Genomic DNA, 144,179 nt, shown 5'->3' on the forward strand with positions numbered 1-144,179 from the left:
CCATGCATTAACTCAATTAGTTAATTTTGTGGTGGAATTCCTGAAAAATTGTCTTTGTAGAGTTTATGAATCAACTTTTTTTCAAATTTGTTTATGCATCTTACTTCTGTAAATCCAACAATAATTTTGTTATGCAGTGAAATTATTCTCCATACATTAGTTTCACCAATCATTTATATGAAATTACTTATAAATATTGTCTCATCCAGGTCAAAAAGATAATTTGTTTGCCAGAATATTTATGCATTTTTCTTTAGATTTAACAACATTTCTTTGATCTAGTTAACACTCCTTTCTATACACTTAACTTGATTAGATTACCATTTATTTGTTGTTGACATAGATTTATGCAACGTGTTAGTGCATAAATTCCTATTTTATAGAGCCACATGAAACCCCCATAATCAATCTTTCACTAAATAAACCAATTCCTTAGAAGCATAAGGAATTGGAAAAGACTTTTTGACCTTCCTTTAGCCATCCTCCGCCTGGTCCATTCCTAAAACCACGTTTAGAACACATTTTTCTACTTACTGGACTGTCTCCTATAACATCCTGCAATTTTCATAAAAAACTCTTGAATATTTGCATCCAAAGCATGGTTATCATTCCTTGACATGTTACAACATACACCAAACCCTAAGGATGGAATTTGGAAGCTCAAAGACCCCTTAGAATCTTTGACCTAGTTGTTGTAGTAAAATTGCTTTCTTTTCTACAAATTAGGGTTTACTATTTCAAAACTTTCTTTCAATTGCAAGTTTAATTCCAATGCATAATAGAGTAGATTTTATTTTGTTCTAGGTTGCTTGAATTCATTTGCCTTCTTTCTTGCAATAGAATATATTTACATGCTATTCTTTAATTTTTGAGTATTTCCTATAGAAGAGATAGTAAAACAACTGTGCAACCTTGTTTCTCTTTAGTTGCTTTCACCTACATCAAATAAACAAAAGAAGAACACATTGCATGCTGCAAACATAGTGCTACCCCCTCTTAAGTTTGTATGAACCCCAGGTTGACAATTAAAGTCGAGACCCCTTTGGAGTTGCAATAATCTTCTTGTAATACCGAGGGCCATCAAATCTCAGCATAGGAAATCATCTCTTTCATATTATGTGCCTTATTTAAAGTTCATACACTACCCTTAACCATGAATCCAATCATTGAATGCATTTGGTGGTTGGTGAGGAATGTTAACCTCCCATAGTTATGGAAACGTGGAGCTAAGTACAATCAACATGATATAACATGGAAGAAATGTTCCCTCATGCGATTTTGTTCCCTTCCTTTCTTAATGGATTTTCATTAGACCTTATGATGTAGGATCCATTACTACTCATTAACCAAATTTAGAAAATTAACGAATTTAGCATTGTGAAAGAGGAATTGAAAATCTTTGGGAAAAGATTAATATAATAATACATGATGATAGATGTTGAGAAGGTTAAGAAGCCTTTGCCCACTATGTATTTATTTTTCATTGGATACTTAGAAAGCCAACTATTATTATTCTAGGCTATTCTTAGAAAACATTAGATTAATTGAACTCTTTCTACCTACATAGAAGAGCACTAGAAGGAAATAATGTCCTTGAGGTTGAGTAGAGAAAGGGAATATCTTGTGTTGTGTAATGCATTGGAAGAAAGGGCCATATTTGGTTGATGTCTAAATTAGATGACTAGAGTGCTTTGCAGTGAGGAGATTGATTTAACATGAGAGAAAACATGTAGATTGAGTGAGCTAGTATCCTATAGCTTGGGTTCCTTCTCCTTGATGGCTTGATAGCTTCACCTAGAGGTAATATCTACACTATCTACATATGGCTAGGTGGAAAATTTTTTGTACATAACCATTTTCTTGGACCATATTTTATTAAAACATAAGTATTCTATCTACATTTATCACTATGCATTTGAATTCATTTTGTGAATGGAATGGAAATGTGTATGTTGTGCGTGAATGATTGTTTCTTGATTTTGTACATGAGTATTTAGTTACTATGAAATCTATTAACCCTTTCTTGTTTATTTCCATTTCATTTCATTTGTTACGCTTATAAATTCTCTTGAATTATGTTGGGTTGTTACTTGTGTAAATATGAAGTGTCCCCTTGTTTTATGATTGAAATCTATGGAAGGGGACTTGATAGGTATATATGGGTTTGAATGTATATGTAATAGGGTTAAATGTTCATCTATTGGGGTTTATCCTAGATCCACATGCACAATTGTGGAGAATGTTGGAAATAATACTGGGGGGGGGGGGGGTGAATCAGTATTATCAAGTCAAATATTCCTTTCAAAATCAAATGATATATGCTACTTCAGTTAATTAAACCCGCGTATATACGCAACTATGTAGAAGGAAACCCATGTATACAATGTACACTTTTAAATGACTTTATCTTCTTGATGTTGATTATTAATCTGTGTTTGAGAATCAAATAACCAGAAACCAGAAACAATAAAACAGAGCAGAAAGACAATCGCACACAAGAAAACAAGATATAAGGTGGAAACCCAATGTGGGTGAAAACCACCTGCTGCAATTCGTCTCTATCTTCTCTCTAATTAGAAACTTCTTTTTACAATTGTAATGGTGCAGTTCTTTACCAGTACGCAGGTTGCAACCTGTAGAGAGCTACAACTCTCTCTCGTTTTCCAGCTTCTCCTGGAAGGGAGCTACAACCCCCTTAGCTCTTGCACTAGCCAAGATACTAGTATGTAGGTGCTGGCCTACAGAAGGCTACAAGCTTCTCTTTCTTTCACGGCCCACGTTTCATGAATTTTCAGACTGGATCCACAAATAACATCAATCAAACATCAAGAATTTATGCATCAACCAATCACCTTTTCACCAATCAAAACTAAACACTTCTCTGACGACTGTACCCAAATCACAGTAACAGTAACCACACACCAAATCTGAACCCAGAACACTGCAGCAATAAACAGAAGCAGCAAGATCACAACTCAAAATATATACGCTACTTTAATAGCCTGAAACCTGCGTGCATACGCTTCTGCGTATGGAACAACCTGCGTATACGCTGTTTTTCTTCACTGAGACAGCGTGTATACGTGCCTTCGCTTCACTGAACCTGCGTACAGATCTATAAAGGATAATTCGCTCTTTCAGATATTCAAACACTAATTCACCCAGATTATCAGTTTTATAGATCAAGCAAGCGCCACATATAACAGATCAAAATCATACAAAAATACTATCATTCAAGCTTAAAGATTATGATCCATCAATAGAACTTATCCTTCTCTTTGCGCTAAGGTTCCTCCTTCATTCAGATCCAAATCTGCACCATAAGCCAATTACTAGTATTCCAGATCTAGCACTTTATCAGATATTCAACAATAATTTCGATAATCCTTTGCCAAATGATCTCCTTCCTCTTTTATAGTCTTAGGCCTTCCACAATACCACGGTCCAAAACCATAATAAACCAATACCACGGACCCAATACTTGGGATCAATACTTCTGACGAGGTACCATGGTCCAAAATCATAGGTTCAAATACCAAGGACTAACTACCATGGACCAAAGGTAAGTTCTCCAACATATACGTGCTTTTCCTTGCATGAAATTGCGTGTATACACATATGCGCCTTTGAAACATCTAACCCGCGTGTATACGCGTCTTAGTCTAGATGAACCTGCGTATATGTCTTTTCCTTCATTCTGAAAGCCTGAACTGAGATCTGTTACCAAAGAGAGTTGCCATCAAGGACAACACCTGTGCCATAATGCCAACAATCTCCCCCTTTGGACTTGATGGCAACCCAAAATCCTCAAAGTCATTCTCCCCCTTTGTCATCAAGGGCAAAGGGTTGTGCTCCCCCTGAGTACATGCTGAAATTCCTACCCTGCTATGCTGACCATGCTCCCCCTGACTGTAGGCAAGATCTGCAAAAGATGTTCTTCAAAAAGAACCATGACTTATACATCATAAAAGACCTTCCTATCACCAAAAGATGCAATACATACATCCATCACCCAACCAAGTGGGGATACATCAGAAATTTACATAAGACAACAAGTTCATTACATATTCATCCCAGGCATAGTGGGGAAACCAAAATAGGCCGTTACATGACCTTGACATCATAAAAGAGATATGACAAAAGAGATACATGACATAGAGACGAAATCACCATGAAAGCCACCAATAACTGATAGTAGCAACATCTGTCAATCACCATTCAGATCAGCAACCAAGATTTCCTTCTGTTCTTCCTCCGCCTTTGTTCCACCTAAAACCAACAACAATTGTGAACTAGAACTAAAAGCTTCTAAGATAATGCCAACAATGCATTATTAGAAGATTATCTGCTCCCCCTGAACCTGTGTCGGATGGTCTCTATCAGACCCATATCAGAATATCTTCAACCAGAGCTTGTCCCTACTGATATCCATCAAACCTCCATATACGCGACTGTCTCTGAACAAATCGGCGTATGTACACGGATCCTCCTTAGGAAACTCGCATACACCTATTTTTCTCTGAAGTAGACAAGATTTAACAGCAAGATGATGCATCAACTACTCCCAGCTTCTGTCTGAGGTATTGAAATGTCTCCCTGGGCAGTGGTTTGGTGAGAATATCAGCAACTTGTTCCTTAGAAGGAACATACTCCAATTTTACCTTTTGTTCCAACACTTGTTCCCAGAGAAAGTGATACTTGATCAGTATGTGCTTGGTCTTTGAATGCATGACTAGGTTCTTTGAAATGCTGATTTCACTTGTATTATCACATAAGATGGAGATAGGTGGTGTACAAGTGATCTGAAAATCCTGCAAGGTCTGCATCATCCAAAGGAGTTGAGTGCAACAAGATGCAGCAGCCACATATTCCGCTTCAGCTGTAGATAAAGCAATCGAACTCTGTTTCTTGCTGAACCAAGATACTAATCTAGAACCCATAAAGAATTCACCACCACTTGTGCTCTTCCTATCATCCACGCTTCCGGCCCAATCTGCATCTGTATAAGCATGACGAGTGAGATCTGTATCTCTAGGATACCATAAGCCATAATTTTGAGTTCCTTGAAGATACTTGAAAATTCTCTTCATTTCCTGAAGATGAGTTTCCTTTGGATTTGCCTAAAATCTTCCAACTATTCCCACTGCATGCATGATGTCTGGTCAGGTACCTGTCAAATAAAGTAGACTTCCAATCATAGATCTATAGGTTGGTTGATGTACTGCTGCTGATTCATCATTTGCACTGAGACTGCATCCTGTAACCATAGGGGTACATACTGGTTTCGAATCTTCCGTGCCATACTTCTTCAGAATCTGCTTGAGGTACTTGGTTTGAGACAAGAAGATACCGCCTTTATTTTGTTGGATTTGCAATCCAAGAAAGTATGTTAGTTCTCCAAGCAAAGACATTTCGAATTTTTTTTGCATCACCAAGGCAAAGCTTTGACTCATAGCTTCTTCAATGCTGCCAAAGATAATATCATCTACATACACAAAAAGTATTAGCAATTTGTCATTTTCAATTTTTATATAAAGATTGCTATCTGCTTATCCCTTTGAAAAACCTTGTTGATGAAGATATTTGTCCATACGGTAGTACCAAGCCCTTGGAGCCTGTTTAAGACCATAGAGAGCCTTTTTTAGTCTGCATACAAGATTTGGATCATTCCCAAGGATGAACCCATTTGGTTGCTCAATGTACACTTCTTCTTCTAAGTCTCCATTCAGAAAGGCTGATTTTACGTCCATTTGAAATACTTTGAACTTCTGAAAGCTTGAGAGAGCAAGGAACATTCGGATGGCCTCAAGTCTAGCAACAGGAGCAAAAGTTTCTTCAAAGTTTATTCCTTCTTGTTGAGCATAGCCTTTATAAACAAGTTTGGCCTTGTTTCTAATTACTTCCCCATTTTCATTCAACTTATTTTTGAAGATCCATTTTGTCCCTATGACATTCTTATCTTTTGGTCTAGGAACCAACTCCCAAGTGTTGTTATTTTCGATCTGCTCAAGTTCTTCATCCATCGCCTTGACCCAACATTCATCTTTGCATGCCTCTCTTACATTTTGTGCTTCAGTGGAGGAGAGTAATGCCAAATAACTTGAGGCTTCTGCAATTGTTCTTCTTGTTTGTACACCTGCCTCTTTCTGCCCCAAAATCTGAGATTCTGGATGATTCTTCTGAACGTACCTGGATGGAGTCTTCTCTTCTATCCTTATTTGTTCCTTTGGTGCCTCTTGAGGTTCTTCCTCATCATCAATCTGATTTGGAGATTAGTTTGTCAACAATTCTTCCAAGTCTTTTATTGTAACACTTATATGCTTTGTTGTGGGGAGAATAACCAAGGATAATGCCTTCATCTGCTCTACGTTCAAGTTTGCCAAGTTGTTCATCATTATTCTTAATATAGCATTTGCTTCCAAAAATTTTGAAATGCTTTACCGAAGGAGTCTCACCATACCATAGCTCATGAGGAGTTTGAGTGATGTTCACTCGGACATTTGTTTTGTTGAGAATAACAACTGCAGCAAAAGCAGCTTCACCCCAGAAGGTTGCGGGAGTCCTAGATCAAGCATAGCACGAGCCATTTGTTGGACCGTTCTGTTCATCCTTTCCACCACTCCATTTTGCTAAGGAGTCCTAGCTATAGAGAATTCCCTTCTTATTCCATGTTCTTCACAGAAATCGAAAAATTCATTTGAGGTAAACTCCCCACCTCTGTTGGACCTGAGACACTTAATTTTGTGATCTGATTCGTTTTCATCCAAGGCTTTGAAAGATTTGAATTTTTCGTATGCTTCATCCTTGTGTTTCATAAGTCCCAGCCAAACCATCTTGGAGAAGTCGTCAATGAATAATATAAAGTATTCGTCTCCTCGAGGTGACCTTGTCCTAAATGGACCACATACATCTGTATGGACTAGTTGAAGAGGCCTGCTGGCTGATCCTTCCTTCTCAGTGAAGTTAGTTCTAGTTTGCTTTCCAAACTAACGTGATTTGCATATGGTGTTGTCTGGAATTTTGATATCTGGAAGACCACGAACTGCCTGGTATTTGCATGCTTTCCTTATTTGTGAAAAGCTTAGATGCCCCAACCTCCGGTGCCATAACCAATGTTCATCATCTTTGCTCAAATAGCATTGTTGTTGTCCTTCTTCAAATATGTATAGATTATTTGGAGTTTTTCTGCCTTTGATCACTGTTTTTCCTATATCAATATCACAGACACTACATCCATTTAATCGAAATATTACCTCTATTCCTTGATCGCACATCTGACTGACACTTAGTAGATTATGCTTCAAGCCATCAACATACAAAACATTTCCATCTTTGACCTTTTCTTTCAATTGAGCAGTGCCTTTTCCTTTTATGGCTGTAGGGGTGTCATTTCCAAAAGAAACTTTCTTTCCCTTTTCTAAAGCAGTATATGATTCAAGTTTTTCTTTATCACCTGTCATATGCTTCGAACATCCACTGTCGATGTACCATAGATTTTCTTGTCCTTCTGCATAAAATGCTATCCCACATCTTTCTGTTTGTGGTTCCTTTATTCTCCATGTTCTGGTGCTTGAGGCTTGTTCCTTTGTCTGCCGAAACCTGCTCCTACATTCAGAATCTTCATGACCGAAGTTATTACAAATAGAACATTCAATTTCATTTTCAAGGGTAGAAAAGTTGTTATAGGTCCTTTTCATAATCCCAGTCATACTTCTTTGTTTTTGAGCTTCTCTAGTCATGATTGTCTTATAAGCAACACATTGAGCCACTTTGTGACCAAAATTATGGCAAAAGAAACATTGGCCATTGAAGAAACTTCTGCGATTATCAAATCTACCAGCCAAATGATTGTAATTTCTATTGTCATCCATTCTTGAAGCAAATTGAGAAGATTTTACCTGTGGCTGGTTGTAGCTTTTGTTCACCCTTAAGATGGATTGCCCCTGGTTTACTTGGTAGTCTTTGTTTGTTCTTGATGTAATTCGTCCCTGCCTTACCTGGTGATCTCCATTGGGCTTTTGCTCATTCCTCCTTGCTGCATCAAGATAACTCTTTGAGGTGGATGCTTGAGATGTTTCTCCATTATAACCCAGACCTGTCTTGATTAGTGGAGAACGTTGTACATTGATAATCTCATCCAGAGTTTCAGATCCTTTAACAAATTTAAGATTAAGAGCCTTTGTTTTCTCAATTTATTTTCTAAGGCCAACAATTTCACATTCTAACTTCTCAAGAGATTTTTCTTTTTCATCAAGTTGGAATTGCAGAGTATCAATGATCATATCTTTTTCTTCTAAACATATTTTGAGTCGAGAAATCTCTTCATAAAAACCATCTACATCTATAGCGTCCATGTAATCATCATCTTCAAAGGCCATTAAAAGTTTATAATCATTACCTCGTTCATCTTCGTCACTATTTGATAGGCCATCACTGTCTTCATGAGTGTAGTAACTTTTCTTAGTTGCATTATATTTCTTGTTCCATCTAATAGGTTCCTTCCCTTTGTCATTCTTATCCTTGTGAGGACATTTGGCAGCATAGTGACCGACTCTTCCACAAGCAAAGCATTTGAAAGGTAACTTACCTCGGAAACGACCAGTACCTTGTTGAAGATTTCTGACAAAATTTGATTCTTCTTCTTCTTCTAACACGTGTCCTGACTCATCGTACTGTCCTTTGCCTGAAGCCTTGAAGGCAGCTTCTCTCCTGTCTGATGGACCTCCTTTCCTCATTTCATAAGCAGTTAGAATTCCGTGCAGCTGTGACATTTTAAGGCTTTGTTGATTCTATTTTTCTTCTATTGCAGAAACTTTAGATTCAAGCCTAGGGGACAAAGATCTTAGAACTTTTTCAACCACAATAGCCTCTTTTATTTCTTCACCCAAATTTTTCATACAATTAACAATCTCATCTACACGAAGAAAATAGTTAGCCACACTTTCATCATTATACATCCTGAGATTTTCATACTGAATCCTGAGGGTTTGAAGTTTTGCTCGTTTTACCTGATCATCTCCTTCATAGCTCAGAACAATCTTGTCCCATATCTCTTTTGCGGATTTAAACTGCATTACCTTGACAAATTCTGATTGAGATAGGCATCCTAATAGAGTATTGACCACCTTTGCATTTGTTTCATATTTCTTCTTCATAGCCGGATCTATAGGAGTTGCTGATGGAAAAGTATACCCTGTATCTATGATATCCCAGACTTCTGTACCAGGAGATTGAAGATAGGCAGTAACTCTTACCTTCCAATAAACGAAGTTTGTCCCATCAAAAATCGGTGGCCTGATTGATGCTTCCCTCTCGTAGTTGCTCATGATGAAAGATATTTCTTCAAGCGATCAAGCTTCTTCTGAAGAACCTGCTCTGATACCAATTGTTGGAAATAATATTGAGAGGGGGGGTGAATCATTATTATCAAGTCAAATATTCCTTTCAAAATCAAATGATATACGCTACTTCAATTAATTAAACCTGCGTATATACGCAACTATGCAGAAGGAAACCCGCGTATACAATGCACACTTTTAAATGACTTTATCTTCTTGATGTTGATTATTAATCTGTGTTTGAGAATCAAATAACCAGTAACCAGAAATAGTGAAACAGAGCAGAAAGACAATCGCACACAAGAACACAAGATATAAGGTGGAAACCCAATGTGGGTGAAAACCACCTGCTGCAATTCATCTCTATCTTCTCTCTAATTAGAAACTTCTTTTTACAATTGTACTAGTGCAGTCCTTTACCAGTACGCAGGCTGCAACCTGCAGAGAGCTACAACTCTCTCTCATTTTCCAGCTTCTCCTGGAAGGGAGCTACAACCCCCTTAGCTCTTGCACTAGCCAAGATACTAGTATGTAGGTGCTGGCCTACAGAAGGCTACAACCTTCTCTTTCTTTCAGGGACCACGTTTCATGAATTTTCAGACTGGATCCATAAATAGCATCAATCAAACATCAAGAATTTCTGCATCAACCAATCACCTTTTCACCAATCAAAACTAAACACTTCTCTGAAGACTGTACCCAGATCACAGTAACAGTAACCACACACCAAATCTGAACCCAGAACACTACAGAAATAAACAGAAGCAGCAAGATCACAACTCAAAATATATACGCTACTTTAATAGCCTGAAACCTGCGTGCATACGCTTATGCGTATGGAACAACCTACGTATACGCTGTTTTTCTTCACTGAGATAACGTGTATACGCGCCTTCGCTTCACTAAACCTGTGTACAGATCTATAAAGGATAATTCGCTCTTTCAGATATTCAAACACTAATTCACCCAGATTATCCGTTTTATAGATCAAGCAAGCGCCACATATAACAGATCAAAATCATATAAAAATACTATCATTCAAGCTTAAAGATTATGAACCATCAATAGAACTTATCCTTCTCTTTGCACTAAGGTTCCTCCTTCATTCAGATCCAAATCTGCACCATAAGCCAATTACCAGTATTCCAGATCTAGCACTTTATTAGATATTCAACAATAATTTCGATAATCCTTTGCCATATGATCTCCTTCCTCTTTTATAGTCTTAGGCCTTCCACAATACCACGGTCCAAAACCATAATAAACAAATACCACGGACCCAATTCTTGGGATCAATACTTCTGACGAGGTACCATGGTCCAAAACCATAGGTTCAAATACCAAGGACTAACTACCACGGACCAAAGGTAAATTCTCCAACATATACGCACTTTTCCTTGCATGAACTTGGGTGTATATGCATACGCGCCTTTGAAACGTCTAACCCGCATGTATACGCGTCTTAGTCTAGATGAACCTGTGTATATGTCTTTTCCTTCATTCTGAAAGCCTGAACTGAGATCTGTTACCAAAGAGAGTTGCCATCAAGGACAACACCTATTCCATAGCTACAAACCTGTGCCATAATGCCAACAGAGAATGTGCATATATAGATGTCAATAGAGTAATTATTGGAAAGATAGACTAATGATTTGGATGCATGAATGTACTTGCTTATTTTGAGGAAGTTCTCCTAACTTATAAGTAGTTCTTACGTAACTCACCTCTATTATCTATTTGGGAGTTGTGTCACGAGCTCATATTTTCTATACATTGTCTGCATTTTGGTTTATCAATATATTGTAAGTATTATATCCATAGAAATACCATTGCAAAGCCCATTGAATTTTCCTCGACACTTCAGCTATAGGTATTTTTATAAGAACACGATCATAAACACACCAAAATACCACAACACTAAGCACTTTGCACAATAGAACATGTACAACAATGAATCAACTTAGTGTAGAAGACAATTTTTATCCCAAAACTTGTTATATTACAAAATTTAATATAAAAAACATAAGTCTTCTTTATCTGGGATCATGACCCTTACAATTATCCTTGATACAAGAACAACTAGGGCTTGATGTCAACGAATTATTACACTCAATCTACCCTAAGAAATGTACACTTAACTTACTTGTTGAAGGAGTGCTTACTCAACCCTTTCAGTCCACAAACCTTGAACACTTTTGGAAGGTCCTTTGCCTCCTCTTCTACTACTCACAAGTACTTCTACAACCTCAAAATTCTTGCATCTTTAGCCACTTAAATTGCTGTTATCAATCTTCTCGATTCTTCTAGAATTACTAAACATAATCTCATATTTCTTCCCTCTAGCAACCGTCTTTCTCCTCCAAGATGATTTCTCTTAGGGAATTCAACATATACCCTCTTATCAGTGTTTTTTCACATGAAATCCCTAAAAAGGGGCTTCAAAAAAATCTACCCTCACTCCATCTCTTTGCTGCCCCAAAGATGACAGGTTTAGGGCTCAACAAAAAACCTTCTTATCATTGATTATCCATACATCAAATCTTTGAACTAGGGCTCAAATAACTAGCCCTCAAACAATGATAAGTCTTATTCTCTATCAATGTACTTAGGGCTTACTTGGACAACCCATAGATCTACACTTTACCTCCTTAAACTGCACAAAACTTAGGGATTTTAGAATTAGCCCACTCAACAATGAATGTCCACTTGCTTCACTGTCCTTAGGGCATACAAAAATAAACCTCCTAATAGTGATGTTGACCCTCAAACATCACTATACTTACACAAACAAACACTATCCTAAACCTCCAAGTAGGAAAAACCTCCTTTCTCATCCACTTCGACACTTCTCTCCACAAAATTGCCCTTGAATCTTCACGCCATACCAGTCGTTACTACTATTCTTCCATATTGCACTTATGTACACTAATATGTGCACATTTCGGTCCTCTTAGGGAACATACACATCACAAAACCATGCGTTAATCTCTAAGGATATGCGATCTCTTAACTCAGGTCTAAAACAATGTGTATTTCACCTCATTGGGTCTTGTCCCTCTCTTCTTTTGTACACAAAACTCCAACAAATATTTTAGATCTCTGAATATTCTTTTAGCGTGGTTGAGTATGCATAGAAACAACCCTAAATAAGGTAGAAACCATAGATTAATATCCTCCATAACCCTTGCTCAACATACCTACACAAGGAAGAAAATCACATGAGGAATTTTCCCTCTTACCTAAGCAGAACCTGGCCTTCCAAAAAACTAGAGAAAACCATGATTTCTCCAAAATTAATCCTTCATTAAGCACTATTACTTCTTGAGGTACTCACACTTACTTATAGGGCATATTAACATGAGATAATGCTTCTTAGGATGGTGCCAAAGGAGTTCTATTCCACTCCTAATAATGTTCATGGTGGGTTTACATATCACCAAGGGTCATGTCTTTTCACTCAAGCCAACCTAAGAAATTTTCTTAAACACCAATTTCATAAGGAGTAAAATTATTTTCATTTAACCTTTACCACATAATTGAAGCCATGGTTCCCCCTTGGCCCTTCAAAGGTTCCCCACATGCTCTCAATGATCAAACTATCAATTTCTCCACTTGGTCTTGTACCCATAACTTTGGGTACAAAACCCACTACTTGGGTACATTGCCCATGTTGTACCTATGAGATAGTAGTAGGCCAGCTACCAATGCCAGAGCATCTAAAATAATTGTTTTGGGGTTTTTGGTTTTAGTTTTGGAAGACCAATGAATGAAGACAGATGTAGAATTTAAATACTTAATCCTTTGGGTTATATTAATACTTCAACAAAGGGCTGCTATAAAGCTTTACACAGTGATAGAGATAAAAAATAGTGGTGAGAAGAAGACATCAAATAATATGATTATCACAGTTTCTAGACTGTAAAATAGAACAATCATAAGTAGGAAAACCTTCTAAACTACGTTTCAAAGGTTTAAGACAGTATACTTAAGCTTACACAAGATGCTGATGATTTATTGATTAGAGGGGATTAGCTAAAGAGACAATTCATTAATCCATTCTCTTAATAGATGATCACTTCAGAAGCTTATAGGAATAAATTGAGACACAATTCTTCCTACCTAGATATCTCTATAAGTCATAAGCATATGAAGAAAAACACAATGATTGATAACTGGAAAAGCTTACAGGATAACACAAACTGTGTAAAACCATATTCAGAATCCTCTGCTTTGTATTAAGGTTCTAGAAATACTGAGTACATCAAGTGTCTAGAAAAGCTTCCTTCAAAGGTGGCTTCCAGGTTCAAAGTATAATTAATAGTCAAGACTTAGCAAGCAATGAACAATGAATCTTGAACTCCGAACCATTAACATCTCAAGAAGAGAGTTATTTATACAATAATGAAACTAAGGAAATATCCTAAAACTAATTAAGATTTATTCTAGGAAAGGAAAGATCTTCATACAAGAAGATAGGGGCAGTTGTTGAACTGCTTCTTGTTGTTCCTTTTATTCAGGTTGTGTTGGCTTTGCTGTTTGATATTTTTCCCCTTTAAGTTGCTTGATTGTTTGTATCCTTTATGCTGGTTAACTTCTTCATTTGATCTTTCATCTGATACTCTTTAAACTCTGTAAATATCATTTCACCCTGCTGAGTAACCTTTATTGTGAATTTCAAGGTTTTTACTGTGTTTTTCAACAGTAAATCCTTCATACTTGTCTTCAAACTGTATAGTGGCTTTTTCCTTGTAAGCCCGAAATAGAAGCTTTACCTGCAAAGCACAAAAACTGTTAAGAAAAACAAGGGTGACAGAGAAGGTCTTCAATGGATTTACTAAGCTTGAAAGGACATTGGAAGGAGTCCAGAGCGTATCGGAAGGTAAAATGATGGTTTTATTGGTCACAGAGGCTTATGGAGTCTTCACTGTGTAAAATAGGCGAAATAGAGCAAAATGGCAATTTAGGCATTTAAACGGAGAAACGACTTTCTTTTTTAAATATGGGGCAAATGAACAGTGGCCATTTTGTCATTATGTGAGGCAGTTTTGGTTTTCATCGCATCGCTTATGAGGCGTGGGCGGTTTTGCGAGGGGGTCGCCCGAAATAATATGAGCTTGACACGTAGCAAGGGAGGACGGTGAAATACCACTTTTCGGGTGGATAATTCCTGTAGAGAGAGTCAACCCGAAATTGTCGAGGGTCGTTGGATTTCAATGGTCATGATTGCATGGTGGAGGAGTGAAAGAACAATGCAGAGGGTCCCAATGATTATTTATGGTGGAAAATGGCTTTATTATGGGTTAAATTGGGGTTAGTGGTTAAATGGAGGTTTTGGGCTATTTATTTGTTAAAACTGTAAAAACCTTTTAACAAAGAAATCCTTCGCAAAACACATATGGCAGAATTGAAATTTTATGAACTCAGGCGGATAAATGTTATCGGGTCTAGGTTCATCACATATCGCAATCGGGGCTAAGTGGAGGAAGGCCCATCGCAAAGGAATGCGATAAGGGCCAGACGCATATCGAAGATCACAATGGAAGAGGGTTATTTCTTTAGTGGGACTTGCGATGAGGGGTAGATGCGATATGGGTACGAATTATAATATATATTGTGTCGGGTCCATCACAATTGGAGATCGCAACGACGGAGTGTTATGAAACGAGCTCACAAAAAGATAGAAAAGATAGGTCAACGCCTTAGAATTTAGCCTCTTCGAGGGGAAACCTCCTTTACATTACACAAATTAACAATTCTTGGATGATACAAATGACAAGACCTCCTTTCTATATATAGGAGTCTAAGGGGTCATAATATAATTAGAGCCGACATAACAAAAATAATGTAAGGGCACAATAATAACAATAGTGGGATTTTATGGGGCACAATAATAACAATATGGGGACTACATGGGCACAATAATATAATAAGGGGGTTGTACTAATAAAAATAAGGGGTTACACTAGTAGTATAGGGACCTAACATGCCCCTCTCCTTCAAAAAGTGTCGTCCTCAACACTTGAGTAGTTCTTCATGTTTCTGTATAAAATTCTTGTCCTCCCATGTGGAATCTTCAGCAGGTAAGTTCTTCCACTTGATGAGATACTCTGAAATTGATCGATTTCATAGCTGTCGGGTTCTTGTTTCTGTGACTGCTTCAGGTTCCAATATGATTTTTCCTTCTTCTTCAAGTTCTGGCAATATTGTTTGAATTGGGATCTTCCACAACTTTTGAATGAGTGGCCACACTTCTTCATCCTTCTTCCATCCATCCCTTGCTTCGTTTATCCAATTTGGTTGGATAATAGAAATAGCACAAAACAATACTTCCACATCCTCATCCTTTCTTGAGAGTGCATTTGCAACAAAATTTTGCTTCCCTTTTCTATAGATGATGTCAAAGTCATAACCCAACATATTTGTGACCCATTTTTTCTATTCTTCTAAAGATAATATTGGTTCTAAAAAGTATTTAAGACTATCATGAACCATTTTTACCTTGAAGTGTCTTCCCATTGGGTAAGGTCACCATTTTTTAAGTGCATGTAGTATTTCCAACATTTCCTTCTCATAAATAGCTTGCTTGAGATGTAGTCGTAAAAATACCCAATCACCCACATCAAATAATTTTTCACTATGATGTTGATCTACCTGTTGTTTCATTCGATTCTGCACTAAAGTGGCGTTATCCTTTAAAAGTTGGAGAACTTGTTGTTGATGCTTGATGTGATATTTCACTGCTTGAACCTTTTTCTTCTTGATATGTCCTTCTATCTTTAGAGTTTGAGGAGTGGTAATTTCTTTGAATGCTTTACAAGATATGGTCAGATTCATTTCTCGATGCTCGATGTGATCTTTCACTTCTTGAACTTGTTTCTTCTTGATATGTCCTTCTATCTTGATAGTTTGAGGAGTGGTAATTTCGGCCAAAGAATTACAAGATATGGTTGGATACATTTATTCTTTCTCAATGTGATCTTTCACCTCTTGAACCTTTTTCTTCTTGATATGTCCTTCTATCTTGAGAGTTTGAGGAGTGGTAATTCTTGCCAATGATTTACAAGAAATGGTCGGATTCATTTCTTCTTTCTCTGGGGTTGGTTCCTGGTGTATATCCTCTTCTTTTGATGTTTCTTAATCCTTTTCTTCCTCCTCTTCATAATCTATGTAAAATAATTTCTTCCCAGCACACTTATGACCTTTAATGCATTTTCTATCACAATTGTAACAAAGCCCTTTTTCTCTTTTTTCTTCCAATTGTTGTGGTGTCACCCTTGTAGGTTGTGGAAGGCTAGGAGAAGAAACACTTCCATAATTATAGTCATGAGTGGTGGGATTCCTTATTTCCATAATTTTGCTTTAAATTTTTCTTGCCCACCTGAATGCCTTCTCCAATGAATCAGGTTCTCAAAGACGAACCTCATGTTGAATGTTATCCTTTAAAGTACCTATGAAGACATCAATCCTTTGCTTCTCTGGAATTTCATTTACCCTTATATTCCATTTTTGAAAGTCCTCAATGTGCTCTGCCATTGAACCCTTTTGTTTGAGATTTATTAATTGGCTAAAAGAGGTGTTTCTCTTTGTATGCTCATAATGTGCTATTATTTCCTCTGTGAAAATTGACCACGTGACAAGTGGTTTATGAGAAAAAAGCCCTTTATACCATAAAAATTGATTCAGTTCTAAATAATTAGATGCAATACATACCTTTTGTAACAATGGTACACCATGTAGATCAAATATTTATCCATCTGCATTATCCACTTTACCGGATCCTTGCCATCAAACTTCCTCATCTCACTTTTTCTTAATTTTAGGAGCTTGATCTTGAAATGTTCGTAACTTTGTAATTTCGAATCTTCTAGTTCTGAAATCATGTTTTGCAGTAGCCCTCTGTGTTGTCTTTCCAATGCTACCATTCTGATCAAAATTGGATTCTCCAAGGAAGAGTTATGCCAGATCTCCCATGGTAACCTGATTATAGACTAGTTCAGTAGAGTGAACTTGTACGACATGCCATGTGTCACTATTTCGTCCTTAGTACCTAAAACTGATACACAAAAGCCTAAAGCCCATCCTCTTTTTGTATCTTCTTATGAAATTTAAATCTGATGCCCAAAACAAAAGTTATGACTATTTTCCCCAGGTCACCTGTTTGGAATGTAATTCGGGAGTCTGCAAAAAGGCCAACTTCCTTAGACCATATCTCTGCACATATACCCCTAAAAGCTCTGAAATTCGAACCCAAGGTTCATAACAATTTCAACCCAAATGGGTTTTTTTTTAGCATCTGAAACGTTGCAGACAAAAAGGTTATAGCATAAATGCCACGATGACCTTTTTGGAGCAGCGAAACCCTAGAATCCAAAGCTCTGATACCAAATGTTATGAAACCAGCTCACAAAAAGATAGAAAAGATAGATCAACGCCTTATAATTTAGCCTCTTCAAGGGGGGAACCTCCTTTACATTACAAAAATGAACAATTCTTGGATGATACAAATGACAAGACCTCCTTTCTACATATAGGAGTCTAAGGGGTCATGATATAATCAGAGCCGACATAACAATAATAATGCAAGGGCACAATAATAACGATAACGGGATTTTATGGGGCATAATAATAACAATATGGGGACTACATGGGCACACCAATATAATAAGGGGGTTGTACTAATAACAATAAGGGTTTACACTAGTAGTATAGGGACCTAACACGGAGGGTAATGCTTGGACAAAGACTTGTGATGACGTGGATGCGATATGGAAATGAATTATAATATATGTTGCGTCGAGTCTGTTATCACAAAATCTAACCCTGATAGGCTACTGATCAAGTAGACTCTGAGTAACTCTTTCAAACCAATCTTTTGGTTGAGGCTTAGCCTCCTCAACCTGAGAGGGCTCTCTCAATAGGTTTAAGATTTTTGATTAATGATTAGATGGCTAACTCTAGGAATAAAAATGGAAAAAAATGTATAACTGGTTGAATCAAAGATTAGCAAACATCTATTGGGCTATGGAGTCAAGATAGTCTTCAACAAAACATCATAATCAGCTAAACATGGAAGTCAAGGCACTTGGAGTTTAGGTTTATAAGTGAAACAGTAACACAGTGAATAAACATAGTTTACAAGCATGTGAAGGAAGTTAGAGCATTTTCCAATGAATTCTAAGTAACACATGCTCATACCACTGCAAATAAGTAATTGAAAAAGGCCATAGAAATATCAAACACATAAACCCCTTGTGAATCTTGAGTAGTAAAATTGATCTTTGTATTAAGTTTGAAAAAACACACAGTCTCTACAATAACACAACTTCTTTTGCTAATAAAATTTCCAACCTTGAGGAATTCGACCTCATGCTTCATATAAAATTTTTACAACCTTGGATTCTATGATCCATTCTTAGGAGAATTCTAATTTCTAAAATTGACACGTATATACTCATAAAACAAACTTCTTAATTAAAAACTGACAGCTAACTATCTTTTAGGAGTCCTAATACAAATAGGAGTGAAACTCCTAAAACATGTTTCAACAACCCTTTATATGGCTTAAATACATTCTTTGACAGCTTCTAATCCATGTCTTCGACCTTTATGATGCCTCCAGCATTGTTACAAACCCTACTGATTCATGACCTAACTGTCCTAAAAACAAGGAGACAGAGTTCCTCCTTTTTAGCCCTTAATCCTTTATGCTTATCTTCGAGCAGTTTTGCTGGCATTGATGATTGTTTCATATATGTGACATGTGTTAGCAATCCATTAAAACTTTAGTTTTCCACCTGTGCAAAAAGAGAACCTCGAACAAATGGAGAAGAAGATGAAACATGATTGCGCTACGAAAATAGCCTATTTTCGTAGTGCAGCTTTTATATCACTGTAAAATACTTCTTTGAACCATTCTTTTTGCATCTCTGCAATCTGAAACTTCATCTATGATCTTCATATGTCTACCAGCAACATCAAAACTTGAAACTTATCAGACCTTACCTCCAAAATACATATATAAAGTGCTAAAAGTTCACCTTCAGCAGTTTCGTAGCACGCTACGAAACTGCTGTGTATGCTCTTTTTTCAACATAGTTTTCAAAAATCTGAAGTTTACCAGCCTTGCTTGCTTATGGTGGTTATCCTCGCTTGCTTATGATAATAAGCCTCGCTTGAATTATAGATGAGAGAAGCTTTGGTAAGAGATTACCATAAGCTTATCATTCAAGAACGGTCTGTTTGAGTGTTTGCATGCAAACTGCAATAAGAAATCAGACAACCCTTTCAAATTTGAAATTACCTATCATGATGACCCCTACATTTGAAATGATGGATTTGGATGGTTGCATGCTTAAGAACTGAATCCTAGCTGACACCTAATAATGAAAAATTAATGGAATTTGAACGAATTGATGTATTGACAAGACTTCCTATGAATTCTGCACTTTCGTAGTGTGCTTAGTGTATTTTTAGGGAAAGGTGCTACAAAAAGAGCAACATTTTCATAGCGCAAAATAAACCTTTTACACTGTCTGTGCTACGAAAATGTGGTTTGGAGGTTAATTCCAATTTTTTTTCAAAATGGTTTAACATATGAGTTCTAAACAGAATGTGAGACTTCTAAGACATGGAATAAGGTTGTCAAACTTTATTTGGATATGAAAATAAGACTTTTGAGACTCTTAACCTATCACCTATCCATTAAAACATAAAATGACTTAACACCTATCTAGGACCATGACTAGGAACAATGTAAACTATTCAGGTTTAGAAAAAAAAAACTTTTATGGTGATAACAGTGGCTCCACTTGGGATAGTGTACCCCTGTGGCACACTAAGAACCCGTAGCTCTAGTGCTGTCCAATTTTTGATAAAACACAAAAAACTTTTATTTGATTTGACAAGCATCTTCTTCAAACTATTTGGGCCTTCACCTTGGGCTTAAGCTCTCTGTTTCAGCTTGTCATTATTAGCAATAAAACTGACAAAGATGGAATATATACAATGTCATGAGTGATTGATAAAACTTCAGCAAGTATAATGCTTTAGGAACTTGCGATTAATAGGCCCTCCAGCATATGATCCTCCATCAATTTCCTACAATATGTAAGTGTTGTTCCCATGAAAACTAGCAATCTTAAAAGGACCCTTCCATAAATTCTCGAACTTACCATGCTTGCCCTTTTCCTCAATTTTCGCCTCCCATTTCAACACTTTGTCTTGTATTTGGAAACTGTCTTCTTTAATCTTCTTGTCAAATGTATTTTTAATTCTATTTTGAGCATGATGATGGCTGTCATAGACTTCATTTCTCTTTTCTTGCAAAGCTATTAGCTGGTTTATCCTCCTTTGAATGGAATTTGGTTCCTCTTCAAGTCCTTGAATTAGTTTCATGATCGGTACCCCAAGTGATGTCGGAAAAATAGCTTCAACACCATAAACTAATTCATATGGCAAAGTCCTAATTGATCTCTTTGTACATATCCTATCAGCCCATAAGGCGAACTTTAGCTTTAAGTGCCAATCTTTCTTGTTCTCCTGCAATACCTTTTTGATGATTCTTACAATGCTCTTACTTGATGATTTGGCAAGACCATTTCCTTGCGGATAGTATGTTGTAGAGTGTCCAAGAGTGATGTGGTATTGATGATAGAAATTGATCATTTTCTTAGACTTAAATTCTTGAGAATTATCTATTATAATCTTCATGGGGCAGCCAAATCGAGACAATATATTATTCTATAGAAAAGAAATAATTACAGAATCATTAGCTTGCCTTGTTGGGATCACCTCTATCCATTTGGTGAAGTAGTCTGTTGTTGTGAAAATCCAGCAATGTTGTCCTGATGATGATGGATGTATCTCTCCAATAAAGTATAACCTCCACTTCCTAAAAGGTGCTTCCACATAGATAAGAACCAAAGGTAGAGGTACAAGTTTTTTTCTTCCTTCAAAAATTTGGCATTCATGACATGCAACAATTCTTTTGTAAATGTCTTTAAACATTTTTGGCCAAAAATATCTCGCTCTTAGAATCTTATTTATTGTAGCCTTCCAATAATGGTGTACTCTGCAATCATCTTTTTGGAATTCTTCAATGAGTTTTTCAACCTCTTCTTCAAGTAAACAATTCAGCAAAATTCCTCCTGTATCTTTCCAAAACAGATTTCTATGAAATATAAAATATCTCAAAGATTTCAGCTTAACAAACCTTGCTTTGGAATTTGTTAGATCAGCGCGAGCTTTGTGATGTTGTAAAACAAATACCACATCCTTATACCAATCTGAGAAAAGATATTTCTCATCGATTGGGACCAATTCTTCCTCATCATCAGAAATTTCTAATATTTCTGCATTCAGATTTATGTCAAGACAATCCAAGTTTGACTGAGTCATTAACTTCGCCAATCCTTGTCCCTTCAGTAATTTGGTTGGTTTGATGTCTATATCATATTCCAACAATTTTGCGATCCATTTTCCCTTCTTACCATCAGGATTTGCCTGAGTTAGAATGTCTTTCACCACAGCACTTGGAACATATGCCACAATGTGAGAGTGCAGAATGTAAATTATGAAATCTTTAATAGCTTTCACCAAAGCATAGGCTTGTTTTTCTAGAATATTATACTTCAGCTCAACATTCACTAATTTTCTACTAAAGAAAGAAATAGGCTGTTCAGTACCTTGCTTTCCTTTTTGTAGCAAAACTCCAACAATTGTATTTTCGGAAGAAAATGTAAAAACCAGAAATTCTTTGGAAAAATCTAGACTGATGAGTACCGGTGCTTGTGTGAGTGCCTTCTTGATTTGCTCAAAAGAATTCTTTGCTTCAGCTATCCATTTAATATCAACTCCTTTCTTTAACATCCTTGTTATATATTTAACAATCTCAGAAAAGTTAGGAATGAAGCACCTAACAAAATTCACTTTCCCAAGAAATGATTGAATCTCTTTCCTACTTCTTGGCAAATCTACTTTTTGAATTGCATTAACTCTGTTAGGATCAATCCTAATTCCATCTTCAGAAATAATATGACCAAGTAATTTGCCTGTAGTTAAAGCAAAGATGCTTTTAGTAGGATTAAGAGAGATACCAAACCTTCTACATTTCAGCAGAATTTTTTCTAGGCGTTTCAAATGATCTTCTTCTTTCTTTGACAAGATTGTGTTGGAAATAATACTGAGAGGGGGGGGTGAATCAGTATTATCACATTAATAAAACTTTTTCATTTCCATAATCAGATTCATATATGCTACTTCCACAACTTCTTATGATTAAGTTAATTGATCTTCAATGAGTGCATTAGAACATTATCAACCATATTATCAGATAACAGATGCCGTAATAGAGAATAGATCATCACACATAAGGCACACACATGAACACCATGATATAAGGTGGAAACCCAATGCGGGAGAAAAACCACCTGCTGCAAGTCATCTCAATCTTCTTCTTAATAAGAAAATCCTTTTACAATATTTGTACTGGTGCAGTCTTATACCAGTACGAGAGCTACAACCCCCTTTGCTCTTGTACTAGCTGATCCATTTACTAGTACGCAGGCTGCTACCTGCTACAATGCTCCAAAGATCTCCCTTAGCTTTTGTACTAGCTTAGATACTAGTACATAGGCGCTGGCCTACAATCTTCTCTCCTCTAGGTACCACGTTTCATCAATTTTCAGACTGGATACACTGAAGCACAACACATAATCTGAAAGGCCACTTTTCATCCAAGGACCCAACAACAACAACCTTCTGAATCACCCAATCACCAGATCCATACATATACAATGATATTATGAGAGTTATCAACCAGATCTAGTACATAAAGATAAGTCATTAATCATGCTGTTATCTGAACTCAATACCAGTAACCAAACATCAGTTATGCACCCAAAACCCTGCAGAATAGTCAAAGGCAGTTAAAACAAATTTTAAGCAGGGATCGCAACTTCACTGGTATAGATCTGCGGATATCTGTACTACCTCCGCACCTGCGCCTTCTGTGGTGCCGCGACCACCGCACCTGCGCCTTCTATGGCGCCTCCGCACTACGCCTTCTGTGGCGTCTCCGCACTGCGCCTTCTGTGGCGCCTCCGCACTGCGCCTTCTGTGGCGCCTCCGCACTGCGCCTTCTGTGGCGCCTCTGTGGCGTCTCCACACTGCGCCTTCTGTGGCGCCTCTGTGGCGTCTCCGCACTGCGCCTTCTGTGGCGCCTCTGCACTGCGCCTTCTGTGGCGCCTCCGCACTGCGCCTTCTGTGGCGCCTCTGCACTGCGCCTTCTGTGGCGCCTCCGCACTGCGCCTTCTGTGGCGCCTCTGCATTGCACCTTCTATGGCGCCTCTGCACTGCGCCTTCTGTGGCGCCTCCGCACTGCGCCTTCTGTGGCGCCTCTGTGGCATCTCCGCACTGCGCCTTCTGTGGCACCTTTGCACTGCACCTTCTGTGGCACCTCTGCACTGCGCCTTCTGTGGCACCTCTGTGGCGTCTCCGCACTGCGCCTTCTGTGGTGCCTCTGTGGTGTCTCCGCACTGCGCCTTTTGCGGCACCTCCGCACTGCGCCTTCTGTGGCGCCTTCGCACTTCCGCAGCTGCAGCGCTCGAGAGATCACCCTTCACAGATTCACTTTCAACTTCACTTTCATAGATCAAACTTTCAAAACAATAACCCAATATTTCAGATCTTAAGATATTCAATTGCAAGGATGAATTAGCCAAGTGATCTCCTTTGCTTTATATAGGCTTAGGCCTTTCACTATACCACGGGCCAAAACCATAGGATCAAAAAACTATTGGACTAATACCATGAACCAACCATGAAAGTACGTGAGATCAACACTTTTGACGAAGTACCATGGTCCAAAACCATAGGTTCAAATACCAAGGACTAACTACCATGGACCAAAGGTAAGTTCTCCAACATATACGCGCTTTTCCTCATAGGTTCAAATACCAAGGGCTAACTACCATGGACCAAAGGTAAGTTCTCCAACATATACGCGCTTTTCCTCATAGGTTCAAATACCAAGGACTAACTACCATGGACCAAAGGTAAGTTCTCCAACATATACGCGCTTTTCCTCATAGGTTCAAATACCAAGGACTAACTACCATGGACCAAAGGTAAGTTCTCCAACATATACGCGCTTTTCCTTGCATGAAAGTGCGTGAACTTTTTCTCTACATGAAATAAACTTTTCTCTGCATAAAAGTGCGTGAACTTTTATCTACATGAAATAAACTTTTCTCTGCATAAAAGTGTGTGAACTTTTCTCTACACTATAATTTATTATCTGAGATGAGTGGGTTGCCATCAAGTACAACATATGTATCATAATTCCAACAATCTCCCCCTTTGGACTTGATGGCAACAACAACCAATCACTCTCCCCCTTTGACATCAAGGGCAAAGGGTTATGCTCCCCCTAAGAACATGCTCCCCCTGACTATAAACCAGATCTGTAAAGAAGAAACATAATCCACCAAACACCATAAATGACCATGAAAGAGATAGATTGCAGCAATAATCAGACCAGCATCCAAGATCTCCTTCTGTACGTCCTCCATAATGCCAACAATGCATTATAAGCTCCCCCTGAGTACCTGTTGAAATCTCTGAATGAGCTCCCCCTTTGTATATGTCATGGTGCACCAATCTGATCATGCTCTTTCTGAGAACAAGCTGAAATGTCTGCTCTGCTATATAGTGCTGTTCATGCTCAGGCTCCCCCTGACTGTAAGCAAGGTCTGCAAAAGGATGTTCTACATCACAAATGACCTTCCTAAAAGATTCAATACATACATCCATCACCCAACCAAGTGGGGATATATCAGAAAAATGAAAACCAAATACATTACATCTTCATCCCAGGCATAGTGGGGAAACCAACATAGGTCGTTACATGACCTGAAGAGATGACACTATTACATCATGAGTCTTGATATGACATCACCTAAATAAGATGAACATCAGCAACAACACTTTATGATCTGCTCCATAGTATCTGTCAACAGCAACTAGACCAGCAACTTGTATTAGTGCATGAATCATCAAGGTATGTCCGCATCAACAAAATTTCACATTCTATATGAGAAACATCATAACCATCCAGATCTACATGAATCAAGTATCATCAATTGGGAATATCTGCATTAATCAACATATGTATGAAACAATCCTATCATCATATAGATAAGAGCTCATTATCATCATGTCTCCAACAATGCAACTTTGAATAATCATCCCTGTATCCAGCCAACAATCCTCATCCATTTGTGCCAAGAATGAAAGGAATCATAACTGTAATATATGATCTTTATGCATATGACGACAGCAGCATATGAGTGACTCAACATCAAGAAGATGTGAATTCAAGCTAAGTGCTTCCCATGCAAGCATCATTAGAGAATCAACCATAAATCTGATCCAAGAACCATGTGAACAACTCATAACCATAGCAAGATGAATCATTTATCCATATAAGTATCATCACCAAGGACTATTAACCATAATGCCAATAATGCATTAAGTCCATATGCTCCCTCTAAACCTGTGCCATCTGTCTGATCATGCATATCAATAAGAAGTATCAAGACAACATCAATATCAAGTTAGAACCAAAACACTTCTAACCATCATATCCACACATCATTATTATTAACTAGAGCAAAACTGATCCTTCTCTTGAATCTGTCCCTACTGCCTTTCTTCAAACAATCATATACGCGACTGTGCAGTAACTAACTCGCGTATATATGCAACTTTCCTTTATGGAGTTTGCATATGAGATTCAGGACACTGAAGTTTTGTACTTTCAGCTCCCTCTGATTCTGGTATGTCTGTACGTTGTGCAGTGCCGCCTTTTTCTGACTGTACTTCCTTTTTCCTCCATATCTTCAAGCGTGATGATGACATTTTCTCCTTTTGATATGGTGCCCACACTTTGTTCTTGCATTCCTTAGCTATATGTCCAAGCTTGTTACATGCATAACATCTTACATGTTTCATATTCCTCCTGTAACAATCAGCAGCTTTGTGACCAAACATATTGCAAGCAAAGCAATATCCATAAAAGTACCTTGAATGTGATGATCTTTCTGCATAATGGTCTTGAACCCTTCTTCTTCTACATCTAGCTGCAACATGTCCAAGATTATGACACACATAACATTCAACATTATTCATAGGAGGAGTAAAGGATTTTCTTTGAGGAATCTCTTTTCTTGGTTGATGATGAGATTGATCTTTCATTTCTTCGTTGATCACTTTAGATTTCTCTTTAGAGTTCCTTGCCTCACCTTGTGAACTAGATTCACCTTCAACACATTCATGGAAACCAAGACTAGTCTTTATAGCAGGAGACCTTTGACTACTAAGAATATCATGCAAGACTTTAGAACTATCTTGAAATCGTAAAAGCTTATCCTTTTCTTCTAGTTTACCTTTCAAGATATTTACCTCAACCTGAAGCTGTTCTTCCTTTTCAAGAGATTGCTTTTTCAAATCTTCTTCAGCTTTCCTTCCTTCTTCCATTTGTTCCCTTAGTTTGAGAATCTCCTTTTCTTGTTCTTCATTCAGATCCTACTGCATTTGACGAACTCGGAAGGCACATTCTAGTTGAGATTTTAAGCTGGTGACTTCGTTTTCTTGTTTTGCAATAGCTTGGAGTAGATCTGTATTCTGCTTCTTTGATTCTTCAAGATCTCCTTTTAGTGAGAGGATTGTAGCTTCAAGATTTTCATAGTAGCTGGATCTATCTTTGAGTTTCTTGATGGTTGTGCTTCTTTCGTTGACTTCTTTTCTTAATGATGTCACTTCATGCTGCAATTTTTGACATTGGTCTTCCTTGTCCTTGAGTAGCTTTCTTACCTTGTTTCCTTCTTCTAGTTGGGCCTTTAGTTTGGTAGCTTCTTCTTTGAAATCACATTCCCTTTTGTTCAATAGATCTTGTTGATCTCTAACTTTGTCTGTCGGCCTTTTAAATTCTGCCTCTATTTGATATCTTTCTTGTTCACCCATAAGAGCAAATTCAGTGGTTTCGCTATCACTTTCATCTCTTCCAAAAGGAAAGATAGTTGGAACATCAAAGGATAATATATTCATACCTGATAATGATTCTGAATCTGAAGAGCTTCTTATACCTAATCCCCAATCGATTCTCCCACTGTCATAGCTCTTCTGAGATGACTTCTTTTTCTTAGGTGCTTTCTTCTTAAGCTTCTTTCCCATTGTTCCACGGATCTCCTTCAAGCGATCAAGCTTCTATCAAAGGACCTGCTCTGATACCAAATTTTGGAAATAATACTGAGAGGGGGGGGGGGGGTGAATCAGTATTATCACATTAATAAAACATTTTCATTTCCATAATCAGATTCATATATGCTACTTCCACAACTTCTTATGATTAAGTTAATTGATCTTCAATGAGTGCATTAGAACATTATCAACCATATTATCAGATAACAGATGCCGTAATAGAGAATAGATCATCACACATAAGGCACACACATGAACACCATGATATAAGGTGGAAACCCAATGCGGGAGAAAAACCACCTGCTGCAAGTCATCTCAATCTTCTTCTTAATAAGAAAATCCTTTTACAATATTTGTATTGGTGCAGTCTTATACCAGTACGGGAGCTACAACCCCCTTTGCTCTTGTACTAGCTGATCCATTTACTAGTACGCAGGCTGCTACCTGCTACAATGCTCCAAAGATCTCCCTTAGCTTTTGTACTAGCTTATATACTAGTACATAGGCGCTGGCCTACAATCTTCTCTCCTCCAGGTACCACGTTTCATCAATTTTCAGACTGGATACACTGAAGCACAACACATAATCTGAAAGGCCACTTTTCATCCAAGGACCCAACAACAACAACCTTCTGAATCACCCAATCACCAGATCCATACATATACAATGATATTATGAGAGTTATCAACCAGATCTAGTACATAAAGATAAGTCATTAATCATGCTGTTATCTGAACTCAATACCAGTAGCCAAACATCAGTTATGCACCCAAAACCCTGCAGAATAGTCAAAGGCAGTTAAAACAAATTTTAAGCAGGGATCGCAACTTCACTGGTATAGATCTGCGGATATCTGTACTACCTCCGCACCTGCGCCTTCTGTGGTGCCGCGACCACCGCACCTGCGCCTTCTATGGCGCCTCCGCACTACGCCTTCTGTGGCGCCTCTGTGGCGTCTCCGCACTGCGCCTTCTGTGGCGCCTCCGCACTGCGCCTTCTGTGGTGCCTCCGCACTGCACCTTCTGTGGCGCCTCTGTGGCGTCTCCGCACTGCGCCTTCTGTGGCGCCTCTACACTGCGTCTTCTGTGGCGCCTCCGCACTGCGCCTTCTGTGGCGCCTCTGCACTGCGCCTTTTGTGGCGCCTCCGCACTGCGCCTTCTGTGGCGCCTCTGCACTGCACCTTCTGTGGCGCCTCCGCACTGCACCTTCTGTGGCGCCTCCACACTGCGCCTTCTGTGGCGCCTCTGTGGCATCTCCGCACTGCGCCTTCTGTGGCGCCTCCTGTTGTGGGGAAAAGTATCCGACTCGGAATGACCCTATCCCTACTCTAAGGGTGATAGTTCCTTAGCAACAACTGAAAGTAAAGCTTTGATATTTTTCCTTTATGAAAGTACAGAGAAGGAAGAAAAGATTGACCAACCGATGTCTTTCGCTTTTGTCGATCCTGTCTTCTCTCTTTGCCTCTTGTTCCCAGCTCCTTGCTCCCTTTGCCGGCCCAGCTATACAAAGATCCTGCAAAAACAAGAGAGGGAAACTACAAGAAACATGTACTCATAACTGATGCATGGATTAGAATGAATCAAATATACAGATAAAAACAATACATCATTGCAATACAAGTATATAGGAGAACATCAAAAGCTTTATTGATAGAAGAAAAAGGTTCTGAGAAGGTTACAACCATAAATAGCTCCAATCCAGCAGCACCTCCCCAGCAGCAAGAAATCTCCTCTTCTCCTCTATAAAAGCAATCACCCAATAGCTCTAACTGTAAACCAACAACACTTCCTTGCTTTGCACAAAATTCCAGCCTCCCTAGACCTCATAGAAGAGCTCTATATATAGGAGATTTGGAGAAAGGATGAGTTAGCTTGAGACTGACCTAAAGCTGCCTTGTGTCCTCTCCCTCTTTAGTTAAACTTCAGTTCTTGAGTCCACTTGGAGATCCTTGCTTCCACATGGAGATCAAGTACCTCTTACTCATCATAGGGCGAATTCCTTGAACCAAGTGTCAGTTTGGAAGCTTCCTGGGCAGTTGACACCTTGTAGAATGACTGTGCCACTTGGCCAATCTCGCCCAGCGCAGGTAGCCTTCATTGGTTTTGACTTTCAGCGCAGGTACAAGGAGGAGCAGTTGACATTCAGCGCAGATGCTCAGTGGAGCAGCTGACATGATCCAAAAATAGCCTGTTTTTGAGTGTTTTCAGGTGGAGAACTGATAGGAAGTGCTGTGGTTTGCTGACCTTGTTCTTCTAGGGGTAAGAACAACATGTTTAGGGACTGAGGATCCCTGTAATTATTGACATTTCATGCTCCATGCTGCGAGGCACAAAAATGTCTATAACAGTTGCCCCCTAAAGTATGAGGCCGTTTATCAGGTGAAATGCTTTATCCAGAGGGTCCGAAGTTCATTCAAGTGCTGAGAGGTGCCCTGTAATACAATACAATACAATACATTATTTTTCATTCTGTTTTCATGATCTAGCTGAGGCGGGCATTCCCATGCTCAGCTTTATAAATACATTTTGGTACATAGAACAGACGATCGTCTGATGGTAGACTGATAATTCTCTGGTGAAATTATCATCCTTTGAGTAGGATGATCATCTGCTGCAATGATGTACATGACAAATGCTTTTATATTTCCTGAATATGTATCGCAGCCCGGATGGATGAAACTAGATTCGGGGTCTTCAAACTCATTCGATCTTCACTCTAAGTACAAGTCGATCCATGTGAGAATTTCGCTGAAGTCGAACATGGAAAGACATCGCTTGATTACCGGTCAATGATGAAAACCGTTAACAAGTGCGAGAGGAATCACCGATAATGATAATGACCCTCAAGGTACTGCAGTACAATTCACGTGGCGTGAATAAAGGACTTGGCGTCGAACGCCACGCAAAATCTTCTGGTCGAAGGTCATTGATGTATACCTGTCGCCGGAAGTGAGAAACTTGCCATTGAGGCATGCAAGCTTCAAAGTACTGATGGGGTTGTTCCTAGATCAACTTCTTGGATAATGAGCTGAAGTCGACAAGAAGCGATCTGTCAAAGGAGGGCCTTAATGAATCCCACATCAATGACACGGAACGGAGCTAATGATTTTAGTGGAGGTGAAAACAAACTGTGACATATGATTCAGGGTGGCGATCATGAATGGATGAAGGATAATGTATGGCAGTGGATGGGACACGGTTGACACTTTCAGAATGACCTCTCTTGAACATATAACGACACTGATGCGATGGATCGGTAGCATTACCCCAAAATGTGGATGGTTTGGCGAAGACCATGGTGATGAGACCGGTGAATGAAACAACCCAACCCGATGTGGTACGGAAGAAAAGTGTCATGTTCAAGAGCGACTTGCTACCGTTAAGCTTTGATGTTCTCCCAATTTTTCCCCAGTCATTTCTGACCAGTACCTCTTTATTTTTGTCAAGCTTGAGGAGGATAACATATGCTTGTTCTATAACCTGCCCTTCGGGCAAGCCCATCGCTATGATTTAACGAGCTTAGCGATAGGGAAACTCGTTCTCATCTAAAGACAAGTTTGTCGCTATTTAATCATTTTAACGAGTCTAACGACAAGGAAAACTCGGTCCTTTTCATTTTTAGAGAGTCTGAAAAGGTACAGAAAGTTAACTCCATAATTCCTTTTTCGTCATCTAATCCCTTAAGTCCGAAAAAGTATAAAACAATACAGAAGGGATGGGTGTTCGGTACTTTTAACTAGCCGAACAAGACAAGCGCTCGATCTTTTTGTGTAATAATCCCTCAGGTCCAAAAAGATTAAAGTCTAAAAGAGGGATAGCTCTTCCGGTCCCTTTAACGAGCTGGAAGGCCAGAACTCGGCAAACTTTTCATATTTTACGAGTCAGAAAAGAGCTCAAAGATGACTCGTCTTTTGAGGAACGAGTGATAAACAGGGATAGCAACTGATTCCAGGTACAAATTGGAATTTTCCAATCACGGCAGTGTCACAAGGATGGCTAGGTGAAATCACTCTTCGCAGATGTTCCTCAAAATGGGTAAACACACAAATGGAAGTGAATGATCGGCCAAATGACGGTGGAGGTGACGGTGCACAAACACGACCAAGGCTTTTATGGCTGATGAATTTACGATCTCAGAAGGTTATTTACCGGGATAGGTTCTTTTTTTAGATAAAAATGAGCTTAAACTCTGGAGGGAACATTGCTCACTGCTTTTATTTATTTTTTAACGAGCATGAAGACCGCGTTAAAACTGCTCGGATCTTGCGTTTATTTTTTAACGAGCATGAACCATGTGCTAAAACTGCTCGAAGATAAGTTTGCATGCCCCCAGCATAATAATGAAAATCGAGGTGCATGCCCCCCAAGCTTCATTGCATTCAACTCGGTGGTTGGAATGAAGGTTTACCTTTGAGATTTGGAAAGGGGATTTGTTTCATTTTTTAACGAGGTTGACATGAGATAGGAACTATCCTCGAAGCCCACTGTATTTACAGTATTTCTATTAGGGCGATGATCCATGCTGACAAAATGTTTAGGAATCTTCTGAATCCATTAGATATAGAAGATTTCATATTGTAGGTTTCCACTGTGGCCACCTCCGCCAGATTACTTGCAGGCGGTAGGGAAAAAGTACCCATTAAGGCAGGGTCTTTTAGGAGACCTACTCCAATATTTTGAAGCGAATGATCGCTTCCATGTGTCATTGGAATGCTTCCCGTAACTTGTGAACTGTCGGGGAGGAAAGTTTGTTGGTCGACGACTGTAATCCCTCCTTGAAAGGGAAATGCAATCTTCCTGAAGTAGGTCGACACGACTGCGGCCATGGCATATATCCAGGGCCTTCCTAGTAGGATGTTGTAATCGAGGTTTCCATCAATTACTTCAACATCGACTTCTACTGTTTTGCCCCCCAGTTCAACTTGCAAGTTACCTAAAATCCCGTAGGGAGTGTATGATCGTCCATCAAATGCTTTTAAGTTCGTTGACGATTTCGACAAGGGTGGTGAGCCTAAATTTTTCCAGCAACTCATCGACATAAGACATGTAGATGCCCCCTCATCAATAATTGTTCGATGAACAGTTTTGTTGAGGGCTTTCACTTGAATAAGGAAAGCTAGTTGAGCTGGTAACTTAGGGTCATATCCTTTATGATCAAAGGCCACAAGATTGGAATCCATTGGGCCAATCCCACCTATTGCTGATAATAAAGTTTGCTCTTGGGAGGGGCAATTTTGCGGTACCTCAAGTGTCGACATAGCGGACGGCGATTGGGCCAGGTCCTCTATTATATTATAATTCTGTGCTATTTTGGCACGAGGATTAAATGTCGATTTGTGTACTACTCCCTTTGGAAACTTTACCATTGGTTCAGGAATGATGGGTGGCACAACTTTGGTCAAAGCTGTCGTCGAACTACTAGGTTGTTCATTAGCCTTGTTATTTGACAGCCATGGATTCCCGTAATCTTTATTCCTTGTCAAAGCATTATTCTGCTGCTTTGAGGTAGACAACATAAGCACTTGGGATCGGGAAGCATTTTGATTAGCAACCAGATTTTGACCAGGATTAGGAAACGGATCAGTCAACACAGCTGAGGTTTTCAGACTCTTAAAGAATCTTTTAAGCTCAGCTTTGCATGGACAATCTGCTGTCCAATGATCCTCATCACATATATGACACCCCGAAGGGGGTTTCCCTTTTCTCCCTTTCTTTTTCTTCTTGTCTCCTGGTTGCTTCAGTTGTTTGCCCTTGTCGTCCGACACGGCACTTACTTCCGAGGCAAGAAGTTCTTCATTTGCATTTTGATTCGAAGTCTTACGGGTTTTCTTAGACGAATCCCGTGTTGACTTTGCATTTGCAGTGCCAATCACACCATCGCCGGCATGAGAGTCACTATTTGATCCAGCAGGGGGAGGAATTGAAAATTCCGGTCTAGGGGCGTCAGGTATCTTGTCATAGAGCGTGCCAGACTGAGTATATACTAAGTCTAAATACTGGGCACGAGCAATAACTTGCTCCTCTGTTACGACGCCTCCCTTGGCCACATCTTCTGTTATAGCAGGAAGAAGCGACTTTATAAACCACTCAGCTAAAAGCTGATCTGGAACATAAGTCTTTACCATTCTGTGACGACGACGCCACTCATGTATATGATCTGATATATGTGTGGCCGTTGTCTGCTTGAAATTGGTTAAGATCTCGGTTCCAGTTTCGTACCTTATAGGTAACTGAAAGTGTGTTAAGAAAGTCGTGGCTAGGGAACTAAAATTGTCGAAAGAGGCTCTAGGTAATTCAATATACCATTTAGCCGCTGGACCAGTCAATGTCCTCTGGAAAAGGCAAAGCCTTATCGAATCATCATTCAAGGTATTCGACGAACACCACAGATGGAAAGTCATCACATGATTCGACGGGTCTTCGCCAGGATTTCCATTGAATTTAGGAATGTCCGAAGGAAGTTTGTGAGGAATCGCTGGCCACCAATGGGCATAGGCGATTGGATCATTCGTCAATTGATGTAAATCTGGTAATTCTAGAGTCGCCACGAATGGCAACTGCTGATTTAGGTTTGGCGAGGCGTACCCAGGATACGATGGAATCACCTGAGCAGTAGGCCTTTGCATACCAGCATAATGCAACTGATGTTGATAGGACTGATATGGCTGGTGGGCTTGGCCACTGTAAAGTGGTTGATTTAACCCGTTCTGAATATAGGGTTGCCCACTATTTGCAAAGATCTGTCGCTCAGATCCCTGGTACACCTGTTGAAACTGAGGTTGTTGGTATTGCATCATCCATGGCTGCGAAGCCATGTTTTGCTGTGCGATACTAACCGACGGACCAAGATGCGGGGTTATGGTTCCCGTTTGTATCTGTGTCGTCCCGGCAGTTGGCGATTGTGGTTGTGTTGCAGGGTCAAGGGGCTGTTGCATTACAACTTGGGGTTGACATACAACAGGCATCGATTGAACTTGCGACACGGTTACAATTGCTGGTGTCGTCGGGATGCTAGACATAGGTACACATTGTTGCATGGAATATACAACTCTCGGTTGTTGGGGAAACATAGGCACCCAACCACTCGTCGTAACTTCAGTCAAACCTGAATGCGGTTGAAAACTGCCGTATGGGTATCCTCCCGGAGGGGGAAGTGAAAGGGCATATTGCCCCCCATACGGTAACAATCCGGAGCTCAAGGGTATAGATTGCCTTTGAGGACTGGATGGTCCAAACTGATTTCCAAAGGGATCAATTTGTCTAGTTTCAACATAAGAATTACCGGGTATTATACCGGAAGAACAAACTGGAACAGACCAAGTTGTCATAATAGTCCCTGGGTGGACTCCTAGCTGTTGAGAGCTAGTCGGGACAGCTGGTATGCCGGCAAACATCGTCGGAGTGACAGCAGGAGCTTCTACTGTCGCTGTGTCATTTGGCACAGTCCTAGATGTCGACGGTTGCTCAGACATTTTAAGTCTATCCAATAAACTGCCTAACGATTCTACAGGAACTTCCACTGGCGATGGACAAACTTCTGATGCAAAAGGAAAAAGAGTGATGCCTACTCCAAAATGAGTTGGAGTATTTGCTTGCTGGTCCTCTACGATTTCCTCTATTGCAATCAGACTAGGAGGAAGAGGAAGACCGTCAGGTCCGTAAAAGATTTCTGGTGCCAAAGAAGGGGTTGCTTCGACAGCGACAGTTGTTGAGCAACAAGACTCTGTGGACCGGTTTCAGATGGAACTGGTTCAGTTATGCAAGTACTTGTTCTCAGACTAGGATCAGTACAACTGTCCCTCTGTCGCTGTTGAACTTCTTCAATAGAGGCAGGGATTCCAGAAATATTAGGAGTGACCAGAATCTCAGATGTAGTTGGAACTGTTGTTCTAACTTTAATGGGAGATTTTGACCCGGTCAAGCGAGTTTGCTTCGTCCGTACTACTCTCGATTCCGGAGACAAAGATGGTTGACTCGCGAGTCTCCTCGAACGACGGAGTTCTAATTGACTTTCCTCCACGGTTGCAGATTACTCGATCAACTAAAATACAAAAAGGGGAATTATGTTTCCGTATTGAATGAATTTTATTAGACGCTTTTAGACACAACTTTGCTTTTTCATGTTTTAAGAGTCTAGAAAAAGCTAAAGATGACTCTAGTCGCCTTCGATGTATTAACGAGCCCGAAGTGACAAATGCTTGGTTGGACTTTTTCAGTTATAGAGTTTGAAAAAGGCCAAAAGAAACTGCTCTGGAGATCTAGGCAGAGGGTGTGCCAAACCTTTCGCGAAACCACAGAATACGTTTTACGGTACGGGTGGTCGATCTTCGTGAATGCTGTGTTCACTGCATCGCGATCAGTAGGGCGGCCGACATGGCTTCCTAAGGATAAAGGATAAATGCCTATAGGGGTCTCCCAATATACGCGACGGTACGCGGGAGCACAAGTCCGTATTAGTGTTATCGTCCCTCAGGAGGAATCACCCACCTTCGTAGAGATCGACAGTCACTACGTTTAACGACGCCGGAACACGTCTCTACCTAGACCTCTATTGTGAGCGTTATGTTACAAAGCGTTTTTAGATTCATTCAATATATTTTAAGTTGATCTTGTTTAGCAGTTTGTCTTTCAGGATCACCACGAGATGTATTGGTACAAATTCCTAAATGCAGCTAAAATGATAAGCAAGCTTTACAATCTTTTTAGCTTTGAAAATCCTAACTACTGAGGGGAGAGAAAAACATTATCTTTCCACACAGAGCACAAAGCACAAACTAATGCACTTTCTCCTAGATCAATCACGCAAACTTATCAAAAATGCAAATGCAAGATGCATGTATTTCTTTTCTTTTCCCTTAATGTTGATGTAAGACAAAAAAGGAAACTGTCGTATAATTTTCGAATTCAATTTGAAGCGTAAACAAACAAGTTTTGTCTAAATTCAAAAGATGCCTTACAGGTACTTGTTTCGACACTAAAAATGTATGAATTCAAACCATAAGATGAAAAACAAACAAACTCAAATAGCCATGAACAGCAATAAAACTAGCTCTTAAGATCACAAAGACACTTTTACAGTTCAGGATCTAAGAGGCCACAGCTATACTGGTTTGCTTTTCACAATGGGAAACTGTAACTGAAACAAGAAATACTGAAAGAACAATCACAGTTTCATCACACAACTGAGGCGGAATAATGTCAAGGAAAGTTGGTTTACAGCAAGTACAAATGACAAGCAATCAGCAGCAAAACAACAGTGAAAACAGGGCCAAGACTCAGTAGGAAACCTCAGCAAGACACTGGCTAACTGGTCCAGCGCAGGCTCTGGTCTGTCAAACTGACTTTCAGCGCAGTTCCCGAAGGGAGTACCTGCGCTGAAATGCAGACTGCCTTTGGGCAGCCTGCACTGAGACACGAGAGTTGCGTTTACAAGGGTTTCCGGGTCATAAAAAGCTCAAAATTCACTGTTTTTGCTGAAATAAAAAGCTATAGGTCAAGTACAAGCTAAGGGATGATCAAGAGGATGAAAATCTATCACAAAGAGCACAAGAGTCCTTGTGGATCAGCTCTTCAAATCATAAACTTGCTCAGAAACTGAGCCAGAGCAGCTGCCCTCTACTTTGCAATTGAAGGACTCAATTGCAGTTCGATTTGGTGCTCTCCTTGTTTATGAGATGAATAGCAAGAAACACAATAAACCAACAAGATACTGGGTTCCCCAGTGGAGTCGCCAGTTTGTTGTGGGGAAAAGTATCCGACTCGGAATGACCCTATCCCTACTCTAAGGGTGATAGTTCCTTAGCAACAACTGAAAGTAAAGCTTTGATATTTTTCCTTTATGAAAGTACAGAGAAGGAAGAAAAGATTGACCAACCGATGTCTTTCGCTTTTGTCGATCCTGTCTTCTCTCTTTGCCTCCTGTTCCCAGCTCCTTGCTCCCTTTGCCGGCCCAGCTATACAAAGATCCTGCAAAAACAAGAGAGGGAAACTACAAGAAACATGTACTCATAACTGATGCATGGATTAGAATGAATCAAATATACAGATAAAAACAATACATCATTGCAATACAAGTATATAGGAGAACATCAAAAGCTTTATTGATAGAAGAAAAAGGTTATGAGAAGGTTACAACCATAAATGGCTCCAATCCAGCAGCACCTCCCCAGCAGCAAGAAATCTCCTCTTCTCCTCTATAAAAGCAATCACCCAATAGCTCTAACTGTAAACCAACAACACTTCCTTGCTTTGCACAAAATTCCAGCCTCCCTAGACCTCATAGAAGAGCTCTATATATAGGAGATTTGGAGAAAGGATGAGTCAGCTTGAGACTGACCTAAAGCTGCCTTGTGTCCTCTCCCTCTTCAGTTAAACTTCAGTTCTTGAGTCCACTTGGAGATCCTTGCTTCCACATGGAGATCAAGTACCTCTTACTCATCATAGGGCGAATTCCTTGAACCAAGTGTCAGTTTGGAAGCTTCCTGGGCAGTTGACACCTTGCAGAATGACTGTGCCACTTGGCCAATCTCGCCCAGTGCAGGTAGCCTTCATTGGTTTTGACTTTCAGCGCAGGTACAAGGAGGAGCAGTTGACATTCAGCGCAGATGCTCAGTGGAGCAGCTGACATGATCCAAAAATAGCCTGTTTTTGAGTGTTTTCAGGTGGAGAACTGATAGGAAGTGCTATGGTTTGCTGACCTTGTTCTTCTAGGGGTAAGAACAACATGTTTAGGGACTGAGGATCCCTGTAATTATTGACATTTCATGCTCCATGCTGCGAGGCATAAAAATGTCTATAACACCTCCGCACTGCGCCTTCTGTGGCGCCTCCGCACTACGCCTTCTGTGGCGCCTCTGTGGCGTCTCCGCACTGCGCCTTCTGTGGCGCCTCTGTGGCGTCTCCGCACTGCGCCTTCTGTGGCGCCTCCGCACTACGCCTTCTGTGGCGCCTCCGCACTTCCGCAGCTGCAGCGCTCGAGAGATCACCCTTCACAGATTCACTTTCAACTTCACTTTCATAGATCAAACTTTCAAAACAATAACCCAATATTTCAGATCTTAAGATATTCAATTGCAAGGATGAATTAGCCAAGTGATCTCCTTTGCTTTATATAGGCTTAGGCCTTTCACAATACCATGGGCCAAAACCATAGGATCAAAAAACTGTTGGACTAATACCATGAACCAACCATGAAAGTACGTGAGATCAACACTTTTGACGAAGTACCATGGTCCAAAACCATAGGTTCAAATACCAAGGACTAACTACCATGGACCAAAGGTAAGTTCTCCAACATATACGCGCTTTTCCTCATAGGTTCAAATACCAAGGGCTAACTACCATGGACCAAAGGTAAGTTCTCCAACATATACGCGCTTTTCCTCATAGGTTCAAATACCAAGGACTGACTACCATGGACTAAAGGTAAGTTCTCCAACATATACGCGCTTTTCCTCATAGGTTCAAATACCAAGGACTAACTACCATGGACCAAAGGTAAGTTCTCCAACATATACGCGCTTTTCCTTGCATGAAAGTGCGTGAACTTTTTCTCTACATGAAATAAACTTTTCTCTGCATAAAAGTGCGTGAACTTTTCTCTACATGAAATAAACTTTTCTCTGCATAAAAGTGCGTGAACTTTTCTCTACACTATAATTTATTATCTGAGATGAGTGGGTTGCCATCAAGTACAACATATGTATCATAATGCCAACAGATTGTTATATCATCAAGATAAACAACCACCATCTTGTCCTTTTCTTCATAAAAACCAATGTCCATTGCTCTTTGAAAAGTAGCTCCCGCATTCATGAAACCAAAATACATATTGGTTTACATGAATGTGCCCCATGGTGTTGTGAAGGCTATTTTCTCTTGATCATCCAGATGCACAAGAATTTGATTGTAACCTAAAAAACCATCAAGCATAGACATTCTTTGTGAACCAACAATATTTTGTAGAATTGAATCCATCTTGGGAAGAGGATAGTTGTCCTTTAGTGAAGCCTTGTTCAAATTTCTAAAGTCAATACAAATTCTGATTTATCCACTCTTCTTTCTAATCGGTACCAAATGTGCAAGCCAATTTGAGAATCTAATTGGGACAATGATTTTAGCATCAAAAAGCTTCTTAATCTCCTTTTCAATCAATGGCATGAGAAGGGGATTAATTCTCATTAACTTCTGTTTGAAAGGTTTCCCATTTTCTTTGATAGGAATAGTCTGTTGAATAATGGAAGGATGATACTTTTTTAAATTAGCATAACTCCAAGCAAAAACATCAATATAACTCTTCATTATCTCAATATATTTGAATTTCATATCAGCGAAAAGAAACTTTGAAATTTTGATCATTTTAGGCAAAGCTAATGTACCAAGATTATAGCTTTCTACTTCCTCTTCATCAACTTGTATCTTTGGTGATTTGAAAACATCATTCTGATATAAAAGCTTCCCAAGGGGAATAAGACCCTTTGGTATTAAATTATACTTTAATTGCAAAACTTCAGAATTTTCTTTAGACTCAACAAGCATGTTTTGTTGATCTACTTGAGTACTTTCAAATTCTTCTTTCAGCGCAATAAAATTCTTTACCTATTGATCATCTTCAAAAACTTGCCAATTCGTGATATTGTCTGGTATAGCTGGTCTATGCTGAACTTCAATCTCATATTTCTCAATAGAATGAATAGGAATGATAAAAAGACTTGCCGAAACAGCAAGAGAATTAGCAATGGAATTTTGGTCTCTAGTTTTGACAACGAAAGAATAGGCTTGAAAATTCTCCAACATGTCTAAAACTAGATTTTTGTATGCTCTCATTCTTACATCCTTTGTTTGATAAACACCTTCAACTTGTCTAATAACCAATTTAGGATCTCCAAAAACAGAAATATTTTGAGCCTTCATTCTTATCAAAACATCTAGACCCAAAATCAAAGATTCATATTCAACCATGTTGTTTGTGCAATCAAAATTCAGTTTGTAAGAATAAAACTTACTCTCATCACTTGGAATTGTAATCCAAATCCATGCTCCCACCCCTTCTTTTCCTGTTGATCCATCAAAGTACAATAACCACCATCCCTCCATCTCTTTGTCATTTGCTTGTTGTTTTCTTATTTGATGATTTTCGAAATGCTTTTTTTTGAGTGCTGATTTTCTGCTCTCATTTCTTCCTCAACGCCATTAGCTGACTCATTGAAAAGAACGACATATCCAATTTCATTACCGAATGCATAAATAGGAAAATTATGAGGTTTATCTTTGCTACTTACCATATAAGCCATTCTAGTCTCCCGATACAATCTCCTTTGTTCACCAAAAAAAGGAATTGTGGCATAAGTAAGGTCCATCCGCATTGTGCCTTTGATTTTTGTTGCCCATGATCTTGATAATAACATCCCAAACTTTGGTGGAATATCAGCCACAACAATGTCCATAACAACCGTCTTTGCTGGGATTTGTGTTAGACCAACAACAACATCTTTGATTAAACTAATACATTGAACTCTTTTTGAGTCAAAAGAAAATAAATCCTTATATGGTTTTGTTATTTGTAACCCCATCATTCCATAATTACTTTGGGCATAGGATTATGAGAAGCCCCTGAATCCAACATAGAATTATGTAAAGTCATATTATGAATACTAATGCTTACATAGAAAGGAGGAAACTCTTCATTTTGATCATCTTCTAACCTTGGACCCAAATATATAGTAGGATTATCTTCTTGGAAATTTAAAATATCAGCAGCTCCTGGTTGTAAATTCAACATCTTAACAATCTTTCTTCTATGTTTATTTACCTTGAGAATCTCACTAAAAGGGACTGGTATTTTAATCTTTGAAATTTCATTCTCAAGGTTGAAAACATAAACAAATTTTTCAGCTTCTTTGATAAGAGGAGGAAGTTGAGTGTCTTTCTTACCAAGCGGAGTGTCTTTCTTAGCTTCAACAATCTTTGGGGTATCATTTTTAGCTTTAGAAACCTTTGGAACATCTTTCTTAGGCTGTGCTTTGTTTGCAATAATCGGCACATTTATGTTTCTAAGATTATATTGTTTTTGCATTTCAAAGATGGAATGCTGATACCCTTTAAAATAATCTGAAGGTTCTTCTCCTTGATTGGCCAAATCTGACTCATCATGCTCTTCTTTAGTCAAGAAAATTCCTGACATCTCTTCGTCAAGACAATGGATAGATTCTTCAAGAATTTCAGGATCATCTTCTTCATCAACCAAATTCTGCTGAAAAGGAGGTCTCACTGGAGGATCAGGCTGCTGGTTTCTATTTTCTCTTGGTCTTTGTTGGTTTTGAGGTCTCCTGAATTGAGGATTTTTAAATTGAGGTTCATGTTGCACAGGAGGAGAAGAAGTGTTTCCAAGAGCTAACCTATCCATCAACTTCTCCATGGTTTTCATCATTGAGTCCAATTTATCTTCAGAAGTTGAAGAGGAAGGTTTCTCTTCTTCTTTCAATTTAGTTTTTCCCATTTTTGACTTTTTAGCAGCTATCATGTTTACCTCTACCTTTACTGCATCACTTTGCATTTCAGCAAGTGTAGGTGATTCTGTTTCACTCAACAAGATAGAAAATTCATAATCAAATGCTTCAACATATTTCATTTGTGCTAAGGCTTCCGGAGGTTTCAAACAAGCTGGAATTGAGTTAAAAACTTTATTAAATCTTTTTGAAAAGTTTTGAATAGATTCATCAGGTGACCTTCTAAGACTGTTATATTCAGTAAGTGATTGAACTGGATTAGTTCTGTTTCCTCATTTTCTTAGAAATTTATCTTCAAACTCATCCCAAGTTCGAATGATTCCTTATGTAAGAGATTTAAACCATTTTCTAACTTCACCAAAGAAACTCTGTGCAAATAGTCTTAACTTCATATCTTCATCATCAACTTCTTCTCTGTCAGTAAAATCATTAAATCTGTCTACATGTTCTTCTGTTGTAATTTCTTCATCACTACCCCAAGTAGGGATCCTAGTGGCATATTTACTAGGAAGGTCATGCAAAACAATAGGGAGTACAAGTGGTGCATACCTAGCAGGTGCAACCGTGATTAAAGGATGAACAATAGTTTTAGGAATGGCAGAAACAGAAGATGAAGAATTGATATGAGGAGGACTACTTGGTTTCTGTAAGCAACTAACAATTGAGCTCCAATTTTGATATGAAAATGGAAGGTACTTGAAAAAGGGTGCAAGGCATCCATTTTCATTTATGTAAATGAGTGCAAATACTCCAATTTTAAATCTGAAAATGTGAGAAATTCTTATTTCTAATACAGAGATAGACTGTAGGGGCATTTACTGGATATGTCACCTCTAAAGAGAGGATGAGATCCAAAAGATACCTGGCCCTCTACAGACTTTGCCTAAAGAAATAAGAGAAGTAAACACTCAAATTCAATTAAAAAAAGACCTTGCTTGAACTTGACGTTATGTGGAATTTTAGCTTGAAAGAGGTGTATGTCTTTTCTTTTGTTTATGTGTTTTAACTTGATTTGCTTAAGTTGATATTAAAAATATATATTAGACATATAGGCAGCAAATAAACATCACACATAACAACAAATTTAATAAGGATTTCACCCTAATCTCGTGGGCTACGTCTCCTGTGAGCTCTAGTCAACTAGACTTGGCTCTTTGGGATTATGGCTTGAATTCTTTTACAAGTTCCACACTCAACTCCAAAAGGTTACTGACTATACTTATGGGTTTATAAAAGCCATATACATCCCTGTCATGGCTGTCCTCTTTGTGCAGGAAGATCTAGGCTCCCTTGGACTTGATTCCTTTAGTAGGTTCACTAAGCTTCCCTGAGCTTCTTAATGGAAAAAACTCCTTCAGAATGCTTCAAATGTATCTGAAATTTCTACTAATGTCTCCAACACATATCTGACATAAACAAATGACTGTTCATTTGCTCAAAACGAGCACTACATCCCCAATCTAGGCCTTCTCCCATGGTTGGATCTAGGCTGCCTAGAACTTCTCTTCAGTATCTCAGCCTTTAAAAGTCTCCAAATGCTTGTGAAAACACCTTTATTGGATTCAGAAGGTTCCTTATATCATAAATAGGCTTTTTTTTCACCTTAAACAAATGAACCTAGCCCAGCACAACTCAATCACTGAGATGGCCTTGGTGGCACCTGAAACTTCCATGAAGCAAAATCACCTGCAAATGACCTCTGTTGGCTGCGAAACCTATGCCCATGGATTCAGAAGCTCGAAGAGACCCCCCAAAAAAAAAATCATCCAAAAAGCACTTTCCTAGCTGAAGTTATGGCTCATTCATTGTGTGGGATCAGCATAGGAACCCTCTCCAGGCCAAAACTCACGACCAAAGCCCCATAACCAAAGGTCTTTAGTCGTCCGCTCTTGGCCCTGGTCAGTTGGCCTTTCACATTGGCCAGCACATCATTGCACCAGTTGAAGATGGCGCCTTGAAAGCAATCAACTGCCATACGCATCTGGGATCCGGTGGCAACATGTAATGCGGCAGCTCCGCAAAGTCTGGTGACAGTAAATGCAATCACCATGAGCTCAGGACGGGATATGGTCTTTATGCCTATCCCTTTGTCTTTAGCCTGGCTGTTGCAGTACTCTAGCTGAAGGATATCGACAGACTGGCCACCTGCCCTAGTCCCGAATAGAGTCAAGTCCTCGCCTCTCTTAAGCAAACCAGTCAAGAAATAAATGTCCTCCAGCTTGATTTCGAGCCGGTGTCCGCCAATGAAAAAGCATTGGTCCTGTACGCTCCACCTGTCAACCAGGCACTGTAAGAAATCTACTTGAGCCCTCATGCTAGGAATGGTCCAGAATTTGTACAGTCCGCATGCCCTCAAAGCATCAAGTGAAGGCTAATGATTCCATGTGGCGATATCCATGTCCTCATGCTCCCGTTCTCGCCAATCTAGCATGATATATTCTCTACATCAAGTATAAAGATTAATTAGATTGCTAGAAAACATTTTGATTGGTCCATTTTTGAGGAATTTTAGGTTCAAAACCCTTGCTGCGGGGTACGCACCCTCCACGTTAGACACAGTGCGTGGGTCCGCACTTTGTCTACACGGAAGGTGCGGACCCCGAGCTTTTTCCCAATGGAGAAAAAGTCGGGGTCCGCGGGTCCGCAATGGTAAACCTGTGGACCCCCGCGCGCAGGTTTTGTGCCTAAAAAATCTCCCAAAAAACAAAATGAGGGGCTAAATAAAAAAACTAAATGGTTGAAAATGAAGAGTAAGGTGATGTGGATTACCTGGAGAAGACGGCGCTCGATTCCGATGGTTGGATTTTCCACAATCTTCACGGGAAGTTTTCTAAGCAAAAGCACTATTTTCTCACCCAAACTCGAACGGTAAAAATGAATTGACAAAGGCCCTTTTTATAAGTTTTTTGAGTAAATAAATCGCAAATTTGTTTATGTTTCACTTTGAAAAGGTATTTTGTAACGCTTTTATCCATTTCAAACAGGTATGAGTAATGTTTGTGTCTTTGTGCAGAATACAGGATTATTCAGGCGAAATCTATCATTTTCAACGAAAAAACAAGTAGAGTCATCTTTAAGCCCTTTTATGACTCCTAAAACATGAAAAGATTGTTGAGCGTTTCTTTACACTCATTAAAACGGAATTAAAAGACGATCCACTTACAGCTCTTTTCCGACCGTAAAAACATGAAAAGATTGCCGGATTTTTGTCGTTTCAAATTCGATATTGATTATAAAACGACGTGTCATTGATCACTTTTTTACTTTTTCGGGTCAGTGACACTAATAACGAAAAGTACTCCTTGGTCGTAAAAGATCAAGCGGTTCTCTTACTGTTGGAGCTGGGCTTCCTCGAGAGCCCAAACTGATGCGATGGGTCGCAGTCATGGCCCGTCACCCGGACGAGAGGATAGAGGTTGCTCGGTTCAAACCTGAGTATTTCCAATGGTTGGAAAACCAGGTCTTTTGCATTCAGGATTTCCCTTAAGCTGGGATAGATTTCCGTGGTGACCCAGACATGGCTCTTCCACCAGGAGAGCAGTGGGAAGAGTCAGGTAAAATCCTTTTCAACTTTCCTTATAATTTTTTTTTTTATATTTTTCATCGTCTCAAAACTGATAGTAAAAATTTCAAATGCAGATGTGGGTCCACATCGACCTACTGCTCTCCGGCCTTTCGAGAGGAGGCAACCAGTTGCACCCGCGCCAACCCCATAGGACGAATCAACAGAGGTTTTGGCCAAGTTGGAGAGTCATCTTGAGCGCTTGACAGGAGATATTCCTGAGACTACTATTGACGACATTCCTCGTCGACTTCAGCGCTATGTGATTGGAGTCTCGGGACCTTTTAGGAGGTTCCTTTGCAAGGTGGCTCGGGCAGTGGTTTCTTATAGAGATCATCACCAATGATAGGATGATCGCCTTTGTGGGCACATGTGACATTTTTGTTTTTTGTACTTATCATTTTTGCCGATCATAAGGTGTTTTTCAACCTATGATCGAAGACGATGTATTTTTTGACACACTCCTATATATATATATATATATATATATATCACTATTACCGGCTTATCTTGTAAATCATGTCATAGAATGGTTTTAAATTTACATGTATGATTATTGCAAATGTCTATTTAACATTCGAGAAGCAATTGCATCTGCTAATGTATTTAAAGACCTTGGAATATGTTGATATTCAATGTAATCAAACTCACGTTCCAAGAGATGCACTCTCAAAAATAATCTTAATAACACTGGATTTCTAATGGCATACACTCTATTAAGCTGTAATACAACGAGTTCAGAATCCAACCTCACTATCAAACAGCGAATCCCAAATTAAATAGATTCAGATAATAACTCAATCACTGCACTATACTCTGCAATGTTGTGTGTTGTTTGACCGAGACTTACCCCATGCATAGAAACTAACTCATCAGAGGGCGAATAGATAACCCAAGCTGCGGAAGAGATGTTCCGTGTATTACGACAAGCACCATCAGCAAATCCAATGTATGTTTGGAGAGGCATCGACATCTGCAATATCAAGAGTAAAACCAAGATAAGCAGGAATAATGATGAAAAACACTCTCTAAGCTAAGCAAACTTTTGTTTTTTAAACTAAAACACACCAGCTAGAAAGAAAACTATCCTAACTAAAAATCTCCATACCCCATTCTTTTAAGCATAGTACCTCTTCAAGTAAAGGCCATTTCTGGGTTTACCCAAAGAGTCCCCATCAAAGTCAACCAACTCAAAGGCCCCTTTTGCTAGCTTTCGCTTAACAATATAGGGACCATGCCACATAGGAACGAATTTCCCAGCGCCTATTTTATCATTAGCTTGATCAAACAATAACACTAGGTCTCCTTCCGAAAAATTTCGAGGGGTCACATTCCGATCATACTGAGCTTTCATACATTTTGCGTGAGTCTCGATCTCCAATGCAGCATCACGTCGATTCTCATCTAATTGAGCTAAGTATAACAAACGCTTCTCCTCTTCGGAAGTAGCTGGAAGTAACTCGATGGCCATTTGCAGTGATGGGATTTCGCACTCAATGGGTAACACAGCTTCTAAACCATATACTAGTTGGAAAGGAGTGAACCCTGTTGATGTTTTTATTGAAGTTCGGTACGCCCAAAGCGCTGAAAATAGCATGTTGTGCCAATTCAACCGATGAATCCCAATGATTCATCGGATCATGATAACTAAAACTTTGTTGATGGATTCAACCAGACCATTTTCTTGTGGATAATAAGGGGTTGAAATATCGTGACGTAAACCAAGCTGGCCTGTAAGTTCAGTCATCATAACGTTTCGAAAATGATGCCCATGATCAGTGATTATCGCTTGTGGGACACCAAACCTAGCAATTATATGATTGAACACGAAAATTGCAGCTGTCTTGCCGTCTGCTTCGAATGTAGGCATCGCCTCGGCCCACTTAGTAAAATAATCTACCGCTAGAATGATATACGCATGCCCCCCGGCTGAGTGAGGGTTACATGTAATAAAATCTATACCCCATTTGGCAAAAGGACCAACGACAATTATAGGGTGTAGAGGAGCAGGTGGAGCGCACATCTTACGATAAAAAATCTGGCAGTTGTGGCATTTTCGGACCGCCGTAATACAATCTTTAAACAAGGACGGCCAGAAATAGCCAGCGCGCAATATCTTTTGGGCTGTGGCATACCCAGACATATGAACGCCACATGCTCCAGAGTGACAGTCATTTAGAACCCTTTCAGCCTCTTCGTGAGTTAAGCAACGTCGAAAAATAGAGTCCGCCCCACGGCGATAAAGAGTATCTCTAATAATTTTGAATTGTTGGGACTGGAATCGAATTTTCCGACGTTCCGACCTTGAAATTTCTAGCCAAAAGGATTGGGTCTGGAGATAGACGATGATATCCCCATACCACGGATCTAAAGTGCTGATTAGAAACAAAGATTCGTCCGCAATGGGCTCCTCTGCCACAGTTTCTGTGTCAGCACGCGGGAAGTCACACATTAACTCTACAAAAACTAAAGATTTCTTAGACTTAGATTTCTCAAACTCCAAGTCGAACTCTTGCAGGATAACGAAATCCATTTAGAGTACTTGCCCCCTAGTAATTGTTTGTTCAAAATGTAGATCATAGGGTTGCAAACCGAAATTACCGTAGTTTTACGTAGTAAAATGTAGTGATGAAAATGTTGGACAACTTGAATGGCTGCCAATGCCAATTTCTCCACATGTGAGTATTTTAGCTCAGTTGGATTTAACGTGCGACTAAGGTAATATATCACATGTTCCATTCCAAATTCATCTTCCTGAACTAAGACCATTCCAATGGTGGAATGGGAGGCGGCGAGGTACAAAAAGTAATCCTTGTTGTAGTTGGGAGGATGCAACAACGGTGCATGGGTTAACGCGTGTTTGAGAGCATCAAAAGACTTCTGAGCTATCTCATCCCAAGAAAATTGAGTATTTTGTTTCAACAACCGTGTAAAACCCTTTGTAACCTCGGCGTAGTTAGGAATGAATCGTCGTAAAAAGTTTGCTTTCCCCTGCAAACTTTGGAGTTGGCGAAGACTCAAAGGAGGAGGCAAATTGATAATAGCTTCGACCTTCGAGGGATCAACGCGAATGCCGGCTTTTGAAACTACAAATCCCAGCAATCGACCCATTTCTATACAGAAGACACATTTGTGTGGGTTCAACCGAATACGATAATGCCTACACCTCATAAAGATTGCTCGTAAGTGGACGAGGTGATCAGATCGATGTAGTGAATGAGCAGGCAAGTCATCGAGATAGGGTTGCACAATGTGCTTGATGTCATGAAACGCATAAGACATCGCCCTCTGAAAAGTTGCTCTGGCATTCTTAAGCCCAAAAGGTAATTTGCAATAAGCAAATGTCCCCCATGGACAAATAAAAGCCATTTTTGGTTGATCGACAGGTAGAATGTTGATTTGATTGTAACCGGAAAAATCGTCCATAAAGGAAAATATCTCGCTGCCGGCACAATCATCAATGATTTGATCGATATAGGGAGTTGGGTAATTGTCCTTTGGACAGGCTCGATTAATGTCCCTATAATCGATGCATATTCTTATTGTTCCCTGTTTTTTGTTAACTGGAACAATATTCGATACCCAATCCGTTAGCGGGATCGGATAAATGAAACCTGCTTTCAACAGTTTTTCAACTTCTGCTTTAATTGCAGCAGCTTTTCGTGGGTGAATCTGACGCAAATGTTGCCGGATGGGTTTAGCGTTCGGGTAAGTTTTGATCTCATGAACAACAATTGCGGGATCAATTCCTAGCATTTCCTCATAGGACTAGGCAAACACATTGCGGAATTCTTGAAATAGGGCCTTATATAATTGAATTTCGTCATCTGTACATGAGGCACCTATATGAATGTTCTCAACAATTCCAGGCTTAACCGAAATGTCAATGGGAATAGTTCGAGAGATGTTTCCCAAATTTAACTCTGAATCGGGATGTTTCATTGGATTCTGAGGTTCCTTGACATATTCGGTCGTAAAGATTGATGAGAAATTATTTTCAAAACGATCATCCTCAGGTAAAAACGAAGATCTGTGATGGAGATCTTCCCATGGTAAATCATCTAGACATAGGATTTCACGAATTTGCTCATCAGAGTGAACAAGTTCAGAAAACGTAGTTAAATCCGAGGTTGATGTGAAAAGTGATTCCTCACGGACCACATTCATTAAGTCTTTTTCGGTTGAACACGGGTCGGCAAAAGACTGCACAGCTTCATAGGCCATTTCATATGGACTCAAAGGCATGGAATTACCAAATGAGTCTATTTCAGATTCAGAAGGAACGATCCAAGGATCGTCATGAAAAATAGTGTCTGATGTAATCATATGAATAGTTGCAAATAAAGATGATGCGTTGATTGGAGGAAAAGGAAAAGTTCCTAGTAAACTGGCATCTTTAACTAATCCTACTCCAACATCCTTATATGGGATAGTCGTTTTACCAACATGCTGAATACTCTCCGAAGAGGCTGGGTTGGATGAAAAGTAAGCCAGCTGGTCTATTGTTACGATCTTTCCATTATGTGGAAATTTTATGACTCTAAAGACCGATGAAACGACCGCTGTCATAGCGTAAGACCAACTTCGACCCAAGAGAAGGTTGTAGTCTAGAGGGGCATCAACCACCTCCACATCTAGACTAACGGTTTTTCCTTCAACCCCTATAGGCAAATCCTATAGAATGCCAAAAGGATGAAACCCACGGCCATCAAAGGCCTTAAGAATCGTCGGGGATTGATTTAGTGAAGGAGAACCAAGCGATCTCCAACACTATATCGACATAATACACGTTGAGGCTCCCTCATCAATTACAGTCCGATGAATAGGCCTGTTTTTTACTATCACTGGAATCTGGAAAGCCATTTGATGAGGCAAACGCGGTGTACTATTTTCTAGATCAAAGATTATTAGGTTCGGGTCCTGAACATCAACAGCTCCTATAGCCGACAAAAGTAATTTGCGTTGTGATGGGCATGATTGCAGCACTTCCAAAGCCGACATTGCTGAGGGTGAAATAGCTAAATCCTCAACAATGTTATAATTCTGAGCCACTCTCGCATGTGGATTGAAGGCTGACCTTCGAAGTACACCCTTGGTGGGTGGTTTGATTACTAAGTCTAGATTAGGTTTCTCGATCTGTAGTGGATCGGAACCGGGAGCTGAGGTTGATGGATTAGAATGAGAAGATTCTGCTTCTTTGCCATCAATAGGACTTTTACTGCCATAATCTTGCGATCGAGTTGCAATCCTTACATGGGACATCATCAATATGGGTTCTTCATTGGCATTCAAGGAAGAACCTATCATCTTGCTATCTTGATTTGGAAATGGATCCTTCAAAACAGCAGGAGTTTGGGAACCTTTGACGATTTTCGCAACCTCTGCTCGATGAGGGCAGTCTCTTGTGAAATGTTCTTCGTCACAAATGAGACACGGATAACGAGGTTTGCGCTTTTCATAATTGGATTCCGCCTTTTCAGGTTTCTCCTTTGAACTTTTGTCCGTTTTATTATTCTTCTTTCCTTTCTTCTTCCCGCTGGATTTTGATTTAGCTGTAGATGATTCTACAACGTGAACATCGGCAGAAACATCTGCAGAAGAATCTCCTGTCAGGGAATCAGGCAAGGTTATGATAGGAGAAGAATTCTTGGAAGACTTCTTCTTACTTTTAGTGTTAACTGTACCCATCATACCGTCAGCGGCATGAGATCCTGAAGGAGCTGCAGTGATTTGATTCGACTTGGGAAGATCGGGGATCTTTTCGTGTAACATACCTGACTGAGTATAGACCAAGTCAAGGTACTGTGCTTGAGCAATCACTTGCTCCTCAGTAACAACTCCGGCTTTAGCAACATCTTCAGTGATCCTTGGAAACAAAGATTTTACAAACCACTCAGCCAAGATTTGATCCGGAATGAATACCTTCACTAAACGTCGTCGACGTCTCCACTCATGAATATGATCTGAAATATACGTGGATGTCGATTGTTTTAGCGAAGTTAACAATTCCGTGCCATTGTCATATCAAACTGGCAACTGGAAATGAGTTAAAAACGAGGTAGCTAACTGACTAAAATTATAAAAAGTGCCTCACGGTAACTCAATGTACCACTTGGCCGCGAGACCAATCAGAGTGCGTTGGAAAAGTCTAAGACAGATCGAATCATCTGTGATGGAGTTAGATGCACACCAGAGGTGGTAAGTCATCACATGGTTTGACGGGTCCTCTCCAGATTTACCTTCGAACTTGGGAATGTCACTGGGCAACTTATTCGGCATTGGCGGCCAAAACGGAAGATAATTAATCGGATCGTTCGTTAGGCGCGACAAGTCTGGTAAGTCCAAAGTTGCGATAAATGGTAACTGCTGATTAGGATCCCTAAAACTCTGGGTCATGAGACCAGCCCCAGGAGGAGGATATCCAGGATAACTAGGAATAGGAATCACGTTCGGGATATTGTATCCTCCCGGAAAACCAGGATTAACCGTACCGTACTGGGGTTGTTGAGGTTGTTGATAAGTGTACCCAGGATACGGTTGATACTGATAAACTGGCTGCTGGACAGCAGGACCGAATTGGTACTGTCCCTGGTACGGTTGATAGGTGAATTGAGGTTGACTGGTGACAACCGTACTTAAACCAGGTTGTCCTATAGGCATCTGAACCGTAGTTTGAATGGTGGATCCAGACGGTGGTAAAGATGTCTGAGGAGTAGATACAGAAACAGTAGAAACCAGAGCTGTCGATACTCCAGAAGTAGGTGGGGTAGATGGAACAGATGTTGCGGTAGTTGCAGCAGTCGTTTGAGATGGAGTACGAGGCGCAGTAGGCCCAGACTTTGAAACTACCGAAGGTACATAAGTTTATATGTTAGACTGGGCTGGTTGCTGGGGTGAACCAGAAACTAAGGGTTGTCTAGTTTGAGATGACAACTGTACACCTGGCTGCAACACCTGTTGAGTTTGCGATGGATCCCACACTATGTTTGTTCCGGGGTATTGACCCATAATAGGTTGAGAATATTGAGGACCATAACCGGGTTGAGGGTAGGTTGGATAGTTGAAAGGTACATTTCCCGTCCCTTGAACATAAGATTGACCTTGGGGTGGTTGGAAACCTTGGTTCGAGTATTGATCTTGGGGTAGATATCCCTGAGGCACGTACTGATACTGGGGTTGACCTTGAGGTATAAATTGATACTGGGGTTGACCTTGGAGTACATATTGAGTCTGGGGTTGACCTTGAGGAACGTATTGTACCGTAGGCACGTACTGTCCTTGAGGTTGTCCCCCAGATGCAAATTGTGTACCTTGAGGTTGTCCCCCAGGTGTTAAATGAGGCTGCCCCCCAGGCGGTAATTGGCCACCTTGAGGTTGATAATTGGGAATAGAACCTGACATCATAAGAATGTCTTCTACGCTCAAAGGCTTTGCGCCATTGCTTCCAGTGAATAACCCTTGTTCAATGGGTTGAGGAGATGCTCCCGAAAAAGTACCAGAAAGTGACTGATACCCAGCGAGAACAGAAGGACCATCGTACAAAAAATATTCAGGCGATTGAGTAAACATGGACGACTGACCTGACATATTTACAGGAGTATAAAAACCTCTAGGATGATAAGGAGTACGAGGTGGTGAAAAACTTAACACTGAATTTTCCAAATAATTAGTCAAAGAAAGATACCAAGTAGTACTTCTAGGTGGACTGTAAAAAATTGATTCACGCTCCCTTAGATCAATAACAGGTTGATTTTCAGGGATAGGGATGCCTATTTCTTCTTCCGGAGCAAGTTCTTCAATAGCTATCAAACCAGAAGGAAGATTTTCGGTGATTACTCTTTCTACCGTAGGTGAATTAGGACCACTAGAAGTTGGAGAGACAAACCCCGATGTTGGAATAACAGGTTCAGATATCTCGGGTTCTTCACCTATATCACTAGTAGATGAAAAGCTACCAGCAAGTTCAGAAACCGAAATAGATTCAGGATTATAACCTGTTTCTAGAGTTTGGTAATTAGGATGTACAACCAATGAAGACTCTCCTTCTTCAGGTGAACCAACTTTACTGCCACTAGGAGTTACGAGGACTTTCAAGCCTTCAAGATGGCTCGTGATTTCTTTAGGAGGTTGGCCACGAAGTCTACGGGACTTCCTCAGTAAATCAGCCACGGTTACAAACTCAGGAGACTGGCCCCGAAGTCTACGGGACTGTCTTGGTAATTCAGCCACAGTTAAAAACTTTTAACTACTTCACACGCAAACAAAGTAAAATCTCAATGAAAAACACCTAAAGACTCTAAAGAACCAAACAAATTTGAATCACATGCCTAAAGAATCTAGAGATCAAAACACACACAAACAGTAACTTTCCAGACCGAAAACACTAGTTGGTGATGAAATCCAACGTCGCAGAATTCAGTACAGAAATGGCGGTTGGAACAGTTACCCCGTCAACCTGCTTAATGAATAGACTGGACCAAGTTCCTCCACTTAACCATCTCGAGTGAAGTGAACCCCCCAGAAAATCCAAGTGAGTCTAGCCGACGTCTGCTCTAGGTACAGTGGGATCTTCCCACCACTGTCACCTTAGGAAGAATCCTAAAGAATATGGCCACTAAGGTTACCAACTGAGACAAATACACCTGGGGAACAGTCTACGATCCGATACGCACGCAAGGGCAGAGTAGCAAGCTCAATCCCCTTGAAGGCTCCTTGACATAATCCAAGGTTTACCAACAAGTGACCCCAGGCTCCTCGACAATGGTTAATTCGAGGTTTACCGTTTTTAATACCTGAATATCTGGTGTTGTTCCCAATGGGGAAGGATTGATTCCCACACTGGTTCAGACACGATCTCATGCTTCTCCTTTAAGAGGAGCTTTCCAGAGCATAAATGCAACAATTGGATTTCTTCCTACCACAAGATACAGCTACTTGTTTGTTTTTACTGTCTTGGAGAGTTAATTACTCTCCTACTCCAAGACACTAGCCTAAGCTAAGTTGGTGTATTAGAGCCCTAGAAATAAAATGTTACTAGGTGAATTTTACTTTAAGCGTTAATTTTAGTGGTTGTTGTTTAAGTCAAGAGGTGGCGGAGATGAAACTCGTGGTGTGAAGACTCGACTCAAAATCACTAAAAAGATGCACCTAGGATGATTTAAACAATCTTTTCTCTTCGATGAACTTCTAAACTTAAGAAAGAGTTTGAGAAATGCAACTACTTTATAAACACAAATCTTTCTCAATTAAACAAATTAAAAGAAGATCTTTTCCTTTCCAAAGCACTCAAAACGAGACAACTAGCTATTTCACACAAATCTCCCTTTTCTTTTCAAAGCAAACAATCACTACAAAAGACAAACTTTTCCAAAAGAGATTTCGTTTTTTATATTTTGTAAAAAAGACACTCAAAACTAATGAAAATGACTAACTTTGAAAGCTACAAACTATAAAAATCTACTTGAAGTTAAAGCCTACTAAAAGCCTTTTTGAGGATGTTTTACTTAGCTAAATGTGAGCTAAGGACTAATGTATGCAGAATCACAATTAGTCAAAAAAACAACCAATCTTTCGTTTTCTTTTTGTAAAAATGAAAATTCCAAACTTTCAACTACAAGCTTTTCAAAATTTTGAAATGAGAAAACTCAAAGCGAATTCCTCAACAAGGGGAGATTTCATAAATGGTTAGACTCACAAGAAGACCAATAGATACCAAGGTAATCTGAGGTCTCTAGGGCTTCTAAGCTTAGAGCCACTACACAACCAAAACGAAAAACAAACCCAACAAGAAAAATTCCTAGGAATTCCACCTAAAACCCTAATGCTAATGAAATTAAACCAAGGAAAGTTTTTGACAGGGAACAAGCAGGTCTGGGCAATGGCTAAAACTTATAAACAAATTCTAAACTGATAAAAAAGAGGAAAATTTGAAATTCTTCAAATTTTTGACAGGGTACGGAGGAAACCTGTTTACACAGGTGCGTCTACGCTCTGTGCACAAAGCAAAAGTGCGTACAAGTACGCACTGTGCTTAACTCAGAGGGTGCGTACCTCTCCCAAAACTATGAAAAATGAAAACTAACTCAAAATTAACTAAATACACCCAATCCCACAATCATCAAGTCAAAAACAGAAACAGAAAATACAGTTTCTCAGGTCAAAGTATAGACAAAGAAAACAATCAAGTCCCCAGTATGGTCGCCATTCTGTCGCACGGAATGGGTCGATCTTGCGGACAAGATAGACCTTCCTAGAATCTAAAGAAGACCTAATGACAAGCAAACCAACCAGACACTATCTTTCTCTAAATATGCTTCAATAAACAATAGCAAACAAAGGTTTTTAGGGCCTACCTTTGGTCCAATGCAAGCTTGTGGATGCCCTCGCTCTTTTGATCCAAATGAGCTCCTCTTTGCAAATATGCAAACACAAAAAAGGCAAACAAATTAAATAGCACTTGAAAAACCAATTGCATGAAACATATTTAACATGAAAGTCAAGGAGTCCATGAAACAAATAACATGAGATACTTGTTGAGAAAAATGAGTTTGATTGTATTAATTCAAAAGAAGAAGAACTTTACAACCTTTGCCTTGACACTGTACAAGCTCCTCCCAGGGTCCAACAAGATGTCTCCTCTACTTTGACAAGCTTCACTCACTCTCCAATGGAACCAAGAGGTATGTGATCTTTCCTCTCAAGCTCAACCAAAGAGTCTTGATTTCACCGGCATTTACCCTCAAAATGTTCAACTTCTAACCTCTCTAGTCCTCACCCCAATGTTTGTATTTATAGTGCAATGGAGGGAAGTTACTAGGTCCTCCTTCAAAGGGATAAAGCCCTCCTTCAAAGGGATAGCTCCTTTAGTCAAGGGATTAGCTCCTTCTCTTTTGGGATGCATGAACCACCTCAGAGCGAACAATCCACGTCAAAATTCCTTCTAGAAAACTCTAGAATTAACCCAAAGTGAGTTTTTAAAGATAAAAATTGCGCCTTTTGACTTTCACAGGGGTCTGCACTTGCACCGTTAGGAACAGAGCGGGTAGGTACGCAGCTCTTGTACACAGAAGGTGCAGGACCACAGGTGACCATGAGAGAATGTGTGGAACCAGAGTTACATTGATTTTTAATGTCTTTCTCCCACTTCCAAAGCTTGATTTGAAGAGCTGAGGTTCTAGACTTGCTTAGGAGGACAGTACAAGTGATGATAGACCCATACTGACTGCAAATAATCATGGTGACGATATTTTTGTGTAACACCTATGAATTCCGTGCTTTCGTAGTGCGCTTAGTGTATTTTTGGGGAAAAGTGCTACGAAAAGAGCAACATTTTCGTAGCGCAAAATAGACCTTTTACACTGTCTGTGCTACGAAAATGTGGTTTCGGGGCTAATTCCAAAAAAAATTTCAAAATGGTTTAAGATATGAGTTCTAAACAGAATGTGAGACTTCTAAGACATGGAATAAGGTTGTTAAACTTTATTTGGATATGAAAATGAGACTTTTGAGACTCTTAACCTATCACCTACCCATTAAAACATAAAATGACTTAACAACTATCTAGGAACATGACTAGGAACAATGTAAATTGCTCAGGTTTAGAAAAAAAATTGTTATGGTGATAACAGGGTTCGTCGCATCACAATCAGAGATCGCAACGGCGGGGAGAGTGGATGCACGTTGAAAGGGCTTGCGATCGGTCGATGCAATATTTTATGAAATATACAATTTTTATAATAAAAATAAGGGTTTCGGGGTATTTAATAAAGGAGTTAATATATATGGGAAAAGGGACTTTAGGGGTTTAATACTATAGTTAGCGTTAATATGAAAATATGAGCGAAAGGAAAAATATACACGAAAAGGGGAAATATAGGCAGAAAAGGGAAATATAAGCAGAAAGGGGAAAATACACTAAGTATAATGCTTTTTATAAGTTATTCGCTTTTCATATATGCATCAATACTTAGGGTAAACACCTTTTTGTGGGTTTTTTTGTGTAAAAGGGGATTTTACATGGGATTTTCACTTTTCCTAGGCAAAAAAGGAATTTGACCTTAGGAAAAGGGTTTTTTTGTGGAAAATGAATGAATATGAATGTATGAAGGTAGGAAGGGGAAATTAGTGAATATAGGATGAATGGGAAGTTAATTAATTGATCTTGTAGACCTTCATTTGCTTTGTGTAATTGAATCATGGTCATAGAAACATATGGTAAAACATGATAAATGTACATTTTGTCCAATCAATCAAAAAACTTCTGCAACCTTTCTCTACTTACCCTTTGCTTATTCTATCATTTTTTCTTCATATAATGGGTGCATTTAAGCTAGCAAACCCTTTCCCTTTCCTTTTATTTTACAAAACAAACTATCTAAATCTACCCTTATAACCTCCAAGGGCTCAGATTAAACTGATGAGCCCCTTATTATTCTCTACCTAACCACTGATCTGCCAAGATTAAACAGTTTGGCCAGATCTTTAATCTCTAACTATAACATAAAATTTAAAGCATGAAGTAGTCAAGATTAAATAGTTTGACTGTCATCGGTTGTGGAATTTAAAACAAGTTGCACACACCATTATTTTGCAGAAAAGTAGTAGTGGCATTTAGACTTGCTCACTTTCAAAGTTTATTCGTTTTGTTTTCTTTCTAACCTAACATTTTAGTTTTGTCTTTATTTTTTAGGACATCTAACCTAACATTTTCTTTGATATGGAAATCGTCATCAAGATTTTTTTCACTAACATTTTATTCAATATTGTTATGTCCATATCCTAACTTAGCATTTTTTCAAAATATTTTTATGTATTTTTTGACTAATTTATTCTATCTCATCAAAACCAAAAAATGCTACAACATTGGTGTTACACTAAAAAATGTCACCATGACTATTTGCATTTAGTATGGCTCCATCAATTGTCATACTATCCTCCTTGGCAAGCCTCATACCTCTGATCTCCATGTCAAACTCCAAAAAAGAGAGAAAGTCATTAAAAATCTATATATCTCTGGGTACGCAGTTTCTCTTAGCCTTACCTGCGTGTACGCACCCCAAGTTCACAATACCTGCGTACTTGTACGCTCTGTCTGTAAAGCAATGGGTGCATACTCCTGTAAAGGTCAAAAGGCGCAAGTTTCACTCCAAAAAAGTTACTTGTGGTCATTTCTAGAGCATTCTAGAAGCTTGTTTGACGTGTATGAAGCGCCTCCAGATGGTTCATGTATCCCTACCAAAGAGGAACTTATCCCATCAAGAGGGGAGCTATCCCATCCAAAGAGGGGCTTATCCCATTGATGGTGGACCTGAATAACTTCCTCTAGAGCACTATAAATACAGGCATTGGGCCAAAGGGAGGGGAGGTTGAAAGCTGAACATTCCTAAGGGTAGATGTTGCTGGAATTAGGACTTCCTTGTAGAAGCTTGTGAGGAGAGATTCCCATCCTTTCTTGTTTCATTTGGAAGTGGGTGAGCTTATCAAAGTAAAGGAAAACTCTTGCTGGACCCTGGGAGGGACCTGCACAACACCAAGGCTCAGGTTGTAATGGTTTCTTTTGCTTCCTATTAATACAAATAAGTCCATTCTTCTCAACAATTTGTTATTTATGAGTTGTTTCATATACTCCTTGGTCTGTATGTTAAATATGTTTTGTTTTATGAGATATTCAGGTGCTATTTAATCGTTTGATTGTTAGTGAATGCAGGTTTCGAAGAGAAGGAGGAGCTCATCCGGATCGACGAGGCTGGACTACTACAACAACGTTGGGTTACAGGTAGGATCTAAACACTTGATTTCTTGTATGATAAATGCATATTTAGAGAAGGATTGCTCTTAATTGTTTTGTTTGTCACTAGAAATCCTTAAGCTTCTAGGGAGGTTGGTTGTGTCCGCACTATCGACTCTTTCCGCATGACAAAATGGCGACTCCACTTATATTTCCGATCATATTCATGAATGGAGACGTCGAAGGCGATTAGTGAAAGTTTTTATCCCGGACCAAATCTTAGCTGAATGGTTTGTTAAATCATTATTACCGAAGATTACTGAAGACGTAGCTAAGGCCAGAGTAGTTACTGAAGAGCAAGTAATTGCTCAAGCGCAGTACCTTGGCTTAGTTTATACTCAGTCGGGTACGTTACACGAAAAGATCCCAGATCTTCCAAAGTCAAATCAAATTGCTGCTGCTCCTTCAGGGTCTCATGCTGTTGATGGCATGATTGGTACGGTAAATACTAAAAGCAAGAAGAAGTCTTCAAAGAATTCTTCGCCCATTATAACCTTACCAGACTCCCCGACAGGAGAATCTTCTCTTGAAATTTCCGCTGATATTCACGCTGTAGAGTCATCTACGGCTAAATAAAAAAACAGTGGGAAAAAGAAAGGCAAGAAGAAGGATAAAGCAGACAAGGCTCCAAAGGAGAAAAAAGAAAATTCGGAAACCAATGACGAAAAGCGCAAACCTCGATATCCTTGTCTTATTTGTGAAGAGGATCATTTTACAAGAGATTGCCCTCATCGGGCCGAGGTTGTGAAAATCGTCAAGGGTTCCCCAACTCCTGCTGTTTTGAAAGATCCATTTCCAAAGCAGGAGAGTAAGATGATAGGTTCTTCCTCGAGTGCCAGTGAAGAACCCATATTGATGATGTCTCATGTAAGGATTGCGACTCGTTCACACGATTATGGTAGTAAAAGTCCTGTTGATGGATCGAAAGAAGCAGAACCTTCTCAATCAAATCCATCAACCTTAGCTCCCGGTTCCGATCCACTACAGATCGAGAAACCTAACCCCGACTTAGTAATCAAACCGCCCGCCAAGGGTGTACTTCGAAGGTCTGCTTTCAATCCACATGCGAGAGCGGCCCAGAATTACAACATTGTTGAGGATTTAACTGTTTCACCCTCAGCAATGTCGGCTTTAGAAGTGCTGCAATCATGCCCAGCACAATGAAAATTACTTTTGTCGGCTATAGGAGCTGTTGATGTTCAAGACCCGAACCTGATAATCTTTGATCTAGAAAATAGTACACCGCGTCTCCCTCATCAGATGGCTTTCCAGATTCCAGTGATAGTCAAACACAGGCCTATTCATCGGACTGTAATTGATGAGCGAGCTTCCACGTGTATTATGTCGATTCAGTGTTGGAGATCGCTTGGTTCTCCTTCACTGAACCAATCCCCGACAATTCTTAAGGCCTTTGATGGCCGTGGGTTCCATCCGTTTGGCATTTTACAGGATTTTCCTATAGGGGTTGAAGGAAAAACCGTTAGTCTGGATGTGGAGGTGGTTGATGCCCCTCTAGACTACAACCTTCTATTGGGTCGAAGTTGGTCTTACGCTATGACAGCGGTCGTCTCATCGGTCTTCAGAGTTATAAAGTTTCCACATAATGGCAAGATCGTGACAATAGACCAGCTGGCTTTCTTTTCATCCGACCCAGCCTCTTCAGAGAGTATCCAGCATGTTGGTAAAACGACTATCCCTTATAAGGATGTTGGCGTAGGATTAGTTAAAGATTCCGGTTTACTGGGAACTTTTCCTTTTCCTCCAATCAACGCAGACCCTTCATTCGCATTCATTCATATGATTACGTCAGATACTATTATTTACGATGATCCTTGGATTGTCCCATCTGAATCTGAGATAGACTCATTCGGTGATGCTATGCCTTTGAGTCCATATGAAATTGCTTATGAAGCCGTGCAGTCTTTTACCGACCCGCGTTCAACCCAAATCGACCAAATGAATGTGGTCGGTGAGGAATCACTTTTCACATCAACCTCAGAACGGATAGCGTTTCCTGAAGTCGTGTCATCTGACGAGCAACTTCGCGAAATCCTAAGTGTAGATGATCTACCATGGGAAGATCTCCATCATAGATCTTCGTTTTTACCTGAGGATGATGGCTTTGAAAATGATTTTTCATCAATCTTTACGGCTGAATATGTCAAGGACGCTCAGAATCCCATGAAACATCCTGATTCAGAGTTGAATTTGGGAAACATTTCCCAAACTATTGCCATTGACATTTCAGTCAAAGCTGGAATTGTTGAGAACATTCATATAGGCGCCTCGTGTACAGATGACGAAATTCAAACATACAAGGCCCTATTTCAAGAATTCCGTGACGTGTTTGCCTGGTCCTATGAGGAAATGCCAGGAATTGATCCCTCCATTGTTGTTCATGAGATCAAGACTTACCCGGACGCTAAACCCGTTCGGCAACGTCTACATCAGATACACCCTCGGAAAGCGGCTGCGATTAAAGCAGAAGTTGAGAAGCTGTTGAAAGCAGGTTTCATTTATCCGATCCCGTTAACGGATTGGGTATCGAATATTGTTCCGGTTAACAAGAAACAAGGAACAATAAGAATATGCATCGACTATAGGGATATTAATCGTGCTTGTCCAAAAGACAACTATCCCACGCCCTATATCGATCAAATAATTGATGATTGTGCCGGCAGTGAAATATTTTCCTTTATGGACGGTTTTTCCGGTTACAATCAAATCAATATTCTACCTGCCGATCAACCAAAAACGACTTTCATTTGTCCATGGGGGACATTTTCTTATTGCAAATTACCTTTTGGACTTAAGAATGCCAGAGCCACTTTTCAAAGGGCAATGTCTTATGCGTTTCATGACATCAACCACATTGTGCAACCGTATCTCGATGATTTGCCTGCTCATTCTTTACATCGAGCTGATCACCTTGTCCATTTACGAGCAATCTTCATGAGGTGTAGGCATTATCGTATACGTTTGAACCCACACAAATGTGTCTTCTGTATAGAAGTGGGACGATTACTGGGATTTGTAGTTCCAAAAGCCGGCATTCACGTTGATCCCTCGAAGGTAGAAGCTATCATCAAATTTCCTCCTCCTTCGAGTCTTCGCCAACTCCAGAGTTTGCAGGGGAAAGCAAACTTTTTACGCCAATTCATTCCTAACTATGCCGAGGTCACAAAACGTTTTACACGGTTGTTGAAACAGAACGCTCAATTCTTTTGGGATGAGATAGCTCAGCAATCTTTCGATGCACTTAAACACGCGTTGACCCATGCACCGTTGTTGCATCCTCCCAACTACAACCAAGATTACTTTTTGTACCTCGCCGCCTCTCATTCCACTATTGGAATGGTGTTAGTTCAGGAAGATGAAGTTGGAACAGAACATGTGATATATTATCTTAGTAGAACGTTAAATCCCACTGAGCTAAAATATTCACATGTGGAGAAATTGGCCCTGGCAGCCGTTCAGGTTGTCCAACGTTTTCGTCATTACATTCTTCTCCGTAAAACTATAGTCATTTCGGATTGCAACCCTATGATCTACATTTTGACTAAACAATTGCTAGGGGGCAAGTACTCTAAATGGATCGTTATCCTGCAAGAGTTCGACTTAGAGTTTGAAAAATCTAAGTCTAAGAAATCTTTAGTTTTTGCAGAGTTGATGTGTGACTTCCCGCGTGCTGACACGGAAGCTGTGGCAGAGGAACCCATTGCGGACGAATCTTTGTTTCTCATCAGCACTTTAGATCCTTGGTATGGGGATATAATCATCTATCTCCAGACCGAATCCTTTCGGCCTGAAGCTTCCAAGTCGGAACGTCGGAAAATTCGATTTCAGTCCCAACAGTACAAAATTATTGGAGATACTCTTTATCGCCGGGGGGCAGATTTGGTTTTCCGACTTTGCTTAACTCCCGAAGAGGCAGAAAGGGTTTTAAATGACTGTCACTCTGGGGCGTGTGGCGGTCATATGTCTGGGTATGCCATAGCTCATAAGGTGTTGCGTGCTAGCTACTTCTGGCCGTCCATGTTTAAAGATTGTATCATCGCGGTCCGAAAATGCCACAACTGCCAAGTGTTTGATCACAAGATGCATGCACCACCTGCTCCTCTCCACCCTATAATTGTCGTTGGTCCTTTTTCCAAATGGGGTATCGACTTTATTACATGTAACCCTCACTCGGCCGGGGGGCATGCGTATATCATCCTTGCGGTTGATTATTTTACTAAGTGGGCCGAGGCGATGCCTACATTCGAGGCAGACGGCAAGACAGCAGTGATTTTCGTATTCAATCACATTATTGCTAGGTTTGGTGTCCCACAAGCGATAATCACTGACCATGGGCGCCATTTTCGAAACATTATGATGACAGAACTTACAGGCCAGCTTGGTTTACGTCATGATAGTTCTACTCCTTATTATCCCCAAGCAAACGGTCTGATTGAAGCCATCAACAAAGTTCTAGTTATCATGATCCGTTGAATCATTGGTATTCATCGGTTGAATTGGCACAACATGTTATTTTCAGCGCTTTGGGCGTACTGAACCTTAGTAAAAACATCAACAGGGTTCACTCCTTTCCAACTAGTTTATGGTTTGGAAGTTGTGCTGCCTATTGAATGTGAAATCCCATCACTTCAAATGGTTGTCGAATTACTTCCAGCCACTTTCGAAGAGGAGAAGCGTTTGTTATACTTAGCTCAATTAGATGAGACTCGACGCAATGCTGCATTGGCAATCGAGACTCATGCAAAACGGATGAAAGCTCAGTATGACCGTAACGTGACCCCTCGAAATTTTTCGGAAGGAGACCTAGTGCTATTATATGATCAAGCTAACGATAAATTAGGTGCTGGAAAATTCGTTCCTATGTGGCATGGGCCCTACATTGTTAAGTGAAAGCTAGCAAAAGGGGCCTATGAGCTGGTTGACTTTGATGGGGACTCTTTGGGTAAACCCAGAAATGGACTTTACCTAAAGAGGTACTATGCTTAAATGATGGGTGTGAAGATTTTCGTTAGGTCAGTTAGGTTAATTTTTCTTTCTAGCTAGTGTGTTTGTTAGTATAGACAGTGTGCTTAGTTTAGAAAGTGTGTTTTTCATCGTTATTCTGCTTATCTTGGTTTTACCCTTGATGTTTGCAGATGTCGATGCCTCTTCAAACGTACATTGGATTTGCTGATGGTGCTTGTCGTAGTACACAGAATATCTCTTCCGCAGCTTGGGTTATCTATTCGCCCTCTGACGAGTTAGTTTCTATGCATGGGGTGAGCCTCGGTCAAACAACAAACAACATTGCAGAATACAGTGCAGTGATTGAGTTATTAGCTGAATCTATTTCATTTGGGATTCGGAGTTTGATAGTGAGGTTAGATTCTGAACTCGTTGTATTACAGCTTAATAGAGTCTATGCCATTAGAAATCCAGTGTTATTAAGGTTATTTTTGAGAGTGCGTCTTTTGGAACGTGAATTTGATTACATCGAATATCAACATATTCCAAGGTCTTTTAATACATTAGCAGATGCAATTGCTTCTCGAATGTTAGACAGACATTTGCAATAATCATACATGTAAATTTAAAAACATTTAATCACACATGTTTAACAAGATAAGCCGGTAATAATGATATATATAGATAGGAGTGTGTCAAAATATACATCGTCTTCGATCATAGGTTGCAAAACACCTTATGATCCGCAAAAATGATAAGTACAAAAAACCAAAATTTCATATGTGTCTACAAAAGTGACCATCCAATCACTGGTAGTGCTCTCTATACGAGACCACTACCCGTGCTACCCTACACAAAAACCTCCTGAAAGGTCCTGGGACTGCGACCACATAGCGCTGAAGTCGAATAGGAATATCGTCTATAGTCGTCTTTGGTATGTCCGCCGTAAGACGCTCTAGGTCCTGTTCCAACTCGGCTAAGGTCTCTGCGGCCGCATCCTGTGGGGCCGGTGCTGGTGCAACTGGTACTCTTCTCTTGAATGGCCAGAGATTGGCCGGACACTGTGGACCTACATCTGCATTTTGAAAATTGTCACTGTCAGTTTTGAGATGATATAAAAAACAAAAAAAAATATAGATAATTTAAAAAACTCGTGAAAAATGAAGTACCTCTGTCGTCCCATTGTTCTCCCTATGGAAGAACCATGTCCGGATCACCGCAAAAATCCACTCTGGCATAAGGAAAATCCTGGATCGCAAAGACCTGGTCCTCCAACCAGTGAAAGTAACCCGCAGGAAATCGGACAACTCCCGCTCCCTCATCAGGATGCCGGGCCATCACCGCAACCCATCGCATCAACTTTGGCTCCCGAGGAGGCCCAATTGCAACAGTGAGATGCTGTGGGATCAGCATCAGAACCCTCTCTAGGGCAAAGCTTACAACTAGAGGCCCATACCCAAAGGTCTTTAATTGCCCATTCTTTGCCCTAGTCAGTTGGCCCTTCATATTGGCCAACACAGCATCGCACCAGTTGAAAATGGTGCCTCGGTAGCAATCAATCGCCATCCGCATTTGGGACCCGGTGGCAATATGCAAAGCGGCTGTGCCGCAGAGTCTTGTAACTGTAAAGGCAATTACCATAAGTTCAGGCAGGGATATGTATTTGATTTCTATCCCTTTCTCCTGGTGCTGATTATTGCACCACTCTAGCCGGAGACTAGCAAGGGATTGGCCACCCAGCCTAGTCCCGGACAGAGTCAGTTGCTCGCCCCTATTAGGCAAACCAGTGAGAAAATATATGTCTGAGGGCTCTATCTCGAGCTGGTGCCCTCCGATGTAAAAACATTGATCCTGAACGTTCCACCTTTCAACCAGCCATTCTAAGAATCGCACCTGGGCCCTCATGCCAGGTATGGCCCAGTATTTGTAGAGACCGCATGCTTTCAAAGCATCAATGGAAGGTTGATGATCTATTGCGGCCAAATCGACATCTTCGTGTTCTCTTTCGCGCCAATCAAGCATGGTGGGCAATCTACACACCAGAAAACATCCATTAGAATTCACTAAATCAAAAATTAATGGTTCAATTTTGAGATTTGGGGGTTTAAAATTGCTTTGCGCGGAGTACGCACCCCGCGTTCAGAAACAGAGCGTGGGTATGCAGCTGTTCTGAAGGTAGGCTGCGTACTCCTGCCATTTTCCCATTAACGAAAATGTCGGGGTACGCAGGTCGCCCATGGGGCACCTGCGTACCCCGAAAAGCGGATCTTGAAACCCCAAAGCCCCCAAAAAATCAAACTAGGGCTTAAAATGAAATTCTAAATAGATGAAAACAAAGAGGAGGATGTTGTGAAATACCTGAAAGAGACGGCGCTCGATTTCGACGGTCGGATTCTCCGCAAAGTCCACGGGAAGTTTCTTGTCAAAAGCCCTTTTCTCTCCCTCAACAGTAAAATGGTAAAAATGACATGGTAAAAAGTCTTTTTATAGGTTTTTTGGATAAATGAATGCTAAGTTTGTTTATTTTTCACCGTGAAAGGATATTTTTCAATGTATTTTTACCTATCTTAAACAGGTATGAGTAATGTGTTGTTTTTGTGCAGGACAAAGGGACTTTAGGGTAAATTATCATTTTTCACGAACCAAAACATCAGAGTCATCTTTTAAGCCCTTTTCTGACTCCTAAAACATGAAAAGATTGCCGAGTGTTTCTTTTACACTCGTTAAAACGGAATTAAAAGACGGTCCCCTTATAGCCCTTTTCTGACCGTAAAAACAGGAAAAGATCGCCGGGTTTTTGTCGTTTCAAACTCGATACTGGAAATAAAACGATGTGTCCTTGATCACTTTTTACTTTTCAGGTCAAAGGCACTAATCATGAAAGTACTCCTTGGTCGCAAGATCAAGCGGTTCTCTCAGGTATTATTTTATACTTTTTCGGGCTTGGGAGACACAAATTTACGAAAAAGTTCAACTTGGAGTCTTCTTTAGTTTTTTCAGACTCTCTAAAATTGAAAAACGCCGAGTTTCTCCTATACTGGACTCGTTAAAATTTCACAGTAAAGGACCTGTTCGATTACAAACAGGAACGGACCACTCCTTCTTAGGGTTCGAATCAAAACTAAGTTGGACTCATCCGAAGGATGAGCTTATAATCAAGCATATGTTATCCTCCTCAAGCTTGTAAAAAATAAAGAGGTACTTGCCAGAAATGGTGGGGGAAAAGAGGGAAGAATGAGCCTATTTGTTATCCTTTGTCACAGAGAAAACCTTATTACCACTCTTGAACACGACACTTTTCATTCACCTGGGTTGGGAAATCCTTTGTCTTAAAGTTGATTAAACCGCTTTGAAAGTCTTCAACCGTTTCTGGGTATTAACTTTGGGTCAATCGTCACCAAGCCATCTCTCGTGTCGTTATGTGTTCAAGAGGTCTCTGCAAATAAACCATTCATATGCAAAATACTTGTCATCCATTTTGACCATCCCTGAGTCAGTCCTTACAGCAACATTTCTTCAACTTGAACTATGATTTCGTGTTGTGGGCTTGCCTGCAACGGGTCGCTTTCTATCGACATCAGCACATTATCTAGAGAGATGACTTAGAAATCGTTAGTACCTTGAAGTCTGCATGCATCAATGGCAGGTTTCTCGCCTTCGACGACAGTTTACATCATTGACTTTCGATCGAAGGATTCCGTGACATGTTCGAAATCAACCCATTCATTCGCATCTCATGGATTGTACTGGGTACTTTGAGAACCATTGACATCACTGGTGGTCTCTCTCACACTTGTTAACAGTTTACATCATTGACTGGTAATCAAGTGGTTTCTACCATGTTCGACATCAACTCATTCATTCACATGGATAGAATCGTACCAATTCGGGAAGTAGAAATGAAGACCCTGGATCTAGTTTCCACCATCCAGGCTGCGAGGAGTTTTGTATTCATTATATAGTAGACTAATCATAAACAGATGGCTGCGTCCATACTGTGTCTACATGAGTCTATGATTGTGATGTACTACAAAATCATTCATGTATCAGAGCAGTAGTAGATAGTCAATTAGTTAAAGTTTTCAATCTGAGTATGGGAATGCCTACCTCAGCGATAATATGATCTTATATATGTATTTTGTGTTGAATATTTGCAGGTTCTGACTGGGCTCTCCACGAGATAATCCTTGAAATGATAAAGTACTTCACCCTTCCTAGATGATATAAAACCCTAATCTACTACAGGCTTTGCACTTTAGGGGGCAATCTGTTACACTAAAAAATGTCACCATGACTATTTGCAGTTAGTATGGCTCCATCAACTGTCATACTATCCTCCTTGGCAAGCCTCATACCTCTGCTCTCCATGTCAAACTCCAAAAAAGAGAGAAAGTCATTAAAAATCTATATATCTCTGGGTACGCAGTTTCTCTTAGCCTTACCTGCGTGTACGCACCCCAAGTTCACAATACCTGTGTACTTGTATGCTCTGTCTGTAAAGCAATGGGTGCGTACTCCTGTAAAGGTCAAAAGGCGCAAGTTTCACTCCAAAAAAGTTACTTGTGGTCATTTCTAGAGCATTCTAGAAGCTTGTTTGACGTGTATGAAGCGCCTCCAGATGGTTCATGTATCCCTACCAAAGAGGAACTTATCCCATCAAGAGGGGAGCTATCCCATCCAAAGAGGGGCTTATCCCATTGATGGTGGACCTGAATAACTTCCTCTAGAGCACTATAAATACAGGCATTGGGCCAAAGGGAGGGGAGGTTGAAAGCTGAACATTCCTAAGGGTAGATGCTGCTGGAATTAGGACTTCCTTGTAGAAGCTTGTGAGGAGAGATTCCCATCCTTTCTTGTTTCATTTGGAAGTGGGTGAGCTTATCAAAGTAAAGGAAAACTCTTGCTGGACCCTGGGAGGGACCTGCACAACACCAAGGCTCAGGTTGTAATGGTTTCTTTTGTTTCCTATTAATACAAATAAGTCCATTCTTCTCAACAATTTGTTATTTATGAGTTGTTTCATATACTCCTTGGTCTGTATGTTAAATATGTTTTGTTTTATGAGATATTCAGGTGCTATTTAATCGTTTGATTGTTAGTGAATGCAAGTTTCGAAGAGAAGGAGGAGCTCATCCGGATCGATGAGGTTGGACTACTACAACAGCGTTGGGTTACAGGTAGGATCTAAACACTTGATTTCTTGTATGATAAATGCATATTTAGAGAAGGATTGCTCTTAATTGTTTTGTTTGTCACTAGAAAGCCTTAAGCTTCTAGGGAGGTTGGTTGTGTCCACACTATCGACTCTTTCCGCATGACAATTGGCTCCAACTAGGGACTTCTTTCTCCTATAGAATGTAGAGAACCTGCAGATCCATGTGCCTTCTCTTCGGGTTATGGAGTCCTTGCTGTAAAGAAAATCACACTGATATCTTGAAAGGTAAAAGAAAACTAGAGTATTTACAATGAAAACTATTTCAACTTCTTAGTACTGAATGTAATGTTTGAGAAACCTTCCATTTACTAAATAAGTGGAATATTGCCCCTCAAGATTCTACAACACAAAAGTGTTGTTACCCTTCACATCAGCAATTGGTAAAGGTCCAAACCATATATTGTCAAATTTTCCATGCTTCCCTTTCTCTTCTCTCCTGGCATCCCATCTTAGAACTAGATCACCTTCCTTAAAGTCACTTTCCCTGGCTCTTCTGTCAAACAGGACCTTCATCTTATTTTGATACTTATTCAATTTGTATTGAACTTCATCTCTGTTTTCATTAAGTTCAATAATCAAATTTATTCTTCTTGACAAATCATCAGGTTCATCTGTTGAACCCTGCAAAAATTTTAAAACAGGGAAGGCCAAATTGGTAGGGAAAATTGCATCTTTCCCATAGACTAACTGAAATGGATATTTGGCAGTTGATCTCTTTGGAGTAATTCTATTTGCCCATACTGCATAAATCAGATGTGAATCCCAGATCTTCTTATGATCAACTAGAGTCTTTTTTATTACCTTTACTAGACTTTTGTTTGATGACTTCGCAAGGCCATTACCTTGAGGGTAGTATAGAGTTGAATGATGTAACAAAATTTGATATTTTTGGCAAAAGTCAATCATTTTAACACTAGCAAAAGCTGCTGCATTGTTAGTGACAATTTGAGTTGGGCAACCAAATCTAGATAAGATATTCTCCTCAATAAACTTAATTAATACTGAATCAGTACCATTTCTGACTGGAATTTCTTCCACCCATTTAGTAAAGTAATTTGTTGCAGTGAGGATCCATCTATGCTTATTACTTGAAGTGGGATGAATCTCTCCAACAAAATATATGTTGGAAATAATACTAAGAGGGGGGGGGGGGGGGGGGGGGGGGGTGAATCAGTATTATCAAGTCAATTATTTTCTTTTTAAACCCAGATCATATACGCTACTTCAGTTAGATAAAACTGCATATATACGCGACTACAGAGAAGGAAACCTGTGTATACAATGCAGACTTATAATTTAATTTATCTTACGGATGTTGATCATTAATCTGTGTATCAGAATCAAATAAACAGTAACCAGAAACAGTAAAACAGAGCTGAAGACAATCACACACAAGAACACAAGATATAACGTGGAAACCCAATGTGGGTGAAAACCACCTGCTGTAATTCGTCTTTATCTTCTTTTAATTTGAAACTTCTTCTTACAATGTACTGGTGCAGTCCTTTACCAGTACACAGGCTGCAACTTGCACAGAGCTACAACCCTCTCTCGTTCTCCAGCTTCTCTTGGAAGGGAGCTACAACCCCCTTTGATCTTGCACTAGCCAAGATACTAGTACGTAGGTGCTGGCCTACTAAAGGCTACAACCTTCTCTTCCTTCCAGGGATCACGTTTCATAAATTTTCAGACTGGATCCATGAACATCAATCAATCATTAAGAATTTCTGCATCAAACAATCTCCTTTTACCAATTAGAACTGAATCAAGTAGATACTTCTCTGACAGCTGTACCCAAAGCACAGTAACAGTAACCACACACCAAATTCTGAACCCAGAACACTGCAACAATAAAAAAAAGTAGCTAGAACCCAACTCAAGAGATGTACGCTACTTCAATAACTTGAAACCTGCATGCATATGCTTCTGTGTTTGGACCAACCTGTGTATACGTTGTTTTTATTCATTGAACCAGCGTGTATATGCCCCTTCGATTCACTAAACCTGCATATAGATCTATAAAGGATAATTCACTCTTTCAAATATTTAGACACTAATTAACCTAGATTATCAGATTTATAGATCAAGCATGCGCCACATATAAAAGATCAAAATCATACAAAGATACTATTATTCAAGCCTTAAGATTATGACCCATCAATAGAACTTATCCTTCTCTTTGCGCTAAGGTTCCTCCTTCATTCAGATCTAGATTTGAACCATAACCCCAATCACCAATACTTCAAATTTATCACTTTTAGATATTCAATTTATTCAGATGATCCTTTGCCAAATGATCTCCTTCCTCTTTTATAGTCTTAGGCCTTTCACAATACCACGGTCCAAAAATATAATAAAAGAATACCATGGACCCAATACTTGGGATGAACACTTTTGACGAGATACCATGGTCCCAAACCATAGGTTCAAATACCAAGGACTAAATACCACAGACCAAAAGTAAGTTCTCCAACATATAAGCGCTTTTCCTTGCGTGAAAGTGCATGTATACGCATACGTGCCTTTGTAACGTCTAACCTGCATGTATATGCGCCTTCGTCTAGGTGAACCTGTGTATATATCTTTTTCCTTCATTCTGAGAGCCTGTACTGAGATCTGTCACCAAAGTGAGTTGCCATCAAGGACAACACTTGTGCCATAGCTTGCCATCAAGGACAACACCTGTGCCATAGCTCTAAATCAGTGCCACAATGCCAACAATCTCCCCCTTTGGACTTGATGGCAACCCCAAGATCCTCAAAGTCATTCTCCCCATTTGTCATTAAGGGCAAAGGGTTGTGCTCCCCCTAAGTACATGCTGAAACCTCTACCCTGCTGTGCTAACCATGCTCCCCCTAGCTGTAGGCAAGATCTGTAAAAAGATGTTCTTCAAGAAGAACCATGACTTATACATCATAAAAGACCTTCCTATCACCAAAAGACTCAATACATACATCCATCACCCAACCAAGTTGGGATCATCCACCCAACCAAGTGGGAATACATCAGAAATTTACATATGTCAACCAAGTACATTACATCTTCATCCCAGGCATAGTGGGGAAACCAAAATAGGTCGTTACATGACCTTGACACCATAAAAGAGATACATGACATAGAGAAGAAATATCTAGAGCAAGACTTATGAAAGTCACCAATAACTGATATCAACAGCATCTGTCAATCACTATTCAGATCAGAAACCATGTTTTCCTTCTGTTCTCCCTCTGCATTTGTTCCACCTGAAACCAACAACAGCTGTGAACTTGAACCAAAAGCTTCTACGATAATGCCAACAATGCATTATTAGAAGTTTATCTGCTCCCCCTGAACCTGTGCCAGATGGTCTCTGTCAGACCCATATCAGACTATCTTCAACCAGAGCTTGTCCCTACTGATATCCATCAAGCCTCCATATACGTGATTGTATCTGTATAAACCAGCGTATGTACGTGGATCCTCTTCAGAAAACTCGCGTACAACCACTTTTCTCTGAAACAAACAAGTTTCAACAGCAAGCTGAAGCATCAACTACTCCCAGCTTTTGTCTGAGGTATTCAAATGTCTCCCTGGGCAGTGGTTTGGTGAGTATATCAGCAATTTGTTCCTTAGAGGGAAAATATTCCAACTTGACCTTTTGTTCAAGCACTTGTTCCCGGAGGAAATGATATTTGATAGGTATGTGCTTGGTCTTTGAATGCATAACTGGGTTCTTTGAAATGCTGATTGCACTTGTATTATCACATAATATGGAGATAGGTGGCGTAAAAGTGATTTGAAAATCCTGCAAGGTTTGCATCATCCAGAGGAGTTGAGTGCAGCAAGATGCAGCAGCCACATATTCTGCTTCAGGTGTAGATAGAGCGATCGAACTTTGTTTCTTGTTGAACCAAGATACTAATCTGGAACCCATAAAGAATGCACCACCACTTGTGCTCTTTCTGTCATCCATTCTTCCAGCCCAATCTACATCTGTATAAGCATGAAGAGTGAGATCTGTATCTCTCAAATACCATAAGCCATATCTTTGAGTTCCTTGAAGATACTTGAAGATTCTCTTCACTGCCTGAAGGTGAGTTTCCTTTGGATTTGCCTGAAATCTTCCAAACATTCCTACTACATGCATGATGTCTGGTCAGGTACCTGTCAAATAAAGCAGACTTCCAATCATGGATCTATAGGTTGGTTGATGCACTGCTGCTGATTCATCATTTGCACTAAGGCTGCATCCTATAACCATAGGGGTACATACTGGTTTCGAATCTTCCATGCCATATTTCTTCAAGATCTGCTTGAGATACTTGGTTTGAGACAAAAAGATACCGCCTTCATTTTGTTGGATTTGTAGACCAAGAAAATATGTCAGCTCTCCAAGTAATGACATTTCGAATTCTTTTTGCATCACCAAGGCAAAGTTTTGACTCATAGCTTCTTCATTGTTGCCAAAGATAATATCATCTACATACACAACAAGTATTAGCAATTTGTCATTTTCAATTTTTATATAAAGATTGCTATCTACTGATCCTTTTGAAAAACCTTGTTGATGAAGGTATTTGTCCAACTGATAGTACCAAGCCCTTGGAGCTTGTTTAAGACCATAGAGGGCCTTCTTAAGTCTGCATACAAGTTTTGGATCATTTCCAAGGATGAATCCATCTGGTTGCTCAATATACACTTCTTCTTCTAAGTCTCCATTCAGAAAAGCTGATTTCACATCCATTTGAAATACTTTGAACTTCTGAAAGCTTGAGAGAGAAAGGAACATTCGGATGGCCTCAAGTCTAGCAATGGGAGCAAAAGTTTCTTCAAAGTCTATTCCTTCTTGTTGAGCATACCCTTTACAAACAAGTCTGGCCTTGTTTCTAATAACTTCCCCATTTTCATTCAACTTGTTTTTAAAGATCCACTTTGTCCCTATGACATTCTTATCTTTTGGTCTAGGAACCAACTCCCAAGTGTTATTCTTTTCGATTTATTCAAGTTCTTCATCCATTGCCTTGACCCAGCATTCATCTTTGCATGCCTCTTTTACATTTTGTGGTTCAGTGGAGGAGAGTAATGCCAAATAGCTTGAGGCTTCTGCAATAGTTCTTCTTGTTTGTATACCTGCCTCTTTCTGCCCCAAAATTTGAGATTCTGGATGATTCTTCTAAACGTACCTGGATGGATTTTTATCTTCTCTCCTTGTCTATTCTTCTGGTGCCTCTTGAGCTTCTTCTTCATCATAAGTATGATTAGATGTTGAAGGATAGTCCTCATCATCTTCGAAATCTTCGGAATTCACTTGCCTAGGAATGTTTCCTTCTTCATCAACCACTACATCAATGTTGTCAACAATTCTTCCAAGTCTTTTGTTGTAACACTTATATGCTTTGCTGTGGGGAGAATAACCAAGGAGAATGCCTTCATCTGCTCTAGGTTCAAACTTTCCAAGATTTTCATCATTATTTTTAATATAGCATTTGCTTCCAAAAATTTTGAAATATTTTACCGAAGGAGTCTCACCATACCAGAGCTCATGAGGAGTTTGAGTGCTGTTCACCCGGACATTTGTCTTGTTGAGAATAACAACTGCAGCAAATGTGGCTTCACCCCAGAAGGTTGTGGGAGTTCTAGACTCATCAAGCATTGCACGAGCCATTTGTTGAACCGTTCTGTTCATCCTTTCCACTACTCCATTTTGCTGAGGAGTCCTAGCTGTAGATAATTCCCTTCTTATTCCATGTTCTTCAAAAAAATCGAAAAATTCATTCGAGGTAAATTCTCCTCCTAGATCACACCTGAGGCATTTGATTCTGTGATCTGATTTGTTCTCCACAAAGGCTTTGAATGATTTGAACTTTTCAAAGGCTTCGTCTTTGTGCTTCATACGTCCTATACAACACATCCTGGAATAGCCATCAATGAATAATATAAAATATTCTTCTCCTCGAGGTGACCTTTTCCTAGTTGGACCACATACATCATTATGGACAAGTTCAAGCAACCTGCTGGCTGATCCTTCCTTCTCAGGGAAGTTAGTTCTAGTTTGCTTGCCAAACTGACATGATTTGCATATTGAATTGTCTGGGATTCTGATGTCTAAAAGACTACGAAATGCCTGGTATTTGCATGCTTTCCTTATCTGTGAGAAACTAAGATGCCCTAATCTTCTATGCCATATCCAATGTTCATCATTATTGCTCAAATAGCATTGATGTTGTCCTTCTTTGAATATGTATAAATTATTTGGAGTCCTTACGCCTTTGATCACTGTTTTTCCTGTATAAAGATCACGAACACTACATCCATTTGATCGAAATATTACCTCAGTTCCTTGATCACACATCTGGCTGACACTTAATAGATTATTGTTTAAGCCATCAACATACATGACATTTCCAACTTTGACCCTTTCTTTCAACTGAACAGAACCTTTACCTTTTATGAGAGCAGGGGTGTCATTTCCAAAAGAAACCTTCTTCTCCTTCTCTAAGGCACTATATGACTGAAGTTTTTCTTTATCACTTGTCATATGTTTCGAACATCCACTGTTGATGTACCATTGATTTTCCTGCCCTTCCGCATATAAGGCTATATCACATCTTTCTGGTTGGGGTTCTTTTATTCTCCATGATTTGGCACTTGAGGCTTGCTCCTTCTGAGTTGTCTACCGAAACCTGCTCCTACATTCAGAATCTTCATGACCGAAATTGTTACAAATAGAACATTCTATTTCATTTTCAAGAGCAGAGAAGTTGTTGTAGGTCATTTTCATGATCCCAGTCATACTCCTCTGTTTATGAGCTTCTCTAGTCATGATTTTCTTATAGGCAACACATTGAGCTGCTTTGTGACCAAAGTTATGACAAGAAAACATTGGCCATTGAAGAAACTCTTGTGATTATCAAATCTTCCAGCCAAATGATTGTAGTTTCTATTGACATCCATTCTTGAGGCAAATTGAGAAGGTTTTACCTGTGGCTGGTTGTAGCTTCTGTTTGTCCTTAAAGTAGATTGCCCCCAATTTACCTGGTAGTCTTTGTTCATTCTTGAGGTAAATTGTTTCTGATTTACCTGGTGATTTCCATTGGGTCTTTGTTCACTTCTCCTTGTAGCATCAAGATAACTCTTGGAAGTAGATGGTTTCTGTGCTTGAGTTGTTTCTTCATTATATCCTAGACCTATCTTGATCAGTAGAGAGTGCTATACTTTGATAATCTCATCTAACGTGTTAGATCCTTTAACAAATCTAAGGTTAAGAGCTTTTGTTTTCTCAATCTCTTTTCTCAGTCCCACAATTTCACATTCTAACTGTTCATGATGTTTTTCTTTTTCAGCAAGTTGGAATTGTAGAGTATCTATGATCACATTCTTCTCTTCTAAACAAATTTTGAGTCTAGAAATATCTTCATAAAGACTTTCCTCATCTATAGCATCCACAAAATCATCATCTTCAAAATCCATTAAAAGTTTATATTTATTACCTTGTTCATCTTCGTCACTATTTGAAATTCCATCACTATCTTCATGAGTGTAATAGCTTTTCTTATTTTCATTCTGTTTCTTGTTCCATCTAACAGGTTCCTTACCCTTGTCAATCTTATCCTTATGAGGACATTTTGCAGCATAGTGACCAACTCTTCCACAAGCAAAGCATTTGAAAGGTAACTTACCTCTGAATCTTCCAGCACCCCGTTGAAGGTTCTTGACAAAATTTGATTCTTCCTCTTCTTTTGACACGTGTCCTGACTCATAGTAATCTCCTTTGCTTGAAGCCTTGAAAGCAGCTTCTCTCCTGTCTGATGGTCCTCCTTTCCTCATTTCATAAGCAGTCAGAATTCCGTGCAACTATGACATGGTAAGGTTTTGTAGATTCTCTTTTTCTTCTATTGCAGAAACTTTAGATTCAAACTTAGGGGACAAATATCTTAGAACCTTTTCAACCACAACAACCTCTTTTATTTCTTCACCCAAGTTTTTCATACAATTAACAATCTCATCTACATGAAGGAAATAGTTAGCCACACTTTCATCATTGTGCATTCTGAGATTTTCATACTGAATTCTGAGGGTTTGAAGTTTTGCTCGTTTTACTTGTTCATCTCCTTCATAGCTCAGAACAATCTTGTCCCATATTTCTTTTGCAGATTTATACTACATAACCTTGACAAATTCTGATTGAGATAGACATCCTAATAGAGTATTGACAGCCTTTGCGTTTGTTTCATATTGCTTCTTACCTGCCGGATCTGTAGAAGTTGCTGAAGGAAAAGTGTACCCTGTATCTATGATATCATAGACTTTTGTACCAAGAGATTGAATATAGGATGTAACTCTTACCTTCCAATAGACGAAGTTGGTCCCATCAAAAATTGGTGGCCTGATTGATGCTTCTCTCTCGTAGTTGCTCATGATGATAGATCTTCCTTCAAGCGATCAAGCTACTTCTAAAGGACCTGCTACGATTCCAATTGTTGGAAATAATACCGGGGGGGGGGGGGGGGGTGAATCAGTATTATCAAGTCAATTATTTCCTTTTTAAACCCAGATCATATATGTTACTTCAGTTAGATAAAACCGCATATATACGCAACTACAGAGAAGGAAACCCATGTATACAATGCAGACTTATAATTTAATTTATCTTACAGATGTTGATCATTAATCTGTGTATCAGAATCAAATAAACAGTAACCAGAAACAGTAAAACAGAGCTAAAGACAATCACACACAAGAACACAACATATAAGGTGGAAACCCAATGTGGGTGAAAACCACCTGCTGCAATTCGTCTCTATCTTCTTTTAATTTGAAACTTCTTCTTACAATGTACTCGTGCAGTCATTTACCAATATGCAGGCTGCAACCTGCAGAGAGATACAACCCTCTCTCTTTCTCCAGCTTCTCCTGGAAGGGAGCTACAACCCCCTTTGCTCTTGCACTAGCCAAGATACTAGTACGTAGGTGCTGGCCTACTAAAGGCTACAACCTTCTCTTCCTTCCAGGGACCACATTTCATAAATTTTCAGACTGGATCCATGAACATCAATCAATCATTAAGAATTTCTGCATCAAACAATCTCCTTTTACCAATTAGAACTGAATCAAGTAGATACTTCTCTGACAGCTGTACCCAAAGCATAGTAACAGTAACCACACACCAAATTCTGAACCCAGAACCCTGCAACAATAAACAGAAGTAGCTAGAACCCAACTCAAGAGATGTACGCTACTTCAATAACCTGAAACCTGCATGCATATGCTTCTGTGTTTGGACCAACCTGCGTATACACTGTTTTTATTCACTGAACCAGCATGTATACGCGCCTTTGATTCACTGAACCTGCGTATAGATCTATAAAGGATAATTCACTCTTTCAAATATTCAGACACTAATTAACCCAGATTATCAAATTTATAGATCAAGCATGCGCCACATATAACATATCAAAATCATACAAAGATACTATTATTCAAGCCTTAAGATTATGACCCATCAATATAACTTATCCTTCTCTTTGCGCTAAGGTTCCTCCTTCATTCAGATCCAGATCTACACCTTAACCCCAATCACCAATATTTCAGATCTAGCACTTATTAGATATTCAATTAATTCAGATGATCCTTTGCGAAATTATGTCCTTCCTCTTCTATAGTCTTAGGCCTTTCACAATACCACGGTCCAAAACCATAATAAAACAATACCATGGACCCAATACCTGGGATCAACACTTCTGACGAGATACCATGGTCCAAAACCATAGGTTCAAATACCAAGGACTAAATACCACGGACCAAAAGTAAGTTCTCGAACATATACGCGCTTTTCCTTGCGTGAAAGTGCGTGTATACGCATACGCGCCTTTGTAACGTCTAACCCGTGTGTATACACTCCTTTGTCTAGGTGAACCTGTGTATATATCTTTTTCCTTCATTCTGAGAGCCTGTACTGAGATCTGTCACCAAAGTGAGTTGCCATCAAGGACAACACTTGTGCCATAGCTTGCCATCAAGGACAACACCTATGCCATAGCTCTAAATCAGTGCCACAATGCCAACAATCTAATCCCCATTGAGAAAAAGGTGCTGAAACTATTGATGGAACAAGTGGAAGAGTTGCTATTCTTTGTTTACCAGAAAACATTTGACAAGGAACACAACCTCTGACCTTTTCCCCTACTTGTAAGAACAATGTGGGCCAATAAAATCCTCCCCTCAGAATCTTGTATGCTGTTGCTCTCCAAGAATAATGTCCCCCACAAAATAATTCCTTCAGTTTCTGATTCTGTTAAACATAATAAAAAAATATTTAGTGGATATTTCCAATATAAATTTGCATTTATAATGTAGTACTTGACTGATTTTAACTTAAGATTTTTACACTGGGTTTTGGAGAATGATGTTGGACACTCAAAATGGATCAAGAAATTTACAATATCTTGATACCAGTTTGACAACAAGAATTTTTCATCAATGTGTATAGGACTGATCTTCTCTGAAGGTAGAGGTTCTTGTGGATTCTACCCTTTTGGATGAAAGGAAGGTTCTTGTGGATTCTTCCCTTTAGGAGGAAGGGAAGGTTTTTATAGATTCTCCCCTTCTGCAAGGACAAAAGGTTCTTGTGTATTCTTCCCTTGTATTTCTAAAATAGAATTGACTCCAAGTACTTTGCAGTTGGATTCAGCAAGAAGCTTGGCTAATCCTTGACCTTTTACTAGCTTGGTAGCCTTGATATTTAGATCAAAATCCAAAATTTGAGTGATCCATCTACCTCTTTTTGCATCAGTGTTTGGTTGGGTTAGGACAATTTTCACAACACTATTAGGGACATAAGCAGTAATAGGTGAATGTAAGACATACATTCTGAATGATTTTAGGGCTTGAATGAGGGCATAGGCTTGCTTCTTAATGATGTCATACTTAAGCTCAACATCTCTCATAACCTTGCTAAAAAAGGCTATGGATTGGTCATGGGAATCTTGATTTTTTTGTAATAGAATAGCAACAAGTGTTGTTTCAGAGGCAAAAGAGAAAATACTAAATGGCTTAGTATAATTATGGATGGCTAAGGTGGGAGCTTTAGAGATAGCCTTTTTTATTTGTTCAAATGCATGCCTAGAAGTAGGAGTCCATTTGACTTCATGGTCCTTTCGGAGCATGTTAGTTATATCTTTTACAATCTCTACATAATTTGGATTAACCTCCTTAGAAAATTGATCTTGCCTAAAAAATCTTGAATCTCCTTCTTGTTTCTAGGTAAGGCCAATGTTTCAATGGTAGATACTCGTTTGGGGTCAATTACTACTCCCTCATTTGAAATTATATGGCCCAACAATTTTCCTTCTTTGACAACAAACAAGGACTTCTTAGGGTTCAATGATATTCCAAATTTTCTACACCTGTCAAAAACCTTCATCAAGTGCTTTAGATGTTTCTGATCAGATTTAGAAAAAACAGTTATGTCATCAAGATAAATAACCACAAATTTATTTACCTAACCCATAGCCCTCTGAAATGTTGCTCCAGCATTGGTCAAGCCAAATGGCATCCTAGCGTACATGAATGTACCCCAGGGTGTAGTAAAGGTTGTCTTCTCTCTGTCTGTTGTATCAACATTCACCTAATTGTAACCTGAAAAACCATCAAGCATAGAAAGTCTTTGTGCTCCTGAAACCATTTGAAGTAACTGATCCATTTTGGGCAAAGGATAATTATCTTTTAATGATGCTTTGTTCAAATTTCTAAAATCCACGCAGAGTCTTATTTCTCCATTTTTCTTTCTAACAGGAACTAGATTTGCAACCCAATTAGAATATCTAAGAGGGAGGATGATATGAGAATCTAGCATTTTCTTAATCTCCCTTTCTATAGTTGGTAGAAGGGCTGGATTTATCCTTCTAAGTTTCTGTTGATAAGGTTTTTCTTCTGGCTTTAGATGAATCTTATGCTGTATTAATGAAGTATCATAGATCTTTAGATCAGAATAAGTCCAAGAAAAAACATCCTTATAATTTTGCTGTAACGTAAGATATTGAGCTTTGATCTCAAGGTCTGGAGATGCACATATTTTGATGTTTTTGGTATCTTCATCAATTCCAATGTTAATCTCTTATATGTAATCTTTTGAAGAAATGGACTGAGGGTTTCGGAGTACATCATTTTGATCAAACAATCTTTCTAAAGGAATAAGTCCTTTTGGAATAAAATTATTAGATAATTGAATAATGTCATGATTAGCAATTTGGGTTTTAAAATTTGAAGTATCAATTCCATCTGCATTTTCATTTGTTTTAGTTCTATCTTCATCAATTTGTAGAAATGAAAAATCATATATTACCTGCAGAAATGATTTCAACTGTTCATCATCTTCGAATATTTGCCAATGTTTCAGATTATCTGGGATAGATGGCCTATATTTGACTTGTATCTAATAGAGTACATTAGTATGATCAGGAATTTTAAAAGAGCTAGCAGAAATAGCTAAGGCATCTGCATGAATATTCAGATCTCTGGGAATATGAGTCAAATTAAAAGCATCAACGAAGTTTTCAATTGAATCCCATACTTCATTTCGGTAGGACCTAAGTCTAGGGTGCTTGGTCTAGCAAGCATTTCTTACTTGCTTAACAATAAGTTATGAATCAGTAAAAACACTTAAGTTTTGAACTTTTAAGCTTTTGGCTAAATGCAATCCTAAAAGGAAAGATTCATATTTAGCCACATTATTTGTAACTTCGAAGTCTAATTTACATGATTGGGTTATAATTTCTTTTTCAGGTGAAATTAAAACTACTCTAGCTCCTACACCATCTTTCGTGCAAGAGCCATCAAAGAACAGAGTCCAAATATCAGTTTGGTTTGGTTCAAGACTTTCAACTACCTCTTCAATTTTGGCTTGAATTTTATGTTGGTTTGAAGTGAGTTGAAAACAACCAAATTCTTGATCTATTGCATAAATTGGATGGTTCCTTGGCTGGTCAGTTTTACAAACAGTATATACAAATCTTACCTCTCTATATAATCTTAATTGCTCCCCTACATAAACAGGAATAGTAGCATATGACATATCCATATGTAGAGTTCCCCCTAATTTGGCATAGTAAGACCTAGAAAGGAGCATTCCAAATTTGGGAGGGATATCTATGACAACAATATCAAGTACTACACTTTTCACTGGAATTTGGGCAACGGTAACCACTAGATCCTTGATCAATCCTAAACAGGGAACCCTTTTAAAATCAAAGGTGTGCAAATCATGGTAGGATTTAGTTACGTCAAGCTTTAAATGGTCCATGATGGATTTTGGCATAAGGTTGTGTGATGCTCCTGAATCAAGCATATAGTTATACAACATGGAATCATTTGTTTTAAGAGTTACATATAAAGGAGGCACTATCTCATCTATCATGTCTGAACTAGGGCCAAAAACTACTGCTGGTTTTTCATCTTGCAGATTTATGACATCACCTTCAGCATCAATTGAGGTATTTTGTATCCATTTTGAGACTTGGCTTTTATAACCCGGTTTTTTAGAAAGTTCTAACATTGGAATTCGGATCTTAACCCTCTCTAATTCTTTTTCAACATTAAATGTAGTCAAAATGTTTTTACTAGTTTGGGTAGTATCAATTGACTGGTCTAAGGGCTGAATAAGAGTTGTTTGAGCTTTAGCAATTTTGGTACATGGTTCAATGATTGGAGTTTCCTTTGGAGGTCTCCCAGGACCAGGCCTAGGCCTAAGATCATACCTCTTGTTTAATTCTGCAATTAAAAATTCAGAGAAAGCATTATATTTAGAGACCTGTAAAGCTTCCTGATCTTCTTGATCCTGATTTTGTTGTGAGAGAGGAATGATGGCTATTTGGTTGGAAGAAGAATCCATACTATTAATATCTTCAGTAATTGTCATAGTATTATCATCAGGTTGTTAGTCATCTATCAATAGAGGAGTAGGAACCTGTTGATGATTGCCAGGTCTCTGAAGAATTTGTAGTGGTGGATTTCTTTTATATTGATCTTGATTTTGGTTTTGGGGTCTAGCAACTGTTTGTTGTATTGTCCTTGGTTGGGTCTCAATATTTGAAATCCTATTGGATAGGTTTCTAGGAAGAGATGTTATTTCATCTATTTTTGAATCTTCTGATTTAGTCTTAGAGGAACTAGAGGCTTCTTGAACAGATTTGAGTTTTCTTTGGGCCTTTTCTTCCTCAAGTTTTAAAGAAGTTGAGGCTGCCCTATTCGCTTCTACTTCTATAGCATTTGTTTTCATATCTTCAAGAGTTCTTGAAGTTCTCTCTTGTAGCATAACAACAAATTCATCATCAAAAGCTTTAGAAAATCTAGACTTAGCCATTGCTACAGGAGGCTTACAGTCACCAAGCATTTTGTGATAGAGTTTATTGAATCTTTTGATAAAATATGATACTGGTTCACCGAAGTTCCTTTTAAGCTCTTCAAATTCTGTGAGGAAGTAAAGAGGATCCTTTTTCACACCCCATTGATTTTTAAATATGGTTGTAAGCTCCTCCCAGTTTCTAATGGAAGCTGCTGGTAACTGCCTAAACCAAATCCTCACATTTCCTTCAAGTGACTATACAAACAATCTCATATAAACATTTTCTTGTTCGATATTCATGTTGTTTGCAAAGTCCAGGAAAGCTTGAAGATTGTCCTCAGCTGAGGACCAGTTTCTCCATTGTACTTGGGAAGGTATTTTAAGTATCCAGCTCGGAATGCATCAAGGTTTTTAGGTAAGACCAAGGCAACATATCTAGCCTATACAATAGGTGAGAAAGCCATGATAGCAGGTGGTGTACGAGGTGCTTGAGGTGTATGAGGTTGTCCAGGTGGAGTATGAGGTGTTTGTGTGGATGTAGAGGATGAAGAAGAAGTAGAGGAAGAAGATGGTGATTCAGGGATTGATGGACTAGTTGGAGGTGAAGGAGGAGATGGAGGAGGAGATCTACTAAAAGAATTCAAAGGAGTCCGAAGAACTAACTTTGGGACCTATAAAGGAATACCTTATTTTGTTTCAAAGAGAGGATTAGAATATATAGAAAAGGTCTCCTTAGATTGTTTAGAAGAAGAAGCTTCAGGTCGGTCAAAAATGGAAGGAAAATGATAGGTGGTAGGGGATATGAAATTTGTGGGTTTATATTATGGTAGATTGACACCCAAATTAGATTAAGTTTTAGGTGATCCTGATCGTAGTGTGGGTATTGGATGAGATTCTAATGAATGAATAAGGTAGGCTGACTTAAAATCAACTCCTTTATCTAGAAGTTCAACAACCCTAGGTGATAAATGGGAGTAATCAGGATCAGCTAGGATATTACTATAGGGGTCAAATGATTCTAATTCTTTAGACTACAGGACTGAAGGGGAAGAAGAAGATGGTTGGTGTTGCCTTTTAGAGCTGTCTTTTCTTAGAAGCCTTTCAGGATCTGACAGAGGCTTAACTATGTCAGCTTCTGAATGAGATCTGGTATGTTTAAAAGGTGCCAGCTTGGGAGTGTGGAGTCACCTATGTGAATGATTCTGACCTTTCTAAACCTTTAATCACCTTAAAGGAAAAGAATGAATGAATATCGTTGTTCCAAGGGAAACTTAAATGAAATTCGAATCCCCGGCAACAGCGCCAGTTTGATGTTGTACCTCTGAGATAGCAGTAGGTCAGCTACCAATGCCAGAGCATCTAAAATAATTGTTTTGGGGTTTTTGGTTTTAGTTTTGAAGACCAATGAATGAAGATAGATGCATAATTTAAATACTTAATCCTTTTGGTTATATTAATACTTCATCAAAGGGCTGCTATAAATCTTTACACAGTGATATAGATCAAAAATAGTGGTGAGAAGACTGCAAATAATATGATTATCACAATTTCCAAACTATAAAATAGAACAATCATAAGTAGGAAAACCTTCTAAACTACGTTTCAAAGGTTCAAGGAAGTATACTTAAGCTTGCACAATATGCCGACGATTTATTGATTAGAGGGGATTAGCTAAACAGATAGTTCATTAATCCATTCTCTTAATAGATGATCACTTCAGGAGCTTATAGGAATAAATTGAGACACAATTATTCCTACCTAGATATCTCTATAAGTCATAATCATATGAAGAAAAACACAATGACTGATATCTGGAAAAACTTACAGGATAACACAAACTGTGTAAAACCAGATTCAAAATCCTCTGCTTTGTATTAAGGTTCCAGAAATACTGAGTACATCAAGTGTCTAGAAAAGCTTCCTTCAAAGGTGGCTTCTAGGTTTAAAGTAGAATTAACAATCAAGACTTAACAATGCATCTTGAACTCTGAACCATTAACATCTCAAGAAGAGAGTTATTTATACAATAATGAAACTAAGGAAATATCCTAAAACTGATTAAGATTTATTCTAGGAAAGGAAAGATCTTCATACAAGAAGATAGGGGTAGCTGTTGAACTACTTCTTGCTGTTCCTTTTATTTAGGTTGTGCTGGCTTTTCTATTTGATTTTTTTCCCCTTTAAGCTACTTGATTGCTTGTATCCTTTACACTGGTTAACTTCTTCATTTGATCTTTCATATGATACTCTTTAAACTTTGTAAATATCCTTTGACCCTGCTAAGGAACCTTTACCGTGAATTTCAGGGTTTTTGCTGTGTTTTTCAACAGTAGATCCTTCATACTTGTCTTCAAATTGTATATTGGCTTTTTCTTTGTAAGCCCGGAACATAAGCTTTACCTGCAAAACACAGAAACTGTTAAGAAAAACAAGGGTGATAGAGAAGGTCTTCAATGGCTTTACTAAGCTTGAAAGGACATTGGAAGGAGTCCAGAGTGTATTGGAAGTTAAAATGATGGTTTTATTGGTCGCAAAGTCTTATGGAGGCTTCAATGTGTAAAACAGGTGAGACAGAGAAAAATGGCAATTTAGGTGTTTAAATAGAGAAACTACTTTCTTTTTGAAATATGGGGCAACTGAATAGTGGTCATTTTGTCATTATGCAGGAGGCAGTTTTGGTTTTCATCACACTGCTTATGAGGCATGGGTAGTTTTGGGAGGGGGTCGCCCATAATAATATGAGCCTGACATGTAGCAAGGGAGGACAGTGAAATACTGCTTTTTGGGTGGGTAATGCTCGTACAGAGAGTCAACCCGAAATCACTAAGGGCCATTGGATTTAAATGGTTGTGATCAGATGGTGGAGGAGTGAAAGAATAGTGCGGAGGGTCCTAATGATTATTTATGGCAGCAAATGGCTTTATTATGGGTTAAACAGGGATTAGTGGTTAAATGGAGGTTTTGGGCTATTTCTTTGTTAAAATCGTAAAAACCTTTTAACAAAGAAATCCTTCACAAAACACATATGGTGGACTTGAAATTTTATGAACTCAGGCGGATAAATGTCGTCGGTCTGGGTTCATCGCATATCGCAATCGGGGCTAAGCGGAGGAAGGCCCATCGCAAAGGAATGCGATAGGGGCCGGATGCGATGTGGAAATATATCATGGTTAATACTGCGTTGGGTTCGAGTTCCCGTCACATGTCAGAGATCGCAATGGCAGAGGGTTATTGCTTTAGCGGGACTTGCGATGAGGGGCAGATGTGATATGGGTATGAATTATAATATATATTGTGTCAGGTCCGTCGCAATCGGAGATCGCAACAGCGAAGGGTAATGCTTGGACAGAGACTTGTGATGAGGTGGATGCGATATGGCAATGAACTATAATATATGTTGCATTGGGTCCATCACACCGCAATCAGAGATCGCAACGGCGGGGAGAGTGGATGCACATTGAAAGGGCTTGCGATCCAGCGATGCGATATTTTATTAAATATATAGTTTTTACAATAAAACTAAGGGTTTCAGGGTATTTAATAAAGGAGTTAATATATATAGCAAAAGGGACTTTAGGGGTTTAATACTATAGTTAGCGTTAATATGAAAATATGAGTGGAAGGAAAAATATATGCGAAAAGGGGAAATATAGGCAGAAAAGGGAAATATAAGCGAGAAGGGGAAAATGTTGGGTATACGACCAAAGTCCCACATTGACTAGAAGTGGGGAGGATCATGGGTATATAAGGATGGACAAATATCTCCATTGGTATGAGGCCTTTTGGGGTAAAGCCCAAAAACAAATCCATGAGGGCTTAGGCCCAAAGTGGACAATATCATACCATTGTGGAGATATGTGGTGTCCAGAGTCCTAACAAGTGGTATCAGAGCCATGCCCCGAAGTTAGCCAAGTGGATGAATCCTCGAAATGCTGAACGAAGGTGGTGGGCCCCAGTAATATCACGATGGGATCCGTGGATGAGCTCGGTTAGACAGGCGGTGTGCTCCGGATTCTTCATGGACGTGTCCTGGTCCCAACACGGTGAAGAGGAGTTGACCTAGGATAGAGCAAGCTCTTGAGGTAGGTGGTGCTTCCATGTAAGGTGTGTGCTTCCAATGCATTGGAGCAGAGAATCCTGGTTGGTAGAGAGTGGATGGATGGATAATCGTTTGAGGGGAGGCTCGATGGTCCTTTGTTCGAGGGGAGGATTGTTGGGTATAAGACCAAAGTCCCACATTGACTAGAAGTGGGGAGGATCATGGGTGTATAAGGATGGACAAATATCTCCATTGGTATGAGGCCTTTTGGGGTAAAGCCCAAAAACAAATCCATGAGGGCTTAGGCCCAAAGTGGACAATATCATACCATTGCGGAGATATGTGGTGTCCAGAGTCCTAACAGAAAATACACTAAGTATAATGCTTTTTATAAGTTATTTGCTTTTCATATATGCATCAATACTTAGGGTAAACACCTTTTTGTGTAAAAGGGGATTTTACATGGGATTTTCACTTTTCCTAGGAAAAAAAGGAATTTAACCTTAGGAAAAGGGGTTTTTTTGTGGAAAATGAATGAATATGAATGTATGAAGGGAGGAAGGGGAAATTAGTGAATATAGGGATGAATGTGGATGAATGGGATGTTAATTAATTGTTCTTTTAGACCTTCATTTGCTTTGTGTAATTGAATCATGGTCATAGAAACATATGGCAAAACATGATAAATGTACATTTTGTCCAATCAATCAACAAACTTCTGCGAACTTTCTCTACTTACCCTTTGCTTATTCTACCATTTTTTCTTCACATAATGGGTGCATTAAAGCTAGAAAACCCCTTTCCTTTCCTTTTATTTTACAAAGCAAACTATCTAAGTCTACCCTTATAACCTCCAAGGGCTCAAATTAAACTAATGAGCCCCTTATTATTCTCTACCTAACTACTGATCTGCCAAGATTAAACAGTTTGGCTAGATCTTTATTCTCTAACTATAACATCAAATTTAAAGCATGAAGCAGTCAAGATTAAACAGTTTGACTGTCATGGGTTGTGGAATTTAAAACAAGATGCACACACCATTATTTTGCAGAAAAATAGTAGTGGCATTTAGACTTGCTCACTTTCAAAGTTTATTTGTTTTCTTTTCTTTCAAACCGAACATTTTCTTTTTGTCTTTATTTTTTAGGACATCTAACCTAACATTTTCTTTGATATGGACATCATCATCAAGATTCTTTTCACTAACATTTTATTCAATATTGTTATGTCCATATCCTAACTTAGCATTTTTTCAAAATATTTTTATGTATTTTTTGACTAATTTATTCTATCTTATCAAAACCAAAAAATGCTACAACATTGGCTCTAACTGGGGACTGCTTTCTCTTGTAGAATGTAGAGAACCTGCAGATCCATGTGCCTTCTCCTTGGGCTATGGAGTCCTTGCTGTAAAGAAAATCACGCTAATATCTTGAAAGGTAAAAGAAAACCAGAGTATTTATAATGAAAACTATTTCAACTTCTTAGTACTGAATGTAATGTTTGAGAAACCTTCCATTTACTAAATAAGTGGAATATTGCCCCTCAAGATTCTGCAGCACAAAAATGTTGTTACCCTTCACTTCAGCAATTGCTAAAGGTCCAAACCATAGATTGTCAAATTTTCCATGCTTCCCTTTCTCTTCTCTCCTGGCATCCCATCTTAGAACTAGATCACCTTCCTTAAAGTCCCTTTCCCTAGATTTTCTGTCAAACAAGACCTTCATCTTATTCTGATACTTATTCAATTTGTATTGAACTTCATATCTATTTTCATTAAGTTCAATAATCTGATTTATTCTTCTTGAAAAATCATAAGGTTCATTTATTGAATCCTGCAAGAATTTTAAAACAGGGAAGGCCAAATTGGTAGGGAAAATTGTATCTTTCCCATAGACTAACTGAAATGGAGATTTTCCAGTTGATCTCTTTGGAGTAATTCTATTTTCCCATATTTCATAAATCAGATGTGAATCCCAACTCTTCTTATGATCAACTAGTCTTTTTTATTACCTTTACCAAAATTTTGTTTGATGACTCCGCAAGGCCATTACCTTGAGGGTAGTATGGAGTTGAATGGTGTAATAGAATTTGATATTTCTGGCAAAATTCAATCATTTTAACACTAGCAGAAGCTGCTACATTGTCAATGACAATTTGAGTTGGGCAACCAAATCTAGATAAGATATTCTCCTTAATAAACTTAATTACTACTAAATCAGTAGCATTTCTGACTGGAATTTCTTCCACCCATTTAGTAAAGTAATCTATTGCAGTGATGATCCATATATGCTGATTACTTGAAGTGGGATGAATCTCTTCAACAAAATCTAATCCCTATTGAGAAAAACGTGTTGAAACTATTGATGGAACAAGTGGAAGAGTTGCTAATCTTTGTTTACCAGCAAACATTTGACAAGGAACACAACCTCTGACCTTTGCCCCAACTTGTAAGAATAGTGTGGGCCAATAAAATTTGAGCATGAGGCCCAAGCATCAAATTTCATACAATGGGGTTGAAACCTCAAATTTCAACAAAATTAATTATATGGAAAATATGTTGCAAACCCATTGTTTTCAAGCATCCACCATTAGTTTATAGATGGACAATTGTTCACCAAGTGTCAGTTTCTCTATAAGGACCTTGACCTATCAGAAGTTTTATAATGGTGGATTGCATGGAATTTTTGGATATCTAGATATAGTAGCCCCTAGTTGTGCGGTGCTAAGGTTCGACGCTTAAGGGATAAGTGCCCCGTGGTATATTGACATATCTCCATTTTACAAAGGCACGCATTCAAAGAATTAGTCGATATCCAATATAGGAGTAGGACTTGGTTAAGCTTCTAGTTACGCAATGCCAAAGAATAGTGCCCAAGGGCTTAAATTTCTCGACATGTGGCAATTTTAACGATATGGGAAGTGAATAAATTTTTTTTCTTCCTATACTCTAGTATATCACAACCCCTAGTCACGTCACAGGGTGCTAATGTGTAGCACTTAAGGACCAAGAGCTCTTCACACATCGACATATCACCATTATAGCGAAAAAGGATATCCTGATATAACAACTCCTGGTTATGCCATCGGCCATGGAGAGATTAGTTATAGCTCAAGGGCTTATAGCCCTAGACATATTGGAAACCAGAGGATTTGATGGAGCACATATAGAGAAATGTGTTGATATATTGATATATACTGCTCAGTATCTTTCAATAGATGGAAAGTCAGCTGACATTTGACAACATATTTTCTCGTCATTCACAATTGTGTTTTAAAGTTTTTCAGGATTTCCTAAATTTTTTGTTCACCCATAAGAACCTGTTATATCAATGTGGGCGGTTATATCGACATTCGCAACCACAAGATCCCAATATCTATCATCCAATGAGCCTGAGTAATAGAAAAAGTTTTATAAAAAATAAAGGAACAAAATAAATCGATTTATTACAAGCAATTTTAGTATAAATGGTTTTTAATAATTTCGTTGAGATACCAGTATAAAAGCACCTCATCACATTGTATGGTAAAGAATGTAAAGGTAAGGTGTGTAAGTGAGAAACCTTTGAAAATGATTGCACTGAAGGGAGCTTATGATTAAAGTATTATGCAGGTTATGAAAAACACAAAGCTCATCAAATGCTTAGTCTTACGCATGGAATTAAAAGGGAGGACAAATTTTAAAGGATTGGGTAAAGGAATTGCCAATATAAATATGAATTATGTTGTTAAAGTCAAGAACTAATTGGTGGGTTAAAGGAAGTGAATGGTTAATAAGAAATAACCTGATGTTGATGAGAGAAGAAATTGATAAGAGTCCGAGAAGATAGTTTTCATTTTGAGAACTTGAGATCTGAAGAAAAGATCAATATTCTAGAGGAATAAGGTGTTTGCAAAGAATGGCATAGAAACAAAGTGAACTAGAGAAGATTATAGATTAGAGATGATTGAGGCGTATACAGAGCATTGTAGAGGAGTAGAGTGAATCAGAGTAGATCAAATATCAAAGAGAATTGATGTATTTGAAGAGAGTTGTAGAGTAAAGTGAATAAGAGAATATTAAAGATTAGAGAGGATTGAGGTGATGGAAGAGAATTGCAGAAGAATATATTTGACCAGAGAATAAAATATTATAGATCAAATATCATAGGGGATTGGTGTCTCCTATAGGTTGGTGCCTACAAATAATTGAGGGGATTGTCATCTACTATAGGTTGATGCTTAAAAAATAGTATGTTGGTGTCTACATAGATCAATGAATTAAAAGGAGTTTTTCACTTTTCTCCATGAAGAGTATCCATGTATATCTTATGTCTTATGTTTTTCTTATGAAATGATGTTTAATTGTGCTTGAATTTCTTAAATAAGTAAAAAATTGTATTATAGTGATTCACCCCCCTCTCAGTATAACTGTGAATCTAAAAATTGGTATTAAAACAAATTCCTTTAGAAGTAGTCTAATAGTTAGAAGGAAAATCATAGAGGGACAAATGGCCAACTTGGATGGTTCCTTCTTAAATAAAGTCCCACTATTTTATGGAAAAAATTATGCCTTCTAGAAGATAAGGACGAGGACATGTTTTATGTCTCTTGGTGTTGGAATTTGGCTATCCATAGAAAATGGTTATAAAGTTCCACTAACTCCAACAGATCCAGATGGTAAAAGGTCATTTAAAAACAATGCAAAAGCAATGAATGCCAATTTATGTGGCCTTGCAAAACTAAACTTTGTCAAGGTAATGCTGTGTGGATCTACTAAAAAAATTTGGAACAAGGTTCAATGTAACTATGAAGGAGATGAAACAGTAAAGAGTTGTTTTCATTGAGACAAACACCCTCCAAAATTTTGTCAACACTTGAATTTTGGAGCTTACTGTGGATCTTGTGATCGATCATTTCATAGTCACTTCTTGGTTGGTTGATGCTTTATTAAGTCTTCGAGCTCCCTTATTGGATTGTAAATGTCAAAGTCGCCTGCTCACACATGCTTAGTTCGTAACAAGTTCAAGAGCACATCCTTTTACGCAAGCTTGAACGGACCAATCACAATACATCAAGAAAATGATTGTGCAATGTTTAACTTATGTCGACAGTCGGTGCACACTCTCAATTGACAGTCTCTCACTTTTGTTTGCGATCATACTTCTATTTCAGTGAGTTTCTCCAATTGTCACTTTTTTCCCTTCACCTTCGCAAGTGTCGTTTCCCTGTTGACAATTTCTGCTTTTGCTTGATTTCACCTTAATGAGTGTCATTTTCATGTTATCTTCACTTTGATGTGTGTCACCTTCACCATCATTCACCTTTTCAAGTGTCATTCAAACTTTTCTTCTCATATTGCAAGTATCATCTTTTAACATGGTAAGTGTCGCATATTGTACAAAAGCTAGTTCTAGTTGTTTCAAGGGGTAATATTTGTGTTAATGAGTTTTCCTTATCATGTAAAAATGTATCACACTCATTTCCTAATTTCCAAGCACTATCGCACAAGTTTCATCACTATTGTCACAAAGTGTATCTTTAGTGTCGCACTTGGAGTGAGTTTTTGCAATGTTGTCGTGTTGAGGAAAAAAGGTTGTTCATGTGCTCTGAGTGTTTCATGTTGTGGCATCAAGTGAACTAAGTCTGTGATCATGTTTAAGTCTTGCTTTTTTTCAAATTTCTCTCACTGATCCAACACTTAGTTAAAACTAGGAAAATTCCCCGACCGAGCCTCTCAACCTCATTCAACCCTCTTGGACTGCGCACTGCACAATCTAAGTCCTCAAGTAGTAGCATTGCCTCTTGGTACTATGCAATGCATAGTTTCTACCTCCCAAAACTACACATTGTGCAATATTAGTTCTCAAGTCCAACCCCTGAGCTCTAGAACTATGCAATCCTTGCTTCCAACCAGCCTTCTCTGTGCATTGCGCAGTCTCAAGCATCAAGCGTCAGCCTTGAGCTCTTGAACTATGAAACTGTGTAATCATTTGGCTTCTCTCCCTCCAAAAATACGCACTGGGAAACTTCAAGCCTCAAGCCTCAACCCTGAGGCCTTGAACCCCTCAACTATGCAATCTCCCAACCTGCCTAAACTGATGTTGGGAGTGGGATCCCCCAAGGGAAGTTTTGGGGCTAAAAGCCCATGTTTTTGTAATATTATTGTAAATAATCCACATTTTGTGCTTGCGGAGCGTGAAGGTATTATGTGTCAAAAAGGGTAGTCTACCCTTAGTTTTGTTAAGTAAGGTCAGCTGTAAGAGATCTACCCATGGTCCATGGACCATGGGATTGTATAAAAGAGCTAAGCTCTAAGTGGTTAGAGGCATCAAGGAAGAGAGTCATAGCTTTAGAGCAAGAAGTCTAAGTCTTAGGTTGTAGTGTAGGTAGAGGCTCTGTAGCTGAGTGCACAAAGGACTAGGGTAGAAGTTCGCAGCTGAGTGCGTGGACCCCTGTAGCTGTGTGTGCAGGGTGAACAAACTCTGTAATATTTGGAAGATATTAATAAAAGGAGTTATTATGCAATTTCTATGTATTTGTTTTGTTAATAGGTTTGGATATGTTGTGAATGAATTTCCTTTATTATGCTTATATGATGCGTGAATGCATGTAATTAAATGGAATAATTGAACGCAATCATGAATATCTGCTTATGTAGTGACGACTTTAAGTATTTGAAAAGATAAGAAAATCACTTAGGATAATTGAGGAATCTGCACGGCACGCTGCTATAGCAGCACGAAAGTACCTAAGCTATAGGTTAGAGCAGTGTGAAGGTTGATTGTGCACTTTCGTGAAGGTATTGAAAGCCAGAACGGAGGGTTTGTCTTACAAGCCCTAAAGTGAGATCACCTGCGTGAAGGCAGGGATAGAAGAGATCAAATGACATCACAACCATCTCAAGGGTGCGGAAACTTGGTTCCAACATCCCCCCATACTGCTTCAGGTGAGACTTTGGTTCGTGCTCTGTAGGTTGATGCCGAAAGGGCCAGTAGTGTAGGGATTTGTTTGGCTAAATAACACTGAACCTAGGTCAGGCCCTCTCAAGCCAACAAATGGTTCCGTTGTCAGGACCATAATCTGCATAAGAGACGTGTGATGTCATATCAATGGAATCCAACTAAGAAAGAGATTGGAGATTGGTTGGATAGAAAGATCCAAGAATTCGCAGCATAGAAGAATAGAAACTTGCGGCTAACAAAAGAACAGTGGTTGGATCGATGTCTATATACAGAGATCCATGAAATCTTTTTTTGCTCTTTCCCTATTGAGCTATACAAGTGGATCGCGAAGCTAGTAGATAGCCAAGGAAGGTGGAAACTTGACGGTCCTATTGTGTGGACCCCAAAGTTAGTGCAAAGGTTGGAAGCATCAAAGGATAATATCGCTCATGTTATCGATCATTGGCTCGATCGCGTCATAGGAGGATTTGTAACTAAATTCATGGTTGACACCTCAGTTAGATATAACGAGGCAGAGTGACACTTTTTCAAAGGACTGCGAGGTAAGTACGTAAAATCTTTGAATACTTGTATTAAAATGATGTTGTGTGAAAAACAGGTTATGCAGCTACCTTGATGCTCAGGACTACGCGAAGCAAAAAAACTTACAGGAACGAAGGAAATAAGGGTTTGGAGTATAGCCCCTTGATTTCACCTCCGTGAAGATACGAAGAAGGGATAGCGAAGGTTTCTCTGTGAAGTGCTATCCAGTTAATAAGACAAGGATTCCTGCAAATACCACCTCCACCCACACCACCTTTGAATTCACCACCATCACCTCCAACTTCACCTGTACCACCTCCACCTCCACCGCGGTTCAGTATGGCAAACACAGTGAAGTTGCATTTGTTCAAAGGCTTTGGAAATGAGGACCCAAACCAATTCTAGTTCATTGTGAGGGTTGTATGGGAAGATTGGGGTGTTATAGATGATCATATAAAGAAGGTGACACTAGTTAGTGCTCTGCAAGATCGCGCGCTAACCTGGTATATTAAGTACTCTAATGATAACCTAAATGATGGAGTAGCAGATGTCCAGGCAGCACTAAATAGGGAATTTAGTAGGCCTAAATCTGAGGCACAGTCGATTGTGGGATTAAAAGAGATCGCTATGCAACCAGGCGAGACGCCTTGGGAACTAGATCAAAGGTTGAAATGTACAATCCGCGAAGCCAACATGAGTTTAAAAGATGGATAGCATCATGAATGGTTTGTGGCTTCGCTACTTCCACACTTAAGGAGTGCGTTGTCGTAGCAGAAGATAACAACTCAGGCAGAGGCCTTGGAGATTTCCATGAGACTACATGAGACTCCGATGTAGCATCCTAATCTAGGATTTCAGTAGATTCATGCGCAACTGAAGAATCTGTGCCTTGAGATGCAAAGTCTGAAGTAGGATAGGATAGTTCAGCCAAAGATACGCGAGGAGGTATGGTGCTTGAAATGCAAGAGTCAGGGTCATGACAAAGATGATTACCCAGTCTTTGCAAATTACCTTGCAGGAGGAGGACCGATGCCTTTAAGGCCAGAAGTTCAAGCAAGACCTAGCGCAGGGCTTGCATTATGGTGCGCTATCTATCAGGTAGCCAGAAAACATGCCATGAATAACTATCACTTGCTACAGAAGTATGTACAAGCACCACAACAGTTGTTCTCCAACTTTTGTAGGTTAGTAGGACATGATGAGTGTACTTGAAGGAGCTATGAATTGATGATGGATATAACTCTTGCCTATAGGGTTCAGGCAGAAACACGGCCCCTTGACCAGAATGCAGGGATGGCGTAGACAAGGTTTTAGGGGCATGGATGAGGCTGAGGTGGAGGAGGACCTGGTAGAGGTCGAGGACAGTTGATTTTCTATAATTGCGTAGGACCAGGACACTATGCCTGTGATTGAACTAATCTAATGCGTCCATCGTGTAAATATTCCACACTGTTTGATCATGAAATGGAAGATTGTCTTATGCTGATAGCTAGGATACATGACAAAGGGGCGCTACCACCTCCACCGACTCAGAACCTGCAGATGATGAGATTTGAGATGCGCAAGGAAGATTCAAACGTAAATATAATACTCAGAAGTGGAATCGTGATGGGAGATGACAAAGGGAAATAGCCAGAAGATAGTACATGGGTTTTCAAAGCTCCGACGAAAGAGGCTAATTTCGATTTGGAGTGCGCTCGTGAAGCCTTCATGGAAGCTAAGAAGAGCTTTGCTGAGGCCTCCACCTCAGGAAGCAAGGATAAGCTTGAGCCCGAGATGGACCCCTCTATGCTCACAACTTTCCTGGAAACCTGTATGAAGTTACTGCGTGACAGTAAGGTTGTGAAAGGGTTAGAATAAATCATCAATAGATGCGCTAGAACTGCACCAGGTGAGCTGCCCGTAGTACAAAAGATTGGAAAGCATAAAGCAAGGATAGGATGGGAGATGAGACTGACCACACAAATAGGAGAGTATGAAATGGATCATGTCATTATGGACCTGGGGTCAGATGCGAATGTCCTACCAAAGCAGAATTGGGAAATAATGGGGAGACCTTTGCTGCAATGGTCTGTAATTTAGCTAAGGATGGCGAATTAGTAGAAAATCATACCCATGGGGCGGCTGCAGGGGGTGAGCATGGATATTCAGGGAGAAAGTGTGCTGGCCAATTTTGAAGTAATAGAGATAGTGGATGACAACAATCCCTATCCTACGCTCTTGTGAATTGACTAGGCTACTGATATGAATGGGGTAATCAATCTGAAGAAGCAAAAGATGATATTTGAGAAGAAATTGTTGCGCGTAATAATACCCCTCGATCCTGCTGAAGGATTGAGCTATACTGAGCTTGTCCGTGATTATGAGAGTGATGACGAACTGGACTGTATCTCTAAGATAACAACACAAGACCAAGATTGGGTGAATCCCACCGTGGATGGATGGATCACATGGGATCGCGAGAGTTCCTGCACTTCGGACTTCGACGAAGAAATAGAATGCTAGCAGAATCGATTACATGAAGTAACTACGCTGAACTGCAACATGATGACTTGGTCACTATGCTGTGTTTTGTCAGAGGTAAGAAATCTACCTACTTATGATGGTCTAAATGAGGTAGATATCTTTTTGGGTACATTTGAAAGGGAGGTACCAGAAAAGCAGCGCTTCTAGGCATTGGACTGGGCACTGCACGCTACGCCCGCAAGATGGTGGGGTACGCGCAAGGGAAGCTTTGATGATTGGTGTGAATGTAGGAAGATGATGAGAACATGATTTGGGAAACCTAAGATACAATTGATAGACAAGTATGATAGGCAGAATGATCTGCGCAGACATCTAGCCAAATGGACGTAGGCATATGGAGAAAACCCCCAACCTGAGTGGGTGCACCTGTTTTGTCATACCCTAGATGTTATCCCAATGAATTGGTATATCGAAACAGAGCTTCACCATGGGATAGGCAAATGGGATATCCTATGTGAATGATTCATGATGACATTCAGTTTTGAGGACGGGTTTGACAGTATTGATGAAGTGCTACAAGAGGTGAAAGCAGCCATCTTTAGGATACAACATGATCCTTTAGACTTGATTCAGCCTGAATGGGCTACTTAGCTAAGTCACGCGCTCAAATGTTATAATGTAACTGCTAAAGATGAGGATGAGGATCCGTGGAAGATCAACATTCCAGAAACCGAAGGACACCGCGAGGTTCAAGGACCTCAGATTGAGAACCCTAATATAACTGCGTCGGTGGAAACAAAACAAGTGAACATCAGTACGGAGGCAGAGCCCAAATTCGCGAATATTAAAGACTACTGGGACAACGTGATAGTGGATAAGGTCGCTAAATTGCTCCAAGAATACTAGGACTTATTTCCTACCAAATTTACAGATCTGAAGGGAATAATCGAAGACCTAGGAGTGATGAAGATCACGTTAAAGCCTGATGCAAAGCTAGTTAAGCAGAGGCCTTACCGCCTCAATCCGAAATACAAGGAGAAGGTTCGCTTAGAGCTAGACAAAATTCTAGTGGCAGGCATCATTGAGCCTATGGAAGAATCCGAATGGGTAAGCCCAATGGTGGTGCAAGAGAAGAAGTAGAGGGATGAGATAAGGATATGCGTGGATCTCAGAAAATTGAATAACGCTTGTGTGCATGATCCTTTTGCGACTCCATTCACGGATGAAGTGTTGGACAATGTAGGTGTCCACGTAGCATATTCCTTCACTGATGGGTTCTCTAGGTACCACAAAATCAAAATTGCGCCTGAGGATAGGAGCAAGATAACCTTTGAAACTGAGTGGGGTTGTTTTCAATACACTATGATGCCGTTTGGATTGAAGAATGATCCTGCAATCTTTTCGCACGTGGTTATTGTGGCATTCAAGGAATTTATTCATAAATTCCTAGAGGTATATTTTGATGACTGGACTATATTTGGGCTAGTTAAGCACCATGTAGCGAGCATGCGCTTGATGTTGGATACTTGTCGAAGATACCAGATGACGCTCAATCTCAAGAAGTGTATGTTTTTTGTTCCTTTTGGGAACCTATTCGAGCATGTGGTTTATAGACAAGGACTGATAATAGACCCCACAAAGATCGCGGTGATACTAAACTTGGAAGTGTTGAGGAGTGTGAAACAATTGTGCACTACTCTGGGACATACGGGATATTATAGAAAGTTTATCAAAAGCTATGCCCAGATCACTGTGACGATGGAAATATTGTTGAAGAAGGATGTCATGTTCTGCTGGAATGATGACTGTAAGAAAAGCTTGGATATATTGAAAGAAAAGATGGTTACCGCGTCGATTCTAGTCTTCCCGAACTAGAAGAAAGAATTTCATATATATGTCGACACGTCATGTATAGCACTGAGGGAAATACTAACGTAGGATGGTGGAGAAGGCTTGGACCATCTTATCACATTTGCAAGCCGCGGATTATCCAAAGCAGAAATGAACTACTCTACCATTGAACGTGAGGGGCTAGCTATGGTGTATGCACTCCAGAAGTACCAGCACTACTTGCTAGGAGGCCATTTTAAGATGTATATGGATCACTCTATGCTAAAGTACTTGGTCAATAAGCCTGTGTTGGGGGGCGAATCTATAGATGGATCTTATTGCTCCAAGAGTAGAATTTTGAAGTTGTTGTGAATCCTGGACAATTAAACGTGGGACCAGACCATCTGTCTCACATTGAAATAGGGGAGGAACCTACTAACTGGGAAGAAGGATTGCCTGACGCGCATCTATTTGTAGTGCATGTCACGGATGGTCATTTCGAGGATATACTACACTTCTTAACAACGGGAACTACACTGGAAGGATACTCTATCCAACAAAAGAAGGAATTAGTGGTGTGCGCGACAGATTTCTTTGTCATTGTTGGGCATCTATACAAGATGGGGACTGATGAGATATTGTGACGGTATGTACTTGAGCTCGAATGAAGAAGCATCCTTACGGATGCTCATGGGGGCGCCGCAAGAGGACACTATGCAAGGAGAGCAACCACGTAGAAGATTCTATGTGCAGGGTTGTGGTGGCCAATTCTTCATCAGGATTCAAAAGAATATTGTAAGGCGTGTGATGTATGTCAATGAATAGGTAGGCCATCATGGAGGGACAAAATGCCTTTGAATCCACATATGACGTTGCAACCCTTCGAGAAGTGGGTAATATTTTGTACGACCCATTCAGCCACAAGGGAAGACAGGAGCAAGGTACATTATCATTGCGATGGAGTATTTAACTCATTGGGCAGAAGCGCAGTCGATAAAGGATTGCATAGGCACGATGACCGCGAAGTTCTTATTTGAACATGTACTAACGCAATTTGGATGTCTAAGGATCTTGATGAGTGATTGTAGTACACACTTCTTGAATGAGACGATCAACGCACTAACGAACAAATTTTAGGTATATCACTAGAAGGGAACACCTTATCACCTGTAGGCTAACGGGACAATGGAGGCATTCAAAAAAGTGCTTGAAACATGTTGACCAAGGTTTGCAATTCTCAACGAAGTGATTGGGACCTACGCATACCTATAGTATTGTGGGATTATCGAAAGACATGCAAGAAGTTGACGAGACAAACCCATTTTAGGCTTATCTATGGTGTGGAAGACGTAATGCCTATGGAATACATCGTGCCTATTCTGGGCATAGTAGTGCTCATAGGTATGATGGATCGTGGAGACCTGGAAGAGAGGCGTGCGTAGTTGGATGAACTCGAAGAAGAAATATTTTTGGCTGGATTTCACCAGCAGGTCCAAAAGCAGTGAGAAAAGGCATGGCATGATCGACACATCAAACTGCTCACATTTAAGGTAAATGATCTAGTTTTATTGTATGATAGTAAGTTTGATAAATTTCCAGGAAAATTCAAGATGCACTGGTTAGGGGCTTATGTTATTAAGGAGATTACCGATGGAGGAGTGGTACAACTGGTAAAGTTAAATGGAGAACCCTTCCCAAGAAAGGTGAATGGAAGTCGCTTGAAGCCATACACCGATGGTTCGGCCAGGTAACTAAACGAAAGTAGCACAGTCTTAGTGCTCCAGGCAGCTAAAAGGAGGCACGAGACTATAAACTACACTACCTAGGTTGGGGAACTGCGCGATTGGAAGATGGTATGAAGCAAGGATGTGTCACAAGGTCCGCAATAGTGCGGAGGGAGCTGTGCTACATAGGTAGAAATTGCATAGATTAGCTGGAAAGTGGCCGTTAAGGTCACTGTTCATGAAAAGACGACAAAAGTGAGGGAAAATGGAACATGCGTCCGACATTTATGATGAAATTTATGGCTTAGATCCCTAAAAATTTTCCACCAATCCGACATTAATGAACCGATTTTGGGGGGAATGGTCGGATTTGAATTCAAATTGCCCTATAAATTACAAGTGGCTTCCCAGTGAAAAACACTTGGAATTTTGAGAATTGAGTTTTTGTGCTCTCAGGTGCACATGAACTGTGAATTATTTCAAGACCTGATGGCGAGTCCAACATTTGAACAATTGTGAAAAGGGACACAAGCACTAGTGAAAAGCTTCATGTCAACCCATGCAGAAGCTATGAACACTGAAGGAGTGGCCGTCGAGGAAAAAGTGCAGGAAATTGATATGGGGACCGAACTAGCTGCCCTAGAAGTAGCTGAAGTACTGGTGGAGGTCCCTAAATCTCCGAGAATGCCAAGACCAAAGTTAACCCCAACCAAGGAAACCATGAAAGCTAAGAAGGAAAAGCAGCCTGTTGTCCCGGTGCGCATGTCGCCGAGATGAAACCCAACCAAGCCCACTGCCCAGGGGAAAGGCAAGGCTATAAACCTCGAGCCAGAAGAGGAGGATATTGAAGACATCCCCATAGACAATGAAGATGTGGGAGTAGAAATAGAAGAGGTCGAAGCCCAGGGTGCAGAACCTATTACATGGTTGCTGAAGTATGTCCCTCCATGCAAGCCTAAGTCCAAGGTCCCCAAGGACATTGATGAAAGTAAGACTCCCTTGCAAACCCCATTGCTACAAGATGAGATCACTTTTGATGGTCTATGTTTGACACGAGTGCCAATTTTGAAGCTTGAAGACCAGGACTTGGCAGACCATGAGAAGTTCTTGCACCTGGGACTTGATCGAACAATTGATGCGCCGCGTCATAGACACATAGATGGGGATGACTACACTGGAGCCGCAAAAGTGGCTTAGAGGAGTAGAGAAGGCATGATTACTCAACCTTCTCTAGGTGTTGCACTATAACCGCACCCCTGTGACGGTTTTAGTCATCATGCAGCTGCTGTGCATGGTGCATGATGGGTGTATGTGGCGGGAGGAACCGATACCCATCACCGATATGTTGATTCACCACATCACACACCTACCATATACAAGTGAAAATCCAATGATGATTTTTGTTGGCAAGGGTGGCGAGCTGGCACTCGTAGAGTCAATGAAATAGAAGTTTAAATTGGTGAAGAAGTCGTGTGGGTACGCAATCTCCAACATCTGTGACCCCGCTGTGAAGGTTGCAATGCAGATCCTTGTAGGAAAGGTGATGCAGAAATGCCACGTCGACAAGGTGCCCACACCTGTCGTCGCACTCACACAGCAGTGCGTGGAAGGAGTCCAGTTTAACTGGTCAGACAACCTTCGTAGTGAGTTCCTAGCCAACTGTCACGAATCACAGGAGTAGAGAAAGACGTTCCACTATGCGTGGCTCTTGCTCTCGATTGTGCTTGTATGGGAACTACCAAAAGAAATCTAATTCCCTTCGGTTACATTGGACCTCCTGGGGGTGACCAAGGACATAGACCAAATGCGAGACAACAAGATCTTCTGGATCTTGATGGAAATGAACATTAGGATGGCTATCAATCACAAGCCGCAATTGTCGCCCATGGTATAAGCTAAGCTACAGAGCTATGATGAATTCAAATCATACTTCCATCGGATCTCAATTAGGGCATGGAAGGACCCTGCATAGAAGTGGTACGATTTTTCGTACCTAGCCATAGACAATGCCATCGATGTGGTGTTAGATAAATTGTCGGTAGAGTGGTGCACCTTAATGGACTTAGTGATGGGTGGAAGCAAGTCCACCGCACAAAAGAAGAAGGAAGAGGCCAAGATGAAGATGTCGCAGCTGGTTGAGAAGAGGAAGAAGGAGGCCACTAAGAAGGTCAAGGCAGAGTAGACAGGAAAGGAGGCAGAAAAACAAACATAAGGCATAGAGCGGGGCTCTAAAAAAGGCGTGTAGTTGCCTTCACCTGCAACTGAAGAAGAGGACACAGAGCAACATGACATGAACCCTTAAGAGACATCCGGCTATATCAAGCGCCCAAGAGAGCCAAAAAAGGGAGGGTCTAGAAAGAAGTCCAAGGTGACCAAGACCTCGTTGAACCCCATCACACTAACGGAGGGAGAATTATACGACATCAGTGACACAGCCAAAAATGTCACCATAGAGGCCCTGCAGCAATTTGAAAAGTAGCAGTAGATCGTCCTAGGGGCCATCCAGACTAGATTGCAGGAGTTGCAGGTCCACATGTTGCAATTTGGTACAACATCTACCAGCTTGGCTATCGACACATCAGACATTATTGATATGCTACGGACGAAGACTTCGAGTGTGCTAGTGCTGCCATATGGAGCACTTACAATAGAGAATGAGGCTGACAGGCCCATAGTCAGTGCCTTAAAGGGAGTAGGATTGAACCTGGCAGCGCTCCCGCGTGAAGCACTCCACTCTTTGCAGGATGGAGTAATTGCAGAGCTGAGGGCCTGCGAGCACTGCGCCCTCCAAGTGATTAGCGAGCAGAGAATAAACAATGAGTAGATGGCCTCACAAAGGAATTCTACCATTACTGCGGAGGCCAAGGCGACCAGCCAGAGACAGAAGATCATAGAGGCCGTGGAGGAGGCATGCAAAATGGTCCAAGAATTGGCCATTCCAGAGGAGGATCCAGTCGAGTTTCGCATCCGCAAATTGGCCACAAGGGTGTGCAAAAATCAGACAGAGATGGCATAGGTTCAATTGGAGTTGAACTTGTAGATTACAGAGTTCTAGTAGAGGGCTCAGCCTTTGACACCACCGGAGGTAAAGGAATAACGGGTGGCTGTTATCACAGAAGTAGTGGCGGCAGTGGAGAGTGCAGTAGTAGATTGCACACAATTGTTTGAACAATCGTTTGAGGTCTTGACTGGCTTGTAGGAGGACCCAAACATCCAGAGGCTCGAGACAGAAGCACATGAACTCCAACTGTGCTATGAAAAAGTTAAAGGCACAGTGCGAACCATCGCACTAACAGAGAGGTTAGCCAAGCTACAGGAAGCCAAGCAACTGAAGGAATAGGTGGATGCAGTGCTGCACAAAGAAGCAGTGATGAAGGCGTGACTCAAGCCCTAGCTAGAGGAAGCTTATGTGGTTACAGGAAACATTGAAGGCAAGCTTGCGACTCTGAAAGCGACGCAACAACATCTTCAGGCCGACATCGTAGGGGTAGTTACTGAGAAGACAATCGAAGATGAAAAGTAGGTAGCAGCTCAGTGCATAGCCGAAGTTGCGGTCATCAGGGTCGAGTTGGAGGAGATTAATGCAAAGATCTTCGTGCTTTTCGAATGACTCAAGGGCAAGTCACAATGTTTGTGTTGGGGTCCTGTTGGGAGCAGGATCCCCCAAGGGCAGTTTTGGGGCTAAAAGCCCATGTTTTTGTAATATTATTGTAAAGACTCCACATTTTGTGGTCATGGAGCGCGAAGGTATTATGTGTTACAAAGGGTAGTCCACCCTTAGTTTTGTAAATTAAGGTTGGCTATAAGAGATCTACCCATGGTCCACGGACAATGGGATTGTATAAAAAGAGCTAAGCTCTAAGTAGTTAGAGGCATCAATAGATTAATGGAGCAAGGAAGAGAGTCATAGATTTAGAGAAAGAAGTCTAAGTCTTGGGTTGTAGCGTAGGTAGAGGCTCTACAGCTGAGTGCGCAGAGGTCTAGGGTAGAAGTCCGCAGCTGAGTGCGTGGACCCTTGTAGTTGTGTGCATAGGGTGAATAGAGTTTGCATTATTTGGAAGATATTAATAAAAGGATTTATTCTAGAATTTCTTTATATTTTTTTTGTTAATAGGTTTGGATTTTTTGTGTATGAATTTCCTTTATTATGCTTATATGATGCACGGATGAATGTAATTACATGGAATAATTGAACGCAATCATGAATATCTGCTTATGTAGTGACAAATTTAAGTATTTGACAAGATAAGAAAATCACTTAGGATAATTGAGGAATCTACACAGCACACTGCTATAGCAGCGCTAAAGTGCCTGAGCTACAGGTTATAGTTGTGTGAAGGTCGATTGTGCATTTTCGCGAAGGTATTGAACGCTGAAACAGAGGGTTTGTCTTACAAGCCCTAGAGTGAGATCACCTGCGTGAAGGCAAGGATAGAAGAGATCAAATGAGATCACAACCATCTCAAGGGTGCGGAAACTTGGTTCCATCATGCCCCCATACTACTTTGGGTGAGACTTTGGTCTGCACTCCATGGGTGTTAGCTTATTTGGGCCTGACCTAGGTTTAGAAATGTTTAGCTAAACAAATCTCGAAACTACCGGCCTTTTTGGCAACAGTCCGCGGAGCGCGGACTGAGGTCTCACTCGAGGTAGTATGGGAGGGTTCTAGACCTAGGTTTTTGCACCCTAGGTATGTCTTGATGAGGTTTGGAAGGGTCGCAAACTGATCTTTCACACTTACATTGCTTCGTGAAGCTTATCCAACCTTGGCATATCTCTTATACCGAGCGCGAAAAGGCACAATCTAGATCCCTTACCCTTAGTATGTATTTATTATAGATCTGAATTTATTTAGAGGATTTATTAATCATTCAATATTCGTAACTAGCGCGCCAAACATAAACCTTAAGAAATGTGTAAAACCATAACAGAAGAACAACCACACTGATCTATGAGTAGATGCAGAATATTTTAGAAACACTTATCTTTTTAATCTTTTGTTCCAATACAATCCAATTCTGCCCTGTGCACTCAGCTACAGGGGTCCGCGCACATAGCTGCGGACTCTACCAGGCCTCTACGCACACAGCTACAGAGGCTCTTCTATTACAACAACTATTGACTTGGACTTACAGACTCAAAATGAATATTGCTGTTAACAACCCATGACACTTCAATTATCCTCAAAAACTACTCAAAAACTAACTTCTACACCTAGATCCTTGCTCTATTTATACTTTCCCATGGTCCGCGGACCATGGGCAAGCCGACTCACTTTCTATTATCTTACATTATTTTCGGGTGGACTACCCTTTGACTTGACTCATTACAACTCACGCTCCATGCACTTCACGGAGCCTTTACAATACCAATACCCAAAATTGTGGGCTTTAAGCCCCAAAACTGTTACGCGGGGGATCCACTACCTAACAGGCCCCCAACAGAAACATCGTGACTCGTCCTGAGTCACTTGGCCGATGTGGCGATCTTTGCTCGGAGTCCATCTAGCAACCTGTTTCGCAGATGTCTGCCACACGTTCCTCCGCTGTCTGTTGTATCAATTGTGCGTGACTCTCTGATGCATTTTTGTCAGAGGCACCCTCTTTCCTTTTTACATATGTGTCCTGCATCTAGGCCAGCTTCCCTTCGATCATGGCGGTGACCGTGAACGCTTCCTTGAGCCAAGGCTGGATGCATGCTTTAAGCCTTGCTTCTTTCTGGTGTGTCGTGTCCACCTGTTCCTTCAGATCCTAGGCCTCCCTTATCTTGGCCAATCTCTGGGTAAGGGTGACCGTCTGTGCGGTCCCCCGGACATCGTCATAGGCCTGCTGTAGTTCCCATGCTTCCGTCTCTAACTGCTATAGCATTGGGCCCTCTTGTAATGAAGTGAGTGTTAAGAGGGACTAGTCCAACAATCCCATGTAGTCTCGTACAACATGCTCTATCTCTTTCTTCCCCGATTTAATGGCACGACGATGTTGCTCTCTGACTTCCAGGGGTGTAGAGTACTGCGCCTTCAGTCGCAACTCTGCGATTTTCAAGTTCAGCTCCAACTGAACCTTCATAGCCTCCTCCTGGGTCACCCAGGGTTCTGGGGTAACTCCCGTGATTTGCACTCTGGTTCTCAACATTGAGTCTATACTGGATTTGCTTGGTCGCATGTTCACGGGTGGTAAGGTAGCTTGGGGCTCGCTACTCTGTACTAGCTTAAATCTTAAACAACCGAGTGTTGCTTCGAAACTACCCCGCGGAATTTTATAGTAACATTTAGGTTTGAATTGGGTCATTCCCTCCATTTCTGAGTCATCCGTACCCTTTTGGCGATAGATCACCCCGAATCTAGCTTGTAATTCTTGTCTTAATGGCTCACTGCCCGCTCCTTTCTGCCTTAAATTAGCCCTCTTGTCATGAACAATGATAGCAATGGTCACCTCCCAGCCTATCTGCGCAGCAGTGCAACCCCTTATGCATGACCATGATCCCTGTGACCAACGGGCCCTACGTGGAACCTCCTTTCCATGCAGCTTTCCTGCAACCTTGTTTATAGTCCCGTGCCTTCTTTCAACTGCCCAAAGCGCTGAAGCTATGCTTCCTACAAATAGTCAGGTGGTTGCACCCCTGGTGCAAAGCCTCGTTTTTCCTGCTAGCCCAAGCTACGGGCACCCTTCCCATGCCCTTGCGTCTGGTAGTGCGTCGTGTTCCTCTTTGGATGGTATTCCCCCTTGTTTAATAAGGTGCGGTTGTAGCCATAATAGTAGGGTTTCAATTCTTTCTAATGGAATAGTGGGGCTGGCTGGACTCGATCTCATCATACTCAGTTTCTCGCGCCCTGCTTGCATGACTTCGGTTTCCAGTTTGCTGATTTCTTCATCCAAGGTCATACTTCTCTTCCTCAGCCATGCCTAATCATCATCGAATTCACGAAGTTTCATGCTTCCTTGCTGAAGGTCTTCTTGCAATTTCCTAATTCCGTTACCTAGGTCCTCGCTTACTATTCCTACTATGGGAGCCATGGTCTAGGGATTCTTCTCTATCCTCCTGGTTTCCTCTCTTCTTGTCACTATTGAGATTATTTCCATGCTCAGGTTTTTTCTCATGGTCCTATAATCCCATTGAAGTGCTAGTATGCATAGGTCCCAATCTGTTCTTCCAACTTGGTAAACTCTATTCATGATCCCGCGTAGCCTTGTGAATGCTTTGTCATGGGGTATTTGCAGTGTGAGTCGCTCTTGCTGTTGCCGCGTCAGATACTGATTTCTTATTCTTAGCCTGGAATGTGCCTGCCCAGCACATGACTGCAAGCATTGACACAGGTGGGCGCGCAAACTGTTTTGCCATGGCCACCCGACTTGCATTTGATATTGGGGAATTCTAAACTGTAAGTGCATCCTTCTTCTGCATTCGCATCAACTCCCATTATTCTTCTGGTGTGTCTACCACCAATGTGCGGGTGTTGCATGCAACACACATTCCATCGCACCATACCGCTGTTGATTTGGTACTGACCTTTCGAATTTATCTAAGCATATGCCTGTCTCCCCATCATGTGTTGGTAGTTCCCTTGCTTCAGTTGTCATGCACCGCAGTGATCTAATCATCATGTTGCAATTTAGCGTTGTTACTTCATGCAACTAATTGCGCTAGTGTTCTATTTCTTCATCTAAATCCGAGGTACAAGAGCTATCGCACTCCCATGAGATTCTCCCATCTTCAGTTGGGTTCACCAAATCCTGGTCTTGGGCCGTTATCTGGCAAATGCAATCCAGCTCATCATTTTGTCATCCTCGCGCACAGGCTCAGTGTAGCGCGCTCCTTCAGCTGGATCCAACGGAACTACTATGCGTAGGGACTTTTTCTCAAAAATTATTTTTTGCTTCTTCAGGTTGATGACTCCATTCATATCCGTGGCCCAGTCTATCCCTAACAACGCAGGGTAAGGGTTACTATCATCCACAATCTCTATTACCTCAAAGTCCATCTGTGTGCTCGCACCTTCAATATCCACTGTTACCCCTTGCAATCTTCCCATGGGCACAATATTTTGTTGGTTCGCCATCTGTAATTGAATAGGAGACCATTATAACACAGGTCGGCCCATTCATTCCCAAGTCTGTTTTGGTAACACATTCATGTCAGAACCCAGGTCGAGGATTACCTGATCCATCTCATATTTGCCAATTTGCACCGTCAACCACATTTCCCTCCCAATGCGCAAAGCATGCTTCCCCATCTTTCAAACTACACACGGTTCCCCTGACCCTGCACACCTAGTGATCAACTCTTGTAGTCCTTTAACTGCCTTATTGTCTCGTAGCAGCTTCATGCATGTCTCTAAAAAGGTAGTAAGCATAGACAGATCCATTCCCAGTTCTAGTTGATCCTTACTACCTGAAGTAGAGGCCTCCTTGAAGCTCTTCTTAGCTTCCATAACCGTTTCCTTTACACGCTCCAAGTCAAGCTCAGATTCCTTCGTAGGAGCCTTGCAAACCCATGTATCATACTTGGGTTGCTTTCCCTTATCTTGCCCTATAGTCATGCCACTTCTAAGCACCATATTCACGTTGGGGTCTTCTTCATGTTGTTCAGACATCATCATTTGGATATTTTGAGTTGGAGTAGGCTACAGTACCCCTTTCTCGTGCATCTGTGCGATCAACGTCAGACAATCTACCGCTTCATGATCAAACTGATAGTAATACGGACAACATATTCTACTCGGATTCGTACAGTCGCGCGTAGTGCCTGGGTCCTCCGCAATTATAGCAGATCAACTATTCGTGCCCTCGTCTGAGTCCCATTCCTCCTCTTCCTCAACCTCGCCCTTGAAATCCCCCCCGCGCAATTGCTACAGTTGGATCAAGGCCTCGCGTTTCTATCTGCATTCGATAAGTTGGGGTCCTATTCATCATTAGCTCATAGCTCCGACATGTCCACTCATCGTGACCCACTAATCTACAGAAATTACAGTACAATTGTTGCAGAGTCTGGGTATACTTCTGCAACAGGTGATAGTTGTCCATCACGTGCTTTCCTCCCACCTGACCAATTGCGCACCAGAGCACAGGTGTCGCACTCAACCCTGCTTGTGCCTCCAGTCTCAAGGACATCAGTCCCCCTCCTGCTAAATAGTTCGCGAATACAAGACAATGATCCTTATCATGACCCTGACCTTTACATTTTATACTTCACACTTATTCACGCGCCTCTGGCCGAGGTGCCCTATACTGCTTCAAACTCTGCATCTCCAAGCATAGGTTCTATAGCTACACGTGGATTTTTTGGAATCCCAACCCCAGATCTTGTATCAGTGTTTCATGCAACCTCATCGCCATTTCCAATGCTTCTGCCTGGGTTGAGAGTTTCTGTTGCAACAATGCTGTCCTCGGGTGTGGTGTCAAAGACGCCACAAACCATGCGCGATGCTACAAATCTGTCAGTGTCATATTAGCCTCGCTGATCATACTTTTCAACCTCTGATCTAGGTCCTAGGGGGTTTCCCCTGGAAGCATCACAATCTCCTTGAATCTGATGATTGATTGAGTCTTCGATTTTGGCAAACTAAATTCCCAGTTCAACATAATCTGGATCTCCACTATTCTGACATTCGGGTGATCATTCGAGTGCTTGATATACCATGTTAGTGTGCGAACCTACAACGCACTTACCAATGTGGCCTTCTTAATGTTATCATCTGTAACCCCGTGTGCTTCCCACACTGCTCTTACTACGAACTGAAACTGATCTGGATCTTCGTTCCCTACTTCTCTGAATACAGGCAACTTGATCGCGCTCGCCATGCTAAACTGCTGGTTTGGTGGAGGTGGTGTGGGTGAAGATGGAGGTGAAGGAGGTGATGTGAGCGACAGTGTTAGCAGAGATGATAATTGTGGAATGTGTTGCCTTATCAAACTGACTGCACTCCTCGGAGAAGCCCCAGCGTGCTCTTCCTCTCCTGCTCGCGGGGGTGAAATTAAAGGATTGTTTCCTAACCCTTCGATACCCTTGTAGACCTTTCCACTCCACATCATTCCACTCATTAATGTATTTGCATCACCCGTTTTTCACATAACAACATATTAATCCAGGTATTCAAAGACTTGATGTACTTACCTCGTGGTCCCTTGAGAAAACGTCTTTCTGCTTCGCTGTAGCTGACAGTTAGGTCTATCACAAATTCAGTGATAAACCCTCCTATTATCCGATCCAGTCAATGGTCTACGGCCTGCGTGATCTTATCTTTAGATGCCTCTAGCCTACGCACCAGCTCTGGAGTCCACACTATCGGTTGATCAAGCTTGCACCTTCCCTGGCTGTTCGCTAGCCTCGCGATCCAATCATACAGCTCTGAAGAGAAGGTTGCGAAGAAGGTCTCGTGGATTTTTGTATATATGTAGTGATCCAACCACCTCTTCTCAGATATTTCTGGAGTTTTGTTTTCCTGTATTACGAGCTTGTGAAGCTTCTAATCCAACCAATCTTCAATTTCCTTCTTCATAGGGTTCCAGTGTTCCGACATCAGACATCCCTTAGGCAGATCCCGATCCCGGCAATGGAACCATTTTTTGGCTTATTGGGGCCTGACCCAAGTTCAGAAATGTTTAGCCAAACAAATCCTGACACTACTGTCCCTTTCGACAATAGTCCGCGGAGCGCGGACTGAGGTCTCAATCGAGGTAGTATGGGAGGGTGTTGGAACCAAGTTTCCGCACCCTAGGGATGTCTTGATGAGGATTGGGAGAGCCACAAACTGATCTTTCACACTTATACTGCTTCGTGTAGCTTATCCAACCTTGGCGTATCTCTAATACAGAGCGCGAGGAGGTGCAATCTAGCTCCCTTAGCCTTAGTATGTTTTTATTATAGATCTGACTTTATTCAGAGGATTTATTAATCATTCAATATTCGTAACTAGTGCGCGCAAACATAAACCTTAAGAAATGCATAAAACCATAACAGAAGAACAACCACACTGATCTATGAGTAGATGCACAATATTTCAGAAACACTTATCTTTTATTAATCTTCTATACCAGTACCATCCAATTCCACCTCACGCACTCAGCTACAGGGGTTTGCACACATAGCTGCGGACTCTACCAGGCCTTTGCGCACACAGCTGCAGAGCCCCTTCTACTACAACAACTCTCGACTTGGAATTATAGACTCAAAGCGAATATTAACGTTAACAACCCATAACAGTTCAGATCTTCTCAAAAACTACTGAAAAACTAACTTCTACACCTAGAGCCTTGCTCTATTTATACCTTACCATGGTCCGCAGACCATGGGCAGGCCGACTCAATTTCTATTATCTTACATTATTTTCGGGTGGACTAGCCTTTGACTTGACTCATTACAACTCACGCTCCATGCACTTTGCAGAGCCTTTACAATACCAATACCCAAAGCTGTGGGCTTTAAGCCCCAAAACCATTACGTGGGGGATCCACTGCTCAACAGTGGGCTGATGCCAAAAGGGCCAATAGTGTAGGGATTTGTTTGGCTAAATAACATTTAACCTCGGTCAGGCCCCCTCAAGCCAACTACTACGCATTTGGAAACTTCAAGCCTCAAGCATGACCTCTTTGGTTCCTTAACTGCACATTCACTTAGCCTAGGCCTTCAGAGCTGCGCACTGTGCAGTCTCAAGCCTCAACCCTCTAGCTTGAGCCCTTAAATCCCTTAACTATGCAGTCCCTCTACCGAGGCCTCAAGAATTGTGCATTGCACAGTCTCAAGGCTCAAGCCTTTAGCTCGAGCTCTTTAGTCTCTCAATTGTGCGATCATTTAACCTCGACCATCCTGAAATGCACATTGCACAGTCTCAAACCTCAATCTAGGACCTTAGCCTCTGGAACTGGGTAATCTCAAAGTCAGTCACTCAACCAGTCACAAATTCCATCCCTAACAAGTGATTTTATGAAACATGTTAGATTAGGGGTTTTTGGACTGATTTCATCTTATCATAAATGGTTTTTAGTCACATGTATGTTATTTTATCATGACAGGATGATGAGGGAGGAAAAGGAGATGGAGGCCATGCTATAAAACACCTATGGAGTTGAAGAAGACCAAATGATTATTAGGCGAGAAGACGAAGGAAGACGATATTACAACAGAAGATGGAAGATCAAGACCATATTGAAGACTCCTTATCTTCAAGTCATAAGGAGGAGGAAGAAGAAGAAAATGCACCATCTTTCAAGAAGACACAAAGAAATAAAGAACAAAGAGTGAATTGACATTTCCATGTCATCATGTAATCCATGTCATGAGTTTCATGTCATGTCATGTCATGAGTCATCATGTGCTACATTATTCGTGGAATATGTAATTCTATATTGAAAAATGTAATGTAAAGTGGAAGTCCAAGAGTCAATTATGTAATGTAAAAATTCATGTAGGAAGTCGAAAGGTCATGAGAAGTCAAACACTCATGAGGGTAGTCCAGGAGTAATAGGGGAGGTGAAAGATCACCCCATTTGTTATATATACACCCTCATTTCTCATGTAAAGGACTTTTCATGTTGGCTTCTCCCATAAGGCATCAGAGAAACCAATTTAGTACTTTTGGGGATCAAGTTGTGGCTCCAACACTCCACTATTGGAGCTACTGATGTTCATTGTATTCATGTATCTTGGGACTATTGCTTAATAATTGAAGCTTGATGGCCAACACGTTTTCATGCATGGATTGAAAATATTTGTAAGATTGTTCTTTGAATGTTATGATTCTTTTTTTCTTGCACCTGTACTAAAGTAGTTGAACTATTTCAGTTATTTTAGTGCTTATCTTATTGAACATGTGTTGTAATGGTTGTAACAATCATCACATCTATGTGAACTATTCTACTTCATGTTACGCAACTCTCTTTTCTCTTGTGTGTGCCTCTACTAGGGTGGTACTATTAACTCTCTCTTAGAGGCTCACTTTTCCTCCTTCTGTAGTAGAAGAACCTTGATGCATCTACAACATAACATTCACCAAACACACTTACTTGCTTTTTGCAAAGAAACATACATGCTTCTATCCCTTGCTGACAACTTAAGCTAAGTCAAATCTATAAGAATATATGGTAGTTGGGCCAATGATCAATATGGGGCTCCTATTCCAAACTGTGTGAGGTCTAATTGGGACTTCACATCAAGGAGACCCCCTTGGTTGATAGATTTCTAGGATCATCAACAAAATGGCGCTAGAAGGAGGGCTAAATGACAAGCTATACCCATTGAGCCTATTTTGAACCTCTTATCTGAAATGGATCATCCTCAAATCATAATCCTGAGATGTTTTTCTAAATATCTTGATCTCACCATCCCTAAGGAAGTTATTCATAACCTATCCCAATTTAAGTTTGATGGAAAGGGAGAGTTAACTCTTCATGAACATCTGTTTCAAGTTGTTTGTTTTTTCCTTTCTAATGGAATACATTGCAAGGATGTCATAGCTAGATTTCTCACCCTCATATTTGAAGGTCATGTTAAGAGATGTTTTCATACGTTACCTATTTCTTCTATCCATTCATTCGACCAACTTGCGAAGGATCTTTATAAAGCATTTGATAGGTATGATTACCGGGATGTTCTTAAAATAATTATTCAACTAAAAGTGAATCCTAATTAATCAATTAATGATTTCTATGATCAATTCTTTCACCTTTGTTATGAATTTCTGGGAGAAGACACATATTGGGATTTCTTTAAACACAAGTTTAAGCATTTGGTTCACATCTCTTTGCATGGTGAATCTGAACCCCCTGATATTTCTAGTAAATCATGAACCACCTCTAATTTTAGAGGAGGAACCTACTACTTTTGTTCCTTGTCCTCCTCCTTTTTCAGTTCCGATGTAGGTGCCTCTTTGTGATGATAATAAAGTTGAGAAATATGCAAATTAGATTCCTAATCCATCTTCTCATCCTCCTTCTTCTTTTCATCGTTCAAATCCCATGGAGGAAATCCTTAAATGGTTCACGAATCCTATGGTGAAGAATGATTTCTCCATGACTTAAGATGATACTATTACTCATAATTTAATTCTTGAATCTGATTTGGATACCTATGATCCTCTACCATCTCTTTGTCATGACCTCTTGTCTTTCAATCTTCCTAATAAACCTCTTTCAAATCCAAGTAGTGAACAGGTGCAAGGTAGTCACATTTCACAGGTAGAGGAGTAGGAAGTTGAATATTCTTTTGATATTTCTTCTCTTTTTTAGAGTTACCCTTTGTGTGAAGATGGTTTTGCCTCACTCTTGGCTGATAATGAATCTAATAATCTCAATCCTAAATCAAATGTAATCAATTATCCTAATCAATCTAAAGTCTTGGGAAACAATCATTCTAATGAGGATGACTCCGTTGATATATATGATGATGAATGAACAAGTGCACCATCTAATCTCTCAATTTCTCAAGAAGATTTAGTTTCGAAAGATTTAGACCTTAAATATGTTTCAGTCAAAGAAGATTCTCTTGTGAACACTTCTTCCTCTTCACCTCCCTATCCTTTGTGCTCTATTATTTATAATGCATCAACTTGCGATGGAGACTCTCCATGCTCTTCAAGATTGTTATCTCATGAGTTGAATCTTGAAATGACACAGGATAGTGAGAATATCCATGATGAAGAAGAAAGCGATGAAATTATAGAGAATCCATTCCATCCCTTATCATCTCTTGTTTTGTATGAGGGAAACTCTTCAAATGAGTGTGATCACGATATTTTTTATATTCATACATCCTCAGACTTGCAATCAGAAGAATGCTACGACTTGAGAAATCTGTTTGATGAAGTTGTAAAATCTAATCAAACTAGTGATATAGATGGATGCCATCCGAATGATGGTGATCTTGTTCATAGTAGTTGTCCACATGAAATTTGTGATCTGACTCAGTTTACAAAATGTTGTTATCTGTATTTTAAAGTTCCAGAACATGTTAGGAGGTCGAGGCACTTCAATTCTCATTGATGTTTATGTCAGGTTCTTGCAATCTTGGTGAAATTCCTAAACCATGTCAGATATAGATTTTCTCGCATAATTATTTCTTTCACATTATTTTGCTAGATGCAAACTCGTTCTTGATGGATTTCAAGATTTCTCATTACAATTTTCCTATTTTTCAAGATCGGGTTTTTGATCATACTCCTGTAGTGAATTCATCCTCATACAAATCTCTTATATCAAATTCAAGTTTGGAGTGTATACCTTTTGCCAATGTGCAGAATTGCGAAGTTGATCAATTGGAAGATTACCTTTGGTTGAAGATTTCATATTTGTTTAGTGCTATGGCAAGGATAATTTTAGGGGCGAATGTTCGCCCTTTGGCGAAATTAAGGGGTTTTAAATTTTTAGTGGGCGAATATTTTGTATCATAGTACATTTTTACAAATCACTTCAAATAGCCCACCTTATTTTAAGGGAGACGGTAAAAAAGGTAAATTTAGCCCTTGAAATTAGGACTTACAATCTTCCATTCGCCCATTTTCAAGAATAGGTTTTATTTAAGTGAATCCATTCGCCCATTTTCAAGAATAGGTTTTATTTAAGTGAATCCTATGGCCCAAATACCATATTTATAAAAGAGGTATGGTAAATTAATAAAAATATAAATAAATGAAAGGTATGGTAAATAAATAAAACATTTTATTTATTTATTCCATAAGTCACCTTATATACATGTAAGGGTGTAAACAAATAAAAATATAAGTAAAGTGGAGGTATGGTAAATAAATAAAACTTCTTTTTATACTTACTCAAATGGTATGGTAAATAAATAAAAATATAAATAAACTAGACGTATCGTAAATAAATAAAACCTCTTTTTATATTTAGTCCATAACCCTCGTTCTATTTATGAAGGCTCAAGAAAGAGGTTTTATTTAAGTGAATCCTATGGGCCAAATACCATATTTGTAAAAGAGGTATGGTAAATTAATAAAAATATAAATAAACGAGAGGTATGGTAAACAAATAAAACATTTTTTTATATTTACTCCATAAGTCACCTTATATTACACTCAAAAAATGGGTTATATTTAGGTGAAACCTCTGGCCAAAATACTATGGGACAAATACCATGGACTAGATTGTTATTAATACCATGCAAAAAACCATTATTAACCCTAATATTAGAATTAATAAAAATAAAAATGGCACATGGTATTGACCCATGGTATTCACCAAAATGGCACATGGTATTGACCCATGGTATTCACCTGGATTGTAGCCTATTTAAATGGGGGAATTAAACCAGCATGTAGCCTATGCTAAGATTCACTAGGACTTTACAAAGTTTTATTATTTAGTGAAAGACTCGCCAAGATCTTACAAGATTTTATAATTGAGTAAAATATTCGCCATACCTGGTGAAAGATTCACCAAAAAATTATATATACATATTATATTATTGATAAAATCGCCTTCCATTTTTCCTATATACCATGGAGATTTGCCCATTTATTATATTTATAAATTTAGGGGGGGTTCTTAAAATTTTCCCTGTGCTATGGTGAATAATCAGCTCCTGATATTTCTTGTGAATGTCTTCATGACAACAAAAATCCTCTTGAGTGTTAGCAAGTGCTTGAGTTATTTATTAAATTGGTTCCTCTTTTTCATCTATTACATCATGACTCATTTAATATGTTCTCTATACTAGCATTCGTTTTCAATTATTTTGATGATTGCGATGCTTGTAAAATTTGTCACCAGTTATAGGAAAATGATTTATCACATTCGACATGAGAGGAAGGTGATTCTATTGTTAAGAGCATTTTCAGAGCTGTTCAATTTCATTTATCTTTGTTAACTACAAATTGGGAATCTGATGCTCTAATTAACTCATTTGATCATGATTCTAGCTATGATGATTGTTATTCAGCTTACCATTTTCTCATCAACATATTAGATGAATTCTTTTTACATCTTTTGATATTTATGGTTTAAGATATCGCTATTCAGGTACTTGTCAAGAAGTTGAGGCACTTCGTCCTTTGCCGATGCCTATATTGAGTCCAAATTGTCTTGGCATGCTTACTGAATATGATCAAATCCATTTTCTCTCATAAGATTCTCATCCTGACCCCGTGCTTTTAATTGAAAATTCATATTTTCAAATATTGTAGGGTTCTTAAGAGGATTGTTTCAAATTTTATGATCCAATGGCTAAATGGTTGGAGAAATCCTACTTGGAAATCTCCGTCGCAAATAGAAATTTTTGATCTTTCCTCATGCTTGCTAAGAAGTACAATGCACATGAAGATTCCTTCGCGAAAAGTCTTCAAGGTTTGCTTAATTATGATTTTTATCAAAAATGTAAGAATGTGAGCTGGTTAGAAGTAGTGGTTATGACGTATCTTTCTATTGGTAGGAAAGACCTTCAATCCTTTGTGCAAGATATTCAAGCTCTTATATTTTACATTGCAGATTGTTTTTTATTTGTTATAATTTCTCGTATCTTTGTGTATGAAGGGCAAGAGTAGCTATGGTGCCTACATTTGAAATTTTATTATACATGACCCTCACCTTCTAGCTAGTTAGGTTAGGAGTAAGTCTAGTTGCATATTAGTTTCCTCTGCACATGCATCCTGCACTCGTTTTCCATAGTGTCTCATTTTGTTTCGCTTTCTATTTACTGTTTAACCTCCATTTTCTTTACCTTTTTTATTTTTTTTCTCATTGTATCTTCTCTCTTTTCATGTTTTTTTAATAAGACTTTGCATGAAGGGTGTCCCATTTGGGCTTGAAAGATAATGTGGAAAAATAGATAAGGGCTTTGTGACACTGCAACATTTGGCTAACCTTAAATCCTTATTCTCCGTCTTGGTTATCTTTTATTCACTGATGTTTTGATATAAAATGCAATCCTTGCATGAGGAAAGCTATATGTCGAACCATGATATCAGTATCTATTCTAGAAACCTCATCCTTACAATCGATTCTCTATGTTTTAGCGCTTTCCATGCTAATCCATCCAAGTAGAGAAGAACAAGGGGAAAATCTAAACGAGCAAACCAACATCAGAGGTCTTACATATGCTTCTCTGAAGGAACAACCTCTTATCCTCTCAATAAGTTGGGATCCCTCTTCTACCCATGAAATGAATAAGTGTCGATGCACAGTCCCATATCAAATAAAATAAAATAAATAAAGGGTGAAAGAAGAGAAAGGCTTCCTACGTAGGGAGGTGAAGCAAGCAACTCTGTCAGGGTACTATCTAGGCTTGCTAGAAGCAGAGCGATGTTTGTGTTCTTGAAGTGACCATGTCAGGGTACTATCTAGACCTACTGGCAGTGGAGTAACCACGAGGGCTTCAATAAGAAAGAAATATGATATCACGTGCATTCATATTGGGGCATAACAAATTCAAAAAACACAAAACATTATATTGACATTATAATAAAGGGTTAGAGGGGTTTTATTTGTTATATATCAATATATATTTATATATTATAAGGTATTTTTTATGCTAAAAATTGGCCAAGCAGAGGCCAAAATAAGCGGGGAGTATCAGGCTTGGAAAAAATAGGTGGGGAGTATCGGGCCCATGGATAAGGTCTGCGGGAGTGACAACGAACACTCTGTTCAATTGGGCACATCTGGTTAACATTTCATGCATATGTAACATTCAATTCGAGCAGCCATACCACGGGATAGAGTCTTGAATTGTGCGAGACCTTGGAAACCTATGTTCGCAGGCTAAAAATGGGGGAGACCTCTATTCACAACCTTATAAGGGATACCTGTGCTCATATTATATATCTATTGAGTGGGATTTATGTTGGTAACTGAATATGGACAAACATTCCAGGTACTTTTACTAGTTTTCATTTTGGGGCTAAAGAAAGCTATTCTTGTGTTTTAGATAATGATTAGGGTTTTCTTGGTTTTGGTTGAGTATAACTTTGTTGATATTGTGGAGAAGGTTTTGTTTACTCATTTCATTTTTTAATGACCGATGAGATTTTATGAATCCATCGATTGATGTTTCACAAGTAGCAAGAGCTTCACTAGATTTTGACCTACTAGATACCCATGAATCCTCTCTTTCGAGACGAACTACCGCCTATGAAAGGGTTAAGCACCCCTTTTGTTAGATCCAAAACTTCATTGTTGCTTCTAGCTCTAGCCATGGAAAATCCATCTAAAGTAACATAACGACGCTCAATTTCTTCCAAAACAACTATAATATAGTGAATACAAGAGAACATTGCCTCGATTGGAGAAGACAAAAAACACTTTCAACTCTATCTTCAGGTCTAAGCATACGTATATCCTAAAAATTAATGACATAATTTTGTCTAGTCACTAGCATTTAATTCAATCTTTAGATTTTGAATGTGAGACTCGTCATTCAATTAGGCATGTTGATGTCAATGGGGTGTGTTGATGTCAATGGAATTTATTTTCCTGAGAAAGTAAAAATTCTAGAAATATGGAATTTTGATCATATGCCCATGTAGGGAAACTAAGTAATGTCACCTTGAACACTGCTTGTATATCTCTTTGCATATATCTAACAAGCAAGAAGTCTATTACCTTGGATAGAATAAGTGCATAGGAACAGAATAAAGTCAATGTCATAGTGGAATCCAGGTAATCGTATTGATAAAATATTATAGTGTCATTGTTTAATTTTGAAGTTCACAATATTTAACATTGAACATGTCTCTTTTTTTGCATAGAATATTCACTATAGATTTTCTTAGTTGGAGTGGGAAATGGGCATTGGGACATGATGCGATAGTTTGATGATAATATTCCATCTTGAGCATTTGACCACTTCTAGGTCATTTGACGTGCTTTATAAAAAAAATGGAGAGAAATGGTGGTGTAATTTGTACTTTTGTACTTTCATTTAATTTTCCACCTTAATTTGTAATTTTTCTTTTGGTTTTTCATTTTGTGAACTTTACAGATATTATGTCAAATAATGTTTCTTAATCTAGGAAGGAGACTAAGTTTTCCCTTGCATCACTTATAGAAACACCATCTTAGGACAAGGCCACACTGGATCTTCAAATACTGGGGTAGCTTGAATTTTCTTAACATCATGTTCTCCATCTAGATTATAATAGTGAGACCTCTTTAGATAAAATATGTCGCCATTTTTTATTTTATCGACTGATACGAAAATATGGGTAGTTATTGTTGTTTTCTCTTTGTAAGAATTGTTGGAATATAATTGACAAACCCCACTATATTTTCTCTTAAGTCACAGGGTGCTAATGTGTAGTACCTAAGGACCAAGAGCTCTTGGCATATCGATAGATCACCATTATAGCCAAAAAGGAAAAGGTTTAGGAATCTTTTGATATCTTGATATAACAACTCCTAGTTATGCCATTAGTCGTGAAGATATTAGTTATAGGTAAAGGGCTTATAACCCTAGACATAATGGCACCCAAAAGATTTGACGGTGCATGTTATCACTCAGGTTGTCCTTAAAGCTCTGGAAAAGGATACGGCCGAGGTAACCACAAACCGCTTTGGATTGTAGGTTCTAGCCAACCTGCAATCAGAGAGGGCTCTCTCTTTTAGATTTAGCTTTGTTTTTAAAAAGGATTTTAGGCTAGGTCTCGGGTTCAGAGGGTTTTTTGTTTTGTTATTTGGTGGGAAAATTGATGTTTTCAGACAGAGAGGCAAGGCATAGTCTGGAAGTTTCAAACCATTGGGCGTGGAGTCGAGGAGTGTGACTGCTGGTGCTTTCACTTGGTCACAATAGAGGGAAAATGGAGCAAGACAGCTGCGCAGGAAACAATGTTTCAGGTCTAAGTGATGGAAAGAAATGCTAAGTGAAGAGGGGCAGTTAAGAATCTCTCAATCAACTTAGCAGTGGGAAGTAACTGAGCGCTACCTAGGGGCAGTTAAGAATCCCTAGATAATTGGCAAACACAGGTGACTCGGGGTAAACATGAGCCAGAAGGAATTCATATTCATAACCAATTCATTCAGAGGAAAACATAAAGAAACAACAGAAATTGAGCATAGAGAGTATTTAAACTAATTCTAAGCTATTCTTTCTTTCTGCCATTTAGATAGTGATAACAATAATACAGAGGTAAGATGCACTTATTGTTTCAGGCTGCAGCACAAGGATTCCATCTTCAGTCTCCAAAACATTCATTTACAACAAACAGTTTTCTCTCCAAGCTTTCTGCAATCTTTGATTATAGAAACAGTCAGGTATACAGTGCGGGTCTCTAGTGAAAATTCTCAATTGACCAACCCTTAAAACAATGTTGAGGGTGGTATATATAGGGAAAAACTACCTATAGAGTTCTTTATTACATCTTGACCTAATCAGGTCATAATTAACTGACCTAACTCTACCAGAAATAAATGCATGCAATAACTCGGGCTGCGCTGGGGGCGGCCGTATCAAAAACTGAATAACTTATGTAGTCCTTGGTGCCTTGGTGCAGTGTCTTTTGAAATAAATGTGCATGGGTTTTTGCTTCTTTGTTGTCTTGTGCTTTGAATGCCTTAATGGTGATTTGAGGGTAAGGATGGGCTGATAATGCCTGATTTGACTTTCTGGGGGCTTCATTAATATACAAGTGCTTCGAGCCCCTAAAAAAAATATTTGTTGATATTCTTTGGCATCTTTTCTTCCTTTTGATACTCTTTGACAAAATCTGGACTGCTGTTCTGATGTGCTGCGGGTCTAATCACGCATTGATGGCCGCTGTTCGGCCTCTGTATCCTCTGAAATTGTTTTCTGCTCCTTTCGGTATGCTCTGTGAAGAAAATGGATCATTTTTGGGCCTTTCGGGCTTCCTGGGGACTGCGTAACGAAAGATTCCTTGAAGATTCCCTGAAGATTCTCCATTTCGGCCTAAAAAATCCTGCGATGAGCGATTTGCGCTAGGCACAAATCGCTCATCAAAAACTGCCTCAGAATCGGATTCCGGGGCTCCGAAGTGCGATTTTCGCGCCTTTGCGCCCAAAAAGTGCTGATGACGTCAGCATGATGTGACATTGTACGGTGGGTGACGTCAGCATGACGTCATCATGTACGGATGGTGACGTGGCAGGTACGGTGGCAGAGATACGTGGCAGTGATGTGGCAGTGACGTGGTAGGAGGCCACGCAGGCAGGTGACTCGACATGGTGACTGGACAGGGGGGTGATGTAAGAGGCGATTGTGCAGGGGGTGACGTGGGATGTGACGTCACGGGCGGTAAGCGGTTTCGTGGCGCACCGCTTATGGACAACGGTGGTTTCGGGGGAGAGGGCTCCGCCACAGCCCAACGCTTGACGCGTGGCGGGAGGTACGGCGGTAATACCGCCCATCTCCCGGACGCTAAACGTCGGGCAGGTCGGGGATGGGACGGCCTGCCCACCGTTGATCTGTGGGGCAGGCGATCCAACGGCTGGTGGGGAGTGTGATATGACGGAGGGATAAGGGGTGGAATATGCGCAGGAATATTCCTTTAATATTTGCGCGGGTGGGTTTAAACTTAGGGAATGGGGTTTTTATGTGTTAAAAAGGCGCGGTTTGATACATTTACATTCGGACTTAGGGACAAGGGTGGAATATGGGTTTTTTGACAAGCGGGGTTAATATTTTATGTACAGAACGTAGGGAACAGGTGCAAAAATGGGTTTTTTGAGGTTTTTGAGGGGTTTTTGGGCTAGGGGAGAGGTTACTAGCTGACCAGATGTCAAACTAGCTCCTTAATGACTCGGATGGGCTAAAGACAGCCCCAGATGGACTGTGATTTCCCAGACTCAGCAGAATTATGGCTATAATGCCCGGGAGGGAGTATTTACATAAGGGAGTTTTATATACATGATTTTAATAGGGGAAGGGAAAAACTGATAGGGAGTTATATAATAAAGTTAGTAGTTAATATGGAGATGAACAAAGGGCGCTAAGGTATGAGACCTTAGGCTTTGTTGGGAAAAGAAGGCTCACAGAAGATGAGTGAGCAATCCTTGGGTGAAGCAGATCCTTACCAAGGTGAATGTCATGGAAATGATGAAACTAAGAGGCTTAAGCAGATCTTAACCTCTTGGGGGATGTTAGTAAGTGACTTGGGGGAAATGAGAAGAAGGGGAGGTTAGTGAATTCTAGCTTGAGTACCTCCTTTGAAATAAAACTGCCTAATAACTGTGATATGAAAAGATAAGACATTGCGAGACACAAAATTTATCATCAGTCATCATTCTGCCACCAAACAGCTACCTACCCAGCCTATTGTCCTAACATTTTTTCTTCTTTTCTGAGTAGGGTGCACTTAGACTTGCAGACCCAGAATTACAATTTTTCTTTTGAATGTTTCCTATCTAAATCTGCACTTATTTCTGCCAGGGCCCAAATTAAACAGTTGGGTCCCTTTGGTTCTCTACCTATCTACAAATCCGACCAAGATTAAACTGTTTGGACAGATGCATTCTCTATATTCTACAACAGGAAATTGAAACCTAGGGAGACCAAGATTAGACTGTTTGGAACTCCCTTAAATGAAAACTCTTCAAAACTGGAACAACTCATCAAAATGGGACCTCAGCAGTGGCATTTGGACTAGCACACTCTCATGGTATCTTCTGGAAATATGGAACACTGCAGCTTGCCAAGTATGACATATTTGGCATGTAAAAATGTCAATCATGAAAAATGAAACCCTGTTGCAACAGGAGGCTAACAGTGGCTCCACTTGGGGATGGCTTTTCCTTGTGAAAAGTCAAGAACAGCAGGTCAGACTGCCTTGATCTTCTGTTTGTTGCTGTGGACTGGGAAATTCTTCTTTGTTCTGGCTGTTGAAAAAATGTAAAGCTTTGAACTATAGACAACCTCCTCCCCAACTGAGTTACTGTGAATTGTACAACATCGCCTGCTTTCTTCTGCGTGCTTGATCTCTTATGTATAATGTTGTTGGAACATGCCTTTTAAAACAGTTTAGGGACACGGATCAAACTGCTGTGTTTGTCTTGCTTTTACTTAGAGCAAGGTGGTGCTATGAGCTGAAAATTTTGCTCTGTTTTGATACTGTTGAGACTGGAAAATTTGCATTGGTTGCGTCCTCACCGAGTTTACTGTTATTTCTCAAACAATCGACCGGTTTATACAAAAAAAAAAAAAAAAAACTGAGTGCTGGTATTTACAAATAATATCGTACAAAGATATTTACAGAATTTGCATTGTTTCAACAACAAGGATCATGATAATGTTTCAACATCCTGCCATTCACAGGGCCTTCTTCAACAGTGTTGTCCTCCATAGATCTGAGAAAATAAGTGTTGTTTCCCTGAACAACGGAAATTACAAATGGACCTTTCCATAGAAAATCAAACTTGGCATGTTTGCTCTTGTCTTCTCTTCTTGAGTCCCACTTCAGAACTTTGTCACCAATACTGAAATCTTCAGCTTTAGCCCTCTTATCAAACATCCTTTTGAGCTTTTCTTGCAAAATTTGAGCTCTGTCATAAACTTGTTCTCTGGTTTGCTGAAGGTGAATTGTCTGATTAATCCTTCTTTGAATGTCATTTGGTTCAGCCTGAATCTCTTGTAACAGCTTGATAGTAGGAATGCCCAGGGATGAAGGAAACCTAGCCTCCATGCCATATACTAGCTCATAAGGGCTCATCCCAATGGATCTTTTGCTTGAAAGTCTGTCTGCCCATAGGGCATTTACCAGCTTTTTGTGCCAGTTCTTCTTGTTTTCTTCTAGCACCTTCTTTATGATGTTAATGAGGCTCTTGTTTGAAGATTCTGCCAATCCATTACCTTGAGGGTAATAAGCTGTGGAGTGGCCCAAGGTAATATGAAATCTGTGGCAAAAATTGATCATCTTTTTGGATTTAAAGGCAGCGGCATTGTCAGTGATGATTTTCTCAGGGCAGCCAAATCTGGAAAGGATATTACACTAAAGGAATTGGAAAATGATGGTATCATTGGCATGTCTACAGGGAATGGCTTCAACCCACTTAGTGAAATAGTCGGTGGCTGTTAGGATCCATTTGTGCTAGCCTGAGGAAGAGGGATGGATTTCTCCAATTAATTCAAGACCCCATTGTTGAAAAGGTTTTTCGGTGGAGATTGGTTTAAGGGGCAGGGGCAACAATTTTCTCTTGCCTTCAAAAATTTGGCATTTGTGACATGATATAGAAAACTTTTTTACATCTGCGAAAAGAGTGGGCCAATAGAAACCAGCCCTTAGAATCTTATCAGCAGTGGACTTCCAGTAGAGATGTCCTCCACAATCACCTGCATGGAATTCTTTCATGACATTGTTAGTTTCATTCATGGTTAAACAATTAAGCAATATACCTTCATGATTTTTCCAAAATAAAGCACCATCTATAACACAAAACTTTAAAGCCTTCATTTTCAAAAATCTTTTCTTGGTTCTGGACAATCCTGGGGGAGCACACAGGTTTGACAATACAAAGCATATATCAGCGTACCATGGGGATTGTAAAAATATTTCACTGATCTGTGGAGTCGCCAGCTCCGGTTCATTGTCCAGCTGGTTTATGTCTAAGGCCTGAAAGTTTGTTTCGGACATCAGTTTAGCTAAACCTTGTCCCTTTATCAGCTTGGTTGGTTTTATTTCTATGTCATATTCAAGGATGTTTGCAATCCACTTACCTCTTTTGCCTTCTAGTCCGTCTTGGGTCAATATGTCTTTTACAGCAGCGTGTGGGACATAGGCAATCACGTGTGAATATAAAATGTACACTCTAAAATCCTTGATGGCCTTAACAAGTGCGTAGGCTTGTTTTTCCATGATTGGGTATTTCAACGGGGCGTCTCTTAAAGCTCTGCTGAAAAAAGCGATTGGTTTTTCAGCTCCCTGTTCATCCTTTTGCAAAAGGACAGCAGCTATTGTATGCTCTGATGCAAATGAAAATATGATAAAATCTTTGTCAAATTGTGGACTAGTTAGGACAGGGGTTTGGGTTAAGGCGGATTTGATACTCTCAAATGCTTGCTTGGCTTCCAGGGACCATCTTACCTTGGCATCCTTCTTTAACATGTTGCTTAACAGTCTTATTAATTCAGCCAGATTTGGAATGAATCTTCTCAAAAAGTTGATTTTCCCAAGGAATGCTTGTAGCTCTTTTATGTTTCTGGGGTATGGAATTTGGAGGATGGCCTGTATTCTCTCAGGATCAATTCTGATCCCATCCTTTGATATAATGTGGCCAAGTAATTTGCCTTCTTCAAGGCCAAACAGAGACTTCTTGGGGTTCAAGGAAATGCCATATTTCCTACATGTCATGAAAATTTGCCTGAGATGCTTGAGGTGTTCTTCATCAGATTTGGAAAATGGGGTTAAGTCATCAAGGTAGACAACTAGGAAGTCATGTATTTCTTTGGCGAAAGCAATATCCATTGCACGTTGAAAGGTAGCACCAGCGTTTTTAAGTCCGAATGGCATCTTTACATACTTAAATGTTCCCCAGGGTGTGGTAAAAGCTGTTTTGTCTTGGTCATCTGGGTGAACAAGTATTTGGTTGAAACCTGAAAAACCATCTAGTAAAGAGATTCTAGATGATCCCACTACTCTCTGCAATATGTGGTCCATTTTGGGCAAAGGATAGTGGTCTTTTAAGGAGACTTGGTTTAAGTTTCTAAGGTCTACACAAAGTCTGATTTCACCTGTCTTTTTTCTTGTAGGGACAAGATTGGATACCCATTCGGAAAATCTGATGGGTGCTATAATGCCTGCTTCAAACATCCTCTTTACTTCTTTCTCAATCGGGGGAAGAAGCATGGGGTTAATTCTTCTAAGTTTCTGCTTGAAGGGTTTCTGGTTTGGTTTTAAAGGAATGGTGTGCTGAATCACTGATGTATCATAGGATTTTAAATCCTCATAGCTCCAAGCAAATACATCTTGGAATTCTTTGAATAAATCAATGTACTTGGGTTTTTGATCAGGTGGTAGATTTTTGGACAGTTTGATCATTTTCGGATTTTCTGGTGTCCCGATGTTGTGTTCTTCTATCTCAGTGTTTATGGGCTGCAATTTTGGTTTTCTGGGAACGTCATTAGAATCAAACATGTCTTCTAGCGGGGTTAGACCAGCAGGCAAAAAATTGTCTTTTAGCTCAATGATTTCTGCCTCTGTTTTGTCTATTTCTTCTACTTGTTTTTGTTTCAGTTGTTCTATGTTTTCATTGTCAAAAATAGTTGGTTTCAAGATCTGTTTGGCTGTTGCAATTGTTACAGCCTGCTGATTTTGATTTGTTTGCTGTTCTGGGTCTGTCATGGCATCCATGTCAATGTCGATACTCGAAAACGCATGCTCTAGGGTGAGGAAATTATTAATCTGGGCATCATTTTCGAATACTTGCCAGTCTTTAACGTTATTTGGGACTGCGGGCCTATGTTTTATTTCAGCTGTTTAGTGATGGTTTGGATCAAAAGGAAGCTTGCATGTACTAGCAAAGGTGGCTAGGTTGTGTGCATGAATGTTGTGATTTCTGGAAATCTTGTCAAGCTTGAATTCAGTGAATGTCTGGAGTACGTTAGTAGCAGCAGTCCTATAGGCTCTCATTCTATTGTCATTGGTAACAAAATTACCTTTGATCTGTTGTATAACTAGGTTAGAGTCACCTAAGATAGACACTTTTACGACTCCTAGAGTTTTTAGCAATTTAAGGCCTAAAAGCAGAGCCTCATATTCTGCCATGTTATTTGTGCATTTGAAGTTCAGTCTGTAGGCATGTCCTTCTGCATGGTTGTTATATGTGTTGTGAATCCAAACACCTGCCCCTGCTCCTAACTTGTTAATAGAGCCATCAAACTCTAGGTACCATGTGATTTCTTGTTTATGGTCAGTATTAAGAGTTTGAGCTATTTCAGGATTGGGCAGATTTAAAATTTCTGTTTGGGGAACTTCTTTAGGTAGGTTGGTTGCATCAGCTACTGTGATAGTTTCGTGGGTATGTGCAACTGACTCTTCGTTGATGTGTGCTTGTTGCTCTAGAGTGAAGGACTCATTACCAATTGAAACATTTGTATCATTATTAAACAAAATAAATGAATCCATATCAGAGTGGATTGAGTAAATGGGAAAAATTTTAGGCTTACTTTCACTACTCACTACCATGAGCATTTCTCTGTACAGTCTCTTTGGTTTCCCAAAGACTGAAATAGTAGCATAGGAAAGGTCTAATTGAAGGGATCCTTGGAGCTTTGCTCCCCATGATCTTGACAGGAGCATACCGTACTTTGGTGGAATGTCAGCAACCACTACATCCATGAGGATGGTTTTGTTGGGATATTGGACTAAGGAGACACACAAATCTTTGATGAGGCCTAAGCATTTCACTTGACTTGAGTCAAATGAGTACAGATCTTTGTAAGGTCTTGTAACGTCAAGATTCAGTTTTTCCATAACTGCTTTGGGCATAAGATTATGCGATGCCCCTGAGTCAAACATAGCATTGTGTAAAACTTTATCATGTATGTGCAAGCTGACATAAAAGGGTGGGACAGGTCCATGGGTTGATTTTCCGTTAACTTCTGGGCCAAATAGCAGCTCTGGGGTGTCATCTAAAACATTTACATCATCCTTATTTTCTGGGATTTGAAGTGACCTTTGAATTTGTTGCCTATATACATCGTGTTTTGCAAGTTCAGATAGAGGGATGGCTATCTTGAGTTTTCCTATTTCTGCCTCTAAGTTAAAGGGCCTTTCTAGTGGAGTTTTGCTGTTAATAATGGTAGTTTTTTCTTTTTCATTTGCATTCTTGGCAATCTGGTCTCGCTTATTAGTGTTACGGGAAATTTCTGCTTGTTGTTTTGCATTTTCAGGAGTGCTTTGTGGGACGCTGTTTGAATTTTCTTTTGAAGAGGGAGGTGGCAGAGGCTGCTCAACAGAAGGTTGAGTGTCTGTTATATCTTCTACAGTCACTTGATGTGGGTTTGGGATAGTTATATCAGCTGGTTCTGTTACAACAGCTTTGTTTTTAGCCTTATTGGGTTGTTTGCCTTCCTTTGTCTTGCTAGGCTCAGAGATGTCAATGGTCCTAGTTCTGAGCTTATACTGTTTGTGTACTTCGTACACAGCAGTATCATAACCCTGTTTGAAATCAAAAGACTCACCAGATTTAGTCTGAAATTGATTACAGTCATGTTCGTTTTGGTCTTCTTGTGTCAGGAAAGTTTGATGCTCACCCTTTAGATCCATTAAGTTCATGTGAGAGTCATCTATAGGTTCACTTGAAGTGGAACCTTCAACATAGTTGTCTTGAAATGGGGGTCTTATATCATGGTCTTGGTTAGGCCTACCAGCATTTGTGTTCTGTGTCTTCCTGAAATTTGGGTTTTTTATAGTGTTGGACTGCTGTCCTTCCCATGATGCTTTTCTCTCAACATTTTCTACTCTTTCTCCTAGTCTTTGCAGGCCATTGATAATAGCATCAAGCTTCTGGTCAAAGGCTGAGGGTTCTTCTTTAAAGGTGGTTCTTCTTTCCATTCTTGCTCTGTTTCTCTTGGCAATTAAGTTAGCCTCTACGGTAACAACAACCTTTTGCGCGTCTTCAAGAGTTGCAGGGGCTCTTTCTTTCAACTGATATGCCATATCAGGGTCAAAACCATCCGGAAATTTATATAAAGCAAGGTCAGGTGGAGGTCTTAAGTTCTGTGGTATTGCGTTATATACGTTATTGAATCTTGCACAGTACTCCAAAACAGTCTCTTGAGGGCCTCTTTTGATTGTATCGTATTCGGCCAGTACGTGCAAGGGGTCTTTCTTTTTCTCCCATCTGTTGGTAAAGGATTGATAGAGCTCATCTGGGGTGGTTATGGAATTTGCGGCAAGAGATCGGAACCAAGTTCTAACATCACCTGTCAGACTCTGAACAAAAATTCTCATTCTTACACTATCATCATCTATTTCATAGTTTTCAAAATAATCTTGCATCTTTTTGGTATGCTGAATGGCTGTGAAAGGACCGGTGCTATCAAAATATGTGATTTTAGATTGGTACTCTTGAGGTAAAGCCCCAGCATTGGCAGGTAATTGCAGGGGTGCATATCTATTAGCCATATTAGCAGGTATAAGTGGAACAACGGGGATAAGTGGAACAACTGGAGTAACCGGGATAACAGGAGTAACTGGGGCGCTAGAAACGACAGTAGTGTTAGCATGTGCAGTGGATGAAGGTGTGGAAGGGGTACTACGGGATGTAGATGATGAACTGATGGAAATAGGGGATGAACGGAACAGAACCTTGACAGGAGTCAGAAAACAGCTAGGGTACGTTGTTTCAGGGCTCAAATCAGCAGAATTTTCCTGTTTTTCTTGCTTCCTAATGATTTTGGGGATTATGTTAGGGTTTTCAAAAACAGTTGGAGGGTTGGGGTCTGGATTTGACCTTGTATATCATGGATTTTTCTTGGGAGCCAGCTTCTGAATTGTTTTTTGGGTATTTTTCCTGGGAATGTTTTTTGTAATCGACAAGGGACTAATTAAAATATGGGACAACTTGTTTGTAACTTAAAACTAGCATGAAGATTGACTGAAGCAGCATTTATTTACTCCTGTTAATGCAAAGCAAGAAACAGTCTCAAAGGCTTCCTGGCTGACATTCAGGCTTCATCTGTAGTTTTAAGAGATAAACAACAGTTGGAAGGTTTGGTTTATGGTCTCGGTAGAGCTTTCTTACCTTCTTTGTGAAACTATCTGAGGAAGATTCCCCAGTGGAGTCGCCATGTCGAGTCACCTGCCTGCGTGGCCTCCTGCCACGTCACTGCCACGTATCCCTGCCACCGTACCTGCCACGTCACTGCCACGTATCCCTGCCACCGTACCTGCCACGTCACCATCCGTACATGATGATGTCATGCTGACATCATCTCGCCACGTCGTCCTGCTGACATCACCCACCGTACAATGTCACATCATGCTGACGTCATGCTGACATCATCAGCACTTTTTGGGCGCAAAGGCACAAAAATCACACTTCGGAGCCCTGGAATCCGATTCTGAGGCAGTTTTTATCGCAGGATTTTTTAGGCCGAAATGGAGAATCTTCAGGGAATCTTCAGGGAATCTTTCGTTACGCAGTCCCAGGAAGCCCGAAAGGCCCAAAAATGATCCATTTTCTTCACAGAGCATACCGAAAGGAGCAGAAAACAATTTCAGAGGATACAGAGGCCGAACAGCGACCATCAATGCGTGATTAGACCCGCAGCACATCAGAACAGCAGTCCAGATTTTGTCAAAGAGTATCAGAAGGAAGAAAAGACGCCAAAGAGTATCAGCAAAGATTTTTTTTAGGGGCTCGAAGCACTTGTATATTAATGAAGCCCCCAGAAAGTCAAATCAGGCATTATCAGCCCATCCTTACCCTCAAATCACCATTAAGGCATTCAAAGCACAGGACAGCAAAGAAGCAGAAACCCATGCACATTTATTTCAAAAGACACTGCACCAAGGCACCAAGGACTACATAAGTTATTCAGTTTTTGATACGGCCGCCCCCAGCGCAGCCCGAGTTATTGCATGCATTTATTTCTGGTAGAGTTAGGTCAGTTAATTATGACCTGATTAGGTCAAGATGTAATAAAGAACTCTGTAGGTAGTTTTGCCCTATATATACCACCCTCAGCATTGTTTTAAGGGTTGGTCAATTGAGAATTTTCACTAGAGACCTGCACTGTATACCTGACTGTTTCTATAATCAAAGATTGCAGAAAGCTTGGAGAGAAAACTGTTTGTTGTAAATGAATGTTTTGGAGACTGAAGATGGAATCCTTGTGCTACAGCCTGAAACAATAAGTGCATCTTACCTCTGTTTTATTGTTATCACTATCTAAATGGCAGAAAGAAAGAATAGCTTAGAATTAGTTTAAATACTCTCTATGCTCAATTTCTGTTGTTTCTTTATGTTTTCCTCTAAATGAATTGGTTATGAATATGAATTCCTTCTGGCTCATGTTTACCCCGATTCACCTGTGTTTGCCAATTATCTAGGGATTCTTAACTGCCCCTAGGTAGCGCTCTGTTACTTCCCACTGCTAAGTTGATTAAGAGATTCTTAACTGCCCCTCTTCGCTTAGCATTTCTTTCCATCACTTAGACCTGAAACATTGTTTTCTGTGCAGCTGTCTTGCTCCATTTTCCCTCTGTTGTGACCAAGTGAAAGCACCAGCAGTCACACTCCTCAACTCCATGCCCAATGGTTTGAAACTTCCAGACTATGCCTTGCCTCTCTGTCTGAAAACATCAATTTTCCCACCAAATAACAAAGCAAAAAACCCTTTGAACCCGAGACCTAGCCTAAAATCCTTTTTAAAAATAAAGCTAAATCTAAAAGGGAGAGCCCTCTCTGATTGCAGGTTGGCTAGAACTTGCAATCCAAAGTGGTTTGTGGTTACCTCGGCCATATCCTTTTCCAGAGCTTTAAGGACAACCTGGGTGATAATAGTGCACATACAAAGAAATGTTCTGATATTTTGATATACAATTCTTGGGACCTGTCAATAGATGGAATGTCAGCTGACATTTGACAACATATTTTTTCATCGTCCACACTCCAACAGGTTGTGTTTCACAATATTTTCTTGTTTTAAAGTTTTTTAGGATTTCCACCCATATGAGCAATCTAAATTTGAGGTTCACCCATAATAGCCTTCCATATCAATGTGGGTGGTTATATCAACATCTGCAATTACAAGATCCCAATATATATCATCCAACGAGCCTGAGTAATATAAAAGGTGTTAGAACCTGATGAAAAAAGAAACGTCAAAGGAACAAAATAAATCGATTTGTTACAAGAAATTTTAGCGTAAATGGTTTTTAAGAATTTTGTCAAGATAACAATACAAAGGCACCTAGTCATGTTGTATGGTAAAGAATGTAAAGGCAAGGTGTGTAAGAAAGAAACCTTTGAAAAATGTTGGACTGAAGGGAGATTATGATTAAAGTATTATGCAGGTTATGAAAAGAACCAAGCTCTTAAAATGCTTAGTCTTGATGCATGGAATTAAAAGGGAGGACACATTTTAAAGGATTGGGTAAAGGAAGTGCCAATATACATATGAATTAGGGTTAAAGGAAGTGCCTGGTTAAGAAGAAATAACTTGATGTTGATGATAGAAGAAATTGATAAGATTTAGAGAAGAGATCTTGCACTTTGAGAACTTGATATCTAAAAAAAGATTAATATCATAGAGGACTAAGGTGTTTGCAAAGAATTGCAGAGGAGAAAAATGAACAAGAGAAGATTAGAGACCAGAGAGGATGCAAGTTTCTACAGAGCATTTTAGAGGGGTAAAGTGAATCGGAGAACATTAAATATCAGAGAGCATTGAGGTGTTTGAAGAGAATTGTAAAGGATTAAAGTGAATAAGAGAATATTAAATATTAGAAAGGATTGAGGTGATGGAAGAGAATTACAGAAGAATAGATTTGACTAGATAATAAAAGATTATAAATCAAATATCATAGGGGATTAGTGTCTCCCATAGGTTGGTGCCTACAAATCATTGAGGGGATTGGAATCTTCTATAGGTTGGTGCTTACAAATATTGTAATAGTATGTTGGTGCCTACATATATCAATCAATTAAAAGGAGTTTTGTGATTTTCTCCATGAAGAGTTTCCACATATATCCTATGTCTTATGTTTTTATTATGAAAATTATGTTTAATTGTGCTTGAATGTTTTAAATAAGTAAAAAATTGTATTATAGTGCTTCACCCCCCTTCTCAGTATAATTGTGAATCCAACAATTGGTATAAGAACATGTTACTTTAGAAGTAGTCTAATAGTTGGAAGGAAAATCTTAGAGGGAAAAATGGTCAACTTGGATGGTTCCTTCTTAAACAAAGACCCACTATTTGATGGAACAAATTATTCCTTCTAGAAGATAAGGATGAGGACATGTTTTATGTCTCTTGGTGTTGGAATTTGGCTATCCATGGAAAATGGTTATAAAGTTCCTAGTAACTCCTCTAAAATATCTAGATGGTAAAAGGGCATTTGCAAACAATGCAAAAGCAATGAATTCCATTTTATGTGGCCTTGCAAAACTAAACTTTGTCAAGGTAATGCTGTGTGGATCTACTAAAAAAATTTGGAACAAGGTTCAATGTAGCTATGAAGGAGATGAAATGGTAAAGAGGTGTTGTCGCTATGACAAACATCGTTCAAAAAATTGTCTACACTTGAATTTTAGAGCCTACTGTGGATCTTGCGATCGATTGTTTTGTAGTCACTTCTTGGTTGGTTGATGCTATATTAAGTCTTTGAGCTCCCTTCTTGGATTGTAAGTGTGAAATTCACATGCTCACACATGCCAAGTCCACAACAAGTTCATGGGCACATCCTTTTATGCAAGCTTGAATGGACCAAACACATGTTGAAGGAAATGTAACTAGGTTCGGTCTTCATAAATGTACTTTTGATATTTGTATTTATTCTAGAAAAGAAATATTATTTTTATAATATATGTCAATGATTTTGTTCATTGAAATAGGTCTAGCACATGTTAAAGTGCTATAGGTGAGTCAAATAGTCAAAAGAAAATGTTGAAGACCTTAAGGGCATGTTACACCATGTATATTTATGTATTAGAGTCAAAAGAATACCTCCAAGAAAAGTCAACAAGTCTCCTCCATGCAAAAACACCATAAAAGAAGCAATCTGAATTATTGATGTCAAGTCGACCTTCAAGTTGGCCTGAAGGAGAGACATGCCTCTATATATAGAGGTTATCCACTCCCTCAAACGACAACGCAATCCTCTCTAAAATCAGTGAAATGAATGGATTAGAAAAAGGTGGAAAAGAGAAAAGGAAAAAGGTCTTCAAGTGCAGTGAGGAAGAAGGGTACATAACTGAGTTTATGATGTAGCAAAGTTGCATCTTTACACAATTCGCAGACCTGTGGGTTATGGCCCATGAAAAATTGAATTAATTTCCAATGTGCACTCTGATCGCAGTATTTAAATCGCAATTCCCAAACCTTTCCGTCCGAGTGCAATCTATGTTAAAGGACTTTGGGTGAATACGATATAACTCCTTGATCGTCCATCTCTCGCTTGATTTTTGTGACAAGATCTCAACCCACACTACTTTCTTAAAACAATCCTCACGCAGATTTTGAATCGAGCCTCATGAACAAACACACCCAAGCAAACAATGACAAATATAATTGAATGCCAAATCTTCATTTCTTCACAAAAAAAAAAATGTTTAAAACTGAATATTATTTAAAACCCCACAACTATAACACATGATCCAGAACTATCCAGGATACATAAAAATACACAGATTCTTATTTAAAATCACAAGCCGGATATTACATTTCTGGGGCCTTCCAAGGCTTTGGTCCTCACTTGCAGATCTACATTGTAGTTGGCTTTCTTTTTCCATAAAGAATAGAATTTACTTTTTAAAATACATTACAATAGTGTGGATCATCTAAGATACACGATATCCTCCCAAATCACTTAACAATCCCCTGGAATCGCTCCTTTTTAATTACATGGAATATTTTGAGAACAAATCAAATCTTCTAGAAACATATGGATTTTACCTTTGAGAGAATAAATTTATCATTTTAACTAAATTTAATGGAAATTAATGCCCCTTTTCAGATCTTTGTCCACGTCTCCTCTTTCACATCTTTGAATTTAAATTTTTATTAAGGGTGCTCCGATGCTCCTGCATCAGACTCCTAAGGTACAAAAATTTTATGATCTCCTAGTCATATGCCTTCTTGGTCTCTCGTAACAACATTCGTGAGCTGCAACAAAAACTCTGCAGTAGAAATTCCTCCCTGCTACATGATACCTCACTAAGCTTCTCTCCTCTAAGCTCAGTCTTTTGGCATCTCTCTAGTTCTCTCCTCTAGAACCATATGAGAAATCCATGCTCTAGGCCGCTGCAAATCTTCTCACCTTCCTCTACTACTACCTGCACAAAAATATAAAGACCAACGCTTCCTAATCCTTAATATAATCATACTTCTTTCCAATGCACGCAAAATCTTCTTCTGCTCTGATACCACTTTGATGCAACAAAGTTGCATCTTTACACAATTCGCTGACCTGTGGGTTATGGCCCATGAAAAATTGAATTAATTTCCATTGTGCACTCTGATCGCAGTATTTAAATCGCAATTCGCAAACCTTTTCGCTCGATTGCGATTTGTGTTAAAGGACTTTGGTTGAATATGATATAAATCCTTGACCGTCCATCTCTCGCTTGATTTTTGTGACAAGATCTCAACCCACACTACTGTCTTAAAACAATCCTCACGCAGATTTTGAATCGAGCCTCATGAACAAACACACCCAAGCAAACAATGACAAATATAATTGAATGCCAAATCTTCATTTCTTCACAAAAAAAAATGTTTAAAACTGAATATTATTTAAAACCCCACAACTATAACACATGATCTAGAACTGTCCAGGATACATAAAAATACACAGATTCTTATTTAAAATCACAAGCCGGATATTACATTTCTGGGGCCTTCCAAGGCTTTGGTCCTCACTTGCAGATCTACATTGTAGCTGGCTTTCTTTTTCCACAAAGAATAGAATTTACTTTTTAAAATACATTACAATAGTGTGGATCATCTAGGATCCATGATTTCCTCTCGAAATCGCTTAAAAATCCCTTGGAATCGCTCCTTTTTAATCACATGGCATATTTTGAGAACAAATCAAATCTTCTAGAAACATATGGATTTTACCTTTGAGAGAATAAATTTATCATTTTAACTAAATTTAATGGAAATTAATGCCCCTTTTCAGATCTTTGTCCACATCTCCTCTTTCACATATTTGAATTTAAATTTTTATTAAGGGTGCTCCAATGCTCCTGCATTAGTTTAAGGGGACCGTTTCTAGGGTAGTTGTAGTCACACATGCGAGGAAAGGGAAGGTTTCCTATGGTCATAACATAGTATTATATCATCACCATATCTCACATTGTTTGGTCTAGAAATATAGGCCTAAAGGACCTCCCACTCAAGTGAAGGAACACTGAAGAAAAGAGAAGGTAATGGGGTTGTTCTAAAGCCTATTATAGTGACACTTGCAAGGAGAAGGAGGTTATCTCTGTTGTCATAACAACCCTCCTATTATAGTCATAACAAGTTTGTTGGTTGGTGAAGAGAAGGAAAGGATCATCATAAGGGAAGGGTGTCATCAAAGGTATGTCTTATAGAGAAATTATAACAATAATTACCAAGAGTTGAAAGAAGAACAAAGTGCCAGAAGAAGGAATATGAAGTGCCGGAAGAAGGATGTGTCAGGAAACGAAGTGCAGAAATGAGGAAGGACTTGACTTGTGCTTGGAGAATATTATTGTTAAGGGTGTAGGGTTTGGAATTGATCAATAATAATATTAAATAAGAGTAACTTACTAAATGGTTTTCCTCTCAAGAGAAGAGAGGTTCTGGCACCTGGCAAAGAGGCAACAACTTGTGTTATTTTTCTTATGTTTTTGCTAGCAGTTTGATGAAGTACACACACATGCATTAATAAGAAGAAGAAGATTAAGCTAACAAGGAAAAGTAAAAAGGCTCCACAAATTGTTATCAAGTTAAGAAGAATCACACCACACCTAATTTCCCTTGATTCTTCAACATGGTTTCAGAGCTAAAGTGACACATTAAGGAAAGGGCATCTCAAGAACACTCATCAAGGAAGGACATGTACAAAAGTTGAAGCATCTAGCCAAGAAATCTCAATCACTTCAAGGACAAGTAGAACTACCATATACCATTCATCAAGGAAGACTACAAAGCAATAAGAAGAGCCTTACAAAAAGGCAACTACAAGAAGAGAAGATAAAAGAAAGACCTACATCAAGCTACAAGTCATCAAGCAAATCGTATCATCAAGCAAGCCCACTTGTAGAAAGAAAATTGAAGAACATCAAGATCTAAGGAAGGCAAGCCATCAAGTCTTAAAGGAGAAAGAAAGTCCACTACATCTCAAAATCTATCAAGTATGTATATGTCCCATTCTGAATATACATCAATGTCATTTTGCAAGGAAAGTAACAAGTTGGTAGGTACCAATAAATTTCTTGCATGGAAGAAGAGGACTGATTTACTTCTCAAGGAGAATTAACTTCTAGAACATATCAAAGGGAATATCACTATCCCTGTTAAGGAACAAACTCAAGCCTTAGCCAAGTAAAATAAGGATGAGACAACAACTCAAAGGATTATAATAGAATCCATCAAGGACTCTCTCATTCCTCATGCTTCCAAACTTGAAACATCAAAAGAAATCTATAATAAATTAGTAGAGCTATTCTCGGTAACCATAGTTGGAGAACTGATATCTCTACGAAATGAAATTTATAAGATGAAGATATCAAAGGAAGGAATAACTCCCTACTTCATGAAGATCTCTGATATGAGGGATCAACTTCAAGAGATAGGGAAATTCATATCTGACAGGGAAATGACAACTGGAGAACTCAATGCTCTACCTAAGGATTGGGGCAACTTCACATAAAAGTATATGCCAAGAAGGAAGCCACCCCACTAAGTGGAATGTGGTATTTATGCAAGATAGAGGAAACAAGAATCAAAGCAAAGGAAGATGTAAGATCAAAGGAGCAAGATTTTGCTACCATGGCCAAGAGAAAGGGAAATTTTGGCAAATGCGGTCCATGAAAACAAACAACAAACATATGTCCAAAATCCAATGCTATGGATACCAAGAATATGGACACTACAAAAGGAATTTTCCTAAATTGAATAAGGACATAAAAAAGAAAAAAGAAAAAGGGAAGAATCTCATGTGACTGAAGAAATGAAAGAACAAGACAAGAAGAAAAATAAGGAAGATCCTCCAGATCTCCGCTATGACTAAGTCTACTTCTTTACTTGAGGTATTCTTTCAAATTTTTGAGTAGTATAGGACCATGTAGGAATATAATAAAATTGCGTGGCTAGAAATATCTTCTAGAATCTAGAAGCATGATGTACATAGAGTTCTAAATACTCATGTAGAAAGAGCATTTACAAATAGAATTAAATGCATGGTTAGAAATATCTTCTAGAATATAGGATCATAGTAGATATAGCTCAAGATATTAATGTAGAAGGAGCATACCTAGTATAGGAACTCATCCACAATGAAATAAAATTGATCATGATTAAGAATCTTAGAAGACCTCCATCATCCAAAGGAAATAAACAGTTGCAGGGTAAGGGTCTTCAAGATCCTATGATGGAATCTTCAAAAGAAGATTCATAAACAAAAGCAGATGTCTCATTGGGAATCCCATTCATGGGATTCAAGAGAGGGATGATATGCAAGCAAGCTAAGATGAAGCAAAAAGGGCCACACGAAGGACAACCAAATGAAGCTAAGATGATTATAGGAGAATCAAGATGAGGTATGTATGAACCAAATTTTATTCATGTTATCATTTGTACATTATAGAGTCATGGGAATAGTTCTATGACATGATCAAGGAGGAAATAATATCTTTCACCAATTACATGCTCAAAGGTATGTACTACAATACAATGAAGGTCAAAAAAATGAAATGCTCACATAAGGAGTATAAGGTTGTTGACTAAGAAGCAAGAAGAAATGTTGACTAGTCTTAGTAGAAAGCAATGAATGGGTTCTCTCACAAGGAGTAGAAGGTCGTTGATCAATCTATCCATGAAGAAGCAAAAGAAGAAAGAGATAAAAAATGTGAAGAACACCATGATCACAAAAGAATCACTATCTGACAAGATCCATTGAAAGACATCTCCTGAAAGAAGGCAGGACAACTCTGACTAAGAAAGGAAAAGATCAAAGGACCCTTGAAACCTATGAAGGCCTTGGAGATATGAAAGGTGCAGATAACCAATTCTACTCTATGAAGATGTCATGGTGAAGAAGCCATCCAACAAAAGCACCATTTAATGTTGAAGAAATATCAAGATGAAGCCATGAAGGGCTACTAGATCAAAGCATGGGAGCAATCAAGTACAAAGAAGCATCCATGTGAAGAGTAGTTCGAAGCATAGACAAGATGAAAAAGAATGACCAAATGACAAGAGAACCTAATATATGTTAAGAAGGCCACTTTCCATGAAATAAGCAATGACATGACTAACCAGAAAGGAAAGTGATCGATGGATGGTGCCCTACCAAGAATAAGTTCAATCAAAGACTTCATGACATCAAAGATAAGGAAGGAGATCAAGCAACTAGAGGACCCATGAAGAAGAAGTTGTTGATGAATGGAAAAGTCCCTAGCTAAGAGGGAAGTATAACAAGTTCCCAATTACAAAGGAACTTGGACTAGTACCTTGTTAGAGGATACTTGGGCATGTCTTCCTCAATTGAGAGGGAAGTATGTACACAACATTCTTGTCTTCACTTGGAAAGAAATAATGGGAGGATTGGGTAATCATGTGGCATCTGATACTCTTTGAGGATGTGTAGGGCATCCAAGACAAGAGTAGGCAAGATGAACAATATTATTTGAGGGTTGGGAACCCAAGACAAGAATAGTCCTAGAAGGTCACACTTAGTGAACACCTAGGTGGGTATGTACCTTGAGAGACAATGAATAAGGTGTCTATAAGTCACTGGTCTGACCAACATTGTGCTCTGATCTATTGAAAGATAGAGTTGTCAGTCAATGCCTTGCTGTGGAAAATATGTTGGTTACTATGATGATATAACAGATGGATTACCAACCTGGTTTCTCTTATGTGAATTCTTCAGGATTGAAACATAGCCAAACACCTTGTAATGTTGTATGAATACCTCCCTAGTTAAGAGGGAGTGTTGAAGGGAATGTAACTAGGATTGGTCTTCATCAATGTACTTTTGATATTTGTATTTATTCAAGAAATTAAATATTATTTTTATATTATATGTCAATGAGTTTCTTGCTCATTGAAATAGGTCTAGCACATGTTAAAGTGCTATAGGTGAGTCGAATATTTAAAATAAAATGTTGAATACCTTAAGGGAATGTTACACCATGTATATTTATATATTATAGTCAAAGAATACCTCCAATAGAAGTCAACAAGTCTCCTCCATGCAACGACACCATCAAAGAAGAAATCTGAGTTATTGATGTCAAGTCGGCCTATAGACTTCAAGTTGTCCTAAAGGAGGGATAAACCTCTATATATAGAGGCTATCCACTCCCTCAAAAGACAACGCATTCCTCTCTAAAATCAATGAAGTGAAGGGACAAGAAAAATGTGGAAAAGAGCGAAGGAAAAATTTCTCCAAGTGCAACGATGAAGAAAGACACATAATTGAGCTTAAGGGGACCATTTCTAGGGCAACTGAAGTCACACATGCGAGGAAAGGGAAAGCTACTTGTAGTCGTAACAAAATTTTTATATCAACACAATCTCTCATAGTTTTTGGTATAGAAATATAGGCCTAAAGGGCCTCCCACTCAAGCAAAGTAACATGGAAGAAAAACAAAGGTAATGGGGCTATTCTAAATCCTATTATAGTCACACGTGCAAGGAGAAGGAGGTTGTCTCTACTATCATAAAAAACCTCCCATTACAGTCATAACAAGTTCGTTGGTTGGTGAAGAGAAGGAAGGGATCATCATAAGGGAAGGGTCTCATCAAGGGTATGTCTTCTAGAGCAAGGATAACAATATTTACCAATAGTCGAAAGAAGAATGAAGTGCCAAAAGAAGGAAGGCGAAGTGTTGGGGAATGAAGTTGTAGAAGAAGGAAGTGTTGGGAAACAAAGTGCATAAAGGAGGAAGGACTTGACTTGTGCTTGGAGCATATTCTTGTCAAGGGTCGAGGATTTGGCATTGATCAATAAGAAGCTTCAATAAGAGAAACTTACTAAAGGGTTTTCCTTTCAAGAGAAGAGAGGTTTTGGCCCTGACAGAGAGCCAACATCTTGTGTTCTTGTTCTTATGTTTTTGGTAGCAATTTGATGAAGTACACACACATGCATTAGTAAGAAGAAGAAGATTAAGCTAACAAGGAAAAGTAAAAAGACTCTACAAACTGTTATCAATTCAAGAATAATCACACCACACCTAATTTCCCTTAATTCTTCAACAGCATAGTCCATCAAGACATTTCATGTGCAATTTTTAACCTATGTCGATAGTCAGTGCACACTCTCAATTGATAGTCTCTCACTTTTGTTTGTGATCACATTTCTATTTCGGTGAGTTTCTCCAATTGTCACTTTTTGTGCACTTTCACCTTCGTAAGTCTCATTTTCATGTTTACAACTATCGCTTTTGATTTATTTCACCTCAATGAGTGTCACTTTCATGTTATATTTGCTCTGATGTGTGTCGCCTTCACCATCATTCACCTTCGTAAGTGTTGTTCGCATTTTTCTTTTCATATTGCAAGTATCATCTTTTGGCATGGTAAGTGTTGCATATTGTAAAAAAGATAGTTTTGGTTTTTAAAGGGGTAATATTTGTGTTAACAAGTTTTCCTTATCATGTAAACATGTATCACACTAGTTTCCAAAGTTTCAAGCACTATCACACAAGTGTTGTCGCTATCGTCGCAAAGTGTATCTTTAGTGTCACACTTGGAGTGAGTTGTCATAGTGTTGTCACATGGAGAAAAGAATGTTGTTCATGTTCTAAGTGTTTTGTTTTGTGTCATCAAGTGAACTAAGTGTGTGATCATGTTCAAGCCTTTCTTTTGTTCAACTTTCTCTCATTGATCCAATACTTAGTCAAAATTGGGAAGAATCCCTGATCGGGCCTCTCAACTTCATTCAACCCTCCTAGAAT

This window comes from Pinus tabuliformis, chromosome 5_1 (genome assembly GCF_031772625.1).
Source record: "Pinus tabuliformis cultivar Carrire ecotype Pingquan chromosome 5_1, CPIR1, whole genome shotgun sequence".
In the NCBI taxonomy this organism is placed as follows: Eukaryota; Viridiplantae; Streptophyta; class Pinopsida; order Pinales; family Pinaceae; genus Pinus; species Pinus tabuliformis.